The sequence below is a fragment of the Ylistrum balloti genome, unplaced genomic scaffold (assembly GCF_031769215.1).
Source record: "Ylistrum balloti isolate Yb309-2 unplaced genomic scaffold, AGI_CSIRO_Ybal_v1 Utg371294, whole genome shotgun sequence".
Classification (NCBI taxonomy): Eukaryota; Metazoa; Mollusca; class Bivalvia; order Pectinida; family Pectinidae; genus Ylistrum; species Ylistrum balloti.
In genome coordinates, this window is record NW_026782694.1 from 285,098 (window position 1) to 429,276 (window position 144,179).

General features: G+C 35.5%; 2 protein-coding genes across 2 annotated transcripts; both read left to right on the forward strand.

Moving 5' to 3' along the window:
- The first annotated feature begins 10,603 nt into the window (after window positions 1–10,603).
- On the forward strand, window positions 10,604–11,695 carry LOC132561864 (golgin subfamily A member 6-like protein 25). Its single transcript, XM_060226571.1, has one exon. The coding sequence runs from the start codon at window positions 10,604–10,606 to the stop codon at window positions 11,693–11,695; it is 1,092 nt and encodes a 363-aa protein (XP_060082554.1).
- A 1,021-nt stretch (window positions 11,696–12,716) lies between these two features.
- On the forward strand, window positions 12,717–101,298 carry LOC132561865 (putative uncharacterized protein DDB_G0271982). Its single transcript, XM_060226573.1, has 3 exons — window positions 12,717–12,884; window positions 17,243–17,469; window positions 101,022–101,298. The coding sequence occupies exons 1-3, from the start codon at window positions 12,717–12,719 to the stop codon at window positions 101,296–101,298; spliced, it is 672 nt and encodes a 223-aa protein (XP_060082556.1).
- The last annotated feature ends 42,881 nt before the right edge of the window (window positions 101,299–144,179 follow it).

The window sequence follows — 144,179 nt, forward strand, 5'->3', positions numbered from 1 at the left end:
ACCTAGCTTCCAAAAATCTTAATCTTGATTATAAATTCGCGACGTGTAACATATATGTTAGGTTTTACCACAGTAATTGTCCTTGAAGCTCTGAACGGCTGCAAATTGTGGCATATATTGTCACGTCAATATGTGATCTAGCTTCTATTCTTTGCATGCACACTCCAGGTGATCATCGTTTACGTCCAAAGCCATGCATGCTCAAATTTTACCATGACATATTTACCCAACGCATTTCTATATATCATCAATTTTCTAAAGAAATAATTAAATGGACAAAAAAAATCAATCAGATGAAGCCTTTTAATGTCAGACTAGCGTGCCAAGAATCATTCCGAACTTACGTATTTTTTAATATTAAATAATATTGTCAATGACCTACCGTCGGACAAGAAGGGGGCGTTATAACATGTTTTCTTATTTACGGTGTCCTCAGCAGCCTATCGCACGCGTCGGAATCCTTAAAAAGATTTCGTTCGAGTAGAAAATACAGAACATCTTCCCGCAGATACATAATGATTTTTAAAAAAAATCGGATAATCCCTGACAAACGAAAGAAATGCGGATCATTTTTGGAAATATGTTTAATTTGTAGCCTCCAGATGTTGCCTTCTGTTGAGATTTGGCTTATAATTGTAAAATCAGTGTCACAGAAAACAACAGGAAAATACCATCATGTCAACATAATCAGATCCTTTCTATGTTGTTAATTAAAAGGTGACATATATCTAGAAAAAAAGAACAACAAAAATATAAAAAATAAATATCACCATGCCAACACAAACATAATCCAAACTCAATTTCAATAAAACTAGGGCAAAGTATGACTAGCTATGACAACCCCATGTAAATCTTGGTTTTGATGAAATTCAGTAATGTCATGTTCTCAAGTGAGAACAAGGTATATAACAAAGGCACCAACAGGCAAACTAACGAACATTAAACACATCCAGCTTAATACAACTCAAATAAATACTGCAGAATATTTCTCATCGAGAACATTATGAAATCTTTCCTATAAATTTCACCAACCTGCATCTTTGGAAGCATTTTGTTACGAGTTTGTTATCCTTATTATCATCTCTTCTCTTTCATGCTACCTACTTTTGTTTATCTTAAAATTATCAAACGAATACATTATACAGTGTAAGTTCTTGGCAGCTCATCCAGCTTTTCGAGAAAGTCCAATTCACTGCATATATCAGAACAAGGATTAAAGCAAAATTGATGTTCTGTTTGTAATTTTGTTTGTTTATAAGTGATGTTAATTGATAATTCAAACCAAGCCCATAGACTAGCTTCTTATCATGGCGCCAACTCGCACGTACAGTGTTCTGTACGCCTACGTCATGTCGAGAATTCCGTAAAATATATTGTTCAAAATTTATCAATAGTTCAACCACACTGTGCTTCTTTTTTTAGATATATATAGTAATCGTATTATTATTATTTAAAAAAAAATTTGGATGCTTTTAAACAGAGACGTATATGTTTTTAAAATAGCGATTTGAAAGATCGCGGCATTATTTACGCAGAAAATTGCCGCTAGAGGGCTCTTACGCTTTTCGATATTTCAGCCAATGAGAAGGCCAGAATCGCTAATTTTTTTTTTCTGAAAGGCCGTCACAAAAGGCTATATACGTACTGAGTACGTTTAGCCTGAAAAGCAGAACACATTAAAAAATAGCCTGCAACTGTTTAGTTACTTGAGCATGCAAATTCCTTACAATTTAACAATCCGTATTTGATAAAATGCAGTTTACTTACGTAACTGGTCTCGCTTCAACAACATTTTTTGAAAATACCAATTCCGATTCTGAATCAATCCCAAGATAGAATTATGAACAAAAGGTTTGGACAGACCATTGCAGGAAGAACAAAGACCCGACGATTCGGAAGGTTAAGCGTCTTCTGCATCGTAGACAGAGAAAAAATGGACAATTCAAATAGGCAGTATCAACTACTACATACATAGAAAGTGGCTTTAGGAAGCAGTATTATTACTATCAAGGTATGGGATATTCAGCATACGGAAATGTTGATAAATTCGCTATCATACATCCAAGTAGGAAGTTGTCCTAATCTATTACCTGGTTGGAAATGATAAAGAAGATCGGATCATAAAGAACGTTACTTTCAAATCCTGGTTAAAATTTACATAAATAATGGAACATCAAAAAAATGTCTTGTTTTTTAAACGCACGTCAACATCAAAACAAAAGTTGAGACTGAAGAGCTTGGTAAGGTCTATGTAATTTGTTTGGATAATCCTTTATTGGTTAGGGACCGATATAAACGAACAAGGCCCGTCTTTTGATAGTTCATGTAACACGTATCTTGGCATATGACTACAAAAATGAAAATAACTGTATATCTGGGCACCCACGTACTTATAAACAATGAAATGAGAAATAAATTAGTCAACATAGAAAATCACAACAAAAGCAGAATTTCCCTGTCATTATTATTTCTATATTTACAGCGTCTTGTTGAACTTTTTGAAAGTTGCATGGAGCTAATTTATCTGGTTTTTAATCAGAGTTTTGATAACATTTCTTACATTTCTATTTTGTCTAAGATCATCTCTTGATAAATTAAAATTTAGTAGAATTCGAGACTTCTCTTGAAAGAATGTTCATAAGATTGCCACTCACCGTCGCCTTTGATTTATGTAACCTTTCGAACAAAGTAGGTTAGTATCTTCTGACATTTGTAACAATGAAAAATTAGTTCGTAATCGTCGTGCCAGACGAAAACTTCCTATAGAGTACTATGAATATACATATGTATAATCATTTCGTTCATATGTTGAAGCTTTTGGGATATGGGTAAAATCAATTCAAAGATTGTCCCGAGACAAATTACCTAATCTTGATGATGAAAAAAATTCTAAAGATCAAGGTGTGAATTTCAATACCGAAAGTGGCGACCTCTGGTGGCGTCTGTTGGTTTTTATTTCCCTTTGGGAGATAATCGTAACAATATTCAACTGATTATTATTCAAAGAAAATGCCAACAATGCATCTCATCTGTGTCGAGATCACAGCCAAGGATACGTGCCCTTGTGTTCATATATCGGAGTCGAAACCTGGGTTTCATGAAGCAATGATACTAATACTTACTTTTTGTATATAGTAATTACCAATGTGGGGCTCCCATAGGTAATACAGACAAACCATTGCATTGCTTGTATTAGTGTCTAACGTTTTCATAACTGTTTTCGGGAAAGTATCCGTTTACTTGAGGTGAAATTTATGTATACCATCAAGAAAAATGCACGTTGGATGCTTTTGTTCATGTTTCACACATGAACTGTACCTTTCAAAGCAGGACAAACAGGTACCGAATTTTGCAATATTTTCACGTACAATGGAATCTTCAATAAATGCACCAACTTGTTTTGAAATTTAAGTGTACTATCAATTTGGAATGTGCGCTAAATGTGTTTTATTCGCATTGCCTTGCAAAGCAGGAACAAACCAGGTACTTGATTTCACAATGACTTTTTTCAAGAGTGAAAATACCGCTATCTATCTGCTGTTGATGCATTTGAATATAGAATTACTGGATCCTTAGCAGAAACTTTCATAATCGCTTCAAATATTCACAAAATTTAAGTTGAGTACTCTTTATTGAAAACCTGTTTGTCGACAGTACAATAGCCTGATATTGTAGTGCATAAGAACCATCCCCGAAAACACTCGTTAAACCCATTGTTGTAACACTTACAACAAAAATAATGGGAGTAACTCTATAAAAACTAAATTCAGTGAGATATTTTTGTTTATATACAATTGGGGATATTTTAAATTTTGGTTTATGTATAAAATACATTAAGAATATCCAATTGTGAAAGTTGACTACCGATAACGTTTTCAGGCCTAATATATGGTGCATTGGTTCTAACACTATGACCTAACAGTAATGGTAACATATATGACGCCTTCATCTATACTTGAGCACGGATATTTTTTACCCATCTCCAGTAGTAAATGTATTGTCTTTGTTTAAATAAAGTTATTACTTGCAGTATGTAGTAACACGTGTAGATAATGGAGATAACCTTTGAACTGCCGTATCATTGTATTATTGGTCAGTATAAATACTCTAAGATTTCTTTATATCAGGACAAATTAATGGCCAGCATATTCTCAATTTTGTTAAATTAGTTTATATTGAAGAAAATAAAACTCAAAAAGAGACATTTTTTGTTATGTTGAATTCATACACACCAATTTGTCTTTAAAATAATATTCATCATCGTTTGTTATAATGCCTTTTGGTTTCATAACATGTAAGAACACTGACTAACATTGTGAGGATCCGAAGTGTGTGAATCGACGCTTCATACCTATGTAGCTGAGGAACGGACTGGTCTATGGTGACGTTATTGTGTCCATCGGGGGAACATTTTACTCTCATTGCCTTTCTTATATCATTTATTGTGATACTTATCCACTATTACAATATGACCCGAGGTGTTCGAAACGAGCAAATATATAGAAGTTAAACATATAAATAATGACCACCGCCCCCTCTCAACCCCCCCCTCCCCAAATTTAAAAAAAAATAAAGAAAAAACCAAAAAACAAAAAATAAGATAAATAAAATACAACATTTCACCTGGCAGTGGTTCTTACACTTTTCATTAACTTGAATCAGACGGTATATGTACTTTTGTGAATACATATTTCAGTCCATTGATATCTGGGTAAAACCATCTACCAACAACCATCTATCAAGAACAATAGACATGCTTGTAGGTAGGGTAAATTCTAGACGCCATCTGAACTTATAGCTCAATAAATCAACATCACATGATGGTCGAGGATCGCTATGGGACTGGTGTTTACCTCAAATGGATTTAGTTCCATGCTTTCAATGAAGCAAAACACCTATATCGTTTTCTGTCTAGTATTCGACAGAATGCGTGATACAGCACAATAGATCAGACAAGCGATTGAATTCTTGGACACTGTTTGTTAAGTATATGTTCTATATTGGCAAAGAATGCGATATAAAGTATGTATGTGTAACATAGGACTACACAGCCCTTGGCGTGTTCCGCTACTTAATGTTAAATGAATGGTTTTACATGCACACGATCGAAACTCTTTTTTCTATCATTAGCTATTATTTTGGAGTGGTGAAAAAAAACGAAATCGACTTCTACTTCCGGTTGATCTAATCCAGATTAATTTTCTGTGTTAATGTTCATTGTAAGTAGCAGTAACTTTCGATTTCCCAATAGTTTGCATGTATGGCATTGAGTGCGAAGTTATAGATCTCAAATAAATCAATTAAGTCTTATTACTAAATCGATTAGGGTCATTATACCCGCTGTGAGACAGGAAAACGTATGCAGAGATAATTGACAGGAGGCATTCATCAACAAGAGAATTAGGTTGTCTATCAAATCCCTCTACAATTATCGAGATTTCCATTTCGTACAGTTTTATCTACTTATTTGTAAGACTCATTATCTAATCCAATCAATAAGTTGAACGTATTGCAGACTTGATAATTACTCCTTGTGCCAGTAGTTGAAGACTAGAATCTACTTTCTGAGCGGCAGAAATTTTTCTTTTTAAACAATGGGCATGTCGTACCATTGCAACCAAAACAAAAACGCGTTGACAAACTGAATAACAATCTCTCTGTGCCCCTTTCTAGGTCAGCTTGAGGTTAGATTTTGTTTTTGTTTGCTTCTATGAAAGACCTTGACAGAACAGATCACCAAGACCTTCTCAAAACCTTCAATTGCACTGAAAATGTTTTGTGAAATTTTGTGGCTAGAAAAAACAGGTTTATTGACGAAGTACCTCTTGAATACCCAACAGAAATCGGTGCCGCTTATCTCGACCTTCTCTTACAACGACAAAAGTTTCGATGCTACCATATGATAAGGGCGATAATTTCTGTATCGTGAATTTGCCATTTCTGGATAACAGTAATCCCATTTTCCAAACCTGTGCTGTTTATATGTCACAGTCGTTTTGATATTCACGAATTGGTTCCCATATCACGTCTGTAGTGCAAGATGTAGATAACTGACAGATACGCACACAAACCAGGATTTCGAATGATGCCGGTTAGTACAGATTTCATTGAGTAACATTCTAACGATATCGCATTGTGCGTCCTGGATGTATTTATTACTTGTTAGTAACCCTTATGATTCCTTTGCTCTCATTAGGCAATGGGACAATTACTTGAATACCATATTCTTAAAATCTTTTATTTTGTTTATATATTTAATGTTTTCAGTAACAGTAAACAGACAAATATTTGCCAATAGTTTGTCGTAATATCCTACCATGGCTGATTTATGCACTTTTGAATTTATCAGAGTAAAATATCGTTAACATTTGGGGAATGTCAACACTAATTTGATATTGATTTTGGAATCCCCATCAATAAGATAATGGCAGTCTCTATATACTCGAGTACACAACTACCGGACGTGTGCAGAACCGGCATTTTTCTTTCGTGTCAACGAACAACGGGGCGTTGAGGAAACCAAAATAGATCTGCAGGCCTAATCTCGTGCTCTTGGTCTTTTTCTCACCTTGAATTTTATGACTGCCCTCATTTTAGGGTCCCCATATGACCCTGGTTGTTGAAAGAATGTTTAACTCTTTGAAAACAAGGCTACATTGAAAACAATGACAGATGTTTCACAAGATTTAATTCTCGGACCTCCTGCTGACTTATACATTAGCAATCAGCAGAAGACACATTACTCAACATTTTTTCCCATTTTTTGTCTTAAAGTTCAAAAAGGTTTTACGTCAGGTAAGTGATTGTTTACTTAGATTTAGATTCGACTTAGTATTCTAAATTACACGTGGTAAGACGGATTGAAAATTGTGCAAAAGAGGACAACACCTTTAAATACAAGTTTTGTAACTGCATTATATTGCTGTTTTGTCCTTCAAGTGAAAAGCTCTGCTAAGGGCATATGAGCCAAATCCGAAATTCAAAGAAATAGAAAGAAAAGTAAAAACCTAGACGGAGGCCCTTAAACATAAAACAGAACAAAAGAAATAGACCAAGCATTCCAGCGTTTTCTGCATCATCGGCGACACTCGGCGTGTCAAATCATGTTCATTCTCAATGGAGAGCTTGGTTACTAACAACGGATGGATAGATCACGCAGCCATTCTAAAGTTCATCAGATAAAGATATAGAGGTTCTTATAAATACAAACGTTCACAGCGAACTTTGTAAGAACGCTGCTGTCATGTTTCCAAATGACACAGGAAAATAATCACGGTTTTCAGATTCCAAGCTTATTTCCGGCAGTCTTGCATTTATTTCTCGTTATCTGAACGAACTAAGACCGTCCATCATAAATAGAAACTGCTTATTGACATGATGCCACACATGCACAAGCAATACAGGATAATAATAAGCGATTTTTAGATGATTGTATAACATCCTGGCGAGTTAATTGATTTTCGGACCTGCCATGACTCTCTGACCAATGGAAAAACTATAAAAAGTCACCCCATGGACACACTTCCAGTGGCCGGCTTTAAATGCCGACGTTTGTTGGCTTTGACACTTTGGCAAGGGATAATATTAATCCCATAACTATGTACAATATTGTGTAAACACAGAAAGCTGGGTGTTAGAAATGTCTGGAGTGCGTTAGCTCTACCAGACAATGAATTACGTATACACCAAAATCCATTTAAATGTCAGAATTTATACATGTTTAACAATCATTCTTGTACTCTAATTGTAAACTTGTTCATAGATAATACTGGTCCATTTATAAAACACAAAACTTATCCTGTAAAATTTGAAAACGTACCTGTATTGAAATCCAAGCGTTATGCTCCATAACATCTACCAGCAGGTGAAAAAAAATTTAAGAAAGTTCATGAAAATATACGATGATATAAAGGATTCTCTTTGATCTTCATTGCATTAGAATGAGTTTAATAAAATGTTGTGTAGTTTCAGAACGAGGCTAAAGCCTATGTAAGTCTATCAGTATGTATTTGACAAGTCCGTCAGGTACATTTATTTGACATCTCTTTGCAAAATCGTTCTGAAAGTGATGTGAGACACTCTATGTGGACATAGACGTGTTTCCTATTGTGATGATTTGATTGCAAACTTCCTCTATCGGTCACGGCATATATCAAATATATACAAAATGCATTATAATGACCTAACATAAAACATAACTTTAGATTATATTGCATGCATATTTACATATTTGTATTAACTTATCAAATATGCATCGAGTTTCGAACGATACCTTAATTTCAGATTTTCATTAAGTTTACATGCTTGTATTATTGTGAACAATGGAAATTCCCCTGCTAATTGCCCTTAATTTGTTCTCATGTCGGGTAAACTTCAGTCGTGTACTGTGGTGTAGCAATAATGTATGCTTGTACGCTGAAACTCATACTTGACTTTCAGTGAGATATTTTTCTAACTTCATCCCCCCCCGACCCCACATCGCGACTTCGCTCCTTGACATTCTCTCGAAAGCATACACGCCTGTTGCTACGCCTCTTGTGTAATTACCTCTAGCAAAGCAAGTGCCATAAAACACGTGCCGAATTTATATTTTATATTTTTGTTTGTGTGTGTTTTGTTTTGTTTTGCTTTTTTCAGTTATTGTTTGTTTGATTTTTGCATTTGTTTTGTTTTTTTGTTTCGGTTTTTTTAGATTTTAGACTTTTTAATATACAAACGGCGCAAATAGTGTAATTTAGTGAGATATATTTTGATATGTTTGACATATAATAACAAAATGAGTCATCGGTGCCCTCCGAAGGGCGTCATAATGACTTTATCACAATCAAACTTTCAACTACAGTACACTAGCACTTGAGTGTGGAGGCTTTACACAATTTGATATAAATTGTTTGTCATCGTATTCATGCTTTAAGAAAAGTACAATTGCACATTTTTGTTGATATTCAGTGATGGCAAAGTGCTATAGGTCATTTTAACATACGGCACGAAATCGCGATTTAAAAATTGTAAATATGAAAAATTGACGTATGTCCATATATTTGCAATAATTCTCTAAGTGTACATTTTGCTATCGGATCAGTCATATTCTTAATCAATACCCCGTTATCTACAGGCATGTACCCGTTTGTTTTCAACTCTCAACTAAAATAACGAGTCATTGAAAAACAACTTCATTTAGCTTCTGAAAGGACCACTACTTGCTAACGACAAATACTTTGGATCGTTCAATGACAAGAGAGTTATCTTTCAGTGCATTCAGTCTCTGTGAAAGGCATACAAACGGGATTCGCATTCAAAACAGCACGGTCCGCAAAAAGAAATTACGCAAGCATAAGGATGATTTTATTTTACAGAAAACCAATGCTTGTCAAATTCATATTTTTCATTGTTACGACAGAACATCGATCTCTGACCACATTTTCCCTATCTCATGCACATCCAGTTTCATTTACGTACTTGTGTACTGTCTCTCACAGGTTTGCTAAAGACACACTTTTACTTACAATGCTCTCCACTGTATGATACAATGTCGCCTAAAAAACGTTTTAAACCACTTCTGAACCGACACACGTTTTATAAACGTTCGTCCAAACATTAAAAGGATTATTTTTCTTGCTCTTATCTCCCTTAGGGATAATTTAAGCATATTGACGCAACGCTTAAAACTTTATATCACTTTTCTATACATCATTAAACCTGCTATTGGTTTAGTCGAGAACTGGAATCTAATTTGTCGAAGTTTACGAAACTGTTTGTAATGACCCGTATGTCTAAAGAATTCCCAGTGTAGTGTCACTTTCCTCACCTACCCGCCATGAATACACCATATGACACCAGACCAGGGTTTACATGAAAAATAAAACACATTTAATCGTGTCAAACAGTACCCTCTTAAACCATAAAATTAAAATATAACACGCAGAACTGTTGCAGAAGTATATACCTTCACAGAACACCAATATTATTACTTTAAGTTACTGGCAGTTTGACGCTTCTACATCAATGCCATCTTCGATTATCGTGACATTTTACTGAAATCCTTAAATTCTTTATTTGTTTGTGTATGTCTTCTCTAAACCTTTACATAGATTGTTATTCCAATTTGAATCATTGCAAATGTTTACTTTTGCAATGCTTTTTTTCTCGACTAGAATATTGAAGCCGGTTCTAATGTGCACATGGCTACTTCAGTCATTTAAGTATATTTAGTGAGTTACTTCAAAACTTAAACATATATTTAGTTTAAATTTGTATCAATGAAAATTATCACGTTATCCCCCCGACATATAGACTCTCCCGATATGGAAAACACAAACTCGAGTGCACGTACACCTCTGTAAACAATAGCCAGCTCACCTGTGGACAGATGTAAACACAAACAGGAGTACTGAAACTGAGCTCAAGTTTTGTGTCTGTCAATATCTTAATATCGTTTTTAGATAAAGATACGACATATATTCAGTATATATGAGTATTTATTTGTGTTATTGACAATGTGAATAGTATTCACGATGTACTGCAATACTTGGCACTGGGTAAGTCAACAGGAGGAAACTGTCGAAGCAAAAAGGAGGAAACTGTCGAAGCAAAAAGGAGTAAAATGTGGAAGCAAGGAGGAGGAAAATGTGGAAGCAAAAAGGAGGATACTGTGGAAGCAAGGAGGAGGAAAATGTGGAAGCAAGGAGGAAAATGTGGAAGCAAGGAGGAAAATGTGAAAGCAAGGAGGAAACTGTGGAAGCAAGGAGGAGGAAAATGTGGAAGCAAAAAGGAGGATACTGTGGAAGCAAGGAGGAGGAAAATGTGGAAGCAAGGAGGAAAATGTGGAAGCAAAAAGGAAGAAAATGTGGAAGCAAGGAGGAAAATGTGGAAGCAAGGAGGAAACTGTGGAAGCAAGGAGGAAACTGTGGAAGCAAGGAGGAAACTGTGGAAGCAAGGAGGAGGAAACTGTGGAAGCAAGGAGGAAAATGTGGAAGCAAAAAGGAGGAAAATGTGGAAGCAAAAAGGAGGAAAATGTGGAAGCAAGGAGGAAACTGTGGAAGCAAGGAGGAAAATGTGGAAGCAAGGAGGAGGAAACTGTGGAAGCAAGGAGGAAAATGTGGAAGCAAAAAGGAAGAAAATGTGGAAGCAAGGAGGAAAATGTGGAAGCAAGGAGGAAACTGTGGATGCAAGGAGGAAACTGTGGAAGCAAGGAGGAAACTGTGGAAGCAAGGAGGAAACTGTGGAAGCAATGAGGAAACTGTGGAAGCAAGGAGGAAAATGTGGAAGCAAGGAGGAAAATGTGGAAGCAAAAAGGAGGAAACTGTGGAAGCAAGGAGGAAAATGTGGAAGCAAGGTGGAAAATGTGGAAGCAAAAAGGAGGAAACTGTGGAAGCAAGGAGGAAAATGTGGAAGCAAGGAGGTAAATGTGGAAGCAATGAGGAAACTGTGGAAGCAAGGAGGAAACTGTGGAAGCAAAAAGGAAGAAAATGTGGAAGCAAGGAGGAAACTGTGGAAGCAAAAAGGAGGAAACTGTGGAAGCAAGGAGGAAACTGTGGATGCAAGGAGGAAAATGTGGAAGCAAGGAGGAAACTGTAAAAGCAAGGAGGAAACTGTAAAAGCAAGGAGGAAACTGTGGAAGCAAGGAGGAAACTGGAAGCAAGGAGGAAAATGTGGAAGCAAGGAGGAAAATGTGGAAGCAAGGAGGAAACTGTAAAAGCAAGGAGGAAACTGTGGAAGCAAGGAGGAAACTGTGGAAGCAAGGAGGAAACTGTGGAAGCAAGGAGGAAAATGTGGAAGCAAGGAGGAAAATGTGGAAGCAATGAGGAAACTGTGGAAGCAAGGAGGAAACTGTGGAAGCAAGGAGGAAAATGTGGAAGCAATGAGGAAACTGTGGAAGCAAGGAGGAAACTGTGGAAGCAAGGAGGAAACTGTGGAAGCAAGGAGGAAACTGTGGAAGCAAGGAGGAAAATGTGGAAGCAAGGAGGAAAATGTGGAAGCAATGAGGAAACTGTGGAAGCAAGGAGGAAACTGGAAGCAAGGAGGAAAATGTGGAAGCAAGGAGGAAAATGTGGAAGCAATGAGGAAACTGTGGAAGCAAGGAGGAAACTGTGGAAGCAAGGAGGAAAATGTGGAAGCAAGGAGGAAACTGTAAAAGGAAGGAGGAAACTGTGGAAGCAATGAGGAAACTGTGGAAGCAAGGAGGAAACTGTGGAAGCAAGGGGGAAAATGTGGAAGCAAGGAGGACACTGTGGAAGCAAGAAGTAAACTGTGGAAGCAAGGGGGAAAATGTGGAAGCAAAAAGGAAGAAAATGTGAAAGCAAGGAGGAAAATGTGGAAGCAATGTGGAAACTGTGGAAGCAAGGAGGAAACTGTGGAAGCAAGGAGGAAAATGTGGAAGCAAGGAGGAAACTGTAAAAGCAAGGAGGAAACTGTGGAAGCAATGAGGAAACTGTGGAAGCAAGGAGGAAAATGTGGAAGCAAGGGGGAAAATGTGGAAGCAAGGAGGACACTGTGGAAGCAAGAAGTAAACTGTGGAAGCAAGGGGGAAAATGTGGAAGCAAAAAGGAAGAAAATGTGGAAGCAAGGAGGAAACTGTGGAAGCAAGGGGGAAAATGTGGAAGCAAGGAGGAAACTGTGGAAGCAAGAAGGAAACTGTGGAAGCAAGGAGGAAAATATGGAAGCAAGGAGGAAAATGTGGAAGTAAAAAGGAAGAAAATGTGGAAGCAAGGAGGAAAATGTGGAAGCAAGGAGGAAACTGTGGAAGCAAGGAGGAAACTGTGGAAGCAAGGAGGAAACTGGAAGCAAGGAGGAAAATGTGGAAGCAAAAAGGAAGAAAATGTGGAAGCAAGGAGGAAAATGTGGAAGCAAAAGATCATATACACAGCTCAAAAAGAACATCACAAGTAAGAAAATCCTAGATTAAAAATGGCTTTACCGCTAAATGCTAATTTTACACTCGCTAAAGTAACAAGCTCTACGGTGCTGGTTATAAAGCATATAAAAAACTGAACGGCACCTTCCCATACACATTTAGCGTTAGATACAGTAGCGCCAAATGACAAACTACATGACAACAAGACCGGCAGACGGATTGCGAAGGACACACTTGAACTGTGAAAGGATAAGACCAAGTATTATTGAACAGAAAACGTCGCCTGCTTCGCCAACACCTGAGATGCAATCGGAGAAAGCAAATTCGCATTAACTCCTTCGCAAGATGTATTTTTATCAGGAATATTTCTTATAAGACGTATCTGACCTGCCGCAAAAAGCCAAATGTATGATCGATACGATCTGTTGATAGACCCTCAGTAGAAATCTGGTTGAGGGCTACTTGTTTACCTGGATATATATTTATATGTCGCATATTTTGTTGAACTTTCGAAAAACGCTAGACGTCAACCCCGTCATACTAGCGCTAAAGTCATTACAGAACAGAAGTGCAAATTGTTTTACTAAATATCGCCCTTTTCAGCCTCCGAGCTAAAAATTAATCTTTATTATTGAAGTTAAAATTTTGTTTCATATTTGCTTTTTATTCATTCTTTTCTACATCTTAGAATTATCCCTCAAAAATCTGCGCTTATTGAACAACCCAATTGAAAACATATAACAAATGAATATTGACTTTCCAACGTAAACCACAAGTCAGAAAACGCAGTGGGTACAGTGAGAAACATATGATTTGTCATTTTTCTAGCTTGGCATCTTTCCCAAAATTTCAGCGTTGCTAACATCAAACTTGTCAACAGATGAAAAATTGAAATGTCATTTTTTCGGGCTATGTTACCACTAATTCATTCTATGGATTGAGAAAGGTCTCATTGTTCTGTTCCATTTTTGATTCCAATGATAAAACTTGAGAAGATAAAAATGTAACGCTGGACGAAGGACAAACAGGACTACTTTATCTCAAACTGACCATCCTGGAAGTTGACCTTCAAGTTACATTGTGACGATTTGTGTTATACAGCACCAAATTGTCAAATCTCAATCAGGCAATAAAATGCTAAATATTTTCTCCCAAATCGGCGCTGTTCAACGTTAGTAAATCGAAAATGACCATACTGCAATTCGCTGTCATTAAGTAAAAAATGCCTTCATCAGCGAAAACCATTCGTATTCGTACAAATTTGATTATTTGATTGAAGTTGATGCAAATAAATCATGAGTCATTTGAGAAATATTGTTCTTGTCGCCAAGCTTTATTGTTACAAAACAGAATTCGGTTTATCGTAGGAGACTGAGACAACCAGTCTCATAAAGATATTATTACGTCACCTTCCTGTAGCCATTAAAACGGCAAAGATTTGCTGTTGTGGTATAAGGGGAATTTGTGTGCTTGCCTTCGGATACATTTAATAACGGTTACATCGAAATTTTAAAAATGAAACATACGAGAAATGTTTAAACCAATATAGAAGGTTGATAAGTCTAAAGTGCATTGAGGTTTATCAATTGTATCTGATTCCTATGATTCCAATGAAGAATTGGGATTCTCGATAATATCACATTCTCAAATAAGAAAACGGTATACAACAACGGAAATAGGATATTTTTCAGTGAGATCACTATGACAACCGTAAAATTTCCCAATAAGTTTCATCAACCTGCATCTTTTGTGATTTTGTTTTACGACTTTGTAGGTCATTTCTTGCACGAAAATCTTGATAATTTGAGCGGGCCTTTGAATATGGAATCAACTGCGACATGTTAACACCGTTGGTCCGGGATGCAGGAATTTGACTATCCAGAAATGGAAAATTGAAATCATGACGCTTACCATACAGCTTGGTTGAAAGCTTCCATGTTGATTTCGCTGTAGGAAAAGATTGAGGTAATTGGCTGATGTAAACATCGAAACAACTTTCCTAAATTTAGTTTGGACTTACAAAATGGGTGGAAACACCCCCTCACAGTTAACAATAGACTGTACAAATGTAGTATATTGGGAAATTCAGTCACTGAATGGATCATAGATTTAATGCTAAATATCGGGAAAATACAAATGTTTGTACGCTATTCAATGATGTTTGCTGCAAGGATCAAATTTGAAAACGAATCTGTTATTACTATATCATCGTTGAGCTAATGTTGAGCTAATGTTTGTCAATCGATTTAGCTAGACCTACAAGAGAATTTCCATATTGCAAATATCGGTTTTTTTTTGTTTAAATTGTGAATTGAAGCGAAAATTAATTCATTAATTTAAGGAAGCCCTTTTGTGATTTTATTTAAAATAAAACAACATATATACATTTTACATGTATATGAATTCCTCCCCCCCTCCTCTCTCTCTCTCTCTCTTATTAGATCCGGAAAATGATTAAAATTAAGATTAAAAATCATCAAAACTTTGGAGACAAGTGATCGATTCCAGGTATAGTAATGTAGGAAGACTATGAACTCCTACCTGGTGCTGAACATTCCTTTACAATAACATGTTATTACTTTAAAGACATTTTAGCCTCATTCCATGAGCAAACCGTCGTCTCTTAAAGACTTCCGTTGCATTTTAACGCTTGCCTTTATGTAGTCTTACATATAATGTGAGGTGCCCTGCTGAAGGTCTTCGGTATCATTCTTCAATGAGGAAACGCTCTAAGGAAGGCATGCGTTCCACACTATCACAAGGAAGCTTACAGGTACATATTAAAACCACATAAAAGCACATACTCGCTACGAATACAAGACAAGGCACTCTTTTAATGACCTTAACTGTTAAATTTAAACAATCTTAAATAAAACTTGTCATTCTAAATGACCTATATTCAACCTAAGCGCAAGGAATTATCCAATGTTTTTGTCGCTCCTGATTTTTATTGTAAGATCACGTTGTGCTTTCCTTCCATATGAACAATTCTTCTTTAAATCATAATACACAAAATCCGCTCACTTCGAAATGCAAACATTAAGCTTGTTTCCGAGTAGGGCATTATCATGTTAAATCTAAAATTGTCCTTCCAAATTCCTAAGCTGATGTTTTATCCGAAGGTGTCAACTTCGGGACAGTGATAGAAGGATCCGAAGGAATACAGATCGATGGCCATTCTAAAGTTGACTTTAAGTAACCATTAGTCGGCATTGAGCTATTTACATTGGGATTAATGAAGTGGAAATGGGGAATAATCTTATTTTCTTAGTTTTTATTAGCCAAACCTGTCTTTTTATGAGGCAGTGGTGTCTGAAGAGAGCTTAATGGGAGGACTTGAGCCAATTAAACCTCAGACTTTAGGAACTATGTTTTCTATATCCAATGGTTTAATAGTGATCAGTCCGTTAAACAACGCTCTTGAGAGAGGGATTACAAGCCGCTCTTAATAACTTGTTATTCTTACATCCGACAGCCCAGGTTGTTACAATTTAAGGATTGCACAATGAACCGAAACGCCTCTTGCACTTCGTCCTTGCATCGCCCATGTATCGTCCATACAAACACATAATGCACTATCATATCTTACAATTGCATAGGATACTCGCTAAGTCGGCTGTTTAGTTAGAATTGGTCGATCAATATTATGGATTGAAAAACTAAACAGAAGTCTCATAAACTAGTGATTGAATAACAGAACAGTTTAGGCGTTGATCGCTGTTTAGGGACTATGCCAGTAGCTTGATAGAAACAATCAAAACAATTCAGGGTAATGCGTTTGTTGGGGATGTCAAGTGCTCTGACAGTTTTAGCGAATGATATGCCTGCATGACTGAACAGAAGGAATGCGTGTATATGTACTTAATTGTAGTGTATACGGATGTTTGTGGGCGTAAAAACAAATGCCCTCTTTCTTTCGTAGAGGAAAAGAATAAGATGGATATAGAAGGAATTCAAATTTATTTTCCAAATTTTAGTAATTTATTTTACCTTTGCCCTAACTAAAGAAGCATACATTTCAATGGATGAAGGCAATTAGTCGCTGCACAGGTACATTGCGTTTTCCCTTGGTACAAAGAAATATGTTTCCAATTTGTTATGTAGACAGATCATCTCAACCTCTAATTGAATTTTCATTAAGTTTGAATATCTTTCGGAGTGCTGAATAATCTTATTACCAGGTGGTTCTCTGCAACAAACGTGAGTCATTTGTCCTTTCTATGAGATATTTTCTTTCTTTCGCTGAAATGCAAGTTGTATTGATGAACTAAGCTTATCGTTTAAAATTGTCTATGACATCTTATACTTAAAACAATTATATTATACATTATTGCATGGTTATGTAAGTGACATCAAATTGATTTTTCTGGTGATATTTTTCGTGCAAAGGATCAGAGGAGCTCGAAACAGAATTCTCCGATCGCAACACCTGGCGACACACAGTCCGGCATCAATAAAGTCGAGATGAAGAGAAAATTCAGAAGGGAAGAACGACAGCTGAGGAGTCAGCAGAAAATACAGTCAGGTCCCAGTGCTATCCACACTGACGAGTTCACATGCGGCAGATCCCGGCGAATCTTCAAAGACTGGCCTACAAGAACGCAAGCTAATTCAAGGTACAACTGCTTTCGAGACTAATGCATGCCAGCAACAGCTACATGCCAGTTATTTTTCCTTAGCTTAGCTTTCCTAATAAAAACAACTTTAACATGTAACGTGATAGATATATTTTCTCTAGGTAACAACTATGCAGAAATAACATCAAGAAAAATACCAACATGGCAACATAATCATAATTCAAACTCAAATTCCATAAAACCAAGGCAAAATATGAACTAACGAAAGATTTACACAGGAACACAGTACAAGGATAATAACACCAGGTGTTCTGTAAGAGTAAGCGTCTTCTGCTTCATAGACAACACCGCCGTGATAACCTTGGTCAATTCAAGTAAGTTATATCACATTCTCAAATGAGAACACGGTATACAAAATCGGGACCAACAGGCAAACTAACGAGCATCGATTACGTCCAGCGTCATGTTGCACAGAGTAATTAGATATTTCTAAACGGGCATAATACTTCACAAACATGCATCTTTTGAACCCTTGTCTTAGGAGTATGTTCTCAATGCTGTAACACAATTAATCACGTAAAATAAGTTTTCTTTTTTATTTATCTTTCTGCGAAATGTAAACTATATTTTTAAAATTCCTTTCGCCTCTAAATCCAACAGGGTGTTTACACTATACAGTGGTCATCTTGATCTCCTTTTAAGGTATCGGTTATTCTGGGCATCGGAATACAGCGATATTTTGTGTTTTCATCCAGTAGAAAATCCTGATGTCAGTTAAGAGTGATCCAGGGGTGGAAGCGTCTGGTTCTTTTTATAACAAGCCATCCAGTTCTGGGCCGCGGTTCAAGTCCTAGGTGGGACAGTGACCAGGTACTCGTCGCAGATCGATAATGTTCTCTGGCTCTCCTTCATGAACAAAGTTAGCGCATCCTTGATGACCTTGGTGTAAATAGGACGAGTATAAAACAACTAAACTAAAAACTCAAATAAGCAATGGTTTATTAAAAAGTCTTCCATGAATTGAGTTTGCAAGTTTGGCGAGTAAACATTAAAATGTCCTGTCGAGTTTAATAAAATAAATAAATAATAAAAAAACCAACTTTTTATCACATAACTAAGAAAAGTTACATATAATGAAGTTAAATTTGCTTTGGCTATAAGACAAATACTGCCAATTATTAATTGCTCATTTATTAAGGTAAAAAGCAGCATATGAGTTTTTGCCATGAGTGGTCTAAGCGTCAGTACTACACACTTTTAGAGCAAGGATCACTCTTATTTTTGGGCCAGTAACGAATAGTCACCATCAAGAAAAAATTTCGACAAACTATATATTTGTGTGTTTTTCCTGTTTTTTTCGCACGAGTATAGAATACTGTATCAGAAAACGGTCTTAAGAATCATGTCATTCCGCTCTACATACCACGTGTGGAGTAGTAATTTACCACCAAACCTTTAAATTTTCACTCCCCCCCTGAGGCCATCAGTGACATAGAAGTATTACAAGTATTATACGCCCTTGTTTGGAGACGATCCTTTCAAAATTTTGCTTACTTGTTAAAGAGTAATTACAATTTTGTAAACATGTCACGGGGTAGAAAATTATTCTTTGTATGCGTGTGTGGTTTTTTCCCACAGAAACTAATCTATTTTCTCGCAAAAATAGGTCAAAATTGTAGAGTGATCGGAAAGCAGAGTTCATTACAAGCTAATTTAGTACATAAAGATATTTCAGGAAACGTAACTGGATATCATTATGAAGACAAAAAAGCCATTCTTTATTACAGAATGTAATGCTCTGAACAGCACCATATTTGTACACTTCTGAGTTTTTCGCCTCCAGTGGATGGTATTGCATTGTAATGTTAAGATATTAAAGTCACTTGATTGACAACAATTTACTGATCATAGAAAAGAAATGTACATAGATCTTTAAAGTAATTTTTTGAAAAATTGTTGCCAGTGTAGCAGTAATGAGGACCTGCATCTGATTATACCACTGACATAATTGATTTTTAACAGTTTACAGTGGGTCATCGCTGTCTCAGATAGGTAAGGTACCATCGGCACACTTGCTCTTCTCTAATGTTTGTGTTTTTTAACAACATTTCGTTGTTTCTGGATGACGTTCAGCACTAGAAACATTCAAGCAAAATATATAAAAGGGTTTTACAAATGAATGACCTCGATGCGTTTGCACTATAAATTGTCGACAGAAAAAAAAAAATAAAAAAATAAAAAAAAAAAAATGGATGGTTGGATTGCCGCTGCTTGAACATGTCATTCAGGCATTTTGAAAGTTGGTATGGTCCTGTAGACTAGTAAGCTTGAGAAACATTGTTAAAGTGTTTTGTAAGTAAATGATAAGTCATCGAGAGGCATTGCTTTACATACTAACATTAAAAAAATTATCGATATTCAATTAAAAGTTATAATTAGTACCCATTAATTAGAGATATATCAAGTGGCCTTCTATAACCGTCTTTGTTTTTGTGGACAGGAATTCAAATGTATTAGTTTACATAACTTGACTAAAAACGGAAAACCTCAGTGCGTTTTCGGAATCCTTAAATTTAGTTTATGTTGATTCTAATTTTAACGTCTTCTTGACGGCTGTGATCATATAATGACGGTCTTCATATACATGCTTTGTGAGTGCATGTTTAGAAAAACTCAAACTAAACATATTTTGCGTGAAGTTTTGGCAATGTCAAGCTGAAAGTTTTTTCTTCTCGGGAGATTTCTAGATTACGTAAATTTGTCAAATAATTGTATCAAACAATGTATTAGAATAACCGAAAGTAAGAACGTTAATATCCTTAAACGGAAAGAAATGGAAATCATTGAGGCTAATATTGGGGATGTGTAAACAAAGACAAAAAAATGACTTAAAAATTTCATCCAAAACACCATTCCTAATTATTTCAAGTCATGTTTTTGTTAATATGTGTAGACATTTGTAAGTATACGATACCGTAAACACTCCCAAATATATATGAATAATAGTAATATATTTTTGTAAATTTTTAAATATAACCATAGGCCTTACTTGATAGAATAGATGCTCACATATATGTTAAAAATAATGTAGTGTTAAAGGAAATATAAGAAAGGAACAGAACTAAGAAAAAATAGCAGGTTCAAAGCTAATCACGTCTTACGACCAAACAATGGAGACATCAGGTAAAATGATTTCGCCAGTCGTTTATGGCAGAAGAAAACAGCAACCGGGAAAATCGGATAATGAACCCCAGAACATGGAAGTAAGTCAATATGCTTCGAAAATAGTAATGACAATCTTCAGGTAACTGTTTGAATGGTAGATTAGATGCACAGCAGACGGTTATCGTTATAGTCTACAACATAACCTTACTCATAGTTTCACGACATAAGCAATCGTTTGCTTTCCTGAGCGAAACTATTTGAACTGAAATTAGCAGTCAGAGACATACGCAATCAATTAGAAGATAGAAAAACTTTGCTTAAAAAGACTATTATTAAGATTGGTTAATTAAAGAAGCACTATTCCAGCTTGAATAAGTCTGTTTTAAATATTGATTGTATATTTACATCGACTTGTCTTCATCGGATAAGTGTCACGATTGAAAATATTCACATGTACTTGATATTGTTCTGAAATTATCTGATATGTGAAATTATGGGGCTATTATCTTTCCCCATCTAGATTTTTTACTTTTCTTCAAATCACTCTTGAATGTTCCTCAGTGGCCTCTAGTTCTCAACATTTAGGACCGCAGCATCACTAACGGGTCTTAGCAGGAGGAAACAGCTGTATGGTGTAGCATCACTGACGAGTCTTAGAAGGACGAAACAGCTGTATGGTGTAGCATCACTGACGAGTCCTAGGAGGACGAAACAGCTGTATGGTGTAGCATCACTGACGAGTCTTAGAAGGACGAAACAGCTGTATGGTGTAGCATCACTGACGAGTCTTAGAAGGACGAAACAGCTGTATGGTGTAGCATCACTGACGAGTCTTAGAAGGACGAAACAGCTGTATGATGTAGCATCACTGACGAGTCCTAGAAGGACGAAACAGCTGTATGATGTAGCATCACTGACGAGTCCTAGAAGGACGAAACAGCTGTATGGTGTAGCATCACTGACGAGTCCTAGAAGGATGACACAGCTGTATGGTGTAGCATCACTGATGAGGCCTAGAAGGATGACACAGCTGTATGGTGTAGCATCACTGACGAGTCCTTAAAGGACGAAACAGCTGTATGGTGTAGCATCACTGACGAGTCCTTAAAGGACGAAACAGCTGTATGGTGTAGCATCACTGACGAGTCCTTAAAGGACGAAACAGCTGTATGGTGTAGCATCACTGACGAGTCTTAGAAGGACGAAACAGCTGTATGATGTAACATCACTGACGAGTCCTAGAATTACAAAAAAGCTGTTTCCAGTGTGGCCCATTGAAGTTAGCGTAATGTTTCTATGACCGAATTGACACATGTACTAGGAGAAATAAATCACAATTTGTGAATCTTTTTAACCAAGAAGCTATAAAATGGTTTGAATGCTAATATTGTTTCGGCAAGGAAATACCCAATAAGACAACGTTGACATTTTTTTTTCATGAAAATCTGTTAAGAATTTTATTCACAAAGTTCCGGAAGATGCCTTTTAGTGATATTATTGAAACGACGCCTTGGTCTTACATTGCAAACGTAGGAGGTAAAAATGCAAGTCACCCAGTCGCTCGAAAACTTGACATCAAAGAGAATTCTCGTCAAAATCCATTTCCGAAAGGCTGCAGACAAGGTCATTTTAACAAACAAATGAACAGTCGACCGAGTGACATTTTACTAATGAAATAGTTTGTCAGGCTCCATTTCCATTCTACTTGCTTGCACTTAGTACAGAAATAGCAATATTTGTTATACATATTTGAAAAGCCGCAATTTCGAGAACTGTAAAATGACGATACATTATCAGAAATAAATGTACATTACCGGATACACAATTCCGAAAATAGTTAGCTAATTAGGTCATTTTACTTTTTCTTCATTACTGATCACGTGACCATGTTAAGAGACATCTCTTATTGTTTTGGGCTTAATTGAACCAGGCTCCATCTTTCATGATGTTGTAGTAAGCAATCAATGACAACACTGTTATGAACGGCGCCCTTAGTATGGATCCAAACTTTAAATATTGTTAGACGAAATTTTACGCCATTTCGATTTCGTGAAGTAGTAATTGACATTAAAGTTTCAACATTTTCTAGACAATTGGTTTAAAGTTATTTCGTCTTCTACACGCAATCCTATCGGTATAGTAAGATAAGATATATGTTTATAATTAGAAGCCGATATTCGGCGAACAGCTATCGAGTGGCTATGTATAATTGTTAGCTTTCATTATAGAATTTCCCAAGACATTTTGAACACAGTATAAAACAGTGGAAAATTTATGGATAAATTGGATTATTTTTTCTTCGGATGCTTCTATTGATAAGACATTCAAGGAGTGGCTTTATGAGGATACGTCGTGAGGGATGAGGGGATTGTACAAAACACACACGCGTAAATAACATCCTTCCATACAAATTTAGATTTAGATACATTGGAGTCATCACACAGCTGTTTCGTACTTCTATGACTCGTCAGTGTCGCTATGGGCCGAAAAATCTAAATCTAGGAGGCGACAAAGGGAAAATTAAAGTGTTGAACAATGTTAAAAGTGTAAATTGGGAGGGCAAATAGTCCGATAATTCCATATATGGAAAACAGTTGCAGTACTGACATTTAAAACTTTTATATGATTGGGAAAGTAAAGTAAAGGATTAGTTCGTATTTTTCACTAATGCATAACTACAATCTTAGAAATGGAAGTAACATTTTTTCGAAAATGCTTCAATAAAGCCAAATAAGGAATGAATACTTTAAAACTTGCCACTATAGCAGGAATACCTAAGGTATGTTTGATGCTCGTTAGTTGTTGTATACCTTGTTCTCAACTAAGAACATGACTGCACTTGGAACGACCAATATTTACATGGGAAGTGTTGTCGATGAAGCAGAAAACGCTTACTCTTTCGTAAAAACTGGTCTTATTCTCCTTGTACTTTCTCAGAAGTATCCGTGTAAATCTTTCTTTTGTTCATATTTTGCGCTAGTTTTATTGATTTTGAGCTTGGATTGTAATTATGCTCAAGTTTTGGTATTTTCTTGTTGTCCTGAAATCGTTATTGTTTTAATGCCACGGTTAAGCGCCATCATTAAGTACATACTGGTTTGTAAAGCATATGTACATAAACAAGCTATTGTGAATGAAGGATATATCATTCTATGTTAAACACATTTAATGGGATAGGTAAGTGGATTTTTACTTCTCAAGGTCAGACGGCAATACCAAAGATAGATTAAATTGCGGTCTCTGAGTGCTTTCTTCTATTCAGGGTCAAAGTAGAAAAGCTACAGTGCGGATAGATAAATTTCTAAAATTTCCAATGAAATCCACCAGTTTATCACAAATTGCATAAGATAGAAAACATATTGAAAATGCTGTACTTTTGAAGTACTCCCTAATCCAAAATAAATTAACAATGCTTCCTTAACACAAAAAAACCCTCATAATTGCTTGTGTTCCGGGACACGTTCTATCCTTAGGCTAGTCTAAATAAGGAGTTATATATGTTGAGAAGACTTATTAAGCTAAATTATTAAACAAAACCTTAAAAATACACAGATGTCTTAATGAACTCGTGCTCGGAAACCTAATGAAAATAAGATTTCTCATTTCACTTTGTACTTGTGTACCGTATTCCAATACATACGGATATGAGCCCAGTTGGTATCGCCGCTTTAATGCTCAGGCGTTAACTATTTATAGAAGCCAATGAAAATACGATGTCGTGTTTAGGACGGTACAATTCGGAAGCTTTCATCAATAGATATTTATATTAGAACACACTCGAGAGATGAAGAATACTGCTGCTGGATAGGAGAGAAGGCAGGGTCAAGGTCAACAAATTATGTACGTTTGACAACATTAATTTGTTTTCAAATGTTGGCTTAACGTCATATCAAACTTGATATTTTAAAAGACGGCAAAGCAAATATTAAATTATGACATTGTTGAACTTTTTATTGCCTTTTGTATCTTTTATTCGAATGCAGAGAATGGGTTGATTTGGTTTGACTTGTATCAACAATACTTTTATATTTATTCCCTTTAGGAAGGAATCCCTGTGGTGAGTGAGCGAACAAGTATTGTGTTTAAAGTGCTATCCCACTGCATTTTACGGTAACTAGAAAACTCCCCATTCATCACATTTTAAGAACATCTCGTCCACTTTCGTCTCATTAATTAATGCTGATCGTTGAGTAGGCACTTGTATCTCCCATTTGTGAAGACTCCGGTACGTCTCTGTCTGGGAACAGAATTCACCGCATTCCTGAGAGGGTCAAGAAAAGATAACCTGCTCACTTTTAACATGGAAGCCATTTTCTTAAGGAACATTATATTCTAAGAGTACAAATTCTTTCTAAATGTATTGATGATAAACTGTTATCCATTTCCAGTCATGAATGTTACCGCCATTTTATCATAATAGGAAAGTTCACAACAAATGTTTTTATTTCTATTTTTCGAATGAATAGTCTACATAGTGACTCGATAGCCCGGATGTATGATTGCACGATAAATAAGACCATTAAGGATCGTATAATTCTCTTGTCACATATCGTCTCCTCCAAGGAATGTTCTCGACAGTGATAATAGTTCAAAATCGGGCAAAATCTGATCTCATTAATGTTCCATTAGTAGAAACTGGCGACCCCCGTCCGTTCCTCCCATCCCGATTCAGCAAGCGGTCCCCACTTGGTATGGGGGTCTGTATGGGGGAGGGGGAAAAGTGGGTAATAAATACAGCAATTGGATATCTCAATACCTATTACCGTTTGCGTGAATCTTGTTATTAAGATTTTGTTTGGATTCCTTGAGTACCTCCAATTATCCGGAACAAAAAGTCTACAGATTACGGGGACGTTTTGCAGCCTTTCTTGTCATTTAAAAGTGCAATCAGTAAAAACCATTCTCAAATGTTATGTGTTTTATCTGCCGTAATATAATGTGGTTTTAACCTGGTAGAATTAAAGCTGAATAATATACATGGCATGTCCGATAATAAACGCAAGTTTTGTATTTTTATATATACAGTATGAGTAGAAAATGTATAAAATTTGGAGGGACGTTTAACCTTTAGCTTGTGGTACTGTCAATGCCACCTAAGAGTCATTGGGATTCACTAAATTAGCAGGGAAATGTGACCTTTGCATGCCGTTGGTCGATGTAAAGAGGTGTAGCGGTATGATTTGTATTGTATTCGAAACCAAAACAATTGACATTTAAAAGTAAGACAAGAAGCTAGTATATTTAAGCAATACAACGGGAGCAACTGGGCCACTATAAATTTGATATCCTTTATTTTCATCGATTTTCCGTTCCCGTATCCTCATATGATGGAAGTCAACACAAATTGTGTACTTTTATTTATTTCTTCGGCGTGCACAGACTTAGTATTATAACCTGTAAATAATGTGTTGCGTACAGTTTATAGTCAATCTAATAATAGAACAGACTGACGATAACCATTCAGGGAAATATGACATTCAGTCATGATAATGCGATTCAAATTGTCGAATTTATTTGTTTTTGACTGGCAGTAAATACTAAAACAACCAAGTTCCAAAAGACAATGTTTGATCAGTTGTGAGTATATTCTCATCGATCCCCAGAAATCGACCATACACACAGATGTGAAATCGCCGATTTGATGTTTCCTTGATACATATAGAGACGGTGTAATCACTTTTCACTTACCTAATACCTAGCTTTGTTCTAAATTTAAAAGCATCGGCAATCGAAAGGAATGATGGACAACTCTAATTTTCTTGACAAAATTTACAGCTTAATTCCATGAATACGACCTAACTATACCTTCTGTTGATCAGAGCTGATATTAACGTCATCCATCACGTCACGTGATCTCAAGTTGAACGTTTTGATGGGATCGATCAGATCACGTGACAGACGAGACTGACTGCATTTCAGACTGAGTGGCGGGGTTGTAGAACTTTCCACTGTACTCCAACCGATAAATAATGGTAAGTTTACTTACAAGTATACAAAACATGACATAGTAATTACAGTTATGGAATAAGTTTGGTCATTAACTATCGTTTTACGTACTATAATTAAATTGGTATGCAGTATACCTCCGAAAACCGGAATAATGACCCAATTGATCTACAATTATATCTAGAACAGAATTTGAGGTGGTTTATTTCTTTCTTTCTTTTTACACAGGGTGGGGGTATGTAATTAATGTGTTTGTCCTTCATTTTGGCAGACAAGCATTCATTATTTAAGTTTAAGAACATGATGTGTGTTCTTCTGTCATTGGTATCTAGCATGGCAGGTACAATGTAGAATTTCACAGGAAATTGTAGGGGATCATTCTCGTGCCATAGGGCAAGATATTTTACACTCAATGTAATAGCGTTGTGATGGGCCTCCCGTATGTTGTTTGGAGGGGTAGTCACCAGCTACTACAAGGAAACCCTTCCTCAAATGCCTCTGGCTCTTCACGCTGTGATACATCCAGCAAAACAAACAAGCAGTATCTATTCTTGTTTACGTCAACAGATACATACAAACTTCCAAACGAGTGCTGGTAGTTTATCACAGTTATCTAACTGAAGACAGTTAAATATGACAAACAATCGACAGTAGATAGGAAACGTATATATCTCATAAAATTTTACTTATAATATACATACGCACTGAGCTCAACTTCCCAAGTGTAACCTCTAATTTCTGTGATCCGCACCACTTTGTGATAAATATGATACGTAACAAAGGAGTAATTATTATCAATTTCATATTAACGAGTGATATTTTTATACAAAACGTAGTGTTAATTTTGTAAGGTTAAGGCATAAAATATCAATTCAATGATATTCATAATGTTTATGAAATTATTCATACCATACTTGTATAAACTTCCATGAACAAAGTCATAAGACCGTGACACCGCATCACAGGCGCTAGCACCCCTGAATATTCGTCTAATCACTCTTAAATTAATAGTTGTTTCCAAGACCTGGTAAGTATTTAGCATTGTGTATTTTATTATCGTAATAGAACCCCCGTAGATTTTTGCCTTTGCAAATTTTCAGCAACCGAAGTGAAGTGTAAAAGGTCAAAGGTCAGTAGAAGTTCATCAAACAGATTTGCCGGAGGCAGGGACGACCGATCGAAGGTTTTGACTGTGATTACACACCTTTTTGTGTAAACAAAAAACGGTAACACATTGTTAAGATGTTTACTACATGGCACCGCAGTTGTGAAACAGACGTATTCGAGACTAAAATGTGCTTGTATGACCTATATACAAAACAATTATTATCTGGAAAAAATGAAAAGCTGAACAGAATGATTTACTTACCGTTCAGACAATCTCGGGATGTACGGGAAAGAAACCGTTCTCTTTCGACCCCAAGTCTGTATATGTCTATAAATATATATTAATAGCGTGGTACATACACAAAAGTAGATGTTCCTGTTCCAGGTAAGTTTAAAGAAATTTAACACGTGTCCATTTTATAAATATAGTTATATAATAGTTGAAAAATAATGCGAATTTGCCAAATTTTCACTTCATATCATTTATTTATTTATCTTATTTTTCATGACATCGTAACATACTCGCCGCCATGAAATATATATTTTTCATTATTTAACAAACATGTGGGACAAACAGTTTAAGTATGGTAAGCAATATCTTGTTTCAATTTAACCTCCCACGTACAACATGAATTTTGTATGTTCTTGGAGGAATTTCCAGTACAGCTATAGAACACTAAATTATTGACGAACTGAGTCTCATTCAGCTTGATCAAGATATATTCGGTCGACACATCGGCGATATAAATTAACAGCATATTTTTTGTTATTTTTTTTCTGTATTTATTGGATCAACATTGTCGCAACAGCCAACGTCATACGAGGCTGGGTGTCAAAAGGGACACTTAAGATGGAAAACAAAACACAGAAAGAAAGTAAAACAATTATTGATTTGCAGCTTGTCTAAAGAAATAACGTTTGATCAGTTTATTACATCTCCTGCTTTTTATATAAACATACATCTAGTCGTTTTTACGTTTGAATCTTGAAGTTTAATTAATGTATTGGTATAGTTACATGTGGTTGAATGCCAAATCCTAATTAACGAATTAAACACAATATGTACAGGGATCATGGCGTTGCGGTTGTGGTATTGGTACAGGTAATTTGTACTGACATATCCGATTTTGGAGGTAGACTACTGGGACTTGCTTTTGTAACAACCAATATGGAATTACTTTGGAGATGTCATAATCTGATGGGATTGTTTCACCGAGGTGAATTAATGGCGAAATCCCACAGGAACCCGCTCACACGTTCATCAAACTGGATTTGGTGTAATGCTCTACACTATTTAAAACATCTTCTATGGGTTTTTTTGCTATCTCAGAAAATCCGATCAAGGTTTTGGTCGAGCTATCCGTCGGGTGAAAAGTTAAACTGACACAATTTTAGAGAATTAACGAAAATTTTATCTGAGTGAATGACAGTTTCAAATTACTATATTAATTGATATTTCTTAATCACACATTTCTTTGCAGTCAGCGTTTTGTGTTGTCACAAGCAGAACCAGTTTTTATTAACAACATGTATACCATGTTTGTTACTGTCGTTCTGATGATGGAGTGTATTACATAATTAAAGTTTCACGGTAGGTGAGCGTCCCTGATAGCACGCTGTCCTCTGTCAGGATATTAATGATCAGGGACATGTAAGAAGCACAGAGTACCGTTTTTATAACTTTGACATTTATACATGTATGTCAAGGCTGGATGACAAAAAACGAAATTATTCAATATGGCGGACGATTAAATCAAGGACCATAAGTAAGAAACAACAAAGAGAAATATTGGAAGAAATAAGTCTTTGGTAAAGAAATATATTATAGTGTAGAACCCTATAAGTCTATGTTCTGTTATAGATTTTTTTTGAATGTAGATCATTGTTTTCGGATTCGTCACTACACCTTGATATGTCCCTATTTCCAGGAGCGGTCACTCATCTCTAACTTCGCTGGTAGAATACTATTCCTTGAAGATGTGTGTTCCATGTTGATAAACTGGATCCCGATTGGACACAGTCTCTTGACTCAGGACTATTCCGCGCATTTGTTCTTGTTTATCTTAGAGGATGCTGACATTTGTAAAGACACTTTGTTAATTCTCTGACAGGACACTGACATTTGTAAAGACACTTCTCTAATTCTCTGACAGGACACAAACATTTGATATGAAATTTCCTGACATTATGCTCTTATTTGATAAGACGAGAACACTTTCTGTGATACCAAGTTATCATTTACTATAACACGATACGGCACTTTGACAGAACACGTCTCTGATATGACACTGTTATTTGATAGAACTCGTCTCTGAGAGAACACTGTTATTTGATAGAACACTGTTATTTGACAGAACACGTCTCTGATATGACACTGTTATTTGATAGAACACGTCTCTGAGAGAACACTGTTATTTGATAGAACACGTCTCTGAGAGAACACTGTTATTTGACAGAACACTGTTATTTGATAGAACACTGTTATTTGATAGAACACTGTTATTTGACAGAACACGTCTCTGGTAGGACATTTTCAGTGACAATCTTTCCAGATATAAAATTGCTGTAGGACAGGACAGAATCTGATTTTCAACTCCAGAGGACACTTTTTACCATTTTGTTCCCTTTTGGTGGTATTATGTTCTCGAAGGGTACTAAATATAATCATATCGTCACCTCAGTTCTATATAACAGTGCAGATGATATTAAAATAAAATATCAAGTTTGAATACTGAAACTATATGGGGCATTTATGTATTGAAGATGTCTCCTTAAAATCGTTCCGTGGCGGGGATCTATGGGAGGGATGATGAAGATAAATCATTTGATGACCGTAACATACAAATTAACATGTCGAGCTGACAGCTTCTTGTTATCGACCGTTTTAGCGTAACCCATTATAAAACATCACATTAGCAAAAAAACAAACTCATTGTCATCTGTGACAGGAAAGCACATTTATTAGCAATTAGCATTGTACTCCTGGGACGGCCTGTGAAATCCATAAAAAAGCATTTTGACTGTAACGTTTCCGTAAGCTGAATAAGGTGTTATGTCAAAGTGTGAACCAGGGAGAAATGACATTCCGTTCATCATTGTTGTCGAAATGAAACACAGGTCATTATCTTAAACAGTTTAATGGGTACTTATCTGCCAAATATTTACACTAAGAACATCATCGAAGAAAACGGACTGTTTGAGTACAATGTATGGTATGATAGAGATTTTCATAGTGATGTAGATAGGTGTGATATTCGTTTCTTCTAGTGAATAATTCAAACAGAGTTGCCAAAAGAACAGCTCTGTTAATACACCCTTGTTTGGACAGCGTTAATTATTTAGTCTTATCAGTTAAACTATATTTTCAGTCTCCCGTAAATTGAAAATTCATTGTTTTGGAATTATGGTGGTCACGTTTGGCAGCAGTATTCACGCCTTTGTAAAAAAAACATCGCACATCATTATAACTCGATGTTTAAACTGTAAAGTAGCAGTATTAAAAAGCTATCAGACGTAATTATCGCCAGTCCTGGTCGTTTCCCAGTCTCGACAGGATTCGCTTAAATCTCTAGACGGCGCGAAATCGAATTTTCAAATCATTTGTTTTCGTAGGAGTACTATTTTTTCACTTCGAAATTGTTGTTTTGTACTCTCGTTAGGAGTAATCATACTATTTTGTTTTTCTCTGTCTCACAGGCGGAAATTTCGTCAAAAAGAAAACAAATGTGACAACACAAGAAAATACCAACATGTCAACATAATCATAATCCAAATTCAATTTCAATAAAACTGCAAGATATGAACAAAAGATTTACGCGTGTTTGTTGAAAACTCGAAATATCAACGCTTTCTGGACGACCTGGGTTCGTTTCAAAGAGGAAGTACTTTATTCAAGTAATTACCTCGCCAGAACGATTATTAATTTGTTTCGTTTCTTTGGTAACGTGACTGATTACAAAGTATCATCATGATAAAGTGACAAGCAGAAACGATAGGATAATAATTTGTCTCGAGTTAAAACGCATATGTGGATTCTGTTGTTGTCGTGGTATGTCTGACCTTAGATAATCAACAAACGTATGCTTGTTTCATCAGAGGCCTAAAAGGAGCCAGACCTTGGGACGATGCTATTTTCAAGTACAAATGTATTAGCTGTTTCGCCAACTGCTTGAAAACGATTATGTCACGCCTTTCCAATGGACAATCGAGGCCAGCGTCCAGACTAAGTACCCAGCAAGATTCGAAAGGTCATGGTTACGTAAAAGTTAAAAAAGAGCTGGCGAATGTCAGCAACGTCATTTGCAGGCCAGACTTAGTATTTTTCCTCCAATTAAATCTGATACAAGTGAACTGAGCGAACAGTCTCTTCTACATAAAGACTTGGTCTTCCAGTCTTCATTTGTAACTCTGCGAATGAAAATTAATTGACAAACGAAATCAAAATAATGTCACGCTTACGGCCTGTCTTTCCTGGACATCTATTTTAAAAGAAGAAAATTAATGTCACAATACAGATGAAATAACACGAAGCTTACACATCCAGGGAAGTATCGACAATAACGAATAGATATGAAATATTGCTTCTTATGGCTCCATAATGTTGCCAGTGAATATGTAGTTCCAAATGAAAGACGATTTTTATCAATATTCGATTCTAACCAACGTTACTAACATGAACATTTGTCAATAGGACTGGAGATAATTCTTAACCAATCTAAGCAATCTACTCTTTATTAATGTTACGAAAACTTTCCATCATTTTCTGTTACAAAATAGGGGTCATCCATTTCACTTCCTTGACGTCAGTATCATAACGAAAAGATTAAAAAAAAATCTAATTTTTTTTCAAAAAATTCCATCTGTTGCTTTTTCACTTAGAATGACGCGTAACTGAACAATTTTCTTAATGATCAAATAAACCCACTACATATCCAGATATTTTTTTTTCATGACTGATATATTTACACGGATGAAATTACTTTTTACTTCAATCCTTTGTGATCTCCTAATAGCAATATTTTAAAAAAAAATGATACGGTTTTTAATACATGAAAGACAACGATTTAATTTCTTGTAATTCTTTGATTTTTAATAATTCTTTTGATTATTCATTTCTATAACTATTTATCAGTGACAGTCACGCAGGGTAAGTACTATTGTTTACACCGGTCATTCTATCTTTCGGATTCGGCATTTATACGGCTATCACGAAGTGTCAGAAATGTCTTCACATAACTACCTGTATGGTAATTTACTTATGTCCAAAGCTTGTGAAATAAACTATGTCCGTATATCGACCTCGTTAATCGTCAGCTAATTAAAGGCAATTGTCCGAGTCTATGCAGCGATATTATCTGCAGCCTACAAGATGGAGCACTCTTCTAACTTCCGGTCTTGCCAATGAAAGCGAGACTTTCATATAAGGAATTCATGACCATATATGATGTAGTAGTTTATATGGTGATGATATACGAAGCGAGTATCGCTGATTAGAACAAAAGACCAAGATGTCAAAAGAATCGTAATTCAAATCAAACTTACATAACTGTATTGATTTTAGGGAAACTTATTATCTCAAATGAAAATTTCCGAGGTGCATATTACATTTTGTATACTAATTCCCGGTACCCATATTCAGCTGATATCAAATGTATTATTCATTACATAACATCTGAAAATCAATTTTGATCTTACAAATGTAAATTAGATAATTTCACATGTAGTAGTCAAATCATAATTCTATTTTGGCAATACCGATTTTAGTTGACATAAGACAAGTAAACAACGATAAATAAAAAAAAAAAAAAAAAAAAATAGAAAGCGAACATAATCATAATCCAAACTCAAATTTTTAAAACTTTAGCGAAATACGAACACAAGAAAGATTATCACGGAGAAAGTACAAGTCTAATTTGATCAGGCGTTCCGGAAGAGTAAGCGTCTTCTGCTTAATCGACGACATCCTACTTGTTCATTTTGGTCAATCCAAGTAAGTAATGCCATGTTCTCAAATGATAACATAGTAAACATTAACTTTACCAACAAACAAACTAGCGCGCATCAAACATGTCCAACTTCATATTGCATCAGGAATTATATTTTTGTAAATGAGGCCATTATCATGACCGTGAAACATTCCAATCATTCTCATCAGCCTGAATCCCTCGATGTGTTGTGAGCTTGTCTGTCCGTTGCCGACATCTTGCATCAAATCGTGATATTGAGAACAAGTCCTAGAATATCGAAACTACTTCGACATGTGAACATCATAGGACTTCCATTTCAAAACTTGGAAATTGAGTAAAAAAAAAGAACAGTTGCCTGCTATTTCCGAGATATTGAAAATGGTAGATGTCAGTGTCTTACTGCCCATAGAGTTTGATAAGTCTATAGTAGTTTTTTGTGTATATCTTTACATTTCTTCTTATATCAGGTGAAGGAGTTTGAAGGAGTTATGGTCACCTCATTTTTAAAATCGATTTTTCTAAGAAAAAATATAATCAAAAGTGCAGAACCAAGTTGATGTCCAGTGAGGGTTTTAGACGTTTTTCAGAAAAAAATAATGAAACCTAGTCTTACTCCAATGGACAATGTTTTTTTCTTTTCTTTTTTATCTATTTATTTTTTGGGAGGGGGGAAGGGCGGAGGAAAATGGGTAAGGAGGTTGAATTAGGGGTACATAGCCACATAGTTCACAGTTTTTTTTATTAGGAAATGTGAATAAACCCCAGGTCAGACTTATGTGGTTATTTATATATCTGAACACTTTGTAACTCACTAAGACTTCGTTTCTCCGTGAAATGGTAATTTGTCTCACGATAAAAAGTCGTACCAAAAACTTTTTTTCTTCAGCAATGACAATAACAGTCTGTTTAACTGGAGAAAACTTACCATGGCCACACTCTTGTTTTAAAGCTTAAGCGTTGTCATTTTTATTATATGTCATATGTCTGAAGTTTTATTTTTTGGATCTTTTTTTGTCCACCATTTCTTGGCCCTTATGCCATTCGCCGTGTTAATGGGCTGTTAAGAATATGATGATACGTTTGGACGGATAAGGTGGACAGTCATAACGATTCTATACCACTAATTATTATCTATTTGGCAGTGAGTGGTTAATTATATCTGACAAGTACATTACAGGTGCCTTTCTATTACAGTTGATTGATAAGCAATTTATTGATTTTTTGATATTTTCAGTAATATCTATCATTAGATCAAGATGAAACCGTATTCGTAACCACTATTCATCTTTCATCTAAAGAAAAAGAATACACTCAGAATATCTGCTATACAGTATAATACTGACATGCATTTTAATTCATTGACAAAGAAATATCTACAGCTGATATTACGGAATTATAAACTGACAACGTTCTGCTTCTATTAAGTCATACAAAACCATATTTCGGAGAAAATATGACGTGTGTTTTTGCAGATATTCCAGCTTAAAAATCATTTCGGAGTTTTCAATTATAAATTCTGCAGCCAGATCTCCAATTTTGATCAAGTATCTTGACAGAGATTTTGCATGAAGATCTTTAATAATTTTATTTTGTAATCTTAAACATATACTATGCAGGTATTTCTTGCTTTTTTATATCAAGAATTCGTCTGTCTATTGCAGAATATGATAATACATTTGACCATTCAAATGAACGATAATGATCATGCGCAACTGAGGACATGTCTGTGTTTACTTTAAACTCATCCAATCACGTCCTTAAACGCTTTATTTAATATTGCTACTTTAAATTGTGAAATTATGATATCGGGCATTTTTCTCTGTTCGAACTACTTCTTTAAGTTATCACAGGTTACTTCTATGCTGAGTTCAAGACTGCAGTATCAAATACCATATTTGGTCATGCATACCATATATAGAAATGATATTTGACATAACATCACTCCTGGTCTGTCATGACGGGATGAATTGAAATACAGAAAAAATAACAACCTTACAAATCTATGTAATTCAACGTGACAAAAATTTAACTACCGAAAACTGCGTCCATTTTTTTCATTCTCCATCAGATTGCTTTGAAGTTCAATATGCTGCAACTGGAAAGATGATTAAGTAGCTAGTCCCTCTCCGGCTGCCTGGGGAACTTTAGTTCAGCTTTGTGTCCTTCTGTCTTTCCGCTATCTTGCCGTCTGTCTTTCCTCTATCTTGTCCGGGTTCTATTTCCTACATTATCTGTCGCTGGGATTTCATGCTTCCGGTACGGGTTTATCTTGGTGAGGCGGTGTGTCATGCACTTTTATCAAAACTAGATCATTCTATCACAAAATGAGAAGGTTCTTTTGCATACAATTTTACATAAGACGGGGACAGTAATTCGCCGAATTATTTTCTGTATTATATTGTCAATGTCCTAATTGAGAGAAGCGTGATATTTCATTATTAAATGAACATATGTCTGTTTCAATGAGGCGACAACGTGCATGTAATTGCTACCAATCCTAGTTATGCATTGGAGGACATACTAGTAGGAGAAAAGTTGGATGGATCCTGACACTGCAAAATCATTTTCAACAAACAATTGCAGGGTTTTCTGTTCAAAAAGAAGAAAAGAATTAAACAGAAAACAGATTCTGAAAGTTATTTATATTTTCTTGATCAATAATCGGATGTGTGAAACGTGATTTCAGACAACACGACATTTGCACACTTCATGTGGCGAACATACCAAGAGAGATAGAAAGTTTCAATTCCATCGCGTTAATGAATTTAATGTTTTGTATTTCACTTAAAACATGTTTCAGATAGAAACAGGGAAACGATAATTACCTTTGAAGATAATCGTCGTAATGTGAAATAATTATCCATTAGTATTTCTTAAAACTATCTTCAGCATCAATATGCTTCCATTAAAAAATGTCAGAAAAATTATGCCATGTAAATTTGTCCGATGGTATCATACCACGGAGATTTACCATTGACAAGCACAGACGCATAAATGGCATAATTTAACAGTTTCTAATTGAAATATCTGACGTGGAACAGGGGTAATTAATTTTGAAGCACTTGTTTCTGTTGCTCAACCACTAATACGATTTTCTGCCAATGTTTTTGTGTTGATGCAAACGAGATTTACTCGCTGCCGAGAAGGCATGACAATAACAATCTAATGTTCATTTTTATATATGAATGAAATACAACATACCCATGCAATGCATGTTAAATTGTGACATAAAAGGAGACAACAAGACGACTAGGAGTCGGCCATAGCTTCACCTGATAAATTTCACAAATAATCTCATCAAATTCGAGCAGAAGTATTATTTTACACTGTAAGATCAACACATTAAAATATACATTAAAAGACACATTTCTTCGTAACAAGACACTTGCACTTCCTTTTGCGAGGGGATTTAATAATTCAAACCCTAAGTGTTTCGTCGTGAATGCATGCGTACACTTTGGTATTTGTGTATTATAATGGGTTTTTACAGGGAAGTGTTATTTTATTGGTGATGCTGACTTCTATAACAGGTCTCTGAAGTACTTACCGCGTAATGAACTGACTTTATCGCGAAGGTACGATGATAGAACCGACAACCAATTTCATTTGAGCAAAATGCTGAAGCATAAACATGAGTTAATTACAGGTGCATTTCAACACACGTTTAATTAATTTCAGATTAGAGCATCAAACACGTCGCTTCCATATAATTTTCTTTTCAAAACTTTTCCCGTGTGTACTTTCTAGGGGATCTCTCACTTTTTATCATTTGACGGCCTCAGATACTGCAGTTTGGGACATAAACGAGCTCCATTTTAATTCTGAGTCGTAATTTCCCCTTTACTTTTGACGAAACCTCATTTCTAATAGGGTTCTTTTATTTCTGAATGTGATTACCATTGTTCGTTTCGGAAACTATGCTGATATTTATAGCTTTCCATACTTCTTTTGAGACAGTCTAGAGTTCCTTTTAAATTGGGTTGGTATATATTGCTAAACGCCCTATGAGCAGGTAAGATTTCATTTAAGCCTGCTGTCGTGGTTTGAAATATTAGCTTTGCATTTGTTATTTTCGTCATGATTTAATTGTTTTAGGAATGAGAATATGCGAAACACGTTGATATTGTATTATATTTTTAATTCACTAAAACAACACGTGTCTGTACTATTAGGGTTAAGGTTCATAGTCTTGTATATCTTGAATATTTTATATTGTTATGGAATTACAAGATTTTACGTGTCTTTTCAAGCAATGGCTGTTTACGTTATATTTAGAATAAAAAAAAGACCAGTAGTATCATTAAGGGTTTTCAAACAGACTGCTGGTTGATATATCAACTGTAAAATGATTAATTAGCCAGTGACAATTATAATTAATTCGTATGTTAGATTACGATTTCTCGGTATCCAAGTAACGCTGTTGTCAAGACAACCATATAGCGTTATGGCGTTCAACCTAACGGTCCCTGATAAAAGGAGTAAAGCACTGAAGTATATTCCAACTTTTTGCATAAGGTACAACCAGAAATTTTATAAAATGGATCTATTCCACCATAGAAATCTAAAGCATCTTTTTCGTTTCATATACCCTGAGTAAGATAGACTACCCTCTTGAGTGCCAGGTACCTCACTCATGTCATAAACTATGGATATTTTTTATATTATCAACCTTTACTACAATAAAATACTTATATATCGGTAGTTTCCCTCTTGTATACTTAACTTGTCTTGCAGATAATTTAAATTAAAACACAAAATACATACTTGATGTAGACATTTCAAATCAATTATCATGTTTTGGTGCATTGCAGCATGGGAATTCAGATATACCGTTTAGTTCTGTGGGGTTTGTCGTAATTACCTTTTTGAAATGATGGTGTCTTGCTCTTGGCACATATATTCCTCCCGCGCTCGCAACAATCAATGCCAGATATAAAGGATAATTTGACCTCGGGATCAAGGACCCCTATATAGTGCGACCTTTCTGAAATGTCATGACCATGACACAACATTCACTCACATATGTTATTGACAACAACTTCAATGTAACTAGTCCCTCGTGACCCTCAAAGCATGTATAACATACAGAGAGGAGACAGGCCTAAAATTACGGAATATGCTTTATACTTGAGCACTTTGGAAACCTTCGTTGATTGGAAAGTTGAGAGTTACCAGCACCCACATACGCGCAAACATTTGAGATGTAAAGAAAGTGTAGTCCTTATTTACTTGTCATTTAAAAAAGCACTGATTTTGTCTTGGGCATAAATTACAAAATGAGTCAACGGATCTTCAGCCTACGTTTCAGAAATAGTAATGATCAGAATAGTTACAATGTTACATGTGTGACAGACAAGTTGCCAAGATTACATTTGACAACAAACCAATTCCTCCAGGCGAAGTTAATTGGTTATAGCAATGACACTGTTGTCTTAATTCCAACTCAGAACTCAGAACCAAATGACTTAATGGGGGAAGATACACAGAGCCATGTTTCGGAAAGGGTATCGCCTTCTGCTCGAGATGTCATGTTTAATTGGATGTCATTGGAACCAGCTGTTTCGGAATGTTAATCATCATCTCTTTGATTGCTAAACATCGAAATTCGGGTTGATGAAAGTATTCGCGCGTTGGCAACTGAAAAGCTGCGAAAAAGCAACGGAATCACCATGTTTTATTTTTGATTAACCTGAATTATTTGAATAAAACATTAACATATAGACATATTTCTGTGTGGTATCTTAAATCCAATTTGAACAAACCAAGCGTTTCGGACAAAGTGCTTTGTACAACGTATATATCACAATAAGCAGTAGTATATTTGATACGCGTTATATATCTTTCATCTGAATTCTGTTGAGTTTTGAATACGTATCCGACCATCGTCACTTTTTACAAAATATTTCTGCCAATCACAGTGAAGGTAACAAACATATACTCCGTCGCTTTTACATTTACAGAAAACTAATCTTCTTCAGTAATTATACCTACAGACCTGTTATCATGAATATTTAATTCGCTTACTGTCCTTTTTTTCTTGTTCCCACGGTGTAATGTTTACAGCTGAGTTTCCAGCATTTTTTGTGACAGTCTGTTTCCTTCCTTTGGGGTACATTTTGTGTACTGTTTAGTTCATCATTCAATATTATTTCGAAGTTTATCAGTCTTATTTTAATCTTCAGTTACTTGGAGAACTTGGCACCTGCATCGTCCTTTGACTAGGATGTTCGTTAAGGAGATCGTGGGTATAACTTTGGTCTCTGTTAGAGGATAGTTGATAATACAGGTAAGAAAAATCACTGATCAAATTGATGCTGATAAGATTGCCTGTTAGATCAGTTGCTGCGACCTTGTTTTCGTATGAGAACGTGACATTACTTACTTGGATTAATCAAAACCTTCTACGACGGATTCGTCGATGAAGCAGTAAACGCTAAAGCTTCCAGAACACTGGGTCTTATTCTCATTGTACCTTTTTCAAATGTTTTCAAATGTTTCTTTTGTTCGAGTTTGGATTATTATCATGTTCGCATGTTGGTTTTTTGTTGCTTTTGATCTTTGTTTAAAGATAGTTGATGATACAAGTAATTATATATAGGTTGCATAAACGTCTTCCAGAATAAATTGAGGATCTCAAGTAATATCATGCACAATAGCGAAGCTACCTCGGTAAGCCGTGCCATGCCTTAAAGGTTAAAAAAGTACACAAAAGTTTTTACTAGTGCTAGAACAGTTGTAAGATGCGGTTTAATTTCTAGCGCAGTTCTACTCATTCTAAACTCTTATTGAAAACTGCTATCTATCTATGATTCCATTGTATAATTTTTGACACGATGTTGTTGCACAAATGGAAATTCTTTTTGTTCAGAAATCGTAATGTTCTTTTTCTCATCTCTTATTGGCGGGAATTAGCTTACACGATTTTCGATCCCTGAGCAAAACCTAATGGAATGAATTGTGGTCAAGATCTATCATGGATTTATTTAACATATTCTTCGCTATTTCTTAGTTTCTTAATAGTATCATTACTTCTTCCAAACCCTCCACTGTATCTATAATTGAGATAATTAAGAGGTTGTTTCAAAATAGCAATATCCGAAATAGATATCAACAGCGGATAGTAAACAAATCATGCAACAGGTGGTTAATAAAAATGAAGGCAGATGAAGAGAATGTGAATGGTTTATTTAAGGTTGTCATATTGACGCGAGATAACCTGGTTCAATTATACAATATAGAGTGCTTTGTTGTTGGTACAATAAGTGTACGACCACCTGAGATAAACCAAAAGTGAAATGTCACATCATAAGATATGGAACATGACACTTTATAATATATTTATATCTTTTGAATATTTAAATTCAACATACAAGCCCTGATCGATTTTTTTCCATTCAGAGTAGTTTGATAGGCTTGATGGCGTAACTATGGTTACAAGTATTTTTGTATTGTGACACACAATGTACCAAATGTTAGCGTAAATGATATAATGCATTACCTCTTCCAGTGTCTCCCTGGATTGCAGAATCTGTAAAAAGGGAAGCTCAACTTTATGTAATACGTTCTGATTACAATTGAGAATACAATAATAAAGACCAATTTGCGAGAATTAACGGTGGGTGGCTTTATTGGATAAGATATATTTACTTGTGCTGACGATGAACTCTTGGTCTCAATAGCAGCATCCATGTCGCAATGACAACACCACGTGTAGTCGGTCAACATAGTTACTTGACAAAAAAAAAAAAAAAAAAATCTGTATTCAATGCCATGTCATAGACATCAGCTTATGAAATTGTTCATAGATATCGCTCTCTGATTTAATATTTCTATACAATTTAGGTTGAAGTCTTCAAACACAAATTTATGGTTTGCAGCAAATGACACAATGAATGAAAACGTAATGTCACAAGAGGATTGGATAGAAAAATAATAACATTTCCATCCGATAGCAATACAGTCCTGATTAACCGGACGTTTTCAGCTGTCAATACCACAGGTACATGTAGCCTTTCTTACAAACCAGAAAAAATATTTCTGAAAATTATTGATATGTAACTATTTATCATCATGCGGAAATTAAATTTACGAACTCTTGCAGAGGAACAAAATTCCATGGATGCTTCACTAAGAGTTTCTGGGGGTAAATCGGATTTCCGACACACAGCACAGAGCGCTGTATAAAGTACAGGCTAGTGGATGTGAAATAGGGAATTTGTTGTGTACTTATAAACTGAAAAGGGACGTTTTGTATGACGAATGGAAAAACAATTCTCTTTTTGACTGTTTGACTACTTTTTAACCGCTTGATGCTGTGTATAGCATGAGCAACTTTAAAGTTTTTTCTTTGCTAAGATGTTTCTCCTGAGTATAACCCTGCAAGTTTTGGGTATATATGAAATAACTACGAATTATCAGTACGAAAAACAAATTTCAAATGAGTGAATTTAGGATGGTGGACTACCTATCTTGATTTTTTTTTATTTGTGGCTTTTAGATTGCTTTATGAAATCATCCTTAAAAAAACTGAAAAAAATAATGCCGATGTTTTCAAATTCGAATATACACATACCTCAACTCACGTAAAGGGGTTTGACTTAATGATTATTTGCCTTTAAAATGAGCATTAAATATTGAAAATTAGGAAAAACCTCAATCAATTGAAACTTTAAACCGAAAAACACGAGAACAGCAACAACTGTTCAGGAATACTTAGCGCCTTTTTTCATAATGACATGTTCTTAAGATGCGATCCGAGATACAACGGAGCAACAAGGCATAATCACTAGAACTTGACAGCTATATTTCACATTTCACAAGATCATGCAAAATTTAAGTCTTACTTGAAAATACAATTAGGATCTGTCCTTTCTTCGGTTATTTGTGTATGAATAGCTATGTTGGAGATAGCAGTCGTGGTTCTTAACATACAGGCATTGATTTTATCGATCGGTGTACGAACAACGCATGAGCGGGACAATTTTGGGTATTGATTTCATCTATTTTCTTATTTTACTTTGTATTTATTTTATTATTATTATTGTCATTATCTTAATTGTAGAATCAGATACCAATTGAACGTCTCGGGGATTCTATAGCATGTGTTATGTTTTGAACAATGTTGATTAAAAACTGAATACCACAACATTGTAGAGTGCAAGTACGGCTTACTGGAAATGCTCAGAAATGCAAACCATTTTGTTAAGCTTTAAGGCATGGAAAAGTATCGGATGTTGTCTAACTATTTTGTATTCATAACTCACCAATAGAAATCGGATTTATATTTTAAAACTCCAGGACACATTGGCTAGCCTAGTAAGGCTAACATCGCGCGGCACGACACTAATTGCTCGTCCTATTCGGCTTCCGGCGGCTTGACGGCTAATGCTGCTACACCTTTGCCAGCATAATACATCCTAATTGAGTTTCTGAGTTCTGTCTTATTCATTTCGAATGTCAATTTTAAAGTTAAGAAAAATCGAACGTATAAAAATAGTGGTATTAATTGGCTAGAAGAGATATAACTAAAGAATTAATGACAGAACCTCTCGCCCTGCCATATAACGGCTGAGTCATACACATCCGGGCCCTTTAGCCTGACATACATCCGGGTCTTTCAATCCTTCTTATTTGTCAGTAGGCGATGAAATATTTTTTTTGAAGAATATTTGAGATATCGTTTTTTTTAGAAAAAGATCAGCAGTTTTTGTAATCGTTACATTTTGTTAAAGGAAAAGAAAATCACTATTGGTTCTAATATTGTTCTTTAAGCTAGCATTAGATAACGTAGAAGATAACTGAGCTCGTTTTTTTTTTTTTTTTTTTTTTTAAATATTTTCTACCACTTTAGATAATGATGCTTTCTCATTATTTTGCATATTGCAAATTGTAATGACAATTTGATGTATTTACTCCATCAGGTCTTAATATAACGGTTACAAATGTGTTATTAGCAAATTGTGAAGAGCTATGCATAACATAGTACTTGCTTTCATATCACCTTTCATATTAAAACTTCCAAATATACATATCACTTTCACTTAAAAACAAGTAAAGTAATCACACACGCCACCTGCAATACCCGGAGTGCTTTCTTAACCGCGTAAACAAGAAGCCTGTGATTCTGTCCCTGGAGGAATGAATTATATCTACCCACATGTACTATTTTTGTGGTAAGGCTTCTATCAACAAACCGACCATGTCCATTGTACATACCCATTAAAACAGAGGGCACGACGCTCGTTAACATTGGCCACATACCCCATTCGTCTCCTTCAACAAAACCTATATAAACTGATTTCCACCAAATTCAAAAACGAAAATACCAACATGTCAACATAAGCCTTATTCAAACCCATTTAATTTAATTTAATTAAACTAGACAAAAACAAAACAAAAACAAAACAAAACAAAACAAACAAAACAAAAAAACAAAAATAAAACAAACAAACAAAACAAAAAACAAAAACAAAAGAAATTTTCATACGAAGCTTTCTAAATATATATTAAAGCTCGCTTACTCTCAAACCCTATTCTGATCTCCGATTTTGAAAGTTTATGCAGAAACTGACAGGTTAGCAAAGCAAGGCTTACTGTCAAGGGTTAATTAAACTAGTCATTAAGGTTTTATGGGCCACACTAGTAGTACCAGTGATAGAAAGGCTGGGTACGTGGGACTCTGAGGAGATTTCAACATAACAGTAAACTAGTCATTAAGGTTTTATGAATACCCACCGAAAGAAGCATTTTATTCATTAGCTTAAATTACCAAATTAGACCTTTAGCATGCTTACCTCCACATGGAAGTTAAGAGGAATCAAAACATATCCTCACTATTAACACAGAAAAGCGGTTATATCGCTTTCAACAGATAGTGTATTGGATAGCTTCAGCAACAGCTATATGGCGGGGAGCTATTGGCACTGTATTAAAAGGACTGAATGGTGTACAGTGCATTACTGATAATATGCTCATTACAGGGAAATCAACAGAAGAACTCTTGTTATATCTGAGATGAGTGTTAAATCGTCTCGACCAATATGGGTTGCGACTGAGAAAGGAAAAGCGTAAGTTCTTCAAGCAATTTTGTGGACACGACATACATGCAGCAGGTTTCCAAAAATCAGAACAGATGATAAAGCGATAAACTTATTCTATATGCTGTCGACACCTTAAAAATAACACATTCTAAGTGAACCTGTGTACGGAAATGCTGCTTCAAAACTACCAAAAAGGAATAATTCAAGAAAAAAAAATGTCAATGAAAGAAGTAGTACAGATATGTATAAATTCTATCACTTTGGCTCAATCACATTCAGTTGACTTGATTTTGCATTTTCATAATATAAAACCTTGCGTCGATACCAAATGGCTTACAGATAAATCAAATTAAGATTGAATCAGTTATGATATATTGCGTATTTTTCAGGTTTGCAACTTTCAGAAACTTCACATTAGTCATCACGTTGATATTTGGACGATATTCAAAAGCCTGATATTGAGTATGCTAAATAAGGTATATTCGCAATAACCTGCAATACGGGACTTGTTTCCTGATGTATGAAGAGAATGTACTATTATTGTACTACTGTAGAATATTGCCTGCATCCTATCATAGACATTTACTCTCGGCAAGAATCATAGCGTAACGTTTTGACATTAGTTACTCTCTTCTTACATGAGTACCCCCCTTAAAATTGACAGAATAACATTTGATATAGACAGATAATGGTTGCGACAGACAGAATATATATTGATAGTGTATGAATCTCAATTCTTTTTTTTCTGTATACCTGAAATCAATTATACCCAAATTCCAGACAAAACAATAGGATACAAGAACAAGAGGTGTCAGAACCGGAAACTGATCCGTCATCAATTTCCGGTTCCATCTTATCCCGATTTAGACAGACTAAATCTGCTTCACGAGAAAGCTTGTCGTCTCCACAGGGGCGCGTCTGCCTCGGTGAGTGGGTTGTAATTAATGAAACGTTTGATAAATGTTGGAACTCCATGACAGTAATTTAACCAGTCACGCGTAAAATGGATTGCATTAAGATTTTGGGAATATTGTCTTCGTTCGAAAGAGTGAGAGCCATCGTGAAATTCGAGCACACATGCTGAAAATTGAACAAAATAAATTGACAATTATTTTATGTAAAGGTACTGTCAAGTGGAAATTTTTGGAAATTGAGAATATAACGCAGAAATTTCCAAAAAATTGGATTGGATTTAATCGATTGTGCGTTGCCAAACATCCTGCAGATTCTTTTTTGTTTTAGTAGCATGTCTGCTTTTCAGTATTATAGAACTATAGATTAATGTAAAATAGAAACATGTTTTGGCACAAAAATCGAAAGAAATGAAGTCGGCGCTTCCTAAGATGCACGTCTATCTCAAACATTTGGAACGCTCAAAAGGTTTTTGCATGCACAAGATAGCTTCGTCTTTAACACAAGATTGAGCATTTAAACTTTACCTCAGCTTCTTTGTCTACACATATATATACTGTAAAAAGATAATAGCTACGGATTCCTTGGAAACGATCGAGGTTTAAGGCTATTTCATGTATCCAATACCATATCTATAGTTGACAGTAACAAAATAGTGGTTACATTTTTCTGGGGCAAGTTTTATCTCTGTTTCGGATATGACAATTAACGTTTTGATTTGAAAAAAAGAGACGTCATACTATATGTGTACTATATCAGACATAGCCATGTGTATCTGTCTTTGTTCTTGAACCAGTGGCTACTATAGGCTTTACTTATGACACAAAAGTTTAAGTGAAGGAATAAAGAATGCAATGGGATTGAAACATTTTTCCCTTTAAATCAAATTTAACAACGGTAAACAGATAGTTATCATAAGGTGATTTTCAACCAGTTATATGATTAAAGAATTGTGATGAGCGACTGCAAGTTAAGCATTTGAGGTCAATGTCACTGGAAGGTGAAGTATGTAGCCGAATAAAGTATCGACACTTGTACGCAATCAATGGATTGAAATAAGTTTAACCTGAGGCCGAAATAGCGTCATCAGCCACCAAACAGGGAAGTCAGCTGATAATGACGCATTTAATAATACGTTACACTCACGTTTTCTCACGTGCTGCTACGTCACAGTCAGGTGCGGTTCGAAATTATCAATGAAGCAGGTAGGCCGCTGATGATGATAATGTAGTGAGCATATCTGTCGTTATAATACCAATTTTCTTATTATCAGTCATTTCTAATTCTGTCGCCATATGCTTGACGAAACACACCAATTTCGACACAAGGATGTGGAGATGTATCAGGTCATAACTTACAAATGATACGATGATAGCGATCGCAAACGCTTGGGAACAATTTAAATAATGACAAAATCTGACAGTATCACCAGATTTTGACGTGCAACGCGAACAGTTAATTGACTTCCGGTAAGTCAACGAGGCCTCACATAACCAAATTGCCAGAACTCAGTGCAAAGACAATTACTTAAAATTTGTTTTCGATTTTTATTAAATGCTTTCTATGATATATGGACAAGTACAGGGATGAAGTGTAGGTGATAAATATCGGCTACGCATTAACCGAAGAAAGCTGAACATAACATGGCACAGAATTAATAAAGATTTTACATCACAAAATCTGTCAGTACTACAACCACATAGACAATAACGAAGAAAATACCGACAATTTAATAATAATAAAAAAAAACCAAATAAAAGAAACTGACAAACAATACAAGGAATTTTTTTTTCGGATATTTAAAACCATTCTGCGGTGATGCAATTCCTGGTCGGTGCAAATAATCAATGCCACGCTCAAGCTTGAGAACAAGGTGAAGAAGAACGAACCCATAAGTCACATTATAAGCAAATCTTTCCACTAATCATCGGATATGAACAATTAAATTCGACGGTGATAGACCCATTCTGTTTATTTCGTTTCCATGGTGGACCTTAGCCTATATGGTACGTTTTCATAGATTCAAATAATGATGAGGTTCAGAAATATGAAAGTAACATTCTTCTGGACTTATCAGATCTTTGTGATTATGGGGTTATCAATGAAGACTCAGAAAAGAAGGATGAAAAATAGCTTGATGAAGTTTAATTCATTATTTTGCTCTGTTGTAAAAGTTTTTTTTACGAATGCTTGTTTTACAACAGAGTTTAATGAGCAAGACATAAATTGATATTTTGATCCCCTTGCCACGCTTCTAAGAAAAATAATTAACAATTTTCATAGACATACATGTGAATATGATTCACGAGTGACCTATTGAAACGCGCTGACGTCTTGTCTTCGTTCAACCGAGGCCATTGAACAGAATGTTGGCAACGATTGCTATGAGATATACGAAATATCTGTAGGGGACCAGCAAACACACAATCTTTACTGAATTTCCTTTATTTCAGATATATAGTGAAGCTAATCGGGATATGCAAATACTTTCATTATTTCCACCTTTGTTATTTTCAAAGTTGACTGTTGTCCATTTCAGCCTTGTATACATGTAGCAATATGTGTTTCACCTGTCCGTATTTGAACGAATCTTTGTTGGTCTCGATCCACCATTACAGTGTCAAAACCAGGTAACGAATGTACTAAATGGAAAATAATGGAATATATTTAACGGAAAGAAAATTGGATAGAAACGAGCACAAAACAAAACAAGATAATGATTTTCATTTCAAGTTACAATTAAGAGTAAACTAGATGTTTCTTAAAAGAGTTTCCGTACTAGGAAACCTTAACCTGTTTTTTGTCCCCAGTGATATGCTTTGTTAATTAAATGATGGTCTTTCTGTACTTAAGAATGGGATGTCTAATTATAGATCATTCGTTATAATTAGCTGATGCAAAATGGAGAAAAGATGCCAATTTAGAACAGACTAACTCTGGACAAATTGCAAATATAATGCACTAGATGACATACTCACGGTGCAGTCTAGGTGATCAAGCTGTCACTTCTTAGCACCGGACGATGAATTCCATAATAGATGGTTTCTTTACAATACTAAGGAAACAGTATTACCCCTGCTCATCCGTGACTAGATATTCTACCTCTTACACGACCATATCATCTGAATAAGAACTAAATAATAATGTGTTACTTTTTAAATTACTTAATAATTTATCTTGTCTCCTTATTTCGCTCATAATATAGTATGTTGAACAAGGAGGTATACACTTAAAATACCAGATGGGGTTAGTTATGTATTAGATAGTTGGTAGTCGACTGTATCATAAAATATTTAATCATCATATGGGAACAAATTTTAATTTCAATTTCAATATTAGGAAATCAAAAATGTTCTATGATTACATGCTACTTAATGTTTAAGAAGACATTTACAATCTGCTTTAAATATCGAAATATAGCCCCGACTGAGGGTAAATGATACTATATGCTATACGTATTTAATATACCACTTCTGTGTGATGCTATGGCATTTGGACACGAGAGTAAGTTTTCTGAGTTGCAACACAGGGCACAGACTAACCAACGAAACAACCCCTAGGATTGGTATGCCTCTGTCTATGTCAAACAAAGTGTCTGATCATTTCTTGGCCTTGTGATATTTAAAAACTACTTTATGTTTCAGTCGCCATACTAAATCCGCCATCGTATTTTATGCATGAAACTGTACATTGACCAGACTGAAGCGGTGCCATATTTCACTTCGGTTATGGCACAGAAAACTTAAATTTGAAAAGGATGGAAGTTCAACTAGATCTTAATATTGATCGTCATTATATCTGATATAATCCTGAACAATATATATACTCTAACATTGTATTCCTAGGGTTATGTTTATGTCTGTGATAATTTGGTAACCGAAATATGTAATTTGACAACGCATGTGCATCGTTTCTGTATAATGATAATTAGCAAAGAGCAAACACTTGTCATATACAAATTTCTGCGTATTCGGAGATAAAAGCATTGAGCTTGTTTACTTGCTAACAACTCGGTAATGACCGGAAGGAACTTTTAGTCACGTACTATCTGTCTAGAATCATGTATAGAGCATAACGGCCATTTTGTTATCTGAATAAAAACAGGAAACGAGTAGGTGAACGAATGATAATCTACACTGTAGGTTGTTTACCAACTTGGACGTTGTAAAAAATTACCACACGTTTTGGTTTAATCAATACAAGCATATTTTGTCGGCATATCACATATCATTTGATGTAGAACAGTTTAAATATAAAAATATGCAGGAATTGTATTGAGTGCAGTAAAACAAATCGATCTTTGTTATCATTGCAAAACATAATGTCCACTGTATTCCGCTATATACTGTTATGAGGCGACTAATGTGGTCCCAACACGCTGCAAATCTTCCCCGTCCACTTAAATCGAATGCAAAATCGTTTGTATAGTATTATATGCTAAGTAGACAACACGTTATAGACACAATAATCGGTGTTTATCTTCTAGTGTGTCCCTGTCGTCATCGAATGAACACATAAGAGAACAGCACCTTTTAATACAAATTAAGATTTTGATACAGTAGAGTCCTATAAGCATCAAAAAGAATCATTCATCTGTTCCACCCTTCTTGGACTTGTCAGAGATGTTGATGGCCTACGGTTGTACAAAGACACGCCGATGAATAGTAAATATTAGCATAAACCAAGAAACAGATTTGATACGGTGGAGTCAAATAACGAAAAACGTATCATATACATTGTACCGTTGTTTTGCCCTTCGTTGGTGATGCTAAGAGCATATATTGAGGCGACGGAGGAAAATCGAAATTTGTCAAAATAATTGCCAGAAGCCTGATGTGTAGATATAGTAGCAAAGAAATTCAATAAACTTCATAAATTCCAATATCTAGTGATTTCAAAGAACGCCAAGTACATGTTTATACTGTTAACAGTACCGCTTCTTCAAATCAAATCATGCCATGCATTTGCAGCAAAAGCTTGGGACTTACACCACTAGCAGTGTTTACCAGCTGCACGCACACAGTTGTACAACAGAACTGCAAGTGTATGGTGAGTCTAAACACAAATTCAAAATTACGTATGTTTTAATTAGCCAAATAATGAAAACAACACCATATAGCTGTTTCCTCCTTCTAGGACATGTCAGTGATATTTGGGGACTGAATTGGTGAATCCCAAAATGACGACTGCAAAACAATCGAGCAATTGGTTGAAATCAATGTTCAAAACCAGATGTACAATAAATCTAAAATATAAGTAATTTAGGAAGCAAGGAAAGTGGAGCTTTGTATAATTAATACGTAAGTTTAAATGTTGAAGTTAGGGAAGGTACAGATTGCGTTTAAAACAGGAAAGATATTTAATTATCGTATTCGGGGGACGCTGTACTTATAGAACTTTGATTTCAATTCCTACGTATCAGAGATTATTTGTTATTTGGGAATTTCCATGTTTGAATGCGAATGTTTCCTTTTGATTTATGTGCCTGGATAAATCTTAACAATTTCTCTGCGCGAAAATTTAATCTTTGAACGTATAGCATGCATCACTAAATCCATGCTAATCAACATACCACATCTGCTGTAGTAAATTGTTATAACCGGCAGTGCTGCTGTAACAGAATTGAGTGTTTGATTTACGATTAACACCTAATCAAAAACAATAAAGAAAGTTAGAATGGACCACTGTGTGACGTATCCATCAAACTCAATTATCCCATCATGGCTTATAAACAATCGCGTTACTTTAATTGCAAGCGATACTGACACAAAATAGATAAACACTCACTTGAGATTCTTAAATACTGATGCTAATGTGCTATTATTGGTTCTGTAGAGTGAATACTTGTCTTGAATTGTTTCTGTTGATATTCTGTCTTGGAAACGTCATTTTCTGTGACTATCAAATTTTCGTATGATTGGATATTTTCTGTTTGTCATTTTCAATTTACAAATGTATATAATTGTTTCGATGAGTAGTTTCACGTACAAATGTCTATTTTATGGAGTGCTCTAATTGGCCATGACACATTCCAGAACTCGTTTCCGAACCTCAGGACCATCTGTAACCTCTGATGCTGTTGCTGGTCGCCAATTGATATCGAATGAGGATGTAGGAGGCCAAATAGTAGACAATGTCTTTTGTTTGTACTTATTCCGTATGTGTACATTCACAGGAAGAAAACATGCTAATTTGGTCAGAAGTAAAGCAATTCAAACCACAGCACATGCAATATTTTCTGTTTCAGAACAATTGATGAGTTTGCCGAATTGATTTCCTTTTAACTAGAAACTTGTTAGCAGCAAGGTTATAATGTGCATGTTCAAAAAATTGTATGAATCAAAGTAATTTAAGTCAAAATTCAAGAATCAAGAGAATACATGAATCAACGAATTACGATAAGTGTTTAAAATGTTCAGGCTGTATTCTTTGCTATTTGTTCTCGGTTGTTTTAATCTGACGTTTAATGTGGTTACGATAAAAAACAAAATACCAATATTTCAACATAACCAAAGACAAAACTCAAATCCCATTAAAATTGGGCAGAACATGACAAAAGAAAGAAATAAACGAAATGGTACAAGTAAAATAAGACCAAGTGTTCCTTAATAGGAAGCGTTCTTTTCGTCATCGACAACATCTACCATGTTTTCAATTTGGTCCAAGTCAGAAATGCCCATTTCTCAAATGAGACCGATGTGCATCAAAAAATGGAACCAACAGGCAAACATGTGACCATCGACCACGTTCAATTATACATGTTTCTAGAGGGATGCATATCTTGTTTTGTGACAGGAATCTTGAAAAAAATTGAAACGTTTTATAACGTTTTCTTACAAGACAAAGAAGACGTGTTTGTTTAATATGCAATTCTACTCCTATTTGATACCAAAATGATAATATTTGCTCGAGTAACAAACCTTTTTTGGGTAGATATTATCCAGTTTGAAATGCCGATCAGCGAAATAATGATCCTAGAAAAAGTGATGATAGCTGGGAAAGAAGAAAAAGCTATTTGCATTAAAACACGTTTTCAAGACATTCTGGCGCCACATTAAGATATACTCTAGACTCTAGACACTCCAAAACATATTTTACAAACAGGTTTCAGCAAGAACAACAACCAAATGAGCTATATATTCTTTTCCTTGGCAAGAAAAGTGTCATAGATTTGTTGTAAAATGAGAGTTTAGAGTAGATTAAGTGTTTTTGAATGTCCTAAGCGACTAAACAAAATTGTGTAATTTGTTGATAGTTGCAATAATAACCTTGGGATGAAGAAGTATTACAGAGATAAAGATAATTGTGATACTTTAGCCTTGCTTACCAGCCAAATGGATGTTTATACTTTACGTGGGCATGCATCTCAAGTACAAACTGATATTTTTCAACTCTAAAGCAAAAGGGGGGGGGGGGGGGTGGAAGAATGGTACGATTGATCCCCCCTTCTCCACCCACTTCCCCATCGGGGCCTGAGGGGTGGGGCCCAATTGGTACAATCTACCCTTTTCTTTAAGATCTATCTTGTTCTTTAAGAATTACAGGGTATTGTCCAAATATGGTCGAAGACATGTTTGGGTAACGAGATATTCGAGGGAATTTCACACAAGTGTTTCAAATGTGTTTTTAGTTTATTTTAAATAAATCATTTTCAGTAAACTAAACCAGGTGAACGATGCAGGCTCTATGTGTCTCTTTTTTTAAGAATTCAAATTTGAAATTAATTTTGCAATCTTGTTTTTTAAACGCTTGATATCCTTTTTATCCATAAACATCAATCATGTTTCAGTATCATTTTTAGTTTCACTGTCGAGTCCTAGTAGGACGAAACAGCTGTATAATGTAGTTAAGTTCATTAATCGTCTCTGCTTTATATAACTGCAACATTGTATCATTATTACTTTTCGTTTGTTTATCCTTTTTGTCAATCTCGAGGTTTGAGGTGTTTAGACACTGCTGCTTGTCTCTTGCTTCCGAGGTCTACTGCAGTCTGTATTCATCAACAATAATGTTTTATTGCTATCATAATGTTTTGACATTTTTTTCCTAGAATTTGCTTTCCAAAGACTATCCTGTGAAGGACGAATCGGGTGTAAGTCGCAGTATTTTGCTAAATCGTATCTGGGTATATATTTGAATTGAAAGGGGCATATTCACTAGTGCATTTTGTACAATAACGCAGCGGAGGAAAAGAACATGTCAAAGGCTTCTCTTTACCAAGATATAACTTGCTTTCAATTCAAACGCAGTAGAGGGGACCGATGAAAACAACAGTGGGCGAATGAAAGAAAAAAAATCAGACTGGAAAGATATTTTTTTCAAAAAACAACAGATAATGACATGTATGTACTTCTCTACCTTCACACGTTATTTGCTATGCACGATATTTCCTAACCCCGAGATAAATTGGAGAAGCATAATGCATTATTGTCTTACTATAATCACAAAAGGTTACTAGAGGAGAAGTTATTACCCTTACCATTTAGAGAATAACTAGTTGAAATCGATAAGCACATGCTGTACAGCCAAATTACCTGTATACATGTAGAATTTGTTAGTTAAGACAAATTGGTGCATTGAGTTTTTCAGTCCACTCCTTCAGATGTGTTGCCAGTATGAAACAGATATATATATACTGCTTTAGAGGAAAATTTATTAAAAGATTTTTACTATTACAAGTATATCAAATACGGCAACAAGTAGATAAAAGAAGGATTGCAGCAATTTCTTCCATCTTTCTGAGAAGATTAAATGGATATAACACCGACCGCGTGCATAACTTGCAGACCAATATATGTATATTCAATGAACAGCTTCTAAAATGCTTACTTGTCGAATATCAGGATATATTTATTCCAGAACTCTATTTCTTCACTATTTCTCCTTTGATTTACCATGATCGCCGCTTGTCGATATGTTATCATACTTCAAAATCTGTGACAGCCGGAGGAACTTAATGATAATTTAATGTCAGTTTTAGATTTACCAGATTTGTCATTTTAAGAAGTCGTCAACTGACAAACCAGAACCACGTGATTTCAAACGATGCAGGTTGATGATTATTTTTTTACGTTCGTCATAGTGATCTCATTGAGAAATATTCTATTTATTTGTGCTTTATGATGCTGGATGTGTTTGATGCTTGCTGGTTTGCCTGTTGGTTCCGTAGTTGTGTACGTTTTTGCTCATTTGAAAACGTGAGATAACTTACTTTTATTGGCCAAAATTTACGCAGAATATCTTATTCTTCAAGACATCTAGTCTTATTCTCTTTGTACTTTTCAGGAGTGTGCACATGAATCTTTCTATTGGTCATATTTTGCCCTGAGTGTCTTGAATTCAATTTTGGATTATGATTGTGTTGGCATGTTGGTATTTTCTTCCTTATTCTAAGAGATTGTCAAAATAATATATTTGTATATATATATATATATATATCTTTTGCGTTTAAGATCATTTTTGAGTGAGAAACTTCATGTTGATATGTGTCTTTTGTCGAAATATACACTTCTGTACACTCCGAAAGTAAGGTCTTATCCTGGACTCGTTAAAATTCTGCGATAGGAAATATCAATTTTAAGCACTTTTTCAAGCATGATGTGTTGTCTTTCCAGCGATACTGATTGATAAGACAAATTGGGATGATTTACCATCACGAATTTAATCGTTTTGAGGAATTCAAATAGGTCAACGTTATTGCGAACTCCAAATTACGCTTTATTCTGTTGTAGGCCAAGATTATAAATAATGATTCCAATTTGCCTCCCTCATCCTCAGCCCTATCTACACTCACATCCAAGTACTATACCGCTAAGTAGAATCATAACATTACTTTATCATTTACTCGACTATTTGGTAGAACCTATGTAGTTAAGATGTCCACTGGGACAGCCATTCAGTGTAATATCAATCTATTAAGATTTTCTCAAATTTATTATCTTCAAAACTGAAAATGGCATTCTTGACATGGATTTGGATATCTAGATGTAGTAGACTGCAGGTTAAGTGTAATACATTTGTCGTCTTGACGCAAACTAGTCTATCATGAGGAAGAATCACTATTAGTTCAGGCAAATCACTTTTGAGATTTAAACAACGAATACATGGAATGCTGTTCGGCAAATGTTGGCACTCATTAGGCAAATGTCTACATCCTATTTCGAGGGACCATTAATATCAATCATGTTTAAACGTCAAGATCCGAAAAATGTTTTTTCTATTCCCTTGATAGACGTTAAACAATGTAGGCCATTGATTTTCCTTCCTCCCGACCCCCCCCCCCCCCCCCCCCCCTCTCTCTCTCTCTCTCTTTAACCTCTCTTTAAGAAACATACCTGGAACTCACGTGACATAGTATGTTTATCTTGGCTTTTAATTAAGCAACGGACTACCAAACAGTTAGATGTATGTTGATGGAAAGCATGTACACTGTAGACATGGAATCATATTCATGCAGTATAACTGGTATTTGACCTCTTTTATGGGAAAACAACTCGTCAGTGAGTGTTCTTGCTAGCAGTAAACCAAAATAAAAAAACGTTATTTAACCTCTGATAATTTGTTGGTGAAGAGCAAAACGATACACATATACACAGATATATATATATATATATACACACATTGTATCTTTTCAAATGCACGAATTTCAATTCACGTAATTTTATTGTTACTTGGAAAGCAAATGATGTGCTCGTGACCGAAACCCCAACTACAATGATATCACAAGACTATCATTATCCATTTTCTTTCAATAGTGTTTATTTCGAATCCATCTCCCTCTAAGCACGCTCGGTTTACCAATTACTATATATCAAAGCGGAAGTAATTTCTTCGTAAGATATCTCTGGTACATGCTGATTAAATGTCTGAGATATTGTCTACGAACATCAAACATTATATCATACTCTAGTGTCAGGTTACAATAAAAAGGAAAACGACCATTTCGTTATATGAAAGTTTAGTCAATGCATGTGGTCGTCTCTGTCATTTGAAGCTTCAACCCGATCCGTCACGGCATTAATAATTGCTAACGAGAAGAAAAAGCTTTTTCACCAGACAGTGATTCTAAGTGAAGGTCAAATGGGATCATGACGAATTCAAACAAATCGCTTTGATCTGCACAATGTTCTCTCTGTAGTTGATGGTCGCAGGGCAATCGGATTTATACAAAAAATAGCGTTAGGCAGTGAGGTTTTAATTAAATCTTCTTTGATTGTAATTCGAAGATAAATGCGATACATCTAATTCCATGCTGTTGAAAATAATGGATCCATGAGTCTAGGTTCTCATCAATATAATAAGTGGTAACATATTCTGATTACAGGGGGCGTTTTAGATGATATCCGCTTTTAAATTTTCCAAGAGGTTAAATAAACGGAAATACATTACGGATTAATTCAATCTTCCGATAGTAAGATAAATTTCGTAATTTTCAATTCCTTTCTGTAGTTGTGGATGCTCAAGGTAATTCTTCCAAATCTAGACAATTCGCCCAATAACACGTGTACATGAGGATTTTACATGTGCGGTAGATCTGTATCGGACTGAATGATTTTCACGCCTTCTTACGGATATAAAAGTTAAAAAATAATGTAAATTGAACAACCGATTTCCCGCATTATTGCCGGTAAAACTCCAGTGTGATTTTAAATTCCGTTTTATCCACTAAATAGGGTTACTATTTTATTCTCAAGAGGTGAAGCCACTGCAACCTGGGATTCATGCACGATGATCAAAGAGACTAACGTGCTCCTTTGACACTGGTCACGTGCGCTTATCTATTCATTTCCCCTGCCACCGTATCGAGCGCATCATGAAGTAGATTTTATTTCAACTTCTTGACAAGACTAATTAGCTACCTATTTATTTATATTTTGCCGATTGTGACTATCCTAAGCATGTTTTCATTTTCTTATTAAAATGTAGAATATACAATTATATGTATAATAATGGAACATGTTTGGACTCCTCCAACGTTTCCAAAATATAGGTCCTCAGCATCACTGACGAATCACACAAGGATGAAAGTGCTTTATGATTCAGTTTTATTCGTTAGGTGGCTTCACTGTATCAAATTCTTAAGTATTAAAAGATATTCATTAGTGTGTGATTTGTAAACTTTTAAAACTAATGCTAATATCACGTAATGTAATCAATGATCAGGTTTAGAGATACAAACAGAATATCTAAAAAAGTTATGGCAAGGCATATCTTTACTTCTGTAGGATAAGTCAAATCCCTTTAATCCTATTTGTTAAGAACATGACCTCATCTTCGGCTAACTTGATGTTCTACTACTACAGCCTAAATACAGGTAAGATTTTCCTATACTTGTTATGCCGATCGTAATGTATTGCACGTTGTAACGACCTTGAAAGTCTAACCTCGTTATACATTTCGTAGTTATTGACTTTAAACATAAAAAAGTAACTTCTGACAAGTAGTTCTGGTCTGTTTTCATCGGAAACATTATGAAAACAACGAGAGAATGCCGAGAAAATAGCGTTAGAGCCGCTTCATTTAAAGGTCAGGCACTGTTAGCTATCTGTAATCCAATTTAGTAAATGGTTTTACGAACATGTTCAAAATCTGACTTCTTTTATTTAAATTGAATGAAATAAATTCGTTTTAAAGTCTTTAGAATCTGAGCACGTGCTATAAATTGCAAAAACATATCCAATTGAAATTCACAGACATGATGATGATAATTGTTTTAATTACTATTAGTGTTGCAGATCAGTGAGATGAAGAAAACAACTTTGCTGCAAAGATAACAAAAATGGCAATCTGAAAACATGGTTTCATTATAAATCGTTGACATAACACGAGGTAATGTTTCCTGCCATTTGGTAGCTTCCAAGCAACAATTTAAATATTAAGATATCTCTAGAAATGGTTAGTGCAGCTTTCTTGTATTATAGAAATCTTGCTTCCTTTAGTTACCATGTGTAACTAAAACGCCAATGAGCTAGTGAATTAGACACTGATACCAGCATATGTGTTTCCATCATCTGGTTATAGTATTAAAACTTTAACAGGGGGTGTAATACTATGTGTGTCCTTGTATGATTTGATCACCTTACCTTTTATTTCTATTTCAAAAATAGCATATCAACATATTACTTCATGTTTTCTTATGCTCAAACGCTAATAAAATAGCTTTAGTATCCGACTTATATTTTTGAAAATCGAGGTTTAATTGAAGCAGAGAGTCCAACATATTACTATGGAGATTGATATTATTTTGCCAACTCAAAGCGTAACAGGTTTCCCTCAATCAACTCATGTAGTGTAAAGCAATATAGAATAGGTCGAAAGATATGAGATTTTAACCGCCTTCAAGCAGAGGATGGATATGCTTGTTGTATCTCTGTGTATGTCATAAGAAACGAGTAATGTCGAGTCCCACTGCATGCTCGTTTTCTGTCTGTCAGGTTGTCTGTCTGCCTGTCTTAACATCCGTCCATCCGCCTGTCAGTCTGTCCGTCTGTCTGTCTATATGTCTTTCTGTCTGTCTGTCTGTCTCTGTCTCTGTCTTTCTCTCTCTCTCTCTCTCTCTCTCTCTCTCTCTCTCTCTCTCTCTCTCTCTCTCTCTCTCTCTCTCTTTTTTTTTCTCTCTCTCTCTGTCATTCTCTCCCTCGTAGGTGACCAGAATTTTTCTTTTCCCCATCTTATTTTGTTTTGCTTTGTTTTTCTTGTTGATCTTTCTCGATGTTCTCGGCCGTTACGAGTGTTTAAAATCGAACGTTCAAAGTGAACAGGAAATCCATTAAATTTTTAAGTTTATTCATTCATTGATTTTCCTGATTTCTCGTTTCTATTTTTGTAACATTCGCTATGATACGTTTCATGTCCTGTTCCCTTTAAGTATTGGAATTAATGTCCTTTTTAGTACAATCTTCCAGGGGAAAATAAAATGATAACACAATGTTATGTGTACTTCAAGAGTGAATGTAACCTAGTTTTAACGACCGACTAGTTCAAATATATTCCTAGTATTACGATGTCCTTGTGCACACTGTGGATTACCATATATCGAGTTACATGTAGCTTTATTGAAGGCTTTAGTCTATAAAGTAAATAAAACAGATGAACATTAATTCTCGCTCATAGCTTTTTATTTCCTAATATACTTTGTTGTGAAACCCTAAAAGGAGACATTGAAATAACGAAGTTGTTTTATCTCACTGCAGGCTTCAATAGGCGTCTAGCTTGTTGGCCATGTCTAGCAGGTTGTGAGTGATTTCAACGATGACTTTAAGGGACATCAAAGGGCACAAAATTATGGTATGTTGCATTCCGTTGCATGTAGGATGTGACGTCCTGAATATAAGACTGTCCTGGCGGTTTGTGCTATTCACCAAAACGCCATAGATCCGCTGCCTCCAATGCAATCTTGATTTTCTCAATGACATTCGTCGTCATATGATCCTTGCGTTTGCGAGGACATGTGGCACTGTAAAAAGAACCAAACCTTGCCGCGATTATCCGATAATTAGTGACGTTTTCACAGAAAAAATGTGTATATAATATTCACTTTATGTGCAAATACTTGCAAAAACATTGCCGAAATTGCTTGCTTTATGGTCTGTTTTCGTATTGTCTTAAAAGAAGCAACATGCTAAGCTACAGGAAAAATTAATACATTGCAGTTTGTACTCAATAATAGCGACAGTCGTCTGTAAAATGAAGTATTGGAAACTGACAATTTTTCTTTTGTATAAATAATGTTAAAGATCCATTTTGCGAGTGAAGCAGAAAAGTCAGTAACTAAATTATCAATGCATTTGTAAATCATTTCAAAACGTGTTCGGTAAGACGTTGGACTTTCTTGTACCAATTCAGTTAATAAAGTCGATATTCAAACTTGGGAAGCGTTCTCACTCCTATTCAAAACATTTGTAAATATGTATTTATAGAAAAAAAGTGTCAATGAAATACATGGTTTGCTAATCCGATTCTCCGTCCATCCGATCCTCCGTCCATCCGATCCGCCGTCCATGCAGGTCGCTTCCGAAGCAATCCCTTTGACGATATCTCGACAATTTTTTTACACGCATCAATAAAGATGTCTAGCAATGATTTATGCTATAAAACATTTTCTACTTCAGCGTTTGCATTTTCATTTGATTACCATGGAAACAAATAATCAAAATGACTGATAAAAATATCTTTCGATTATATCTATAAAACAATTGACCATACCGTCATTGATAAGGCTTCGATCACTTTTTCCAGTCCATTAGTTATATCGAATTCGGTATCCAAACAACATATGAAGAATTTATAGAGGGATACAGTTATGGGATCGCACAACGTTACACAATGTGAAATGTCCGCACAGTGAGACGATACCCCAACACGGGAGGAGTCCCGGAGACGCAAAAACCTGTCAACCAACGAAATCAATCAGAAAATAATGTACATAGGTATTCCTCGAGTATCTCGGAATGATTTCGCAAATCTTATTAGCCATTATTCAATTTTCCTGAAAAGAAATAAAAAAGAAAAAGAAAAACACTATGCTATTTGACATCTAAGAATAATAATTTGTTATCTCAAATGCATATCCCACGTATCATCCTAAATAGAAATGATTGATAACGTTCTTTAATACGAAGCGAAAAGGGACATCACTCTGAAGTGGTATAACAATACAAAGCAAATCCAAATTAAAAAAGAAAGATTTTTCGTATTGCTATCAAAGTCACCCTAAGGATTTCTAAAAAAGTCTTTATCACGAATCATCGGCTAACACGTGCTTAAAATAAATGTCACGAGTTTTCCTATATTTTCTAAGTATCACTTACATGCAATTTACAAAACGTAGATTGAAGGTCTGAGGCTATAGTGGAAATTAATTTGACTTTTCATGGCACAAATGATGGCGATTTCTTTCGTTTTTGTGATTTTAGTAGCCTTCCTTGACATTTATTTTCTTCTTACCCATTTTCCCTGACATCACTGTTATAATGCGTGTGAGGTTCGTTAGTAGATGGCAAGGGAAAACTAGATTTGTTTAAAATCAAATAGTCTGGCACTGAAGTTTTTTGCCAACCGTATTATTTGTGTTGTAAGCCCACAGGAAACCGACAAGGTTTTGAATATGTGGAAGAAATATGTGTTGTTAAACATTAATGCCTTCTATGGCCTCATTTCAATGCCTCAGCCATCCTTGAAACACTCAAGTTTTAGTGGTGATCGGGTATATACAAAATCTCCAAATCATCAGGGTTTACTTATAAATGGTTGGTACGCCGTTTGATACCTATAGAAAACCTAAATAAGGTAATCTATGAGTTTCTTACAGTCTCGTAAAATTTTTATCGCTGAAATAAAATTTGATTTCAAGCTTTCGATAAAATGCTTCATAGAACGTTAAGGTCATTTTATCGGCGTTAACTGTATATATATACATATTTTTGTATATGAATTTCTGGAGAAAAAGAGGACCCACACGCATATTAGTAATGTCTAACAAATGTCTGATTTCAATGCTCCGTATTACATCATTGGCACTGACGTCAAATATAAAAGGAAAAAAGTAAACGCAGATTAAAAAAGAGCAAAGCAATAACCTAAACACAGTGAAAACAAGACCAAAAAGGTAAAAAAAAGTTATATAAAAATAACGCTGCACATAAACGTCTGATTGAATATGATTCAAAAATCGATTACACTTCCACGACTGAACATTCTCCAATTGCTCAACATCATCATCAAACCATTCAAATAATATACAGATAACTTTCGTTCATGACAAATTAAAGCTGTTTTAGTGACGATGTGTTATGTATTTGGTTTATAATTGTTTGTATGATAATCATTTATCATGCACGACATTATTAATCATAGTTAATTATTTCTAACAACGATTGTTCGAAAACCCACAAGGAAGTGAATAGCACCTCTTTATATCAATTTAGAATAAGATATAGCAGAGCCAAACAATGAATGAAACTGCATCATACAGTTGTTTCCTTCTAAGACTCGTCAGTGATGCTAAGGGCCTAAAAGTTGAAGCCTAAGTGGCAACTGAGGAAGATCCAATGTTATAAAAATAGTCAAATTGAATCAAATTCGTAATTTTCAGATATAAGTAATTTTAGACAAACTTCAAGTACACGTGATTATTCTGAGTCGTGCCGTTATTCGAATGAATTAAAACGTAGCATGCAGGTTACGACAAATAATGTAAAACCTGAAACCGCGAATTCAGTTTCTTAATCAGGGTTCTCCGTGTAAATATGTATTTGATATCTTATCTAGAGTTTATTTAGAAATTATGATCTGTTGACAGATCGATAATTTTTATTCTTCATTATTTGTATTTTGTACTCTGGCTCCATTTTTGATGTCAACGTAATCAAAACGGCTTATGAAATAACCGTTTACTTGTCTAGGACATAAATCGATGTTTAGGAGAAAACAGTGGTAGAATGTGGCCGATAATAACACAGAAGGCCTCTGAATAAGAGAAACATTTTATTCTACAGGATATTTCACTATATTGTGATGATTGATTTCTTCGGATGGTTAGACATTGATACATAATATACATACGATTACATGACAACGGATGCCCCCCTAACTTACTTTCAAATTCTTCCAGCGATTTCCATCACAATCATGTGGAAATGACGTAGTCTTTCTGCTGGTGATTGATGGTGCTATGAGTGTGCTTGACAACACTACGTCTGATTATAAAACTCCGTTATGATGGAAAACATGGAAAATTTCAAAAAGACGTTTTTCTTTGAAACATAAAACAAATATGTTTAATGCTGACATTTTCACTAAATTCATATTCTGTCATCTACTCTGCAGCGGAAGGACAGTCTAATCAATCAATGTTATAAGATTTTACGAAAATTTGCAACTTATGCCAAAATTTCAGTTGTTGGAGCGTGTATTTCAGTTATATAATTGATGTTCAAACCTCTTTAATTTAATATAAAAATCTTCACTATTCCCCCTGAGGTCTGCCCGATGCAGCTTTTTCTCTATTTAACACTGATGGTGTTCTTTCAACAACTCCAGTGAACTGAATATGACAGACAGATTTTGATAAAAGTTCGATAATTACAAAACATTTCGATAATTACTTTTATAAGTTCAATTGATTTGATGATGTGATGAAAATTTAATTTTACTTTTCCGTAATGTGCCAGCATAACTGAGAAGCCGTCGTAAGGAGGCGAATGCACTTTGCCGAGCCTCATCGTGTTTTTATCACGTTAGAGAAACGACCAAGCGAGGTTATCAGATGGAGGAGCTAAATTGGTAAAAAGGAGAAACATCGGTTTTTGTGAATCCTCTGTTTAACGTATTTGTGTAGTGGTGGTGTTGATTTATTGGTTTTCGATTGATTTCCGATTTATTTTCAAATCTGCGGGAAGAGATGCAAATCTGATTCTATTCAGTCATCGATCCAGTGGCTGTTGATGTCTTCGTTAGCTATCAGTGCTATGGCTGACACAAATCGCCCATTTATTCTTATTCCAGGAACCCAATTGCGAAGGAAATGATACGTAAGTCTGTGGCGATCAATGATAAAAGGGACAAAATGCATAATCAAAGCAAAGAGAAAATAAAATCTTTGGTTTCAGTTACTTCAGTCTGTTTTCCTAATTGACTTCCGATCTACTTAGCAGTAATTGCCAGTCTGAGTCTCTATGATATTTTTTGTCCTTTGATTTTCATGGTGCAACCATTTGCTCCTACATACACAATAAGCTGTTATCTGGTTTTGGATAAAATCAGTTTTTTGCCTCACCTTGTCAAATACATTTTAAAAAATGCTTTAAGTTGAACATTAACATGATGCAATCAGTTTCTCCAACTGACTCAATAAGTTGTTATCGGATTTTGGATGAAATGAGTTTACAGTTTTACCTTGTAGGTATACTAGTATAAATGTTTAAAGTTTCAATTTGACATGGCGTCAGAAGTGTTATAAAATGACACTCATTTATTTCGATGTTGCTTTCGCATGATTATTGAAATTTCAAGATTTTACAATTATTTTTATCCTGTGTTGAACTGTTTGCAAAATTAATTTAATTGAACTCTTTGATTGTATCAAGTAATATTATGTCTGTTTTACTCTGTCAATTCAATCAGGATAGGTATGTCGACTTCTTATTATCTTAAAAAAATTAACATGTAACCGTTTACATCAAGTTTGGTATGCTATTAAAACCTAGATTTTGTCAATTAAGAAAATTAACAGCAAGACCTAATTAGTCTTGACAGACTACTGTATCATCAGTCAGCAACCGGAGTTTGTAAAAAGCATGGCCCATGACAATTGCGCGAAATGAATCTCTTGTTTCCGGACTTCAAACTAGATACGAATATTGTATAACGGACTGCTTCTGGGATGGAATTGTACTTACAACATCTACACTGCAACTTTTTGTTTTAAATCCAATGCGATTTGACATATCTTCCCAATATACATTTTTTACGTATGACATAAAATATTCATCCATTTGATTTACGAGCTTGAACCCAAGCCAGTGCTAGTCTTGAATCACAAAGGGCGTTAGGTATAAAAGAATTCATGAGCGTTTCTCTGCTTTTCAAAATTGCACTTTAGCACTTTGATTGATGTTAGTTCCTACGTGACATGATTTACATTGAAGTCAGACAATTTCGTAATTCAAGATTTAGCAGCTTAAGAAAAATTATTAGCATATATTAAATACAAGTTCGTAACGTCATGAATTGGTTAGCTAATAAAACAACGTTGCATTATGAAGAGTAGGAGGAGATACAGAAAAACACTAATCGTGTGTCGCGATAGTGAAATCATATCTTAGTTTATTGCTCGTCCTTCATTAGTAGCAATATGATATACATGTACATTTGAATAGAAGGTAGTCAGCTCTTCCATCAGGAAGTGCAAAAACACTGAAATTATTTCTGGTCCTTTCCAATGTTCGTTAATTTGACAAAACTACTCTATACATCCATATTTACAATATTACACCCAGATATTCACTAGAATATGGTAAAATAAGTCAATGAAAAAGGAACCTGTTTTCGCGTGGGCCAAATCTTCACGATTATGCTGTACTATGAAGATGTCCATCTTTGTCATGCGACATTGTTGTATGTTTTACACGTGTAAAAAAACACTTTTTTCATATTCCCATTAACTTGTTCCGCCAGCAATGAATACGATAATAATAAATGTTTTCTAAATACTGCAAGAGATGTAGTCTATCACAATTGGTTTATGTGAAAGCGGTTTAGACTTGTCACTGAAAACTTTGTTATTGAAAAGGGACTAAGCGTATCTGATAGTACTAACATATGTATCTACAAGCTTAATTTTAAGGGAAAGGTCTGCTTTATCAAGAATGCGTTAATTCACGACACGAAATAAAAAAATCTTCAGATTTATCATATTTATAAGTGTTTTTGTCATTCTTATAACTTGTTGGTAAAGTTCTTCTAAGTAAGGGTACCTCTGTAGTAGAATCAAGTGGTTCATTTATGTGTACTGCTTGTTAGTTAGCGATAACACAATATTTAATGAAACGGGTATCATATATATTTGCGAAAGATTTCCTACTGGTCATTTCAGTTAAAACAATTGAATTTTGTAACATCAAGAAAATACCAACATGCCAACAAAATCATAATTCAAACTTCCTTAAAACTAAGGCAACATATGAACAAAAGAAAGATTTACACAATGACTCTTGAAAAAATACACGACGAATAAGACCAGATGTTCCAGAAGAGTAAGCGTCTTTTGCTTCATTGACGACATCCGCCTTGTTAAAACTTGGTCAAGTAAGTAATGTTACATTCTCAAATGCGAATAAGGTATACAACAACGGAACCAATAAGCAAACTAACGGGCATCAAATACGTCCAGCATAATATCGCACAAAGAAATAGAATATTTCTCAATGAGATCACTATGACGATCATAAAACCCATAATTTTCATCAACCTGCATCTTTTGAACCCGTTTGTTACGAGTGCGGCAGTCATTTGACGACTTTTTGCACAAAATCGTGATAATGGGAGCAGACCCTCGAATATCGAATCAACTGTGACATGTCAAGGCGAACAGGTTTTTTTATGTAGCGTTATATGTGTGTGGCTCTGCTATATTTATTTCTGCTACTGAAAGGTATTATTCACTTGTGACTCTTTTGTTTAGTCTTTCAAATTTTAGGTCGATGACATTGATAGTTGTCTGCTGGTCCCCGAGCACCAATATAGCATGTCTGCTGCGTTTTAATTGATTCGAAAAGAAGCACAGTTCAAAATATACTTGAGGTTCTTTTGGCATTATTAAATATATGAATATTATTACATTTTGTAATTAAAAAGTGCTAATAGGCCTCTCAATGTAAATTTCGAAATATCTTTTGATCGATATTGGTCTTCCCTATTCCCTTCCCGGGTTTTAAAATTAGGCTGTAAGTATCACCGATGATACCAAGAAGAACGAAATAGCTGATTAACGTATAACTTTAATATAGTATAACTTTGATAGCTCTAATTCTAAATTTCTACCGAAAAAATGTTATTCACTTAAGTGGCATTTAAATTTCAGTGTACACGTAAGGACAAAATACCATAAAAATATATATACTAAAAAGACATAGTTAGGATCTACTGAAGGGGTTAGATCAATGAAATGACGATGTTATGCGTATGAGTTTGATGAATGGAGCGGCGCGATGATATGAAGAAAGTTTAATCCGGTCAACAACCGATTTCCAATAGATACAGGCTAATGCGGTGGGTTTTCTTCCTGGACTGGATGACGTCACAATCACCTGAGTAAGATCCTCTGTGAACAGAAACAAAGACTTGACCTCGGTTTATGGATTTCTTCCTATAACTTATTGGGATTATGCTTTTTCGTCTAGTATCGCCCCAGAGACCAGGCCCGGACTGATCTTGTCCAATTAAAATATAATTCATCACACTCGATAAAATCTAGATTGTCGACGTGACTCTAGAAAACATTCCCCTATATGTTTGACAGAAAAATCGATCATAAGAACAATGAAATATGTGACTTTATTACTTTATGGCTGTTGATCTTCGAAATCCCTCTTGATCTCTGTAATAAGTGATATATGGGCTCATAAAAACCAAAGACTGAATAATCGTTACATTGCATGAACTTCAGAGTAGCCGGACGCATTGGTGACCTAGAATCATTTCGTCCACTTGCATCTATAACAGGAAAACTATTTAAGCGTCCATTTATGTGTTTTATTAATTCTATAAAAGCTATATAGCATTATGTATATAAAAAATATTTCATTGATTATTACATATGTATCAATATCAACTTTCTAGAGTTGTATTTGTTACCAAAAATCGAGATTTCATCATAATGTTGCACTACTTTAAATATCAATGTCTAATTTAGAGAACTGAGAAAGGTTCAATTTTCTGGCATTTTTAATGAAGAATATCTCCATAAACATGCCATTTTAACTAGTAATTGTTAAATTTTATATTGTACCGAAGCTGTAAAATTTCGACTTGTCGGATCGCCCCAAACAAGTTCCTGTCCCGTGGACGGTATCGTACAAACCTCGCATGCATGGCGACCATAACGCTTTGTTCCGCGAGGTACTCTTTCTTCAGAAACAACCCTCTGGGCGTGTTCACACAAGAGAAGTTACGGAACAGAATCACCATAAATCATCTCAGCAGTGAATAAAACCGTGCTGCATCATTGACGAAACAGCAACGAGCTAATAACATCAGCATGAAGAAATGACAAAGTACCTTTGACGAAGTGGAGGAATATTGTTTTGTTTGTTTTAACCTTCGGAGAAAGTACGGAGGGCTTTCAATGCATTTAATCACTCCACATTTAGGAAGGAAATAGCTTAATTGCTTTCGTTAATAGCTGTCATCAGAAGGAAGGGACTGCTGACCGCATTTTTTTTTAGTTTATCAGCGTTATAACACATACAGGATATAGGATTTGTATATTAAGAGCTAACAAGACAGCAAACAGTGTATCAATTTCATGCTGTTGCTTGTTAAACTCTTTCGCAATCACTCACCTGACATGAAGGTGTCATATACGATGCCTTTGTGAAAGATAATATAAAAAGACACAAGAGATTCAAGTTGCAATTTTGAAATATTGTAAAAGAGACACACAAATGAACATCCCTTTTCTATATCTATCAGAATAAGAGCAATATAAAAGTAATTAAACTGTAGCATATAGATGTTTCGTCCTTCAAAACAATACTTGTTCCATTTCGCAACTTCCTTCCTCCCAGCAAGGTTATAGTTGTTAAATACAAGACAGGCATGATAAATGAAAACATATGTTTTGCTTTGTGTGTATATGTTTCTTGTTTATTTTTCATCCTTTCTAGAGGTTAAGTCCCAATATTATACCATACTTATAGACTAGCAATTATACACGTAATCATGAATCCTAATAAAAATAACCTTTGAATGGAACACCATATCAATTTTTATTTGACCTTGTTAACTGCTATACAAACAAATCTGACAATTCTATGATTGTATAGCAGGCAGACAAAAGGATATTTCAGAATACAATACAAAAACACAATTAAAAATGTTTCAAAATAAAAAAAAAAAAACGATTGACCTTTTCTCGAGAATGGTTATTTCTTAGAGACCCACGTCCAATACAAGAGAAAATACCACACCAATTATAGGAATAAAAGTTTTCCTGGTCTAAGTATGCATACTTATTGTGGTCTTGGTGAAACATGACTGGTAATGGCACTGACTGGAATAATCAACTATACGTTTGTTGTGTCCACGCCAATAAACAGCAATATTACGGAATGGCACCAACACATCATTCATCACAATTGTTATCGGCAGGTTAATCATTGTGGAAACCTTGTTGCATACAACCTTGAACCTTGTCGGGTATAATTCCGTGATATGTTGGAGGATCAATGAACGAAGACCCAAGATCGTTCCTTCTCATCGACTTAATTTGGATTTTGTTCTGACAAATCTGTTTACAACTCCTTACTGAACAGAAGGCAAATAATCTTAATCGCCTGTACTTTTTAAAGATAAAATGTGGTTTATTTCATGAAAACAAACTGATTTTTTGTTCATTGGAACTATTGTGTTAGGCACAATTATCGAAATCAAAGCAAAACAGGTATAACAATTAGTTTTTTTTAATCCACTTAGCAGGTGAGAAATATCTTATCGTGTGATGGTATGAACATTTTGGTAGTAGGAGAAATTTCATTCAGTGAAAAGTTTTTAACATAAGTTATACTGCAGGTGGAGGCAGGAGGCAGAAGGAAGTCTCTGTCTTTTTATATTATATTATATTGACAAGACTGTAGATTCAGCATTACGTAAATATATAACTTACTCATCTAAAGTTGAAATATTGTAAAGAGTTCCGGTGTTATTAGATTCCAGATGATTACAGGTGGAAATACGTATCTAATCGATACAGTCATCATTCATCGTTTAAGCTTTTAATACGGGTTACGATCAGATTGAATTATCTCATCTCAATTTTCTATCAAAACTTTTACTCTCTTTTGAGGTCATGATGATCCATAACGTTCCAGGTCGATATGTTCTTTGGGGTTGATAAAACCATGTATCGATCTCATCGAAAATCTATAACTGATAATTGATTACCCATAACGCTTACTATAATTGCTTTATTGATATGAATGACTTAACTCCGCAATATTTCTTCTTAAGATTTAAATTCATGATTCTATTAGGAAAATATTTGTAGAACTGTTTTTTGGTTAATGTTTAAAGGTCGACCTCACACCAAGCCCTAAGACTGATCACATGGCTGTTCTAAATGACAAACATGTGACTTTGACTGTACAATAGATCATCCCAGAAACCATGTTGATATCAGACATCTCCCTGCACAGTGACAGCGACACTCCTCCCTCTCAGAGTGAGACGGATCAGTTTGTAAGGGTCATATCACGTGATATGTCAGCTGTACAATTTCTGTGACGTCTTCTGACACGTCGTTCATCTCAATGTCTCTAACCATGTGTTTTATACACATAAACCGATGACGACATCACTGTGTATTGACAGAGGGGTCAATTATGTCATACATTTGTGTGTGCTTTTCTCTGTATGAATAATACCTAGGCAATAATGACGAAGAGGCCATGTAGTGACAGATGTAATATTAACGTCATGACAATAACTTCCTTATGAATTAGTACAAATCAATAATAGTAATAAATTTATGTCTAGACATATAATAGATCCTCCAGACTATATCTGGTAGTTGTTTGCGTTACTAGTCATGTATATATAGAGCTAATACATGTTGCTGCAGACACCCAATTTATTTCCGAAGATACCCGACATAGTCCCGACTATACTCGACATATTTCCGAAAATACCCGACATATTTCCGAAGTTAAAAAATAGAACATCTTAAAAATTTCAAATCTTCCTTTGATTTCAATAAATCAAAAATAAATCCACATTGACGCTTAGATCTCAATCAAACAGAGAGTTTATTTTATTAAAAGGCAATTAGATGTGACTGGTAAAAATGTTCTCTTGAGAAACATTGCATTTTGATACATATGTCAAAACATAATATTGGCCTTCTGGTCTTGGCAGTATGCATTTATTTGTACCAATGTTACAAAATAGTCAATCATACACAAAAATGTTTCAATTATGAATTAAGTAGATTGTTTGTAGAACATGTACATGTTCGGTAGATGAATATGGTATGTGTTTATACTAAGTTACATATCAGATAATAGTTAATGGTTTCCAGTTTATTAAAAATATTACAAAGATATGACATAATATATATTACACGAGTGAAAAATATCTACATATTACGTAATACGAGTAAAACATTTTTGATATTGAACGAGAAATCATTCGATTGTATTATGATTATATTCTTTCAAGAAAAAAAAAAAACAAAAAAAAAACAAAACAAAAACAAAAAAACAAAAAAACAAATGAAAAAGTACTGGAAATATCATCCCGCTCTTTGACGTAAGATTCTTTGACGACGCCATTTTTAATAGGCTGCTTGGCGTTGCAATCTACCATTAAATTATATTATCCGGTAAGAATCTCTCACAAAAAGGTTATATATATATCATCCAAGAGTAAAACAGAAATATAAACTTGAAGTTTTTTTTTTTAAAATGAAATACAGCTTATTAAACCCACGCTTCTACCTCGCTTCTTTCTGCGTTCCAACTGCGAAATCGATGGATTTCAATTTCTAGTACATTTGTACTAGAAAGCATCAGGGTGGTCGTGCAAAACTACGAAAGTTATATCATCACATCAGTAATGATAATCAGGGTTTTTCGAAACCATCACTGATATATGTTTTCATTTTTTATCGGGTTGATAAATTCCTTTATTTCCTGGCCAAAAAAGCGTATTTAACGTATCTAACGTAAAAATTTATCCACATAATTAATTCTACAGACCTATATGATATTAGATTATATCGAAATGAATAGCTGGAATTTTTTTGTGATGCTGGTGAGAGAATACAGGTTCTTTATCTTTGTGTTATGTTTATAAAGTACACGGTAACACTTAAAAGCTAATGCGTTAGTATTGAATACTAGCACGTGTATTTGAGGAGTTACAAATGGCATGCAAAGAGATCGACGATCAGTCAAAATATTTCGATACGTCACCCGTATGCCACCATATTTGTTTTTATTGCTTGGCCCTTACTACAATAAATGGAAAATATCGAGAAAAATTGCCTCGTTATCCCAGTGTTAATGACTTGCATGAGTCGTAAAAATGAATTGCTTTCTTTGAATATTGTATAACATTACTTTTCATATTTTCTTTACAAACTTATACAATAAAGATAAAGATGTTGACTTAAGTGTGATATTTTTCAAATGAACCATATTATAAAGTCGGAATTCGCGTGTTTTACGATCTATAAATAAAAGGAAAATACGATTATATTATTGTTCCATTGGTCGACAGCATAAAGCATGGAATGATGAAAAAAATAGAAAACAAAAAACAAAAAAAAACAAAAAAACAAAAACAAAAAAACAAAAACAAAAAAACAAAAACAAAAAAAAAAAACCAATTTCCCATTGACAATCGAACATGACCAATGTAAGGCTGGAATTAACCAGATAGAAATCGTATCGTCGTCGATGTTTAAAATTGGAACTATTTTCCTGAAAATCAAATCCAGTCATGCAATTGACTAACTTTAAATAAGGTATTGAATTACATTGAATTACGAAGAGAGCAACGACATGTCAATATCATCTTGATTCAAACAGAAGAACCTCAGGCAAAAATGAACAAAGCAAAGGTCTACATGGACACTCCTGGAAAGAGTACCAGGAGAATAATACCAGGTGCGTCGGAAGGATAGGCGTCTTCAGTTTCATTGTCGCTAATTGTATAAAACGATTTACTGGTAATAAACTTGTCTGGTTCCCCATACATCTGCAAAGGAGTTGCCTTATAATAAAAAAATCAAATGTACTTCAGGACAAGTAACGTGTGTTTTCATCTTTTTTTACTTGGCTATGTTAAGGTTCGGCCTCCCTTAGGACACTTTGCAGGAGAATGTTTCCGACAGGACACGGAAGATTCACTGCAGATGTTCAAAGCTGTTTAAAAAGTCAGTTATATCGCATGACAGCACAGTAATCTGAACTCCACATCTTTATTAATCATTCATAAGCGAAGCGGCGTTAAGAATGAGGAATCAAACACATCGGGTTTTCTTGAGCACTTTCAGCGGTATGTCTCATAGATACTTATACATGAACATGTATATTTTAATATATCGATTTCACCCTGAAGCACTAGAGCTACATTGAATTACGAAAATGCACACTGTCTCATATATACCTAAATTAGGCTTCTTCTAATTGCTTTTCTACATTTCAACTCCAGGTTTTTCCCATGTGATCTGGTTTAGCTTTCCAAGATCAAAAAAAAAAAAAAAAAAAAAACTAAATATTATGAATAATATATATAAAAACATACTTAATGGAGTTATAATTAAGAAAGTATATAGATGGTATTGAACATCTTCCCTTTTGATGTCGTAAAAAACTTCACGTGAACGGCAAAATATCAAGTGAATAAAATTTGTGTGTTTTGAAATACAATAGGATATCTAAGGAATGCCTGCGATTGTTTATACAATTATTCTACGATAGAAAGATAGAAACGTATCTCCATAGAAAGCAACAATGTCATATTACATATCAAATGTGTTATTCCTTACAGGTATAAGTCAATGTACAATTTCAGTATCAATATTACAAGAGTTTAACGTTTGTTTACTTTAAACGTTTATAACCAATTAAAGCGATACAATAACAAGACGAAAATATCAACTTGTAAATATAATCATAATACAAACTCAAATGCAATAAAATTAGGGCAAAATATGAACAAAAATTACATCATGACCCATGACAAAATAACAATACACTTGGACGAGGTGTAATTTTAAGAAACACTTAGTAATTAAATAAGCTGCATGTCTATAGCATTCAAGACCATGCTCAAGCAAACTTGAGAACGTGCTCATAAGTTGAGCACATAATTTTTCGTGAATACAACTTGAGCATAACTTTGAGTACAAACCTTAAGTTTGAGAATGAAAACGGTTTCGTGAATACGGGCGTTGGTGTTCCGGAAGAATGAGCGTCTTCTGCTTCATCGACGACACCCGCCATGTAAATCGTTGTCAATCCAAGTAAGTAATGTTGCTAAAAAGAAGTGTGTGACTTGAATTATTTGCAAAATTGAGAATTTCCGACATTTCATAAAGGAAACATGTTACAGAGGATAGATGTATTCTTGATCTTAACTACTTTACCGAACTTTTCTCGAGGTCAGCTGTTTGTGTCATGTTCCGATATCCTAGTGAGTTCGGGTGCCTTTCCGTGAAAAAAGTGACGAGGATAACAAAAACAACAGGATTCTCCCCAACGACTATACTTCGGAACAAGAAAAATGGACGCAGTATAAAAAAAAGTGACAACCGGCTAGCCATTCTCTTGACTCTCTTTTTAAACACTTCTGATTGTAAACACTGTTGATCCTTGTCTTGGATATAATCCATTGTAACATTAACACCATAAAAAGTAAAGTTGTATTGCCATGAAAGCCACACAAAGGATGAAGTTTGTATACGAAACAGAACTGTTGAAGATCCCGCATTTTATCACCTTTTACCATCCATGCAACATGTAAGTTTTAAACATTTCATCCTTGTTTAGGGTGTTCTTTCAATATATAATTATGAAATTCAACAAAAAAATATGCGATTTGAAATGAAAGTGAAGGCATTTTCAAGGTTTTACGAAGCTGAATAATCCAAGAAATGTAGTCACGAAAACATACATAGACCCATTAAATTTTCTCCGAGAGATTCATAAAAAAACTAACAACCAAATCCAAAAATTTAAAAGTATACAAGAGATAAAAATGATTAACATATTTCAATACAAATGTAGTTGTACAGATAAAGCATGTTTCAACTATGAATTCAACTGCATTATAAAAGATTAAGTCCTTCTAGAACAAGTCAGTGATGTTCTGCAGGAACGTAAACGGTGAGTTATGGTTGTTTTCATTGAACATTGCTAGATGCGAAATCGATAAGCAATATTCAAACTAACCATAACGACCTGTTCATGCATCCTATCCTCCATTTTAGACCCCCTTGAATGTGTTCTAACGGTCTTACATAGCGTGTCTACTATTTGATAAATGCAGTATCTTTCCGATTCTTAAAACAATTTTAAAGGTGACCTTGTCCTTTAATTTCATGTTTTCTAGATCCGAATGAAAACACTCTGAATAGCAAACCCCATTATGTTCTAGTAACGGTTTGTCCTACTAATATAAAGGACAACTGTTAAAGTCTATAAACCCACATTGGCCTTTATACACTCTTACCTACTCTATGCCGATAGGTACAACGCGAAATAATATCACGCTTGAGTCTTACTATAACTTGAGGCTTTCATCCTCTTCAAATGTTTCATTTCAATCTCTGTATTGGGTAAGTACAGGTTTGAGAAATCTTTCGTAATTTTCTATTATTTTTACTTTCAAATATTTACAAGAAAATAAACAGATAGTACATTAAATTTAGCTTTGTACGTGTGTGACGGGACCAAGATATTGTCATACAAACTAGAAAGGAGACAAACAAAGTAATAAATAGTGTAATTTTTACGGTATATGTTCCTGATATTCACATACTTTAAATCGCAGTAGAAACGCGCACCTGCCACGCAACGTCAACGACGGCGTTACAAGCAGAGCGGAACAACTTGTCCCGTGTACAGTTACAGACTTGTGGCTCAATGAGGAGGATTGTGATGGTGTAATTGTTGAAAATGCAGGTCACCCACGCTATTATTCCAAGGGATATTTGTGCTGGATTGGAGACTTTTCGTTTTATGGAAGGTGACGTTACAATATCTCTTTCGGCATTAGCATCAGTTAATTTATTAGTCATCAAATACTTTCATTAATATTTACTAAACTAGATAAAATAATGTAAAACTAACTTTTCTTTATTATCATTAAAGTGGTTACAGTGTTTTGGTAATAAATGGTATTTACCCTTCAGAAGATGTTATTTATCAAAACTTCCACCTAGGATAATACACCAAAGGTCCCGCATCAGAAAATAAAAACCCATTAACGAATGACGTCGGTAATATCCCTCGATATTCACACGACTTATCCACAAAGCATAAGATGATTCTCCACATAGGAGTATCTGACACGGCCAAGTACCGGCTCTAATATACCTCATTCTTAACTTGCCTCGAAGCATCTTCCTCACTTAGATATCTTTTGTACTATTTCCGGAATTGGAGGTTGTAGAGACTGTTGGTGAACTTATATCTTGATTTAGTCGAATAATGTGGCGATTCATGATATATATACATGTATTTGACTTTCTCTTACAAAACTTCTATATTGAAAAGTGACGAAATTAAATGGAACTTACGATAGTAAATTCGATTTGGTGTCTTTTAGTTCTATCATTAAACCGTGTTTTCCGGCTGGCGAAATATAAAGTTAAAATGTTTATTCAACTTTAAAGGTTTTGATAATAGAAATAGCAAAGAGATATTCTGTCGGTTTCTCAAATTCTAGTACAGACTTAATCACATTAGGCCTCGTGCTTCTGAGCGAATAACCTTATGTTTCTTGGTCATACCACAGTCCTTTCCTACTACAAAACTGATAAATAGAGGCAAGTAGTTATTTATCCCTAAAGATAGGACACACCTTTTGCTAGAAACAAAAGTACTACACTTCAAAATGATTAATGGCGGATGAATATATCGGGAGATGAACATATAAAAAAGCATCTTAAGACTTACTGAGGAAAATGCAATTTTGGCGTAGTGATATCGGTTGTTTAAAATGAGACGACCCTGCTCTCATCTGTTGTGAAATTCAAAAAGATGTTTAGGTTTTCCACAGCAGTCAGTGACGCGATTAAATCGGCGCACGGAGGTTGAAATGTAAGCCTTGATTTTAATGACCATATTAAAACGGATATACACACTATTTATTGTGGATATAAACACTGAACCGATAAAACGACACATACAGGTTCTTCACCGTGAGTATAATGATAATAGGTATAGATTAAAAACGAGATACAGGTTCTTCACCGTGAGTATAATGATAATAGGTATAGATTAAAAACGAGATACAGGTTCTTCACCGTGAGTATAATGATAATAGGTATAGATTAAAAACGAGATACAGGTTCTTCACCGTGAGTATAATGATAATAGGTATAGATTAAAAACGAGATACAGGTTCTTCACCGTGAGTATAATGATAATAGGTATAGATTAAAAACGAGATACAGGTTCTTCACCGTGAGTATAATGATAATAGGTATAGATTAAAAACGAGATACAGGTTCTTCACCGTGAGTATAATGATAATAGGTATAGATTAAAAACGAGATACAGGTACTTCACCGTGAGTATATGAAATGAAAATTGTAGTAACCCGATGTAAAAGAGACATACTAGTTCTTCATCGTGGTTATAATGATTGTAACTATGGAGTAAAGAGAAACAGTTTCTCCACCGTGGTTATATGATAGGAAAATTGTAGTTACCTGATCTAATCCAGACACACAGGTTATCCACCGTGGGGATAATGGCGGGATCATAACTATATGTAGTCTCTTCGTCGTGGTTATATGATATGTAATTTGTAGTTAACCGATCTAAATGAGACACACAGGTTCTTCCCCGTGATTACAGTGACGGGATCATAACGATACGCATTTCTCCGCCGTGATCACGTCATCATATATGATACTTATATATAAGACAAGATCAAAACGGCACTAAAGTTCGACTGTAATCAAATATATCATGCAGTAATGATAGGTGCAGTTGTGTCCGCGTATGGTACCATTGTGTCTTGATATGGTATAAGTGTGCCTTAATATCATGGAAATGGTTAAATTGTGACTGGATATGATGAATATGGTACAATTGTGCAATGATATGCTGGATATGGTACAATTGTGCCTTGATATGCTGGATATGGTACAATTGTGCCTTGATATGGTGCAATTGTGACACGATATGCTGCATATGGTACAATTGTGCCTTGATATGCTGCATATGGTACAATTGTGCCTTGATATGCTGGATATGTTACATTTGTGCCTTTACATGCTTGATATGTTGGATATGGTACAATTGTACCTTGATATGCTGCATATGGTACAATTGTGCCTTGATATGCTGGATATGGTGCCATTGTGCCTTTACAGGCTGGATATGGTACAATTGTGCCTTGATATGCTGGATGTGGTGTAATTGTGCCTTGATGTGGTACAGTTGTGTTTAATATGCTGGATATGGTACAATTGTTGTCTGATATGCTGGATGTGGTACAATTGTGCCAGGTTATGGTTAAATTGTGTCTGGATATGTAATTTGTAGTTAACCGATCTAAATGATACACACAGGTTCTTCCCCGTGATTACAGTGACGGGATCATAACAATACGCATTTCTCCGCCGTGATCACGTCATCATATATAATGCTGATATAAAACAAGATCAAAACGACACAAAAGTTCGTCTGAAATCAAATATATCATGCAGTAATGATAGGTGCAACTGTGTCCGCGTATGGTACCATTGTGCTTTGATATGCTGGATATGGAATAATTGTACCTTGGTATGCTGAATATGGTACCATTGTGCCTTGATATGATGAATTTGGTACCATTGTGCCTTGATATGGTACAATTGTGCCTTGATATGCTGGATATGGTACAATTGTGCCTTGATATCCTGGATATGGTACAATTGTGCCTTGAAATGCTGGATATGGTACAATTGTACCTTGATATGCTGGATAAGGTTCAATTGTGCCTTGATATGCTGATTATGGTACATTTGTTCTCTGATATGCTTAATATGGGACAATTGTATCTTAATGTGCTGGATATGGTATAATTGTGCCTTGATATGATTTAATTTTGCCTGGATATGGTTCCATTATGCCTGATATGGTTCCATTATATGGTACAGTTGTGCCTTGATATCCTGGATGTGGTACCATTGTGCCTGGATATGCTAGATATAGTATAACTGTGCCTTGATATTGTACAATTGTGCCTTGATATGCAGGACATGGTACAATTGTGTTTAATATGCTGGATATGGTACAATTATGCCTGGATATGCTGGATATGGTACAATTGTGTTTAATATGCTGGATATGGTACAATTGTGCCTGGATATGCTGGATATGGTACAATTGTGCCTGGATATGCTGGATGTGGTGTAATTGTGCCTTGATATGGTACAATTGTGTTTAATATGCTGGATATGGTACAATTATGTCTTGATATGCTGGATATGGTACAATTGTTCTCTGATATGCTGGATATGGCACAATTATGCCTTGATATGCTGGATTTGGTGTAATTGTACCTTGATATGGTACAATTGTGCCAGGTTATGGTTAAATTGCGTCTGGATATTACACTGATCTTATTCCATTTCCTTTTATGTGTGTTTTTTGTAACGTCTACTGGAGAATCGAGGATATTTTTTTATTCACAAAGCGTAAGACTTTCGTCAGTGGTAAGTGTAACAAGCAACGTTTTTCATTGTATCTGCCAGGGTTTATACGCGCGATTTCTACAGAAAAACCTACAACGATATTATTCCTAACGAAAACGGGTAGCAATCTATGGAGTTGACGCTTGATTTTCTTCTAAAGTATTTTTATTACATATCGTGTCACTTTGGAATGAGCTCTGCAGTGATAAAATCAACAGACTGTGAAAAAGATAGGCGTATACGATATATTTTTTTGGAAATATGGATTCAATGGTTTTGGTAATATAAAATATTTCACTTAACTTGTCATGTTTGACATGAAATGCAAGACCCAGTCGTTATCTCCCTATTTAGAAAACCACCAAGCGGTGACTCCCTACAATGTGGCGTCCAGGCATTCTTTGGAATTAATAGGCGAAATCATCAAGAGACTGACCGTCGTAGGTTGACTGTGCTATTCTCCGTTGAACGAACAGAATGATCCATTGCAAATCAAACTTAAAGGAAAGTTTCACAAATGCTTTTCATGCTCGAAATTACTTCTAAAATTCGTACGGTTTAAAAGTACATTTCTGGAGTGTTAAAAATTGTGAAACGAATTTATTCTTTGAAGACGAATTAGTCGTTTAAAGCGTGTGACATGAGTCTACTGTGATATCTACGGAAGAATGTTCGTGATACTAATTACTCGCCGTCTCTTAAATATAGTGCATTTGTCACGAATTACTTTTTCCCTGTACCAAGTAAATTATCACGTAAAAACGATATCATTACACAGATAATATCATCTGCTTTTCAGAATTCTATTTTTTTCTTTTCTCTTGTATAATTTACCAATATAGATTCTTTAATAATTAATAACACGATAGCAATTCGTGGTAGAAACGAAAGGTCAATATCTAGCTGAGTGTACGCCGAACGGTTGCATATCTTACGGCACAGAATTGTGTAGCGCTTGACTTGCCTTCGGGAATTCTCGCCCATTATCCATGTTGCCTAATGTATTACGTTCGATAATTCCAGATAACATCGGGGACGAGAGTATTATCAACACAATCCGGTGACTTTTTATCTTTGTAATTAATTTGATTTTCGCCGTCTCAGAATTTTTTTTACGTTGGCTTCGGTATCGCTGTATCTTGTGCCTTAATGTCGTAAATAGACTCACAAATTCGTCTTAAGCGTGCAAATTGGCTAAGTATGTGCAAACAACTCATTGAGCTCTGAAGGTTGCCGATGCCGTTTACAGTTATACTTGCAAAAAACATACATATACACTTACCATATACAGCTTGTTAGAATTTTACGGACAAAGTATATCTAGACACTACGATTGGCTATGGAGCGGACAGTAGTTATATATGACCTTAACCCATTGGCGGAAATGTAATTCATCAATATGCAATTTAAAAGGAAAACGTGACTGTGAAAATATTGTTATATTAATAGAATCAATACCGTTTATATGTTTTGTTAGCCAAAATACACACATGAACGTTGTCCTTCCGAAAATACATAGTATTGTGTTCACCTGTGGCCTCTTATAAGCTAAAATTATCGATTGTTTTCCTCAGAAAGCTGTACAGTAGAAAAGTAATCTGACAAATACTGTGAATAAGGGCTGGGGTGGAGGGAGGGGGGTTGCATAGAACCGTGTTCATGGGACACGCATATGCAATATAAACGCCAACTACATGCAGATAAAGGTTGATCCAATGAAGTGATGCATGTTAAATTTGCCCTTATATAGATGACATTCATACTGTCCATGAATGTCACCTTAAAGCATGCTGATGTGCAAATACTTTTTTTGTTATGTTCACTTTGTATTGAAAACCAGTTTGTTGATTTCAATATTTCAACGCTTGTTGGCAGTTCATGAGCTGGCAATACAACCAGCTGACTTTTGTAAGGTTACATCACAGCAATGTCATACAATGGTATATGAATGGTGAAATAAGTTGGCATAAGAGTCTTCTTGGCTGTGTATATTCATTGTCACGAAGTCGGAGATATCATGAAACCATGCAAAGTCATTCACTGAAAATATATGATATTTCAGTAGATTTTCAATTTTATGTCTTTGTTTGGTTTCTTTCTTTCTTTTTTTTCCAATAAATTTTGTGTTTCATACCAATGGCAGATTATTAATAAGTGAAAAAGGTAAGAGAATCATCATAAATATGCATATGTACATGTATATATGTGAATATACACAGATATATTAGAACCAACGGAAACAAGTACAAAATTCGCTGAGTTAGCACGTCACAAGTATCATCAACGTCGCTGAAGCGCTTGTATCACGTCGCTAGCGACGTCATTTACCTATGAAATATAAAGTTTGTACATTAATCACTCGTTGACGTCGGTTAAAGAGCACGCGGAAGGAAACTAAACCCCATGTACCTCTCACGTCTAATCAGGGAATCGAACAACGAACTCCTGGGTAAAAGATGAGGGTATCATTTACAACACTTAACAACCAACCAGTTTAGTTAAACTATTCCATAACGAAGCAGACATAATACCACTCCAACTAAGGTATATATAACCTGATAACAGGATGGGGAGCAAACTCGAAAACGATTTGTTTTCCTCTTTGAATCAATTTGTAGTATCTACACAACTATACTGATGTATAAGGACGTGTATGCATTGTCTGCATACCGGAGTCTGTTGATATTATCACCGCAGAGCTGATTCCCAGATGACATAATATGTAATCAAAATACTGTACTAGAAAATCGACAGATTTGTTCCGAATTTGAATTTCTGCAGACGCACAACGAAATATACACGTGTAGCAATTGTATGTGAATGGAAATCAGGCTTCGATCTACAAGTCCGCGTTAGGAGTGCATTTTTGTGCTCATTCTCTAAACAGACTCTAACGCATAGATTTTCGTCACTGCTTTTTGCTATTGAGAACCGAGTACACTATATTAAAAGTTTAGATGCACTTAAGTAATCTTTAAAACCTGCGACCTACACGCGTATTATTGCAATATCGATACTATTAATGGTGGATGAAGATATTTTTTTTCTGATGCTTGTCGGTGTGGTTGAAGTCATTTCTTGTCATTATCATATGCTACAATTCAGTGATATAACCGTTTATGTCTTCACGGGCAAGAAAAAATATCGTAGTAAAACTGATTTGTCCGCTAAATGAAAAAAAGACTGTCTTAAGATAGACCCTCGTCACATGTTGTCCGTTGTAACCCGTCCCAATGCTCCGAATTACATGTGTGTAACATTTAAAATGAATGAGTAACGCCATGTTTACAGAAAGTGTACATTTCATTTGGATAATAACAGTGATGGGAACAATAGTTTCTCAGTTCCGCATGACTGATTCCCGAGGTTTTTAAAGAGATTTTAGCTTGGTTGATAGCTCCCTTTGATTGTCGTCTGCTCAGTGAGAGTGTACAGGGCATCTATATAGCCGTTTCACACCCGGTCCACACACGACACGCCTCCCGGGATGGACCCTGTGTGGTAAAGAGTAGACAGTTAGAGTGCAGTTATCTTAAACTGTCAGGCGAGGCCTTGTAGGGATAATACAGACTGGCCCACACTGCTACCGACTACAAGGCCATATTTGTAGTGATTGTTGATAAAAAAGTTCATGAAACGGTATAATTTCAATTAGAACTACACTTAAACGCCGGATAGCATCGCCTACCCTCTGCCGTGAACGTGTGATCGTCTGCCGTCACCAGTATCACAGGAGCAAAGCTAATCCAGCATCACAACGCCACAGCTTCCATCACAGTATTTCAACATATATCGCTTCAAACAGACGTATTTAAAAGTTCTCTGGGCTTATTATACAATAGTGAACACATCAGACGACAAATACTGCGGATGTGTATATTGTAGCGAGAAAGCGCCAAATAAACCTAGAGCTGTGAAATCTCCAGAGATCGTTTTAAGAAGGATCCAATAACAGAGCTACCCCAGGATTCACTAAAAAAAGGTCTTCTCAGCAAATAAGCTTATCAAGACTTGACTATCGCACGGCAAAACCCACTAGGCTACATTTTAGCTAATCAGGGTATTTGAAGTACTCTGAATGGTGCCAAGTTGTTGGCCTATTAGTTCTAGGATTGGTAACACTCGGGGAAAGTGTTAAGCGGAGAATTAGGTCCGTACAAGTGAGTTTTCCTGACGCCGGGAAGGGTCGATCGAGCTTAGGATACTGGTCGGACAAGTTTCTGTGTACGGTGCCAATCAGTTCATCAATATGTCCGCTAGGCATCTATCGTGTAAGTGAGAATTAAAAAAGGCTTCGGGGATAGACTTTCTTCTAATGTCTTATTCTACGGTAAGGTATCTCCTCGCACTGTCACTGTTCAGGCAGCATTCAGCACAGTGACGGATCAGTAGAGCTAAAAAACACGTGGAAAGCTATTAATTTCAGAACACGCGATATCCTCTAAACAACACAATACATATTTACCAAAACGGTCACTGTATTTCGTGTGGAACAGCGTATACATGGCAACCGTCCATTCTCTGAACCGACCATTAACTAAGCGATGTACCAAAACTTACAAATACATACACGTTTAACCTGTCAGTCGATATTCGATCGTTAACTTTTCCCGTCTGATGTTGTCGGACAGAAGGGGCGTAAAGCCAAATCCTACTCTAAATTTAAACCCTTGGGATTTACAGCTCTACTCAACACGTATTGAATAAAGAAAACGGACACAGTGACCATAGTAATGTGTGTTTAACTGGATGGTTTCATTTTCGCCTGAACCTTAATCATATCAGCAGCACAGGTAAGTGTCTTTATTTCACACTATATAATTTTATGGTTTGTATTTTTCCTGTTTTCCCACGATGGTTAAATTCTCTGACTAGTTCGACATGGCTGGATGCCCACGAACTAGATTTTAATAACTACCTTTTGCCTTGTGATCCAATTATCACTATACTATTGTAATGTGTTCTTACTATAGAAACTGTCACCCTAGGCTCCTCACCAAATAACGTCACACAACCCCACGTACCTTCCTATACCAGTGAACAATGCACACCTATATCTACTATCTCAGGGGCTTGGTGTCTTCATTATTTTCTCGGTATCATGAAAAAGAGGAAATTTATGTCCCAGATGTAGAAAACGATAACGACAGATTGTATTGCTTGGTGTGCGAAGGCAAATACAGACTTAATGCATACAAATGAAGTTTGTATTGTATGTACTGTCAATACAGGGAGATGTACCTTCTCGACACGGCTGAAAGGTCTCGGTGTTTTTGAGGTGATGGTAGATGGGAACAGACTTAAGTGTTCTACCTGTAATTAGATAAAGCATTTAGCGACGGGCCTAGTTTAAGGAGATTTTTTTTTAAGTTCGAGAAAATTACTATGTTTACCAATACTCGTTTTTAGGTCGGGCACAACAGTATCGTATGAGCAAATTGCTGTCCTACATTCTTTTCACATAAATATTTCTTTATGGTACAATTATGTCTCTATGTATTGTACAGGTTTCTATGGTACTGTACATGTTTCTATGGTAATGTACATGTTTCTATGGTAATATACATGTTTCTATGGTAATATACATGTTTCTATGGTACTGTACCTGTTTCTATGGTACTGTAATGCTTTATAGAACTGTACATGTTTCTATGGTACTGTACATGTTTCGATAGTAATGTACATGTTTCAATGGTACTGTACCTGTTTCTAGTGTACTGAACATGTTTCTATGGTACTGTATATGTTTTATGGTAATGTACATGTTTCTATAGTAATGTATATGTTTTATGGTAATGTACATGTTTCTATAGTAATGTATATGTTTCAATGGTACTGTACCTGTTTCTAGTGTACTGAACATGTTTCTATGGTTCTGAACATGTTTCTATGGTACTGTACATGTTTCTATGGTACTGAACATGTTTCTATGGTACTGAACATGTTTCTGTGGTAATGTATATGTTTTATGGTACTGTACATGTTTCTATAGTAAGGTATATGTTTCAATGGTACTGTACCTGTTTCTAGTGTACTGTACATGTTTCTGTGGTACTGTACATGGTTCTATGGTACTGAACATGTTTCTATGGTACTGTACATGTTTCTATGGTACTGTACATGTTTCTGTGGTAATGTACCTGTTTCTATTGTACTGTAAACGTTTCTATGATACTGTATCTGTTTCTATGGTAATATACATATGTATATGGTAATGTACATGTGTCTATGGTAATGTACCTATTTCTATGGTACTGTACATGTTTCTATGGTAATGTACATGTTTCTATGATTCTATGGTACTGTACATGTTTCTATGGTAATGTGCATGTTTCTGTGGCACCGTACCTGTTTCTAAGGCACTTCATATATTTCTATATTTATATATATATTTTTTTGGGATGAAATATTTTCTGTTTAACTTGATTGGTTAGTACCTAACTGAAGACATAGACTGTTGAGTGCCATTTATTTATCCACGAAGTCAATGACTTGGACGATGATGTAATTAATTTGGTGCTGAAGCTATGGAATAGTCAGTATACATGGTACAGTATGGAAATCTTTCACGTTTCGACTTTATAAGGTGACACTGCGCAGACTGTTTGTAAACAAGCGTTAACGTCTAGCCATACAGTTAAGGAATCCATTCGTTTCTACATTAAGCTGTCGAATAAGCAATGTTTACACATGGTTTTTAGGCACGATATATCCAAAAAGAGTATTAAACAAATGTTGTTTTTTAAGGATCGCACATTAACGTAATTGTCCATTAAACGTATTTCTGTATGTATCGAAACCAGCGGCGGAATCTTTCAAATAACTGAATGCAAATTATTTCTGACTACCTTCAGCATGCTTTATACTTTAACCTTATTTGTGAACATATAGCTGTTGTCTGTAGCGACTCGATTTTCTGCTTTATCGATGAAGAGGTACATTTTCAAATCGATGAGTGATATGATTCAGTCTGGCGACTGTTTCCGTGCAGGCTGTCCTGATAACGACGGGCACTATTAAACTGTAGGCCCAGGCCGATTGGATCAGTGCTGTCGTTTATACCACGTGTAAATGCTGACACCGTTGTAACCCGACTATGTCTCGTTCAAATGGGATATAAATCGTTTTGTGACATTCTGACAAAAAGATTACAACATGTTCACCCCATCGTGCGATTTATATGGTATACTTTCGTCCGTGGTATTATATCGCTAAAGGCTATATGCCTATACTGCGACCATATCCCTTGTTTCAGATCGCTGGTGTTGATGGTAAAAACACGGACTTCTATAACACGGCCAGGTCAGTAAATCTGGGTCTTAGAAAAAAAAACAACTCGACAAACCGAGACCGGCGGTCTTAGATCTTAGAATTTCGAGATATAAAACATGTAGCCATGCTTCGACAACGTGACAGTAACATCACTTTCGAAAATAAGAATGTCATACTAAATATGTATCTTAATTAAACGAGAATGACATCGTCGTATCAAATCATGACACTTCGAAAATGTTGCTAACAGATTCGACATCGTGAAATCATTGCTTTGAAAATTTGACATAACGGAATTGCATCTCGAGAAAAATCAATAAAAACGAAAAAAAAAAAAAAAAAAACTACCAAAATTCGTACACATTTATCCTAACCGTATCAAACTACGTACATTGTATATCTTGTAGATGAACATGTAGTTCTTTTAAAATTCCACATACATATGGGTACTCGCCTGTAGTTGCTTTAGATAAACGTGCACGATGCCAAACGTTTTCTCCTGCATCAAACACAATACGGATACGTAAGTGTGGAATATCCTACCGAAAACATCTTTGTATGACCAGGCTTTAAATTTATGTGATGCGGATTGTCCAAACTCTCGCTCATGTAATAGGACATCCAAGACAAATGGGCTCCAGGGGATAACTGAGGGGATTAGCCACGAGACATTCCGAAGAGCCAGTGTTTGGTACGTGACGTTCGTGGTATTCGATAACGCGGACAAGAGTAATTTATGTCGTAAATTCTCATCAGTATTCAAAATCTTGCCTTTTAAATCTTGATTGATAATTTAAATCTACATTGATTTGTGTTTTGATGGCCATATTGTTTCCCAAAAGAAAAAGCAAAACGGCATTTTTATTCTTATACTAGACATATAAGTTGTCAGCTAAGCAATTAGTACTCAAGTTTAGCTGTACTCCTAGGTGTCTTGAGATGTAAGAGATTCGGACCACCCCTGATATCGATGGAGAGGCTTTGTATGTTAAGCTAGCATTTGTTTTCGCACTTTACTGGATTATGATAATGAGGCTTCGGTCATCTGGTGTAATTCAGCACGTGCCCAGGTACACCTACACTTTCCCTTATCCACTTCAAAGAACAGCCATTATTTATTAATTGATGTTGTAAATATTTGATAGCAAGTAAAAGATGCACCAAATCATCCGGTGTTCGATAGTCAATGCCTGCTACAGTTTCGTACAAATCATTCGTGGCTCTTGTCTTTCAGCTTTGGAACAACAGCAAACCATATAGATTTTTTCATACGGTATATTAACAATTAATTCAAGTTAGTGTCGATATGATCATTAATGACGTCATAACGTATCACTTATGACGTCATGAAACATATATAAGGTAATTCTAGTTATCAAATCCATCGAGGACTATTTTGATGTCAAATGTCAGGATATATCCTTCCGAAAGATCGCAGGCAAACGTTGATGACGATTATGCTAACAATGTGTTTATCTCCGAGATTCAAATGTCTATTAAAATTCAACTTTCAAACTATACTAAGGATACATCCACATGAATTTACCTTTCAGGTGTAACGTAGGAAAACTCTAGAGATGAGCTTTTTATGTTAAAATTGATTTGACCTTGCTGTCGTACAACCTAGTATTTCGAGCTCTGTTTTGTGTTTTCTATTAATCTTTCAATTCTAATTCAAAACCCAACAAAGGTCAGATGTCAAAATTTGCCACTTTGATTTCAATAAGGATATCTGTGTCTTTCATTTGCATCGTTATACAACGATGTTGAATTTTACAAAATGTTAAACGAAGGTCGGATGACGCATTGGTAGCACTCTAGCCGTTCACCAAGGGAATCCGGGGTTCGATTCCTTGAACGAACGTTAAAAACTATGGGGTTATCTGGCATGAGCCATCACATGAGTTTTCCCTGGTTGCCTCGCGCAGCGTTAGTAAGATCCCTTGTGCGCTTTCATCCGGGCAAACCAGAGTAATTGATATAAGCTTAAAGATTGTTTTCTAATTGTTTTGAAACGAATGAAGTTATTTACGTATATTGAAAAACCAAAACAAAATTGAATTTCAAGGATCAGCATTAAAATGGAATTTTTTAACGATATAGTCCAGGAACAGTATTTTTCATGATCGTCATATTGAAATTTGAGCAGATTACATTTTAAATGTAAATTGACATGGCGCGAGTTATTTCAATTAGGTTAACCTGAGCGTTTCAAAGACATGACATGGTGCTGACATTGAAATTTCTGCTACCAGCAATGGTTCTGCAGTGTTCTTAAAGCAAACGTTTGCATTTTTGGTATTGGGTACAATGCTTTGAGAAAGATCTGCTTTTTGAAGTAGTCACGTTCGCACGTCCAATTAAGTGTTACTTTAAGATATTTTCAGATCTGAAATTCAAAGATTTTAATAGACACGCAAGTATTTTCGGCGAGAGACAGTTAACTTAAAGCTTTTATTAACTCGTTCTGAATGTCAATTGTACATGCTTGGTTGTAAATAAAGCCTTCAATTCGCAGGTAGGTCAATGATTCTGTGCGTTCAGGAAGATGTACATGGCATGATGTGAATATATGGGATATTTGTCTTACACTATCCGTGTTCTAAGTTTCATCATGCTGATTGCAATACATAAAGTTTTATAACATAAAAATAACAATGACCTTGAAGTGTAACGCAGACAATTTGGAGGCATGTCATCGCCAACGCGTTGAGTGTACTGAAATTTGATCGGGCTAGGTTGATGAGATTTTCGTCAAGAGCTGGGATACTTTTTAATGTAGGTCTCATTAACATCCCCACTCTCTAGCTATCGCGGATGCTGTGTCGCATCTTTGACCCATTACACACACAGGAAATGATAATCTTGATGCAGCTAAAAACCTGGAGCTATTTCGCCTCAAAACGTCTCCTTGGCATGGAACCGGAAATGGAAATCTTCTGTGTTTTCGATAAGTATTATTTGTGACTGCTGGCGAACACTGAGACAAAAAATCAAACGACTTTGGTGACACGAAGGAATTAATTAAAGCGGATAGAAAGTTATTGCCTTTGAAGAAAGAAGGTCGTAAAATGTCTAGCTGTTGACGGAAACTTTCCATTTCCAAAGGAAGATGGAGCAGATATTATGTTGTCTGCTGTAGGAGGATGCGACCTGTTCCGAGAAAAAAAGTCGTCGCGAATATTGGTATATATATTCGGAACAAAGGCAATAATATCATAGCTTAATGGTAGTTTCTAGAGTAAGACTAAAGGAAGGAAATTACATGTATGTAGGTATGACTAGAATAAATACAAACCGTTAGTGTTCCATAGTGTGTAGTGTATGCGTTTGGGTTCAGTTTAACTCCTGTTGGTCACCGTAGTTGTCGTTGACTCATTCAGCGAGTACAAAAGTTATCCCTTTTTATGTCTTTCTTACAAAGTGATGACTGGTCCTTTTGTCTTTAGCAGAATTGTATTAGCCACCGATGCCATATATGTGTAATGTCGCTTTATATCATCATAATTGCGTTTAACATCAATGTTGGCTTCCGTTGATCTAAATACAAGGCTTTCACAGATACCTTTTTGGAGTCAAAGTACGCTGATCAAGTATGCAAACAAGAAGAATAGACCCAGCTTTAGGGAGTTGGAAGTAGCCCCTGTCAGGAAGCGAGGTTATGGATCGGCGAGTAAGTTGAAGAATTCCATTTATAGCAACGAACTAATTAATTCCCAAGAGATCTGGGAGGAGAATTGCGAAAACAAACCACTTAGAGATCACTGGCACGTTGGAAGGCAGGCCAAGATTGGTGTTATACTCTTAAAAAATCCTCGATCACTCTATCAAGGTTTGGCGTGTTGTCTCACAATAAGTTCGTTTCTTTATGGTTTTTTTTTCAAATAATGAAATTATTTTGATATACAAGGAGTCTGCTTTACGTTCAAACCACACGTTGTTTTAGAAGGAAGAAGGATTTTTTATTATTGTTGTGTCAAGTATTAGCCAGGCTGTATTATAAAGGACTGTTGATAATCTCAAAGCCTTATATTGTGACCAAACGAAACGTCATATGAAAGGCACCGTTACACTGGTCTCTTCGATCAATAACGTTCTTTTCCAATGTTCCTTCTGGGGCAAAATGGCGATATTGCTTTTTCCTTCTGTGTCAATAATCATAATGATATTATATCCCTCTGTTGCAATTTTTTCTTACTTTTGAGTGTGTTGAAGGTAAGTTATACTTCGCCATTTTGAGAGGTGATCTCTGGTTTAGGTTTTGTCTCTTTTTTGTCTTAATTACGATGTAACATTATTTGTTCTCGTGTGTATAATTGTTCTTTTGTCTAAATATAACCATTGACCGTTTGTGTTAATGATGAGCTTAATCTGACCGTGTGTGTTACTATTGAAATTGTAAATGTGTTGACGCTTTGATATGACTGACTGTGTGTTGACACTGTGATATGATTGTCTGTGTGTCGACGCTATGATATATTGACTGTGTGTCGACGCTGTGATATATTGACTGTGTGTTGACGCTGTGATATATTGCCTGTGTGTTGACGCTGTAGTATATTGCCTGTGTGTTGACGCTGTGATATGTTGTCTGTGTGTTGACGCTGTGATATATTGCCTGTGTGTTGTCGCTGTGATATATTGCCTGTGTGTTCACACTGTGATATATTGCCTGTGTGTTGACGCTGTGATATATTGCCTGTGTGTTCACACTGTGATATATTACCTGTGTGTTCACACTGTGATATATTGCCTGTGTGTTGACGCTGTGATATATTGCCTGTGTGTTCACACTGTGATATATTGCCTGTGTGTTGACGCTGTGATATGATTGTCAGTGTATTGACGCTTTGATATATTGCCTGTGTGTTCACACTGTGATATATTGCCTGTGTGTTGACACTGTGATATATTGCCTGTGTGTTGACACTGTGATATGATTGTCAGTGTATTGACTCTGTGATATATTGCCTGTGCGTTGACACTGTGATATATTGCCTGTGTGTTGACGCTGTGATATATTGCCTGTGTGTTGACGCTGTGATATATTGCCTGTGTGTTGTCGCTGTGATATATTGCCTGTGTGTTCACACTGTGATATATTGCCTGTGTGTTGACGCTGTGATATATTGCCTGTGTGTTCACACTGTGATATATTGTCTGTGTGTTGACACTGTGATATATTGCCTGTGTGTTCACACTGTGATATATTGCCTGTGTGTTGACGCTGTGATATATTGCCTGTGTGTTGACGCTGTGATGTATTGCCTGTGTGTTGACAATGTGGTATATTGACTGTGTGTTGACGCTGTGATATAATGACTGTGTTGACACTGTGATATATTGCCTGTGTGTTGACGCTGTGATATATTGCCTGTGTGTTGACACTGATATATTGCCTGTGTGTTGACGCTGTGGTATATTGCCTATGTGTTGACACTGTGATATATTGCCTGTGTGTTGACACTGTGATATATTGCCTGTGTGTTGACGCTGTGATATATTGCCTGTGTGTTGACGCTGTGATATATTGTCTGTGTGTTGACGCTATGATATATTGCCTGTGTGTTGACGCTGTGATATATTGTCTGTGTGATGACGCTATGATATATTGCCTGTGTGATGACGCTGTGATAAATTGCCTGTGTGTTCACACTGTAATATATTGCCTGTGTCATATGATTGACCGTCTGTTGGCACTTGGAGGTGATTGACTGTGTGTTGACACTGTGATATGATTGAGTGTGTATTGACGCTGTGATATATTGACTGGATGTTGACCATGCGGTTTATACTGCGGTTTAACTGGCCGTGCTGTTGACGTTGCGGTTTAACTGGCCGTGCTGTTGACGTTGCGGTTTAACTGGCCGTGCTGTTGACGTTGCGGTTTAACTGGCCGTGCTGTTGACGTTCCGGTTTAACTGGCCGTGCTGTTGACGTTGCGGTTTAATTGGCCATGCGGTTGACGTTTCGATGTAATTAATTGTGCGGTTGGCGCTGACGTAGAATTTACTGTTTGCTTGCTGCCGTTTATTGTACACCGTGTATTGGAATTGATATACCGATAAATATTTCCGCTGTGTGTAAACACTGCAGCTTTAACTATAGTGGCCGGTTTTATATACCTTATGACTTAACATCTCATTTAAGATATTTTTTTTCGGTTTCTATCGTTCATATCCGCATAACTCCAAGGCGCACTTTACGACGTGTTGAGACCTCAAAGCCAGACGATAATGAAATATTCAGGGCCACTAGTTTTCATACTTTTTTATATTGCAAGTTCTTTTTATCAGTCATATAGGTTTGGTAACAACACGAACATTAATTTAACAAATTCTATCGCTCTTATATCGACGACTACATCATAAATGATCACCTTAGTCGGTCTCAGACACCTTGAGTGGATTCGATTGCTGCCGAAGTTTAATCCCAATGCAAATTTTCATCTTTGACATTTAAACCAAGACGGAATAAATTTGATGAGTTATGACAGAAAATACATATTTTTATGAAAGATAACACAAAGTTTTACGTTTTTTATTAATCAATTCTGGAAGTATGTCGTAATCATTGGCGCAGTGTAACTCTTGGTTTAACAAATCACCGCCATGCTCATATCATAGAGACAAAGTAATTTGCGGCAACTCAAGACGTTTGCTTTCATCCTTGTATGAATTAAAAAATTCAAAAAAAAAAAAAAAAAAATCCAGGCACCGTTCACAACAACTTGCAGATGATATTTTGTGATTAGAAACAAAATTTTGAATTAAGGTTTAATTGGAATATCTGATTAAATTAAATATTGCAAAACTTTTTTGCCCCCTTTTTCTTATTTTCTGTTTCGAAAATATATCTGCTTAGTGTACACGATATTTTTTCTGTAATATTTCTTTTATATCTACCAATAACGTACAATCACGCACCGTGTTGGCTAATAGACAGTATGCTGTATAGTACAGGGACTTGCTACTGAAACATCTCTATGCATTTCAAAGAATCGATCCGCGTGGGATTAATCGAGATATCAATGAATTGGAATTATTTTTCATTTACATGAATCGATACTCAAATTTAGGCGACGTAATATGCTAATGAAAAATAAAATGTAGAATTAGACATTGATCACTAAAACCTTAATATCAAGATATTTCAGGGGTTGATAATGGCGTTCAAACAAATTAAAAACAGGCAATCATACTTAACGAAATGTATACTGAATGGTGAAATCATTGATAGCTTCATGACGATTTTTTCTGTCTAAATTTATGCTTATCCGTGGACCGTTCATTGCAGCATTCGACACGAAGAAGTATTTTATCACGGACATGCGCAATCTATCGGTCATTGACAACTAGAATCGGTAAGCGAAGTGGATGTGGGAACTCTCCTGCATCCCCAAACATTTCAGACAACCGGACTACTTTTTTTCAGCGGAGAAAATGAAACGCTTCTTTATTTAACCAAAAAAGCCGGAAGTTGCAGACCAATGTCTCCAGAAGTTACACCCTCTTGACACAGCACGAATGCATACCACATGCACCCGTATATTCTGAGAATTCACGAAACGATGTAATGACCCTTATTTTCACCACATTTCAACCTTATACTTAGTAAAATGACCACGAAATCCTGAACCGTTACCCTACTCCCTTCCTCTAAGTTAGTTTTGATTGGACCGGTTCGCTGAAAACATCATGGGGATAAGAGCTGGTATGAATTATGTATGAGGTTAATACCGTCACTGGAGCTATACCTCTCGACATTTAGCGACCTCGATGTGATGTGTTTGAGTGATAATAAATACAGTTAATGTCGGAATTTTGTAGACATCAGCTTGTTGACACAACGGTTATACACACATAGTTATCTTTGATGATCGTTACAGGGACAATTTCTATGGTAACCGCAGATTAATTTGTTTCTTAGCGATTTCTTTGTAATGGTCAGTCAACATCAGTGTGCCATTACTTTTTCAAATAATAGAACTGAAACCAAGGTGAAGGTCACTCAATTGGAAGACAGCGTATCGCGATCGACAAATTAATATCTCCGCGAGTCTTGTTTTATGAGCAGTTGTCTTATCGTCGGTAACTTACGGGAAGATAATTGAAGCCCTCTGTCTGTTGTTGGTCATTGATTTCCCTTAACCTTCATCGTCTGGAAACAAGAAAAAAACGAAATTGCATTTTGTACGTTTAATCAAACTCCAGTAACTTTACGCCTGTCGACTGTTTGTTTGTTTGTTGGAATTATCGCCCAATGAACAGTCAGGGTTATTTGCAGACTGGGTCTCTTTTAAGTAGCTGGTGGTTAGTTACCTCACTGAACAGCAGACAGGAGACCCGTCGCATGCTTACCAGAGTAGTAATGGTAAAGTGTCTTGCCCGAGGACACAAACATGTTAGCAAAGAACGATCTGATTCTCAGCTTCCTGAGCAATACCCACTTGCCAGTTGGCTAGATTGTAAATGAAAATAGTACCTTTAGTTAAAATATGTTAAATTCAGGAATTAAAAGCTAATTAATTAATTAAGTTATAGATATCAATGATAGCCGATAGAACGTTGGCCTGCACAACCTCAAATCAAGAACCGAGGTACGTGGTTCGACACTCCGCACTGGTTTGCTTTTCTCATGAAACTGAAAAACGGGCCGGTGTGTACTGCCGACGTTGTTTCCTTGCGGAAGACACTTTACTCGAATTTCTACTGTTGCTACGCGACGGACCTTCCGTATGTTGTTCATTTAGATAGTCGCAGCTGCTACAGGAACACACAACTTCAAAATGACCCTGCCTGATCACTGTACTATAAACATAACAAACAAATAAACGAAATCAATAAATAAAGTGATGACTTGAATTAGATTTGATGATTAAACTTGTTCTGCACTTGATCAATTTTGGTAAAACATTTACGATCAGATAATAGGTGTAAGTAATCTTATTTAGAAGAACTCTTATAATTACCAATATACCATGCTAGATAAACTACATCGGAATTACTTGTATGTACGCGTACCACTAAATGGGCTATTTTTACTTTTATAACGCATAATAGACACAAAAAATAACTGTGACGTCACGACATCGATATCTAACTATTACGTTTTGCGTTTAATTATTGATAAAACGTCTCTTTTTATTCCAATTACTCCAGCAATGTTGGTTAAACTTTAATCACATAGAGATGTTAAAGCGTTGTAAATCCTAAACGCTGTCGAGATAACACTCACTTTCTATTGATGCAACTAATCGAATTCAAATTAATGTCTCTTTGATGTGGCGACTCTGAATGAATCTGTACTTAAGTATACAACTCCAAGCGTTACGTAATTTACTCGACAAAGAGAAGATCGACCAGGCTTTCATGGTATCTTCTAGGCAACACAGGTAGAGTAAGGACTTGGGATACACGGATTGTATGTTTTATCATAGTTACAGATATATTGTCAAATGGAAATGGTTGGATAAATAGATACCAAAGGTAGGCGTATGACGCCTGCAAAATTGAACTTCTTTTAATGTTAAGGAAGACATTAAGCATTCTTCTTGCACACATGACCAATAATCGCGAGCGCTTAAATCCCTTTTCTTCCCAGTCTCACCATTCTTCTTTTCATTTTTTATTCTCTATCCTATAAACTGTGCTTTTATCTTCCAAATATACTAGATAAAGGAAACGTTTTCTCAAATTTAGCATTTCTTTTCCATTTTATAGTATTTTTGTCAATCATAATGATTCATCAGTTATATTTCAACTCCTTATTTAGGACAGCAATGTCCTAATTATTTGGCCCTATTATCATAGTACGACGTCAAAGGTTGATTCATGTACAGCTGGTCAACGGAAATTTAAATAATACAGAGGGTAATGATGACGTTGGTGTCTATTTCTGGTGTCGCAATAAGACATTATCCACCGTAAGCAATACACAGTGGACAAACATGGCTTGTACGAGTCAAGACAGCCTTGAATGTCTGGAACGATATCACGAAGAGATTCCGAAGGAAAGTGGTCGTTTTCCATATTTTGTGAAAAAAATATGTTTTATTGAAAATTAATTGATGAAATGATTACAAAGCAAATATTTTTCATCATAGCATGCGTGGTAGACGAATCAATATATCGATACTGAGTTACACGCTGTTAAACGACACAAGTATGATTTATTTTCTTTGGGATAAATAGCTAATTAGGTCTCACAACTGATAATTATTATTTTTTATTCCATTTGAGCAGTATTTAACACAAAGTGAAATTTTAATCCCGGGAGGAAATTATTGAACGAGAGCGTCCGTTGTCCGACAAGGTCGAGTGCAAAGATCTGTCAGCATTATTAGTAAGCATCTGTCGGCTAATTTCTGACAACCTGATTAACTAGGTTACTACGGAATATTTTGTATCAGTCATGCATCAGAAGTTTTATTCTGTCACGTAAAGCATGTGAATGAATTGAAATTTTATGTACTGCCACCGACTTTCTGCAATAAAAGATACAGATAAAACTAGATAACACATGAATCACCGAATTCACATTAAAGCGAGCGAACTATCATATATTTATCTGGGTTTCTAACTTTTTTTGTGTGTCTAAATGCGATTATCTGCGAACGAAATTGTCATCCAATCTCCCTCAATATCAATATCGTGATGTATAACACGCAGTTGAGATTGGTTTCAAAGTTTAAAAAGATATTGAACAGGCATTTAATTTGAAAATAAAACATTATGTATATATTACAATGCCTGTCCCGGAAAAACATCACAGTTTGATAATATAAACAGTATATATAAAGGCAATTCATTTCCATGATTCCTCAACTGTAGCGAAATAGATACTTCTGTAGAGCTAAACAAGTGCCTGAAGCAATGTAATTGTGCACTTTGTGTGAAAAACCCTTTTATCAGTCTTGTGTAACGCTTGCGAGATTGAGTGATACCGGCGATTGTTCGACTGGTCGCCGAACAGTGCCTAATAGGAAATGTCAACACGGATAGATCTCAATACATCTCCCCTCTCCTCACTCAGATCGTATCTCCTACACAGCTGTACAGTAGGACGGAACCTTATGCAAATCTGGGCCAACTACAAACGTATACTGACAATATAAAATCGTTTTTCCCTTATTCATTACAATAGAACGCAATGTTTAATTCCTCTATGTATTGTTGTTGTTGACTTTTATGTTGTTGATTTTGTTGTTTTATTGGTATTTTCATCTATATCGAAAGAGCCCCAGAAATTTTTCATCAGGTATGATTAGTACAAACTATGCTTCAACGAAAGCTTCAGTCAACCTGAGGCCAAATATAAACATCATCGACAGCAGATCTTGCAAGTGGACGTTTATTTTCTGTTCAAGCTGAGGTTGTTTGTCGTTAAATATTTCATTTCTACATGTATTTGATCGTCTGAAAGCTAGAGGGTTTTCATTCCATTTGGTTCCTACGTGTCAGAATTGAAATCAATCAATTTGGACAAAATTCAAGGACAATTATCGTGTGTAACGGGATTCATATAATTGCAAAATCAGGTCCTTGAGTATTTCCCCGAGTTTTTGTTGTTAAGCCTATTGAGTGCCCGCTATGCGACATTATTATACAAATTGGTTGACCATGAGGTGTTGTTCATTCCGTGTTGTTTTCAAGGAGAAAGAACAGCGTTAGAATCAAACTAAGTTCCTGATAACTTTTTTGAAAAGTTATATCTTGAAAAAATAGTGAAAATTTCCTGTAAAATATTAAATAAATATGAAGCAGAAACTTACAAAAATATGAACAACAAAAGAAAACGTGAATTTTTACACTAGCTGCCACCTCTGTATTTTCCGGAAAAATGTTGCTTCGAAAGTTGCAATAATTATAAAGCATCTGGCGATGGAGTAAAATGTTCCATATAGTTTCATGTCATGTGACCTTCATAATTTTTCTTTTTTTTCCGTTATTGTGCAGATATTCAGGAAAAAATTATGGATGTTCTTGCTACTAAATTAGTATTAAGCAAATGATGTTACTATTTAAACTATGGTAGATCATAGGCCATTTATAAATCGTGCAATCAAAACAAAGTCTGAAGCTACATTCCATGTTTTACACCAGTTTAAAATATGTCTTTGAAGTACTTTTAAAACCAGACCTGCTTGCTACATCACAATCGAACGAACCTCAACTTCCAGTCTGAATTCGCTTTTGTTGTTAAAATCTGGTTTTATTGCCTTTGAAACAGACCTGTATTGATTTCACCGGATAAGTCAGGCAATCAATCACAATAATGTCACATAATTCGGTGTCGAACGGTAGAAAACTCGGTAAAATTTGTGGTCTTAAAATATCTATATAAACTGCCTCCATTTGACCTGAGCTGCTTCAAGAACGTAACAAACACGATCTATATATAACTCTGTTACCATTTCATGTCAGGAAAGGGCCATGAAAGTTCAAAAGTTTCAAATTAGTATATAATACTGTACCTACAACGAGCGTGTTAGAATTTAGCTCCTGATTCAGAAAAGCAAACTGACTAAACGTGATATGATCTATGCACGTGGTGACAAGGACATCGTCATTGTTCTCCTTAATCAACTTTGAATTATCTATGACTTTCTCACTATGGTCTTGGTGACATATGGTTGAACGATTCCTCGGTGTCGGGAAGCAAGACAGTTCTAACCTTCTGACCTTTTTACAAATGAACTACTCAGACACTGAAAATCAGAGCGCTGGACAGGAAGGGACACTTGGCCTCTCTATCGCCCATCTAATCACCACTGGGGCCATTTTTACCACTAAAATGAAATGAAAGAGAAAACGAAAGGGTGTCTTGAGGCTAAGAACGATAGCAACGACAACAATTAGAGAATTTTACTAGAGGCCGCAATCAATACTCATGATTCATATTTAACCATTTCGATATCTGATTCTGAATCACTATAACATGAAGTATAACGATATAGCGTACCAGTTTATTAGTGGAAGGTAGACTTCATTTGACCTCCAATTGACGCTGCGCTGCTGTCAAAATTTGAATATTTTAAGTGAAGTCCCTTGGTGCTTCTACATTTTTATATCGTATGTTAGCCAAGATAAGATATCAAACATCCTCTTTGAACATTACTGTGACTTTTATTAATAAGACAAACGTGTTTGATACGTTCTAAGAATAGACTGTTGTTTGAGTCTACGTACTGTATCGTGCAACCACTACCACTAATATTGAAACTGGCCATCGGGTACTTAGGGAATTCACATCTTAAACACATTCACTGTTCCAATATTTAAGAGAATGTTGACTTCGAATTGTCATCTGTGATTTATTTTGAATTATATTGTATGCACTGTTCGCTAATTGCTTTTATTTGAACTGTCCTTTACCTTGACTCGTGTGAACCTTGACGAGTGTCATACCATGTACAGAGCTGTATGTTATCCTAGAACATTTTAACAATACATCCGAGTGACTGCAATCTATATGTTCACACATGTTTATACATATGTAAACGAATTACGTTTGGTATTACCACAACGCTAGACAAATATACGAGCTCCAAATTGATGTTTTGTAAATTTAAACAAATTTGATTAGTTTAGAGGATTCTTGACAGTTTAGTGACTATACCGATGTTAGTGTAAATGCATTTATACAACGTACAAAACATACATGTTAAAAAGAAATCAATATTAGTCTGACTCATAGCTAATTAGATATATTCTAAACTGTTACCTTGGCAACAAAACCTCTTTTCGCCGAGAAGTAATGTTTAGCTTAAATGATGAAATAACTTTTACTTCTTATTTGCATGAATCATAGTAGCTTGTAATTGTTGTACCCATGTTTAACAGCCCACATTAGACACTTGTCAGTAGCAATATACCATGCATATATACAATATCTGATATACATGCATGTTTTGTTCGTCAATGTCGAGTTTAAGCTCTAAGAAGCAGTTAAAATTCGTTTTATTCAATACCTATCGGTTTGGAGGAATATGGATCAAAATGAATATTTAGCATACCTAATTTAAATTCATTGCCGAATTTTTCATGAGAGAATTACAGAGACAGAGAAACAGAACAGAGAGAAAGAGACAGAGATAGAGGCACTGAGAGACAGATTGGCAGAGATAGAGACAAACAAAGAGATAGAAAAAGAGGCAGAAACACAGGGAAAGACAGAGAAACAAAGACAAAGAAACTTAGGGACAGGGAGGCAGATTGGCAGAGATAGAGACAAACGAAGAGACAGACAAAGAGGCAGAAACATAGGGACAGACAGAGAGACAGAGACAAAGAAACTTAAGGACATGGAGGCAGATTGGCAGAGATAGAGACAAACAAAGAGGCAGAAAAAGAGGCAGAAACATTGGGACAGACAGACAGAGAGAGACAAAGAAACACATGGACAGGGAGGCATATTTGCAGAGATAGAGAAGCAAAAACACATGGCTAAACAGAGAGACAGAGACATAGAAACGGAGGCACAAGGATACAGATATGCAGACATGGAGAGACAGACAAAGAAACTGAGACAGAGGACAAAGACAGACAGAGAGGCACAGGCAGAAAAACAAATACAGAGAGAGAGAGAGAGAGAGAGAGAGAGAGAGAGAGAGAGAGAGAGAGAGAGAGAGAGAGAGAGAGAGAGAGAGAGAGAGAGAGAGAGAGTACAGATAGACAGTAGCAGGTAGACAGAGAGAGAGAGAGAGAGACATTTTGCTATTCTACAAGATTTAGTCCTGTACCAGAGCCTATGATATAATATGAACCTTTAGAAGATATTCATGGAGAACTGTGTAGGCCTGGCGAGACTGCAATAAAATTCCTATAACATATCAACCACCAAGTCCTTCGATTTATGATAAACGTTACAAACGTATTGGATTCAATACAAATCAGGCGATAATTATCGATAATACTATAATCGGGAAAAAACTGATTAAGTGATATTGCTTTACCAGGCCTCCAGTGCGAGTTCCTCCGATAGAAAATTAATATGTGTTTCTAATATTCCTTACAAACTATCATTGGAAATCACATCACGATAATATCTATTGAAGCTGACAAGCTTAGGGATTTATATGGCGTAGTAATATAGTTTCCTTGTGACAAAATGTTATGTTATGATATTATCAATTCCATTATTTATCACGTAACCTTGGAAACCAGAAAGATAAACATGACATATGTGACCTTGAATAGCTCTGAGGGACTGCCAAAGATAGTTGATTACGACCTTGAGAATACTTTGCCATTTAATTTGTCGCATTTTCTGTTGGATAAAAATGCTTATGTTGATTAATATATGATAACAGCATGTAAAGGAAAATGAACGTGTTCCTTTATCTCATGTTAACATCGTGCTAGTCAATAACAACAGAGAAAATGCCGACATGTCAACAACATTTTAATTCAAAATCATCTTAAAAAGCACAAGGATAATAAAACAAGGTGTTCCGGAAGAGTGAGCGCCTTCTTCATCGACATATGTCACGTGGAAAAATGAAAGACAATCATTAAATGCAAAATCTTTTTTTTTTTTTTTTTTATAATAATTTCAAGACGTTTTTATGGAGCTGGTGTTGTCTCGTAATCCATATTTCAGCAAATAATGTCACAAACCTGTTCTCAAGTTGTTGGGTACACTTTTGTAACGTTCATTTGGATTGTCTTGTTGCCGTCTTATATACTCTATTTTGATGCATCTTATATATGTTACAAGTACCTGACAAAATATTCCTCTATGCCGTAATTAAAAAAAGTATATACAATATATGCATTTTGTGAAGATGTTTTCTTACTGGCCACAGCTAAGTAATTGTATGGACGAAACACACGTGAAGCACCTTTCTACACAGAATAAGAAACAATATTGCTATACATTCAGTTGTTTCGTCCTTCTAGGACGTGGTAGTGGTGATAAAGACCTAAATAGTTGAAGCTTAGGAAACGGTTGAGGTAAATCAAAAATGGTTGAAACGAATTTTGAAAAAATAGATTTGGTGAGAGCATTTACCCCCAAAAATCCATAATTCTCTATATTAATTAATTTTAAAAGCATTACTCATTTTTTTCATTCCAGATCACAGGAATTAGTCCGCAAGCTGCATAAACCATTAATCCTATCGACCCAATGTGACGCCACTGTGGGCCTTGGAACAAATACTGACATTCCTGACCGTGGCAAACGCCCGAGGTGAGTTGTTTCAAAAATCATTTCAATCTTAAATGCATACCCCCGGGTCGTTGTGCATGAAGAGATATAGAAGCGCTTGTCAATAAAAGTGAATATTATTGCCTATAGTGTAGTGGTATAATGATATTGAAAACATTTTTATCAAGTACTAATCACAGGGTACTTTCTATTTCTTCGTCATGCAATAAGATGATTCCTTTGAACATCTGTCAAATGGTTGCATACGGTTTGGGTGAAAAATTGTGTTCTCATATTTATTTGCGAAAGCCTTGTTGGGTATAAAAAAACAACAAGAAAATACTAACATGTAAACATGATCATAATCCAAAATTGAATTTAATAAATTTAGGACGAAGTATGAACAAACGAAATGTATACACGGAGACTCCAGGAAAAGTATAAGGAGAATAGGACCGGGTGTTCAGGAAGAGCAAGCGTTTTCTGTTTCATCGACGACACCCGCAATGTGTGTTCGACTCAGTCGTGTTTTGATACCTAATATTATGTTTTTGTGTATAGGGCAACTGCACTGAATGTAGAGTGAAACAATATCATTGTGTACACACATCTACTAAAATCTATTTTTTTTTTTTTGTTGTATGATGCAGTTAAATTCATTGTTTGACTCTACTGCAATGAATTTTACCATACTGATAATAGCCTATTATATCTGGCTACGTAATTTTAAACGTAGGCTTTTACGCAAAGCTTTGATATGTGGGCTTAGAAAAGTCCCTGTAAGTGTGCCATCTAAAACTGGAAACAAGTCCATAATTTTGAATATAGGTATATCAGTTGGTACACGTTAGAACGTTTGTAACTAGTACAGACTTTTCTAAAAAGCTATTACATAAATAAAACGGTAACGCGTCATGAGAGAACCGCCCTATTTAGTCCGTCACCACGCCGTCCGATATGACACAATGAGAGGTTTTTACAAGTGTTTCTGTGAGTGTTCTGATGTACTCGGGAGTCACGGTATGTAGTCTATGTCACGATACTAAATTGTGCAGATCTTCTGAGCCGCCTTTCTGTTCAGGACAGGATGTTATTATGCAAAATAAACGTCTTCTCTGAAATTGATATTATCACGAACCTGCAGTCTTAAGTACTAGCAAATACACATGGTTTTTGCTTTATCTAATAAAATTGTCAAAATTCGTTTCAGAAAAATACGTTGAAAAGTAAATTGCTTTGCATAAACCTGTCGTCAGTTAAGTATTTTCATTTCCAGGGGAACCATTTACCCTAGTGTACGTAGAACATTTATATCATGTCTGTTTAAACGAACATGCAATACATTTTACATTCAAAATTCTCACGAAAACGTAATTTACTTTATCTTAAACTACAAACCAGTAATTTTCTCTCTTATATAATCATTTCACTTTTTATTGTTGTTTTAAAATCTTTGCTCAAGTTGCCTCGATGTAGCTCTTATAAACGGTGCATAGTTATTATACTTTGAATTCTAATACGGGGTCTCGATAGTTCAGTTGGTTGGCCCGCCAGCCTACATAATCACAGCAGGCTTCCGAGGTGCGTGGTTCGAACCTCACTACTTGCGATGATTTGTGTTGATGGCGAAGCAGAACAACGAACTGGGTTGTGCTGATGTAATTGTATCGTTGGGCAAAAATATTTCGCTCTTCATGATCTGAATGGTACGCGACTTCCGTATGTTGTTCATTAAGGTAACCATGAACTACTAAATGGATACCCGTTTTCAAAATGCGTGGATCTTCTAACGCAGTTACACATTAAGATTGGCTGTAAGTAGGGTTGTCTGAAGTGTTTTGTTCACGATAAGTAGAAAATAAATGACTGCACGTGATAAATCACAATAAATCACATATGCAGTCGATCTTCGTTACCTCGAACCCAAAAACACCGTTAATTCGAAGCATTCCGTAGGTTCCTGCCTTACTTTACACAAAACATTCGAATTCGCGTAAACCGAAGTTTTATTATGGTCCCACCGATTTCGAGATAATGATGTTCGACTGTCATTGCTTTGCACAGATATAGCGCCTAATTGAAACGCTTTTCATTGACTTTCAGTCTAATCTAATTTTACACTCGACGCTTCGCTTTTATTTCGGATCAACACCTCAATGTGGGCTAATCTAATTTCAACTAACATTTTTTCTCGGTATTAAAGGACAGTTTATTGAGAGAGAGACAACATCTTTCGTTATCGATTGTTGCTGATGTTTGCATTCAGTTTATTTTCAGTACGTAGTAAGTCTTTAGGCTTTACCCGTTGACTTTCTTAAATATATCAAATCTTCTGATACATGTATTGCGCGGTGTTCGACTGGTTAAGGCGTCTCAGCACCTATATCATTAGCCCCCTACCTCTGGGTCATGGGTTCGAGGCCTACGTAGGGCAGTTACCAAGTATTGGCCACAGGTCAGTAGTTTTCACCGGGAACTTCGGCTTTCCTCTACCACTCAAACTTTGCACGTTCTTAAATGACCCTGGTTGTTAATAGGACGTAAAGCAACAGTAAACCAAACCAATCTTTCTATTGATAAGATAACAAAACCAACTCGCGTCCTCTGTTGAAAGACATTCCTACAGTAATTTGACTGCATGGTTAGAAAAGTTTCTTGTCGAAAAACGCACATTTAGTTAGGGAAATGAAGTTAACGACTAGTACAGTTGACACAAAAATGGCAGAAACTTTAAAAACACGATATTGACTATCATACGTAGATGGTATTGTCTAATATCTGAAACTGCCTGAAGTGTTTGTTCCGGAATTGGCTTCCACGTGCAAGGAAACAGCAATGTCGATTATGATATGGTCTGTCCGAGCTACTGAAGGCTTGTTGTCGTTCAGGTGGCAGCTATTTCAGTCTGTGGATGCCAGTTGTTGATGTACATACTGGATCCGAAATCGTGACATTTTCTTCTGATTAAATAAATAATTCCACCATTTTCAGAGCATGATTGTCAACTAAAATGAAATGATTCTGTGTTTAATGTGACGTTAGCTGTAGAGTGGAAAGGGATCTAGTGGAAATGAGTGGAAGGAATTGTAGGTTGTTAACAGAAAAAGGTTGATTGAACATATAAACAGAAATATCACCAGACATATCTTTCAGCTTTGATGATAAACTTTATACCTCTTTTGTTTCATTTTAACATTATTGGTGTTTTTTTTTTACATATCTGATGTATATATTTGTATATTGCATCTATAAATAGACACACCACTACAGTGAAGCATCAATATTATACAGTAGATCGTTTGTGATTCTATTTTTTCAATAATGCATATCACTATGCTACTATGAGAGAATAAACCATACATTAGTCTCCATACAGTATTTCTGACCTAAATACCGATATGATTGATGCTCCATTTTTTTTTATTCACTGAGCCGTGATTTTCATGTTTTCATCAAAATAACACCGGGACTTCTTATTCATTCAAGCGTGGTCGCCTCGGGTTTGAATAGACGACGGTGGAGAAAATAACTTTCAATTACGTACGTTGGTAAGCCTGAGGCTAGTTAACCACCAGTGAACACACTTTGAGCATTAGTAAGTGCTTATGAGTAAACGACAGGGGTCTTGGGGTTTTTACGTACAATCATTGACAGAAAATGGCGTTTTAATTTGATGGTTATGCCTTATTGGTGTAAAATTGTAGCTTTAACGTGTAGTAATAGTGTTGTTACACAATTAGGGCCCAACTACTCTACATTTTTCTTTGATTCTTAAATGTTCAGATATGTGGCTCTAATATGCCTTTACGTGACAAAGTGATTTAGATCACTTTGGTGTACAATGGAAACACGCATTAGGTTTTTCTTGAATTACTTCCGTTAAAACGGAGCAAATGTATTATTTGTAGATATACGCTCCTCAGTAGTCCGTCGTTATATTTCGACGACGCTACAGAGCAGAAGGTAAACAGACGTGTCCATGTCCAACACATTCTTCAAATTCTACGCAGTTACTCTGACATAAAATCTTGTTTGATCGCAAACATATTACATATAGTAAATTATTTCGTAGCATTTTTAAGCGGGAAGCGGACTGCCGCCGAACCACCAACACAGATATACTTGAGAAATTGTGAATAAAGATATACATTTTCTAAAATAACACACACACCCCTTCTCTCTCTCTCCCTCCCACACACACATACACACACTCCTAAAACAAAACAATTACAAAAAACGATGTAAGAGTAAAACCTGCATCAGGCAGCCATCACTGACTGCGCATACAAGGGTTGGAACTGAAACCTGTACTCTTCCGGAACGCCTGGTCACATTTTAGGAGTGTACATTTCTTTTGTTCATATCGTACCATAGTTTTACTCTATTTTAGTATGATGACATGTTGACATTTCCTAGTTTTATTGAATTTGAGTTTGGATTATGAATATGTTGGCATGTTGGTATTTTGATGTTGCTGTGGCTAAATACAGTACGGAACTTTATGACCTTATTTCCAATTGCAGTTCTGCCTATTTGGAATGAAAACTATGGCCATGTCAGAATAGATGTAAGAAAATATGTCACTGTTTCTTTATCGGTTTCTGCATCTTTATGAAGAAAGTATGCACGAGCCATTTTTCCAATTTTTGTATTCCGATGACAGAACAATAAACGAAGGTGTAAAGTGACATTGAACTTGACAATAATCTCACTCTCAATCACACTATGTCCTGTTATCGCTTGTTTTGTCAGTTAGACAAAGCTCACTTCCACGAGGCCAGGTTATTGGTAAATCCACACTATTGCTATATCTAATATACAATAATTTAGTAGACCTTTAATATCAATATCAAACTGTCAGGTCGATGAAGACGGTGAAGCAGACGATAATACCCCATCGGGGAAACCTTCCCTTAACGATTTTAAGTATGAGTTAAAAGTTGTTTTGAAATTCATCTCTTTAAAAAGGTAGTTTTATACTTCATGTTGAAAGTTCAGCGTGATGGTAGAATAACGACTAGATCAACCCTAATCAGTAAAATGTGACCAGGTAGTGTGTCCCGCTGGAGGTTTCCGACAGTATATTTCAATGTGACAGCACTATATGGTCGACTTCAGTTCCGGACTTACTATCACAAGAAAGCTTTCATGAACATTCAACACACGCAATCATTTCGCATTCACCGGGATTTCGTCCTGAAATGTCCCTGGCTGTTGATAGGACGTCAAACAAAACACCAACAAAAACCATAGTTTAAAGCTAGGTACAAAGTAGCGAAATCAATTGTTCTTCTCAAAGTTTTACATTATCAAAGAAGATTTACTCAACAAAATGTAATTACTTTATACTTTAAAGATACAACAGATGTATTTGTTCCTGCCCTGTACGGAGGTATATTGATAGCATCGGGAAGCTGTACAGTAATTAATGAACTAGGTTAACTCCGGTTTACTTAAAAGGAATGTGGAATGAAAGTGATCATTAGGTCCTATTGCATAATTAAACACCCTAATCTCTACACGGCCGATTCCCTTCATTTTATCACCATCGACTACTCGTGTTTTAATTTTGTCTGAAATCATTTAATTGGGCAATTTAAAAAGTTTAATAAGAATAAAACACCTGCACAATGGTTTACCAATAATTTGATACTTGTCGTGTAAACTGTGGACTTATACGTTCAATTTAATGATTAAACAGTGTCCCATTACTTCAAAGTTTTCTTCAAGGTCTTCCGGTAAGTACCAGCATCCAGTAACTTGTAATCAAACATGTCTGAGCATATTTTTTTTTTTTGACAGAAATTGTCATCATTGATTAGAACTTAAAAAGGTAAATAATTGATGTGTATTACCGCATTTTAGAAACAAGCTAATAACTTATCTATTAGTAACTCTTGTGGGCCGGGTGGAAGTGTTAAAGGGGATCTTAATTGACGAGAAAACCGAGGTAACAATCGGGTGACTCTAATACTCATCCACGTCCGATGGGTAGATCGAAACTTGGTCGACTAGGAAAAAGACAAGCGCTTTATCACTGCGTTGTCAGACCGACGATTATCAAGTTTTTTTTTTTCAGTTATAGACGTATTGGAATCCGAGATTTGCTAACATTTGCTCGACTGAATTTTAAAGAGTGATGTAACATTTTTCATTTTGATCATAAAATTAATAAAGTTCAACACTCATTAATCATGCGGTATTTGTAAACATGATGACGTCAAAATGTGCAATTATCACAAATTCACTGTCTCCACCTACTTAGATTGTTTGCGATTTGAAAGAATGAGACGTCCTTAATCTGTGTTGAAGATTATCGACCATGTTGACAAAGACAGTCAAGCGTTTGTCAGAACGGTCTACTCTTACGAGCGTTTGCTTCACCCAGAGCAAGTTGCACTAAATGCCGAAATGGTATCATTATGAAAGACTAATGACGCTCACAGAAAAAGCGGTTTGTCATTTTAGCATTAGTTCGCTAAATCCTGATGACATCTTTATGACGATATAACGGGCTTTTCTGGGTGTACAAGGATCTGCCCAGAGCAGTAATTGTAATCGGGCAGAATTTTATACCGCATTCTCCGCCGTGGCGTATTACAGTTGAGTAATTTCGAATGCGGATTCTCATTTTGGCTATAACTATGTTGAGCGGATCCTTCAATTACAATTAACTGTGTTTAAGAGGATCTTTAGAGGATCCTCATGGCCAAGTTGGCCTGGTTACCTTATCATTATCCTCAGTTGTTTGTATAATCATATTTGGTGTGCGCAGTAAAATTTGTAGCGTTTATTTATTTTGTTTTTAAATAGTAAACAAAAAATATTAGACTAATCATTAAAAGTTAAAAGTCTTTGAAAGCCTTGGATCCCTGCCGAATAACATATTGTGATGGTAACCCTGTGCTACCCTTACTGACAAACAAGATGTAATTACAACGACGAGATTCAAGCGATGTTTCGAGCTCTACATATCCAATTAAAAGAATAATCTAATCTTGTCAGCATAATTTGTTATAGAGGGTAAAGTCACGCGCCGTCACGTGTGTCAGTTGACCAGTTGACCACGCCCATTCCGACTGACACAATTGATGGAGCTGCATTATCTCGTCCTGACCTTCGAGTGACTGATTAACGTTGTTTTATAGTGGTATCAAACACGTGAATAACATGTTTTATTCGGTTTTGAGCAAACTAGGATGGAGTGATATATATTTCTTTTTTTAAAAACTAATGATAGGTTACCATGTCACATGATTAAAAATCGTGCGAGATAATGAAAACAAAAAAATACATATGCACATATGTGCCACACGGAGATAAATATTATTTAATGATAAAAAAAATTATACGACTTTTTCAGATATTCTCTTTTGTTGCGATACAAATATTTAACAAGAATATTGTTACAACAGAATGATACAATGATTAAAGTAAAAAATCTGTAGATTTCTATTCCAGAAAAGGGTGTTAACACTTTCTTTTTTGTTAAGAGTAATGATGCTAAGAGTGATTTATCGGCCCTGTTTTGGCGTCCTAATGGTGTGATTTGTTGTCAGTAATCTGTGCGACACTAGTATCATTTCATCCATCACTCCAGATACACTGATGTAATGGTACTTCTATTTGATCTGATTGGTTTTTTCACCTGTCAAATATATGGAAGTAACCTTGGAGTTGTCTCCCTTGGCGGCACCATTTATTTAAATCAGTTAAATTCTTTTCCGTAGCAATGCCTTATTACGATTTAACAATACAGAAACGAGACTTGAGAATATTAAAAACTACTGCTTTCAAAAACACTCGCCTGATGGATAAATAAATTGCGTGTCGCCTAATGCTTTAGTTTGGTTGAGGGTGAGGAACGATATAAATAACACGATTAAAAATCATTACTTCTTCATATCCGTTCAAAACATTTCTTTATTCAGTTTCAAATCTCTTTTTTTCTATTCAACTCTCATTTTGTAGAGTCTACATGAAAGTTCATCATATATTTCCCCGTGCATCAAATATCCAGGACCTATCTTAAAGTTTGTCATTTTCTCTTATAAATTACATCATGAACTATTTCGCAAACGGTAAGCTTGGTATAACCTAACACAGCGTGTCTCGTTCTTCATCACCGTGTCATCAAGTCGATGTATTTCATTTCTATGATCCAAGTGTGTGTTTTCTTTCTCTCTTCCTCCTTTGGAAACATGAATGCAAATGAATGTTAAAAAACATAATTTAAAGGTTAAACACAAATACCATACCTTATTACATCTGTGTGGTCACTATAACTTACGGAACTCGTTCCCTAGCCTCTAATTGGATGTTACCTAGCTCATTGTTAAGAAAAAAAATCAGGATTAAATTCATTATGCAATGGCTACTGCAGGCTAAAAGTTATCTTCAACGGATAAATTTCAATAAAGATGTTACAACAATAAACATTACCACAGAGATTTGTTTACTAAATTAGGCGACGAATGACAAATAGATTGTTACCTGGGGACTGGTTTTGTGCGGAGACCTGGTGAGACGACACAGTAGTGAATAACAATACGGCGTCCTACCATTGTTACAGAGATTGCATCTCAAATAAACATCCACACCCTCGTTACTCTTCCGTAAACTGGTTCGTGACAGTTGCCAGTTGACTCAATATTTCTCCGACTCTACCTGCAGGACACGGAATAAGATTTCCGAGATACTGAACATTGCTTTGACCAAGATTGCGCGACACGATCAGCACAACTATTTCAATTGTTACCTGTTGATATAAGGAAACGGAATGTTACCATCAATTGCAAATGGTATTGAGAAGGAAATATTGTAACTATAATCCATACAAATTGCCTGTATTGGTGTAGAATCGTGCTAATAATTTATTGGATTACACAATTAATGTGGATATTTATCATCAGATTATGAAGACGAAGAAAGGTAAGCGGATTAATATCTTTATATGTTGGGGGGAGGGGTGGGGCAACTGTGAAATACATTCCGCATGCCATTTCATTACAATTTATATATAGTTTATGTTTCTTAACTTATGCTTGACTCACGTATCTCCCGCGTATGTCCTTTAAGGGTTAAACAAATTATCTGCGCATGCTCATGTAATATTCACATCGCATACCCGTAGAAGTGTGTTTATTCATGAACCAAATTGAGAAAATAATTATATTAATAAGTAATATCACTCGGCTGCTGGTAAAACTATCCGAAACATCGCTCTTGCCCTTGCGGATGGCTTGGTAACATAAGACAAGGTGGAAATTCTTAGATAGAGTGGTACAACTGCGCAGACTCTTAATATTATACATTTTACCAGTATCCAGTTTCAGTATTGATGGAAATCCTGTTATGGTATTACAACTGGGAAAAAAAATCGTTATCTGATTTGAAGTCGGTAAAAAGTACATCGCCTTCCTTGTCACAAAACACAAGCGGAAGTGACTACCGGAACTACATGTTGCTAATGTGACGTTTTATGAGAAAGCATAACGCCAACAGCTGTCATCAGGGAATGGTACATATGCAATATACAAAGTGGTTATCCAGAAACATTTCTTTATTTTTTTTTTAAATCTTCGTTCAACAGTACAAGATAGATGTATTGAGCAGTAAACATGTCGACAAGCATTTTCTTTAGATTAAAAGTACTCTAAGAAAGAATATAAGAACTAATGTCCTGATCATATAGGATGTAGAGACTGCGTTGAGCCAGTAATACCGAGGAGATCTCATGTACTTTTGCATCAAGACGGTTAATGTCAAATCTGTTGTATCTATACTTTTTCAAAAGACTGACTACAAGCAATCCATTAAAGAAACATCTTAAAACCCTGAATATGTGTACCCTGCTCTAGGTTTTATACGGAGTAGGTACAGCTTGTCGATAAACCCCGCTAATATCCCACCAGGACCACACATACCCAATTACCTTATGTACTCTTTCCTATCCATGGTATACAATAAACTCTGTTTACACGAAACGAAATAAAAATACCACCCTCATAGGTATTATTTACATCGTCATCAATTTATGTTTACTAAACGAATCATTATTGTTAAGATGTAATTCGAATGCAGGTTGTTTTGATGGTATATTTGAATGTTGTTTCTAATTTTCTCGGAAGTTGTACATGTGTACAAATTGTCTATTATCATAAAAGAGATCCCTCTCTGATCCATGTAGGTCATATCCGCTAAGCGTACTTTGACTGTGATTCTTGTGTCCTTGAATCGTTTCCAGTTCGGCCAGTTATCTGGATAATAAAGAATTTTATGACAATGCTACATCTATGTTTATCTACTGTTCACTAGGTTAGCTCGTATTCTTGAACTGTTGCCAGAACGGCGCTTCCTTGTTAAACGAGTTCATTTTAGACTGAATCAGGGAATATTATTGATTTCAGAAGCTCATGTCTGATACCAGCAGTGACACTCTTCTTTGAATCTTTGCTGTTGTAAGGACGTAATCTTAAATAAAAAATGCCACAGTGCTTATCTAGCAAGCTTTATCTGTGCTCATAAGTTAACTTCATAAATAGAGAAAACATTTTGAGTAGATAAGTTTAATGTGTACGTAAAATTGGCATGAGTCTGTTTATGGTTAGATGGGTTTGGGTTCGAACTCTATCACATCTATATTTACTGGAGGTTTTCAGTTTGATATGACACTATCATGCTATCTGACGAACAGCTTAAAGTGAAATAAGGACAGGAGTGAAAGGCGTGAATTTACAAGGGTGTGTACTGTTTAGCTCTACTCTATTTAACTCTTAATAATCAAAAGGTGTTATTTGCCTGCGTGGCTGTTGCACAATCCTTGAGACGCCAAGTAGTAGACACTGGTGATGGACTTTTAAGCCCCCGACTTTTGCCGTAACCTTTTAATTTAATTCATTTGACAGATGTACTTGACCCATTTTAGATTAACAAAATTATTTCACTTTACGGTCTACATTTTGACCTTTCTTTCGATCACTTTGGATTTTCCTTAGTCGCCTGCTAGGCTTCAAACTTTAGGTCCTGAGCATCATTGACGATTCGTTTACTTTATTGTTTGGTTCTACTGTATCTAACTCTAAATAATTAAAAAGGTGATATTCGCTTGTGTGTCATTTGTACAATCATTGGAACGATGAAAGCACAGTGTTATAGCATCTCCTAAGATACAAATGAATCTGAGATTGGTATGATAAGTAAATTATATTTAAACATGCATGTAATGTTGTGATCGCTGAAACAGAATACAATACGTTGTTAAGTCACTTTTGATGTGAAGAGGTTCGAATAATCATACCTGTGAATTAAAATTCAGGGTGTAAAACAGTCCTGGTTTGTTCATACCAGAAAATGAAGTAAAATTTTTCATTTTCACTGCAAAAATGTTGAGCATTCGTTTTTCATCATATGTACTTGTAACACGTCGAGCCATTTTGCTCATAAATCAATAAATTTGCGCTCTTAAGTGACGCCTTAAAGGATGACCAACGTCTGGTCTTGCTGGTAAATACTCGCCGACAGGAGTTACGATAAGTGAGGGTTAATTATGTCGTCAAGATGTTGTTGAACGAGATGACACACTAGAACGTTTCAGGCATTTTCCACCTATTCAGATATTTGGTGAAGATAGTGAAGCTTTATCTCACTAGATACAAATGTATAAGCCTCTGGCACTACACATCCGCCATTAATACAGTTATATCCCAAATATGTGTCTACCCATGTTCCTTTAAAACTGAGACGTTTTTGCACTCAATTAGGCTATTGATACAGTGGCATCCCAAATATGTACCTACCCATGTTCCTTTAAAACTGGGACACTTTTTCTCTCACATGTGATATTAATACATTTACATCCCAAATATGTGTCTACCCATGACCCTTTAAAACGGACACTTTTTCTCTCTCACATGCGATGTTGATACATTTAAATCCCAAATATGTGTCTACCCATGACCCTTTAAAACGGACACTTTTTCTCTCACATGCGATGTTGATACATTTAAATCCCAAATATGTACCTACCCATGTTCCTTTAAGACTGGGACACTTTTTCTCTCACTTGCAATGATTATATCGTATTAGCTTCACATATTTCTTGTCTTGCAAATTAGAGCTTTAAACGTTTGTAATGTTTTGTCAATAACGATTTTCGTGCAGCAATTGTATAATTAGTCTTTGAAATGGCATCGTTAAGGAATACTTCATCAATAAAAATGCAAACCACTTACAGTATTCAAATCGAAGATCTTCTTGGATGTAATTCTAATTGACTCGTTTGCTGACACATGACAGCGCTGATATCAAATGGAATGCAAAGAATTTCAAACTTGAAAAGTAAGTGGCTTTGAAATATCAATTTATTTTGTGTATCGTTTGTTCAATCTTCTAAGAACAAATGAGAAAATTGCTAAATGGTTAAGATATTACTTTGAAGCAGAAGCAATATGATTCAATGATATTGCAAAGCTTTAGTATTTTGATTTTGGGTTGCTTATTACGTTTTCATGGTACCGTCTGGGCTCCGTATATCTGTCTAACGATTGATATCAGACACAAACGGTATTATGCGTTTTATAATAAGCTCTCTGGTTGGCAACCTTTACTCCATTTGATAGAATCTTCAGCAAGTAACACGACGTTTGTGTTTGGAGATCATGTGAGCGCTTGCGACATGTCTGTCATTGTAACCTACATGGCTGCCATAACAACTTATCTTTTTGAGAAGGAGAACCCCGTAGTTGTCATGGTAACCTATGTATCTATCTGGCCCCTCACATTTTGGTTTAGATATTGAATAAAAACGAATAACAATTTTATTATAAAATCTTCTGCAACGTTGCGATTCAATGTAAATGATATGTAACTATCATGCAGAGATACTTGCTTGATAACTATGTATATTATTTCTCAACCCATATGTTTCCGCTACTTAATGATTTACTAATTGTGAAATCTTGTAATGCAACGTTCAATTTATAGGAATTGGTAAAATGATCCTGAAACCATCTTAGCGTAGTGATGAAAGTCCCATCTTAAAAACCATAAATTTGTTTATGGCGCGAAATGTGCAGATTACTGATCGTCAAAGAAATGTTTCCTAAAATGAATTTTACATAAAGAAAGAGAAGGAGGTAATATATCATTATAAATTATATAACAGTTTCATTTTAAGGCCAGACTCAGTAGAGATCCGGATATCCCCGACTTAGACAGCATATACTGTATATACACTACAGGGTCATAGTGATGTATACCGTTGAAGGATACACAATCCTTATATACATATTGTATACATTTGGTCAGGATTGCATTGTGCATACGATACTAGTATTTCTACAAAAATGGCGCTGGCCATAAGAACTTATACGCCGCAATAATGGAATTGATATAGATTGTATATAGGCCACTATTGGGAGATCAGCAATAATTGTTACAGTGTTTATAGAAACGTTTGTGTCTGTATGATAAAAGTTCAAAATAAAGTAGAACTTCTCCAAACACACCATACAGCGACATTTGGCCGGTTTAGAGAGGGTTCGGTTTGTAGATATGAAGCAAGTTGATAGGTCTGGATACGAATTTAATTCAATCGATTCAGTTCTGTATATAACATTAACCATTCCGTTCGCTTTCAGCTTTGACACTGCACATGTCCAAATTAATACAGACAAAACGGCTTTTTATAGTACTAATTATTTCAGTAAAGTGTTAAAAACGATGATATTTGTATTCTATATGTGGTTTTGGTCTCAATAAAGATATAGAAATTTTATTTTTGGTTTGCTGGGCGATCCTTTGTGTAACATAACGTTACATTGTATCCATCACTAATTCCAGTGTTTCATGTTAAATGTTTTTTTTGAGCAATATTCACAATTACTCGTAACTACTATTTAGGTAGCAGCGGTTTAATACATGTATTATAAAACATGTTTAACTCTATTACATACTTTATTGCGTGGGTTCTGTCTTTGAGTTATTTGTACGCATTAATTAAAAAGATTTGTTTCACTTAACGCGGTAGACGCCTGAATGAATTATACAAATAACACAGAATCGGCATCCCTGTTTTTTTGCTTACCCACAGAGATAGTATTTCTATTTCAAAAGATATTTCTTATTTGAATTCCCTGAGTTGTCAGTGATACATTTGTCATCAAACTGGAATTAATTGAACTTTAAAGTTAGTTTTTTTTTACATAACAGTACACAAGGGGCGTCTTACAATGTGTTTATTTATTTTTCCGTGCAATTTTTTGCCTGATTGAATACTAGAATATCTCTTAATTGTGGAATTTTAGTGATTAAGTATTTTTCGGTGATCAGTCGTATTTTTAATGACCTTTACACAATTGATCCTATTTCCTTTGTACTTTCAGAAGAGTCAATGCCTAGAGCTTAAAACTCGCCTTTGTTCATATTTTACACACATTCAAGCGATCATGAGGTTAAATTGCGACTTTTTGGGACAATAGTATTCTTTTATTATCGGAAATGTTCCTGAATTCAAAATTTTTGGATAGTAAATGTGATATCTGCTTTAGCATATTGCCTTTTCCTTATGGCAGGGTCATAATCGTCCATTTGGAATGTGACGTGTTATAGATACTTACAGAATAGATAAACCCAACCAACATTAGACGATCTGTTCAAACAGAAGCTACATATACTAGCCAATACATAATTCGCATTCGTGTCTGTTTATTATTGTATATTCTCAGAATCATATCAGCTTCAGTAGCTATCACAATTTGATATTAATATTCACTAGAGAGTTTTGGATTGAAGATCAAACTTAAACTTGTTGTTCATACCCCAATGAATTTTCAAATGTAAATAGCTTAGATTCCCTGATGCAATGTGGTATATTATGCGCATTAGATTTTGTCATGCGAAATAATTTGATGATTGTCAACTTAATTTAAAGGTGTTTTGTGTTTAAGGATGAGTGAAATAAACAACACATGAAACAATATTTATAGCAAACATATGCTTTTTTTACTACATTATTGAAAGATATGGTGAAATATTATGCATAAATAATTGTCACTTTTAGCGTGCTTTCATGTGTTCATGAAATTTTTATGTTTACGATATATTCGTGATCAAAAGAATAAAGCTACATGTATGGTGATAATTAACAATATAACAAACATCGACGCCGACAAAACTAGTTTATTTATTATTGTTTTACATCCTATCAACAGCTGTGGTCGTTCAAGGACGCTTTCCTGGTGTATGTAAGGCGAGTGCATGTGTTGGATGTGTGCTTTTGGTAGATTGCAGTGTTCGTATAAGCCTTCGTGTGATAGTGCTGAATTGAAGTCGACTTTAGAGTGTTACCATATTGAAGTATAGTGCCGAAGGCTGGCTTGCAAGCAGGTCACCCCACCTGGTCACATACATTAAACTGTGGAAACTAATTACCATTTACAACCCAAAGCCTTCGTCACAAAAGCGAACTCTCAACAAAAACAAAAACGTTAGGAAGTATCAAGGGAGACATTAGAAAGATGGACGTTCTTTAGAAAAGAAAAAAGGAAACAGTTCAACGAAATCCTAAACTATTCTAGCAAAAACAGTAATGATATAGACTAATAAATACAGACATGTAATAAAGTGAACGTCTGTTAGAAATTTATCAAGGCATTTGAAAAAAGGTTTAACGTAATATTTCAGCAATTGGAAACATAGATCAAATGTAATGAAATTGATCAGAAGATGTTTTTACACAGGAGAAAGAGATAGGCAAAAAAATATAGCCTCTTTTGGTACAGTTCCATTTATCTGCCTATTGGAAAACGTCTTTGTCGATCAAAGGACAAGGTTGTTTTCGAGTCGCTATGCTAGTCCCGTTGGGGTTTGGAGAAACAATGTATATTTACCTTGAATGCCGACAGTGTCAACATTCCCACTGTGATATTACTTCAGTGTTATACTATATTTGGACATACCGATATCAAAAGAATTGTGGTCAGTCGAAGGTCAAGGTCATTTTTACTTTCAAAACTGTTTAACGTAGTGATCGTATCCAAGTGTCTTAACAATACACTCGAGTATCTGACGTCAGAATAATCTCAGAATTATAGGATAATGATGGTAAACGAAGGAGAAGGTTTAGTGGCCTTTTTAATTTTGTTCTTGGAGAGCCATCAAAATTATACAACAATCCGATGTAGATGTGGCAATGATTATAGTGGGTATTAAAATTCCTCTTTGTAGGTAAATTCGATTTTACTTTCTGTTTGAAGGATTTTGTTGATCACGATATTGGTAGTGGTCTAAACGCGAATGTGATTTGATTTAAAGCGCCCACAAGAGACAGATATACGTCGGGATGAGCGTGACAACTTCAGATTAAATCTCGATATCTTGCCTATGTATATACCATCCGTAAAAGAACTGATCTCGTATACATTCCAAGCGCAAAGCTGACTTTGATGAATAAGATGTGACCTCGGTTGTCACAATTTGTCTGTAAAGGTCGTCACCTGTCGATGTGTCAAGGTCAAGAGATCGCTTGCACGTGATTGAACAGTATAATAGGAACCCATCATCCCACTTCTTATGCCAAGACTCTGACAATGCATCTACAGGATGCTCATTCCCAGACGAATGGGTTAGAGCCATTGTCAACGCAGTTCAGCCAGATTGTGAGTAGTTTCGATTTCTGGGTTTTAATTAAAGTTCATCTTTGTGATCAAAAAGATTCACTTTCATCATTCATTATCTGTAGCGAATCGTTCCTAACCTTTGGCATCTGGACACAATGGGCACGTGCCTTTGATTGGTCATTTTCATGCTTGAAGTTGTTAAGAGTCTAGGTCATTCATTTCCTTGCCTCGGGATAATGTCTCAAATAAAAACAAAAGCCAAAAAGAGGCAGCTTCGAACTTTTTTCGCAAAATATATTATGATATGATATAGAAATATATAATATATAAATAACAGAACGTTGATCACAAATTCCTCTGGGAAATCCAAATGTGGATAAACGACAGAAGACCAACAATATAGAGTATAGTTTCATTTTATATCAAATTTATGTTTGTAGGTTTAAGAGGTGCTTTGAGCTAGGGGATACATATCAGCGTATTGAATTTACTATTTGATTAAATGAAATGAATATTTTACCTGAAATTGAATCTAAAATTTAAGTGACGTGCTTGTTCTTTTTTTTTTTCTTGTATCATGTAAACAGGATACATGCGGTGTAGATTGTGCTAATACGTGTAAGAAAAAGAAACAAAAAGAGATATCCAGTAGTCATTTCATTGAAAATGAAACAAAACAAAACGGAAAAAAATATAATCAAAATGAAAAATGAAACATGATAAGGACGTTCAAATTAATAATTTCCCTTTTTTGTCATTACAACATTATATCCTCTCTGTGTATATCATCTTGCGTTGTTTCATATTCATTTTGACAGGGTAAATGTATTCAGTAACCAATTTATCTTATTTTACAAGGTTATGTTATTGACAATAATCAGCGAAACTCTGGCAAAATCGTCCTACAACATTGAACGTGACAACATCTCACGTTAATGGTCCTGATACCACAACATTCAGAAAACTGTCTTTTCGATGTTAAATTTGAGTCGGGTCAATACCACCAAAAGGTATCTTGCCAACGGGAGAAGTGTAGAGGATGCATCATTCAGCAAAGTATGTTCAGACCTCCAACCAATGGAAAAACATACCGCTCTATACATCGATCATCAGATATCGATCTTAATTGATCGATACTCTCCCGAGAAGGATCAAGATTGTTTTTTTTTATTTTGGATTGTTTCCTACATCGTGTAGGAATCGCGCACGTTATTAATGGGATGAAATTGACCTTTGACACGCGTATAAACTTGTTTTTCTCTAGATTATTAAGCATTTATTCTTCTATTGCATTCTTCATCGACATAAAAGAACTTTATCAAAGACGCCATCCAATCCCCGCCAATATATCTAGTGTAAACGACCTGTTGACATGCGCTGACGGATTTGGCTACAAGTATATGTACTTATTGACGTATCCAATTCCTCATGTAGGGAAAAAAGCAATTTTATGTATGGTCTTCTCATCAGACAAGGAGTCTTTGGGTCACAGCGATATACTTTTCACGTTTCATCCTTAAATTCTGAATAATACAATATTTATTTTACAATTATCTACAAGTCATATAATGTCACCCACTCTTGATGGCCCGAACAGGAGCTTGGAGGGGTTCAATTATCTTAGGAAATCTTACTGCCCCTTTTTGTAATGATACCAAATGTTTTTTACGTTCAATGTGTGAATTTGGGACCGGCCACCTTAATACAATGTAAAAAAAGTGAAGGCGTTATCCATTCTGCCACACTAGTAATCCCAAACCACAATGTGCTACAAAACTGACATACCACAAACTAAACAAAGATAGTCTCAATCTAGGGCAATCGTCAAAGCGATGTGATCTCTAAAATAGGTTAGGTGAAGTGTCCTTCAGTACGCTTATATGCGGGCACATATCACTTTCTGAATGATATCTCGCTCACGTGAATACATTTGTTATATTTATTTCTTTTCGTGAAATCGAAGACAATTTATATGTCTCCCCGTGAAGATTAAGTGATTTGTGATCTGTATAACTTGTTCAGAGAGTGCTGGACAGACTAGAAAGTATATACCTCCCTATAGCAAGTCTTTTCACTATTTTCTATCCCTTGTAACCCAATAATTCCTTCGCATAACTTTTGTTGGTTTTCTTTTATATGTCAACGCCCTCATATGGATTTGACTATTGAAAGAATGCTATACTTGTCATTCATTTGCCTGCGAATTAGCTCAGTGCATTGTGATATGTGATGTAATTACTGACAAATATAACATCATAAAAAATACCACTCTTTGTAACAGACTGGTACACGTTTCAGCATTGTTATACATATCTGTTTGGTTATTTCTTGATTTCCTAATCAATTTCCGGTTTGTCGTAAAGCTGCCGTGATGAGAATGCCGTCCTTTCATTCATAAATTGGAATAGCCTGTGACGTGCCAAACGTAATTCTATTCTGTCATTTTTTATTGGGAGGTTGAGTTATAAATGACGTGTGGTATTGTATCTTATTTGTTCGAAACAGCTGTATGATGCAGTTTAATTCATTGTTCCTAAATTTGTATTAAATATTGGTTATTCACTTGTATGTCTTTCTTACATGTTACAACCAAAGCGAGCTTCGTGTATAACAAAATGCAATACCTAGGCGCCAATGATACAATGCTAAGGTTATCAATGTAAAACTTGTACAACTTTATCAATTTTTTATATTTTTTCTTGTACGTTCCTTCTCAATGTAGATGTATCGCTGGGCCTCCCTCGTCAAATGAATTTGGTTATATGTATAGATGTAGAGAGAACTCGCAAGTATATCTAAACATGTGTTAGTGTTAAAAGTCAAGAGATATTTTGGATTAAGAGGTTAGCGCACCTTTTCATCTTAATTGTTTCATCAACTTTGGTCAAATTTTAGTTTCGGCAGTTTAGTTTAAAAAATTCATCTTAGTATCAATCAAGATTCTTATAAGGACAAAACAAATAGTTGCATGATGCAGTTTGATTCATTCTACTAATAAGTTGTTTCCAATGTTATATCAGTATCAAAAGATGTTATCCACTTGTGCGCATTTCTTACGATTCTAGAGAACAATCTTTGGGTCATGGCAGAGAAACAAAGGCTGTGGTATGATAAGCCAGGACTGTTTTATTATCACAGCAACATCTTCTGCATAACACTAATGTTTAAAAGGCCAATATCGACTTCCAACTTTCATCTACGGAATGCTGTTGATAGTGAATCCTTTGATAAAAGACACTGAAAATACAAATGGTTGCTTCAATAAAAAAACGACAAAACGACACGAATCTTGGACTGTTTCTCGTGTATTATTCAGTTATGTAATTGTTTAAAGTAGATTAACGATGGTCAAGAAACAAGCGTAATTGAACAAGACACAAACTGTGTTATTTCTGAAGAGAGATAATCCACAAGGTAGCTACAGCCTTTCCGACAGTGTTCCTGCTGCTACTTAATCACGGTATTATCACCAGGGCTTCTGATGTTTGTGCTCGTGCTGACTGATAGATGGTGACGAGTGGACTTCCGAATTCCCTTTGTCTGTGGTGTACTTAAAGAAAGCAATGACGCCAGAATGTCTATTGGGAGACGTATATCTGAACACCAGCACTCTCCCTCAATGTCACATAACGATCTGTTTGTGGGACACACACTGCAAAATAAAGAAGACTTCATGTTAGGTTTACTATTTATCGACTGCAAGTTTAATCAGACCACAAATGCACTTATATATATAACTTTTTTTAAAATTTTCATATTCATAAGATATTTATAAAGATACAGATCATTTCTTAGCGAACAAAATGAGGAAATGACAACCGATTTCAATAATCATATCTTAATATGTAAACGAAATGGGCGATGATTTTATACACAATAAAATCAGTCCCATCTTAATTAAGGTCATGGGTATAATTATTATTGTGAATGACGTTGAAATATGAAAAGGAAGTGTGATATGTCTCTTTATTATGATTTAATTATATCAAAGTAGCTCATATGAAATAACTTCATAGGCATAATTGTGCACATCTAAATACTCATAAAATACATTGACTATGTGTTTGAAAACTTCAAAAACGATCCAATCATGTCAGGAGATTTGTAATTCAAGCTTAAAGTCAACAAAACTAGGGCAGAAGATGAATAAAAGATTTTACGGGTAACGGCTGTAATGAAGAGCCTGATAACAAAAACATATTCTCTGAATATTCCTGTACAAGATTGGACATTAAAACCCCATGTGCTCTTCTCTTTGGTTTGATCCACATGAAGCCGTTGTACCCTACACAACATTTGTGAAAATGACCCAGTCACTGGTACTTTACAGAAAAGAGTGATTGATACTTTCTGCAAATTGTCTTGCTGTATTTCGAGGGTGAGAGAATATATGGGCCTGGGCTTTCAACGCACGTTACTAACTAATTTTGTTTTAATATTTGATTTTTTTTTATAAAGCTTTAACAGGGCTTGTTCTTCAGCATAGAATCAATTTAGCACTTATACAATTTGATCGCTGTTGAAATGTGTTGTCAATTTATTGGCCAATAAACCCAAAATAGGTACTGTTAAATGTATAAAGTATCCTTTCAGACTGGTAGTGGAGAACATGATCGATCGACCTACATTTACTGTAGTCCTACAATATAACACCAAAAGAAATGTTGTACATCTCCAGTGAAAGACAATATTTGGACAAGTAAACTATGCTTATAGATATATCTTTCAATATCAGCTTTATCGAAAATAGAACTATAAACTCAATATGATGGAGAAATGTGATCGATAAAGTGTTGACTTGTTCAACCTCTAATAAGAAACGTGAGCTAGGTTTACACACTCAAGACACGTCAATAGATCTGAAAAACAAGAAAATCTGAAATTATTAATTTCTGTCCGGGACTGAGTTAGTTTTCAAAACAACATGTATCTTGTTCAAAATCCATACCGTGACTTACTATCGTTAGTCCTTTTATCACGAGAGGGGAGGCCAACAAATGCCATATCAAAACACACCTGTAAAATTATTACCTTTATCACTAACAGTGCCAACACTTTGATATCACGTGATGTTTATTATTTTTCCGGACTTTTTGTAAAGGTTACATGGCGGTCATTGATACTCTCCTGAAAAAGGTTTGCCTACAGTCGTGTTTTATAAAGTATTGTCTTTCTAGTCCAGATAAGCTTACAAATTCACAATATAACATGCCACTATGTCTTATCCTGTATCACGTATACATACATATTTTAGTTACACATTAATTTCATACTTCAAGTAACTCTCTGAAAATATATCTGGAATAATGAAATATTTTTATTTTACTTCTTTCTTCTTTTAATAGTGGGGTTGTGAGGGTTCCTTTATACGTCAAAAAACTTTCTCTGACCATTTCATCATATTTCACGTTTCTTGTGCTAGTTTGTTTAAACATATAGGTGGCGCTTTGATTTATTCGATACGTGACATGGTTCAGTGCATACACAAGCCCTTGACTTCTTTTGATATCGTGCACGATTGAAAAAATATTATTTTGACTGCATTTCATTTTTCTTCATTCGCCACTTGGGTGTCAATGACACTGGCTCTCAAAAGCTTTGAATTTCTGACGGATGAAACAATTGTATAATGGATCTGAAGTATGTTTCGTATAGAACGTAGCCCGATAGGACTTCATTTTTGCTGGTCCACCAGGAAGTCAAGAAAACAAATGATCGTTTTGAAAGATGTTATTCACGTTTTTGAATTATACGACGAGTGTAACCCCCCTTATGGATATTGGCATTTCTTTCCCAATACTTTGGATTTTTCTCAGTCGTCTCATAAGCTTCAAAAATGTATGCTCTTACATAAAATACACCATCACTGACGAGCCCTAGTAGGACAAAACAGCCGAACGATGCAGTTTTATTCATAGTTCATCTTTACTGTATCTAACGCAAGATTTGTATAAAATATTTTATTTGATAGTGAATCTTCTGTATAGTCTTCTATGCAGTTGTCCATGTTTTGAGTATTGACAATTTCGTAAATCAATGCTTTATTGCTCTTTACCATCAATATTCAGGAACGGGCCTTAAACATTTCACTGTGGAACTCAACTTTCAATACCCAGCTATGTACGCTGAATTGAAATATTCTTTTCTTTATTCACTTATTTATTCCTTCTGTCGTGTTTTGAAATGGATTTTGGGGATTGTGTATCAGACGTAGGAAAGGTAGCATAGTTAACTTTGATTAACTTTGATAAAATCATTGTAAGTTATCTATTTTCTAGTGTGGAAAACCTCAGTCCAGATTGTCAATTGCTGTCACTGAACTATTGATTTACTTCTTGTGAATACGTAATGATATCTCCTTACCACACAACTCTCTTTCTATATAATGTAACGGTTGGACTTCAAAGCTTGCTGTTACACACATTTTGTTAACAATTTTGTGAAACTCTTCCAGTAAGGCTCATAGGAATGACGTTTATTTGGCTGTATCCTGTCGCCCCACGAGCAAATATTTTAACTGGTCTTTGTATTCGGAAATATATTTACATTGAAGCAAATAGCTATTAACCAACCTGAAAAAAGCATTGTTTCATGTTTCTTCCGCTAGAATGTTCTTTTCCCGGTTTTGCGAGATTGCTTTTCCCGAGGTTTATTTCAAATTCAGCAGAAATGTGAAATTGCACACTGTTTCGACACATAATGTGCTCACATTTACGCTCTTTCAATTAGCATTAATTCATCTCTCATTTCAGAAATGTTTCTCCAAGTACACTTTTCATATCTTAGCATCTATACATGCCCCTTGGGACGGAGAGATAGCAAGGCAATTGCAGAACGGCCAGTGTGTATAGTACGAAACTAACAATGTTTAATACATCTAGCTCTGTCTAGTGCCCATCAACACGAATAGCAACAGCCATTGACAGGCGTATGCACGTATCTTAAGTTACCATAGAGACCTATAAATCAAACCTCGCACGTGCTACCTGGACATCTAATTAACCCCAAATATTGTTAAAAGGTAAATCTGCAATTAGACTATCGATAATCGTTAGTGGTATTGGTGTGGTAGTTCTCCAGGGGAGACATACTTTAGAATTAAACCCGATTAAAGATTAGGGAGTCAATTTAATTACATATAATGGCTGAAAGGCGAGAGGTCTAAACTCTGGGTGACAGAAACCATAAGCATTCAACTTATCGATTAACAATAGCTCGACTGATCGACACGTAACATGCACTGCTGCCCTCAGGGATTACGTAGACAGAAACGAAATACGTCGCTTAATGTTAGAAGCAGGTGGAACTATGTACATTAATACGAATGAACATCGACATTTAATCCTATATTTATTCATCTTTTTTATTATTTCTGTCTTTGCCAAATGATTGCATTTCCGTGTATACGCAATTTCATTCCATTTATATGCGAGAGAGATGCTAGCAGCTTAACCATTATGGTTCCTAATGCTATATAACCAGATTTAATTCATTTTCAAACAACACAGTTTATTATGCTGTAGAAACGTATATGTAACATACACTGTATTTCACACCCTACGGCAATGGTTGAAAAGTTCATTTTATAGTGAAATGCAAAAAAGAGAAAACACGTTGTTCTGTTTGCTTCCAATCTAAGATATTGTTTTGGATAGAGAAAACTAATTATTTCCTATGTACTAATTCAAGCAAATTGCCTGTTTCCCGTATTGTGGTGATGTCCTTTATTGACACTCGCCGTCGTGCTGTGTCAGACGAATGAACCCAAACATCGGAAGTCTGAACCGGAAAGTTTCCCGTGGAACAGAAATATAAATGAAAGCATGGTTCGCTATTGAGACATAGAAGCCTTTAAAGTTTACGTGTATTTTTTTCCTCTATTTATAAAAAGCTCGGTATTTTTCATGCTTGTTTTTCAGAAATCAGATATTGAGCATAAGCAACTTTATCTCCTTTGTCTCGCCGTTTTAAAGTGCGACTGTATTCTTACCTCAAGATTACCATTAACGCTATCGTTCACTGACACCGTCTCCACATAACCCTGGCTGTTGTCAATATAACCATGATAATTCAGTGTGATGACGCTAAAAGGTGTCCGTCAGTTACAATATCGTCCGTACACACCATGTCTACAAGGCTGTTACAAGGACGTAAAACATTATACGGAAAACTATATATCTATGTTATTTCAGTCGAATGACTCAACCAGGTATCTGTTAGTTACACTGCTCGACATGATCCCGGTTGTTGCAATGATGCAAAACATTTAAAAAAAATAATCGAAAGACTAAATAACATATGTGATCATTTAGCGGTGGAAAAAATAGCTGACTCAAAGAAAGCAAAAAAGTATGTTATTAGTTCTAATTCAACCTCCTGATTGTGGTGACACTCGCGTCCTGGTGAACCGTCAGCGCTACCCATAAAATCCCATGACTATATTTTCTATATTTGTTAGCACCAGATATAATTACACATATAGCTTAATTTGCTGAAGTCCGCATTTCTGATAATAGCTTGAAACACGTAATACTCTTCTTAAAACAAAATAGGATTTGATAGATATACGCTTAACGATAACTGAAGATGTTTCTTTTCTATTCTGAAGTAAAACTCTTTGTAGAACCAATGAAATTCTATTAGTAGCGGTTTTAACATTGAGTAAAATTCCAGTAAAATTCATCATTAGCTTCGCTGCGTAGTTCTACGAAACAGTAATTAAATGCCGTAGATTTTTTAAGTACTTTATTATTATCATTCTGGTTACCACCAAATTTCTACCACAACAGATCTTTAACAGTGTATGCAAGAGCTATTTGTCTCGATTGTTCTAGATAGACAATTTAAATTGTTTAGTCAAATGCCGCGAAGAAATTCTACAATGTTTTTTTTTCAGTTTATCATAATGAAGCATATTTTGTTTGTCATATTTTACAATAATTGATAATTCGATTAAATGCTGCTGTTTCTATCTAATTTGAAGCGTGTGACCACACGCTGTAGGACAGCAGGAGACTTTCGGTATTCTATAGAACAGATAGAGATAGGAGATCAATGTACTACTGTCTAAGCCAAACTGCCGTCCGCCATTAGGAAATGGTGCTTTGACTTTTAGAAAGCATTGGGTCTTTAAGTCTCAGTGGTACGTTTCAAATCAAAACCTCGCTGTCATATCTCTGACAATAAGGATTGAAATCTCGCGATTATGTAATTTTAAGGTTGGCCATAGAGCGTGCGCGTTCGGGTCGATGTACCTGGTGCACCTGAGGTTTGTTCTATTCATGTCGACTAATCCACAAACGAGTAGTTGACAGGGCAATCAGCAACTTCTCCGCTGGATGATTTCTGATGGACATTTTTTGTGGATAATTTGTTATGATTATAAACAACAAATTGATGTAGAGAAGCATGAAAGAGGAACTAGTATGCTACGGATCTGGATGTTTGGACATTCTGCATCTGAAGGTAACTCTTTCTTTAATTGGTAGCCTGTTTTCGTCTTGTTTTTCGCTTTGCATTATAGTTTGGGCTTAATGTATACTTCTCGCCTCTGTGGTACATTGATTAAAATTATCATCATTTATTTATTGCGAACAAATTAAGGCTTGATTATAAAGAATATATTCACAAGGAAAGAACGTATGAGCAATAACGATAATTTGGGATACATATCCATTTGTAGACATAATCAGAAAACGTTTTTATGTTGATGTTTAATTGCAAACACGTGAAATTAGACATTGTGTTAAAAATGCTTCTCTGAAAAAAAAATTAAATTAATCGTTCTTCTACCTTTTTGATAAATAAGATAGATTTGTGTTAATTTGTTTTTCAATTCCGTTTGTGATTTACTTTTGGCAATCTCTTTCTCTCCCGCTTAATCAATAAAAATTAATGCATTGACGCATTTAATTAATTTCCTTGTATAATCTAATAAACGAACAGAGAGTCATTAGTCTTTCATCTTTAGTTGTAATTAAAACCAATTCTCCTTGTTTTAATTGTTAGAATTCCTTAAGAAGTTCAGCTGATTTCTGATAACAAACTGTTGTGTTATTTCATCTCAGTTCGGTATAACCTTCTTCATTGCTTAATTCATTGAATTAATAACATAACTAGTTTAATTTCTCTAACTACATCTAAACATTATGTTTGACACAAAGCTTATTTAATAATTAACTTGCTTGCATTAGATGTGTTCAATGACATAATTAAGGATAAGAGAAAAAAAACTAAATTCAAGCAATAGATTTTGTTTAGTAAAACAAATACATTTCATCTTCGATTGCAGCTAAAACCCGAGTAAGACCCTTTAAAAATCTCTAGCAAACACATATTTGTCTCCATCATTAATATCCGCTTGGCCGACATGTTGCGTTACATTCCGCTAAAACGTCAAAGTAGAATAAAAACAGTGACGGCTATTGAAAATGGCGTAAAACGTCAGGAATTTAACCTTTGAACTTTGTCTTTCAGCGTTAACAATTTAAGTTTGTTAATGAGAATGAACGCCTTCAGTGTCCCTTCAAGCCGATTAGATATGTCACCTAGCCGGCATAACTAACGACCAAAGTATGAAAAATTAAGTTTTAATCGACCGTTCTAGGTTTCAAGTATCTTATCGCTGTCTTTTAATATGATTTTGAATATCCCTTCCTATCCGCCATACTGTCCCGGAGACATAATTACGACACGTATTGAACTTCCTGTTCCCCGTTGACATGCTAATGGGCACTAAGCTGTTTTATTGTAGTATTCGCATAAAAACGGCCACTAATTCACTTAGGCCTCCAATGCCGAGTCTTTACGACAATAGTGAATAATTAACCATCTTTCGATCCTCGTCTGCACTGTAAAACAGGACCAGATAAGGATATAAAAATATTAATATCTTTTGCTAGCCGGTCTATCGCCCGCAACCGTCATATTTTGATATCTTTTTTACTTATTTCATTTTTTTTTTTTTTTTGAAATATTGAAAGTTCAAAGGTTTCTATGAAGTGCTAACTTTGTGGTGGTAATGAAATATGTAATTCTCGTTGGTAATATAATTTGAGATTGCTCGTTGGAAGGCTCTGTTAGTGCAGATGGACTTATCAGTTACCGATGTCGGCTGTACCCGTGCACGTCGGGTCGAACATATTTTTGATAAGTAACGCCTTTTTAGGTATTAACAAGCACGTAACCAGATGTTGAAAATATTGAACTCAGAACATCAGCGAATCAAACTCGAAATGAATTTATTTTCTGCATATGAATAATGATTTTATATGATATATATTTTATATACGTAGATTGATTTATATACGTACGTATGATTGATAACCTTATATCAGTACATATTGATGTCCATATTTTTGGCTCTTGTCGTCACTGCAAGATTCTTCGCCAGATAAAATACAGAATACAATGCTTTATAGTTTAGAACAAGAGGGTTTATGTTCCAAATACTGTAAAGCCTGTTATTTTTGGGAGGATTCTATTTTCGCTATTTCGCGATACGTTAAAGGGATCACGAAAATTTAAGTCGTGCAAAAATGAGACACGTGTGTATAAGACGTCCTGATCAATCTAGATCGCGAAAATTGAATTCGCTTACGATAAAATTCGATCGTTTTAAGAGGAAATGCGAAAATGTTTACCCTTCAAAGATTGTTCAAACGGCATACCATTGAATAACAACTTGGATACAGTCGAGCAAATGACGAATTAAACTTCATCATACAGACGTTTCGTTCTTTTAAGACTCGCACGTGATGCTAAGGGCTTTAATTTTGAAGCCCAGGAGGTTACCGAGGTAAAGTCGGATATCAATATATATGTTGATTTGGGGTTTTAGGACCTCGCTTTCGCAAGGGTCATTTGAAGACAAAGTCCATAGACGACAGGCAAGTAATGAACAGTTATATAGTGCTGGTATGCCGAAATGTCATAACCTGCACGCGGTATCATGGTTTCCATATGGTTATATTGAAACTACAACGGAATAATTAGTATCAATGTCGAGCGACAAGCAGCGAGCACACACTCCCATTCTCTGACTCATTTATATCACGGCCGGAGAACAGAACCCGTAGCTTTTTTTTATTTACGAAGATGTTTCAAGAGATACTCTTTGACGATGAAACGTCTTTTCGATGTGAAAAAAATTATCGCCTATTGTGTGCGATAATACAACATGAAAGCAGTTACACTCTTTACTCCTTGAAGTCGACAAAGTTTTTTTTAATATTATAGAATACTGAAGATATTATTTTTACCGCTTCATATGCCGAATCGGGTCTATGATAGACCCCCGTAATCACGACGCAATCATCATAAAAGTCGCCAAACATATTATACTTACCAAATATAACACAGAATGTCCTGAAAAACCACGTTGATAGTTGTCTTCTCGTCTGCTCCGAGAAATGGTTTTATTATTTTTCGAAAGTGTCTCGTACATCACCGTGAATCGGATTTTACAGTTGTCTAACTCTAGAACCAAACAACCTTAAAGTACAAGTTCCCGTCAGAAACATTGTCATTGTATCTATTTTCGTGAAGTTCATACATTGCAGCTCTATTGCACATATCAAAATAAGTATACAACGCTTCTGTTCTCGGCTAGGGAAATGATATGAAGTATAGACAAACAAACAAACAGCACCTTTCAGTACAGATTTAGTTATACTGAACAGATTAATCTCACAATGCAGCAAACTGCATCACACAGCTCTTTCGTCCTTATAGGACATCTGAGTGATGATATAGACATGAAAGATAAAAACATAGAAGGTGACTACAGAAAATCAAGCAAAAAGGATTTTTTTTTTAAATATGAAGAGGTACATTGATTCCCAAATTCTATAAAATTTGTATTTTTTCTGTTACATCATTTCAATAGAATCAGATTTGCATGCTTACCTTTCAAAATGTGCGATTTTTACGTCAAACATCAGGGACAAAAGATTCAACAGCAGTGCCTATCACAAGGAAGCACAAATATTGTTAAAAAAAAAAGACAAGATACACAGCATTTTAGCATTACCTGTAAATTATCCAATGCCTATAGCTTATGCTTTAGTGTCCAAACCATCAGCATACAATTAACACATTAAGTATAACTCTCATGAGCCCAATCAAAGCTTTCACGTTATATCTATCAACAATACTTCTGTGATATACTTCAGTATTCACTTTGCAGGAACATATCGATTGGAATTTCAAAGTCACGCCAATGTGTCTTTTTATTCTTTGGGTACTTACTCGGTATAAGTAATAGCATCTCTGCGTATTAATTAAAACACTGCACGGAAATATGTATATGTTAAATAGAATATCAAGTCTAGTTAATTGTTACTTGACGTCCTGTAAACGGCCTTGGGAAAAGTGAAGGACGTCCCAGGTTTTGGTGGTGTAGGAAAGTCGGCGCTCCCGGAAAAAAAACTCACTACAACCAGCAGCCTGTACCTGCCGACTGCCCTAAGTAGGTGTCGAACCCACGACCTTGCGGTGGAAGGCTGGTGATAAAGCCAGTCAAATCCCTTAGCCACTCGGCCACCGCAGAGTGGTCACATCGCCAAGGAGCTCGATTCCCCGATCGAATGTGGAAATGTATATGGCGATCACGTTGGTCTTCTTGTGTTTTCAACAGCAAGACCTATAACTATAGGTGGTTTAGATAACCACATATACAGCCTTTAGTCGTTATTTTGAAGAAAAAAAAGCGTTTCGCTTGAGAAAGTTACGGTTCACTTTAAAATCATATAGTTTCATCAGACTTAATTTTCTCGGGCACTTGATTTCTTGGATAAACATAGTTCAATATACGTACTTATGTTTATGTAAACAGTTCATGGACGTATGGCTTGTGGATTTAGAGTGCCTTCGAAATCAAAGAAAATAAATTCCCAAAGAAAATCAATGGTTTTGCGAAAGATGTTTGTACTAATCATTTTTAGAACATGTTTACCACTGATATATTCTAGTATCAAAATATTTACATATTATCATAAATATGATAATTTCTCATTTCAATAGAATCAGATTTGCATGCTTACCTTTCAAAATGTGCGATTTTTACGTCAAACATCAGGGACAAAAGATTCAACAGCGCGCAAGGAAGCACAAATATTGTTCAAGATACACAGCATTTTAGCATTACCTGTAAATTATCCAATGCCTATAGCTTATGCTTTAGTGTCCAAACCATCAGCATACAATTAACACATGAAGTATAACTCTCATGAGCCCAATCAAAGCTTTCACGTTATATCTATCAACAATACTTCTGTGATATACTTCAGTATTCACTTTGCAGGAACATATCGATTGGAATTTCAAAGTCACGCCAATGTGTCTTTTTATTCTTTGGGTACTTACTCGGTATAAGTAATAGCATCTCTGCGTATTAATTAAAACACTGCACGGAAATATGTATATGTTAAATAGAATATCAAGTCTAGTTAATTGTTACTTGACGTCCTGTAAACAGCCTTAGGAAAAGTGAAGGACGTCCCAGGTTTTGGTGGTCATAAGGAAAAAAAACTCACTACAACCACATTTTAATGACACAGGCTGGTGATAATATACATTCAGCCACCGCAGAGTGGTCACATCGCCAAGGAGCTCGATTCCCCGATCGAATGTGGAAATGTATATGGCGATCACGTTGGTCTTCTTGTGTTTTCAACAGCAAGACCTATAACTATAGGTGGTTTAGATAACCACATATACAGTCTTTAGTCGTTATTTTGAAGAAAAAAAGCGTTTCGCTCTCACTTTAAAATCATATAGTTTCATCAGACTTAATTTCCTCGGGCACTTGATTTCTTGGATAAACATAGTTCAATATACGTACTTATGTTTATGTAAACAGTTCATGGACGTATGGCTTGTGGATTTAGAGTACCTTCGAAATCAAAGAAAATAAATTCCCAAAGAAAATCAATGGTTTTGCGAAAGATGTTTGTACTAATCATTTTTAGAACATGTTTACCACTGATATATTCTAGTATCAAAATATTTACATATTATCATAAATATGATAATTTCTCATTTCAATGTTCGGTTCTACAACGCGCGAATATCGTCGGCATTGCATCTTACCAGTGTTTTTGTCTTCAAGTACGAGATTCATCATAAGGAAACATTTCAATGACACAATAATATACTAGGTGTTAGAATACTCTCTCTAAGCCAGCCAACTCCCGAAACCTACTTGCATAAAATTGGCTTCTTAATTCGTGACTTTGAATACGTGAAGTGCTCCTTGCGACCATTCTCAGTGAAATTATTTTTTTTAAATCTGAGAACGGGTATAATAAATGCATTGTATTTCATCAATATTCATAGACTTTTTGTATCTCTCTAAGTTATTCATCAATATGAGAAGTCAATTGTGCAAAACACCACGAGATATTACAAATGTACCTCAAGTGTAGAATTTAATCTTACGAGACACCGTGCTTGTGATATATGCAAATAAGTTTGATTTCTACGTCGTTTTTCAAATGTCCCACGTGGAAGGAAACACTTATTTGTCGTTATTTTTCAAGTAATTTTTTTTTCAACTTAAACTGAACAGGATAAATGTAGTGGACGAAAATTCTAATTAGCATTGTCTCCGAATCTATCGGAACGTCTTTTGATTCATCCCAAGAACGCCCGGGTCTCTCATACTTTCTTTATACATTTAGTGCACTATTTATCAAGATTGATGAGTCTTTGTTCTCTGTCGGTCATTTAAATTTACTCTGTCTTTGAAACATGGTTAAGCTACATGGTTTTGTTCACTCATTCAGCGTGTCTAGCCCAACAGACCTGATCTTCGTAACACAAACATATCGATAAGGTCTTAGCTAATTGTTCTGTGGAATCTTCGTAATCCCTGATGTCTCTGTTTATAATGCCAAGGATTTCGTCGTCATTCGATATTTTACTTCCACAAAATTTTCTAGAACCAAATCTGTTTAACACTAACATTAGGCGCCGTGCGTTTTAATTGGTACAGCGCTTTTGATTGCCAATAATCTCTTCCATGGCAGCACATAGTGTACATACCATTTATTTCAGACAGCTGCTTGGATCGATAAAGGAATTTAGCAATTAATAAAGATATGGTAAATCTTTGATTACTAGTCGATTAAATAAACATGATTCCTGCAACATAATAATCTATGACAATCACCATCAAAGTAGACCACATAATCAACGTCACGTTGTAAGTTATTGCAATGTCAAGCTAATCACCGAGGGGATCTAATCATCCGCCCGGGATAGAAAACAATCCAGCACCTTCATAAAACCGGAACAGAGATGTGAATATTGGGCTATAACATGAGACTGAGCCATGTGGTGAGCGGGGAATATCGGTGGTACAACCCAGCCACACGCTCAGGATGTTTTCACAATCTGATGAATCGGTTATGTTCTCTGCTTAATGAATTTCCTGAAACAAATACGGATACTTTGATAGCGAAAACGCATATAACAACTTCAATGTTGTATTAGAATGTATAAACTACTTTCGCTTGTCTCCTGTGAATTATGCAATCTTTCAAAATCCTGCGTTATGTTTTCGCTGAACATACCGAAATACAATGTTTTGATGAAAACTACAAATTGAATCATGAGTTGCAGACTGGGCATCAGGTGTAAGGATGTGTACGTATACTAAGCGTGAATAGAAAGACAAACAATAGTTAATTTAACTTGATAACGATTCCAAGATACAAGTACCCTGTAGCTTTAAACGGTAAAATACCAATTTCATGTTTTCAGAGAGAGAGAGAGAGAGAGAGAGAGAGAGAGAGAGAGAGAGAGAGAGAGAGAGAGAGAGAGAGAGAGAGAGAGAGAGAGAGAGAGAGAGAGAGAGAGAGAGAGAGAGAGAGAGAGAGAGAGAGAGACAGACAGACAGACAGACAGACAGACAGAGACAGACAGACAGAGACAGAGAGAGACAGAGAGAGACAGAGACAGAGAGAGAGAGACAGAGACAGAGAGAGAGACAGAGACAGAGAGAGAGTCAGAGAGAGACAGACAGACAGACAGAATTAGACAGTAATTTATACACACAATTTCCTTTTTTACATGTCTAAATATGATATCCAGACGTAGTTATATTTGTAACCTATCCTTCCTTGCCTGTGGGAATTACCTCTCTTGTTCTCACACACGTCATCGTTCAAATAAAAGACACACATGATTTTCTTCTGACTTATCAGTGCTTGAAATATGTATCACTCGTTGATTTGTAAATTTTGCTGTTTTTTGCTCATCACACCATTCCCGCAATGCTTGTTCAGATACATTTGCACATTTGCACCCAACGAAGACAGCTTTAAAATAGGCACAGGATAGTAACCTATCCGATATTTCGCTGTGGTCGCTTTAATGTACATGTCCAAGGGACTGTCCCCAAGCGACCAATCATAGTCCCAGGAGACTGTCTGGGGACACCGAGAGGCGAGGTTAATAAGGACAGACTGGCGCACGCGCGAACGTTCTTTGTGGACATACATTCTCATTGTTGTCCAATTATTGTCAGACATTTCTGATTCCAGACTTCATTGTCACCAAACTTTCCCATTTGTGCGAGGCAACATTGGTGGATGTTAAACTTGTACTTTACTTTATAGCGTTGACGAAGCAGGAGTACATGTAAATAAAACGTACTTAGCGATCATTTATGAAGCTTATGTTCTTTCCTAACACTAATCTATTGATATACCCTATTCGAGAAATTCTCACAAATCTACCATACGATACTATCAAGTCAAACCATCCTCAGTACTGACGCGTCAATTTGAGTCAACGAAACATTACCAGAAAAAAACCCATGGTTTCGTATTTTTTATACTTCAGTTTCCTGGGCGGATATCGTAATGTATTAGACAGTCTTAAGCTAGGCTCTTGTATCTAATTCAATTAAAGAACAGAAACGGTGTTTATGAAGAAATAATTGTTGCTATCAGGTTTGACCCGTGGTGATTTTCACAACTTGGCGGTCATTTCAAGCAGTTGCTGGTCATCAGAACAGGATCGCGAATTCTCGAGGCATTTAATGGCTAGTTGTAGCTAAAGTACATGACTATAGATAAAAATAACAAAATCTATATTCGTGTTTATGAATGACAGGAGACAGACAGTATAGTGTAACATTACCCGATCTAAGAGAAAATCCTAACATTTGTGTGGAATCAATATGGCTACATTTCTCTGGTCTGCTTCACCCGAAAGTCTATTGGGCGTCGTTAAGCCTTTATAGACAAATTGGTTAATGACAAACATTCTCTTTTACTGCCGATTCACACCCGATACTGACTGCGCCAGTCTTTGATATGTAAAGCTTAACATGTTTAGTTAGATGGACCGCATCAATGTTATGTTCATCGTTGATTTGGACATCACACAGTTTTGTTATCAGGTTGCTATTTTTGACTAGCTGAAAGGTGATCATATATGTCCGTTAAATGTTGCCAGACTGTAACCAACATATTTCACGGTTATAAAGGATGTTTCTGTGATACCAGTTGACAAATGGAAACATACTACATTCATGAATGTGAAAAAAGAACAAAATCCTGATTCTGAAACAAAATCGGTCTAACAAAGGGGAAATTCGAAGAAAAAATATAGAGAGAGTAAAATGGAAGAAACAAGGATAAGCATCTTCTGCTTCATGAACAATACAGAAATGATAAATATGGGTCATTTATAATTAGGGCACGTTATGAAACCGGGTTGATAACATCAAAACTAACAGAAAGATAAATAGCATTGAACACATAGGCTTTCTTATTTCGGAAGTAAATATCAACATTTCTACAAAAATAAGCATTTGGACGATCTCGATTACGTATCACAAAGTAGCATGCCCAGGCTATTACTGACGTAGATCGTATTTCCAAAATCACAGGAAAATTGTATGTTACTCCTATATGTGTACACTTACTATAATTACAATCGTTGATGCTATGGACTTTAGTCTGCATCTATCTGCATCTTCCGAAATAACTACATGTAATTTCATACTATTACCATTATTTTAAAAACAAACTTGGATATACAAGCATTGAAATTTTCCTTTTGATATGGACTTCAGCAAAAGAATAAAAATTCCTCAAATATTTTTTTTTTTTTTTGTATATTGACTGGCATGCGGTCTGAAAGCTCTGTAAATTACCGAAACCGTTTAATTCAGAACGTTTTAAAACAGAAACAGCTTTATTCGGGGCATTTTAAAACTTAGTCTGCAAGCTTGTAAAACATATTTCCTTAATTTTTCGGTTCACAATGCGAACACAGCGAAAACATTTACATGGGGGATTTTGCTTTGTCGAATTTGTCCACAGATATATAGTCGTAAACACCTGTGACCTACATGTATATTTCATTTACTTAAGATACATGCCTTGAATATATATTACAGTGTCGTGGGTAAAACCCGAAAGGTGCCGGGACCCTTCAGTGTCCTGAATGGACAACATTTCGATTTACAAAAGTATTACAATTCATTTTATATTTCAGACTTTACTTGATACATGTAACAAATTGTAACAATCAAACCTGTTTAAAAATGAATAGATACGGCTGTTTGATTCTTATCTATGATAGACAAACTGGCGATCATTCCTCATAACTATCGATGCACAACGTTTCCGCAATTTTACATGTACAAGCAGACTAGCCTATTTAGGAGTAAAAAGCGGGTTGCCCTTAGACGTGTTACATGCATAAATGCGAGTTTCCCTCCAGAGATAAACAAGGCTATTTTTTGATAGTGCAAAGCTCGCTGTACATTTAAATATCTTTGACATTTCAGTTTATGGGTTATACTAAAATAGCAAATACTTTTCTATCAAGCAAACTTACCTTGTGATATTAACAATAGAAAATATCTTCCAACTAGTTCTATTTCGGTGACTCATGTAAAGGACAATCTACCTTGTAAGATTAGAAAAAAAAATCTGACATTTAATTTTTTTATTATGTCGCTGTGGTTGGTTCGTGAGAACGTCTTCGCTTTTGTTTTTTGATCAAACTGAGACACAATTGCCGTTATCACAAGTATAAGTCTTTATAGGATCATGAAAGACCAACCTCATAAAGAAGTAAATATACCGCAGTTACACTATTGGTACATGATAGTATTTGAACTAGAAGGGGTGGTAAACTGTTGAATATCATTTATATGTAAATATCATTCATACAGTGTACATAGCGTGCCGAACTATGGGAATTTAAAGTGTCGTGTTTCAACAGACGGCTGTGAACGGTATGAACTGATACCTGTGTTTGTTTCTCTCACACAGGTAAAACACAGGTAATAGACACACGTGGAGGATACAAAATGGACATTTCAGTGGTCTTCGTTGGATTTTTGACTGTTTTCCTCAGGACAGTGGACACAACAACAGGTAAGACTTATACAAACTTACCTAACATAAGACAGATATATCTGTATACGTGCTAGCACGTTACGCATGACTGAAGAACATCTTTAAAGTAAATCTGTTCTCTGTCCGTTTTGTGTTATGTACGGATTTTAATACATTGTGTGTCACACACTGTCTATTTTCTTCTTGCTTGTATTTGTATAGTAATAATTTAGGAGCAGGAGAGGCGATGATATATATCACATACTGTCCTGTAATAGCACATTCATGTCGAGTGTAGAAAATCAGTATAGTCTATAAGTGACAGACGTGGGACTATCAGTTTTCTTAATACACTGCTAAACGTAAATGTTTATAGGCAGACTTTCCAGCCTTTTGTATATCAACAGGAAGCGTAAACATATCTATTAAATCTTTAAAATATTCGGCATGTTTGTTATTGGATTAAGAACCTTTAGCTATACAGTGTACAACACTGAGAAATAAATATGTTCTGTTTCCATGTAACTTCATTAGTCAACACTGCGTGATCTCTATCCACACCAATCCTCAAGACTTTCACGCCCTACCAACAGCTATAATTATATAACATTATTTTACGTACATATGCAACCTAATAATCTATAAGTGATGGTTAATTTTACCCAAAGCTGTTACACTTGAGATGATAAAGGGATTTCTCTTACATTACGTAAAATTTTTTATCTATTATGATTTAAACTAATATAATCCAAACCCTATGCATTATTCCACAATTAAATTGGCTTCATTTGTACATGACACATATCTTTATAGTTCATTTTCTGTCTCGATGGGAATTTTTTCTGATACACTAGTTTTATTTTTTAACTTTTTCGTTACAAATAACGTCTTCCAATAGCAAACGTGAAATGTTTTCACGTTTTCTATTTGAACCCGTGTCATAACTGAATGCTGTACAAACCATATGACCTTGACCTTGAAGGTGATCCCATCTCAACTTTCTAGATCCATTGAACAGACATTTTTCAAGGACAACGGTCTAGATCACTTGCGAAAAACTTTTAAATATTTAAAAGTCGTGGCAATTTTTCCAGAATTTGATCAAAATAGATAACCTTGAAAATTAGGAAATGTTCTCAGAGCTGTAGGCTCTACGAAAGAATTCGACATTCGTATTCTGACTGAGCAAAAGTTGTTGTACCAATTTTAACATGGCGTGTCTGTCGATCATTGAATTTCACTACAAAGGCCCCGTTGTAGAAACCAATTACTTGTTCATGAGAAGATTTGACAACAAGCTTCTTAAGATACATACTTTTCTTTATTTACATAACAGCGGCAACTTCTTCGTTTCCATATATGAGCTTATGACGAGAACGACTGGAATACAAATCAACGTTTTTCCCGAAAGAATATAGTGTAGAGTAGTGCCTTATTTTACTGGGATTTCCTGTAGTCGTTTCGTTATTCAAAATGAAATAGAAACTCTTTGCTATAAACCCTTATTTTTCCCGTTTTATGTATATATATTCTCTCTCCTTTATTTCATATTTTAGCCTTGGATCAATGACCTATCACCATATACATTCAACCACATGGATGATCTCGGTTAGTTTTGTCCAACATTGAGTGTGGTCTAGATTTAAAACTATTCAGTGTCATGATCAGTCTTACATATGTATTAAAACCAGCTTATCTAACTAACAAAAACAGATGTAAATAAGCTTGAACTGAACTCTATATTTTCACCAGCGCTGTCGGTGACATTTTTAAAGGGACGTGTTTGTCAATAACTACACGCTGGGTTAACATATAACTAACGAAGCACATCCCTCCTGACACGTCATCAACACCGGAGATTCTCTCGGCTTGTACAGAAATAAGAAACATACATTTACCGTATACATTATAATAAAACGAACTATCTACAAATAAAACATGTGCTCTTTATCACGTGGACATGTATGTGTGTAATTGACATACCTTATCGAGCTCGGCACAACTGAATAACATAATATACCAGATATAAAATTCAATGATAACATTTTAGAAGTGAGATTATTTCATAATGTTCCCATGTCAAATAATGTGTCTTTTGCACATTATCTTCTTTTCAAATTATCTTAATCTTAAATTAACATTTTCTTAAAATCCAGCTGAAGGGTAGCTTTGCTCTAGGATGTAACTATTTCTTAAGGTAGAGTTCAGTTTTGGTCGACCTGAATTGCTAACTGAACATTCTTTCCCGCCTTTACCCACTAGCATCACTGACGAGTCCTAGAAAGGCGAACGAGACATAATGCAGATTTATGAAATGCATGTATTAGATATTTGTTATGTACCGAACTACATACATAACTCGTATGTAGTGTTAATTGACCATGTATGAAGGTCACAGTTCCGAACATGTTAAAATGTTAATGTTTTGTTCAAATGCATTCAATACTGGTTTGGAGGGTTGGTATAGATGCACAAATGTGCCAAGGCTTAATTAATTATTTCAGATTAATTAGAAAACGTTTTTGTGAATGACAACAATATAAATGTACCTCCGTTTGGTTTGACATGATAAGAGTTTTTACATTTCTGATTAAGTGTACATCCATAGAAGAAGCTGTCTCGCCCTTAACACAAGATAAATTAGGAGCCATTAATTAATGGTCTTGATTAAATTTATAAAATTGTTACATGATTTATACTCGCAAAAGGCGGGAGCATTGTGTGACATCTCTAGATACGTTTCAGAGACGAGCAAACTGGTTTCACTACAGTAAGAAATAGCGTTCGACAGTGAAGCAGACGATATTTTAGATGTATCGGGATAAGGTCGATCCCTGTCTGTGGTGATAAATGTCGGATGATTGTCGGCAGATAAAGTTCAAGCTCAGTTACATAGATATCAAATGATCGGTTATCTCCCCTTAGATACATGTCTACGGAACTGATCACAAGGGGTCAGGTCTATCGACTCTAGAGTCACACTTCCCATCCATATCAAACATTTTTATATAACATCGCAATTGAGTTTGAGTATATTTCATGTCTTGTTTCGTCCATAATTCGTTTATATAACCAACATTTCGTATGTAAAAAAATATGTATCTTTGCAGCGCGTGGGATGATAATATTACTATTTTCACTAGTGTTCTTTCTCATCTCGACGCGTGTAGCATGACTCTCCGATAAACAAATACAAAAAATAAACTTGATAAAGCAAGATTGATCAAATATTTACAGTCTTTTAATCATCGTTTGTTTATCTTGATTGGTAACTGTCTTACATTGCTAAAACTAATTAGCTGAAACTTTGATTGAAACAATCACCGGAAATGACATCAAGGTTACATATTGTCGCCTTGTTTCTATGCAAGTGTTCCTTATACTGTCTCGTGTGGCACGCTAGCGACTGAAACAACAGACGATTTTGATCCCTACTGATAAACGTCTGCGAGCTAGAACAGATATCTGACAAGGGGACAAGCCAAGCTTGAATTACACGGATTTCGATCGATTTCTCCGTTTTGTTGTCAGTTGTAGCACCATAAATAAATAGTAGTCAGATAGGAATTGTTTGTTTTCTCCTTGGAAGAGTGTAACGGAATAACATGTCTCTGTAAGTGATTTATATCGACATTCTTCACACCGATATCAACCCTCGGGCCTGACTTAAGTTTCGTTTATCAAAATTGATTTCTTTCCCGTTACAATTAAACAAATAAAAAATTGTCGGTCCTCATCTTTCTGAAAAGTAGAACATGCATGTCTGGTGTCTATGCTCAAATGACAAATGTCTGTTGCGGTGAGGCTCAGAAAGGCATGTCAAGGCTACATGAAGCACTAATTGATTAGCAATCCGCCTTTGCAAGAGTCGAGAATCCCGTCGCACATGGTCTGTCGAAAGCACTGCCCGTTTGGAATCGGGCAAATAACGGGTTGCAGAACAGCGACAATCTGATTTCCGAAATCCTTTTTAATTAACACCAATTAGCCTCAATGTGTTTACTTGCATTATTCTAGATAGTCCATGAGCTGGTATTTCACAGCTGACCTTGTTAGTGTTACACCGAAACAATGGC

What these genes read in the sequence shown, in the direction of transcription:
- LOC132561865 (XM_060226573.1), top strand. Translation starts at nt 12,717, where the DNA reads ATGTGGAAGCAAGGAGGAAACTGTGGAAGCAAGGAGGAAACTGTGGAA. An exon ending in GCTCAAAAAGAACATCACAA is followed by an intron (nt 12,885 to 17,242) that starts GTAAGAAAATCC and finishes TTTCGTGCAAAG; the next exon opens with GATCAGAGGAGCTCGAAACA. An exon ending in AGAACGCAAGCTAATTCAAG is followed by an intron (nt 17,470 to 101,021) that starts GTACAACTGCTT and finishes TTTTCATGAGAG; the next exon opens with AATTACAGAGACAGAGAAAC.
- LOC132561864 (XM_060226571.1), top strand. Translation starts at nt 10,604, where the DNA reads ATGTGGAAGCAAGGAGGAGGAAAATGTGGAAGCAAAAAGGAGGATACT.